Source organism: Botryllus schlosseri, chromosome 7 (genome assembly GCF_051294905.1).
Source record: "Botryllus schlosseri isolate E-star chromosome 7, Bs_hap1, whole genome shotgun sequence".
NCBI lineage: Eukaryota > Metazoa > Chordata > Ascidiacea > Stolidobranchia > Styelidae > Botryllus > Botryllus schlosseri.
Window position 1 is genome coordinate 22673988 of NC_137242.1, and position 144179 is coordinate 22818166.

Consider the following 144179-nt stretch of genomic DNA (forward strand, 5'->3'; position numbering starts at 1 on the left):
TCATACTGAGATAGGTGATGAGATGATGATCTCATGAAACAGTTTACTAAGATTCTTGGTTTGCATTCAAATATTTACTTTATTTTATATTCTCCAATGTCAATTTCACCGTGAAATTGTGGCCTTCAAGCCATTTGCTGACAACCCCATGTCAAGCGCGTTAGCTAGTTCGTTGTCGATGACGGCTAACAGCTGATCAATTTATCAGCCTAGTCCTCAGTATATTTTACGCAATATTCAGTGTTTTTAGGCATGGCTCGACCCTTATCAGCCTGGAAATTGTCCAATGATCTAATCGTACACGGGAGGAAAGTGCACTCCTACCTCTTCCCAACGTATTGCGATAAAAAATGAAAGGCTGACGTATAAGTGAGGACAAGGACGCCTTGTTATACATTTTTACACTGCTGGTGCCAGGGGACAGAGTCTCTAATTCGACCGAAATTGGGTATCGTGATCTGAAGCATGTGGTCTATACTGCAAACGGTGTCTCGATATTACCCGATGGTCGACATTGCTCGGCTCGAGTTAACTTGTTTAATGTTTATATTCCAATGCATATTTTCCGAAGTAGTAATCGCTAGTGAACTTTTAAAATCCCCATAGTTGAAAAATCGCTTTCTATCAACTTTGCTGCAGTAATTAGGCTCAATGCGTTAGATGTGCTCACGATTCTCAACGCTCTCATTCTGGGTATTCCAGATTTCAATGAACTCGTCATTGATAATTTTGCAACTATGAGATCACGCCGCGCGCAATAGGCCTATTGATACAAAGGTTAAAATATGCAGGTATGATCTACTGTACTTCATATTTTCTTTCGAATTATTTGAAATACGTAAGTCTTATTTACCATGCCTAATGTCGATACCCCATACAAACTGTGTGTGACCACCAACGTTCCCTCTAATTTTCGACGAGTCTGCGCACGCTAACCAACTCATTGCGCATACCCTTGGACAACAGTGCGTAAACGTCTGAAAAAAAGGTCATCGCTTAGGATCTTTTGTGCGCAGCTTAGATTTTCTGTGCGCAGAGATCGTGTCAGCACTGCGCATTTGCGCACGTGCGCAGTAGGGCTGGTCAAAAATAACTTTTTTTTCCCGATTCAAGCCGTTCACCTCTTAAATCGTCAGGTTGCAGTAGAAAACCTTACTCACCAAATTTCACTCGATTCCAACCAGTAAAGGCCTCCGCAGATCCAATTAAAATTTTTAATTTATTATGGAAAATTAAAAAAAAAAATTTCCAAATTTTTCTGCCAACCTCATGAAATTGTTGAGCTGTCTTCAAAGACGTTGCAAAACAAATTTGAGTCAATTCCGACCAGTAGAAGCGGAGTTATGTGAGTTTTTCGTTGTTAAATCGCGGATTATCCACCAATCCAGGATAATCCGAGAAATATCATCGAAAAACTCACATAACGCCGCTTCTACTGGTCGGAATTGACTCAAATTTGTTTTGCAACGTCTTTGAAGACAGCTCAACAATTTCATGGGGTTGGCAGAAAAATTTGAAATTTTTTTTTTTTAATTTTCCATAATAAATTAAAAATTTTAATTGGATCTGCGGAAGCCTTTACTGGTTGGAATCGAGTGAAATTTGGTGAGCAAGGTTTTCTACTGCAACCTGACGATTTAAGAGGTGACCGGCTTGAATCGGGAAAAAAAAGTTATTTTTGAACAGCCCTAGTGCGCAGCTTACAGGGAACATTGGTGACCACCACGAAGTCACATTTTCACGTCGGAATACACTATTGTGACGTCATTTAGATTATTAAAATCGCTTGTACCCCTTGCCCCACCACCCGATATTATCACGAGCCGCCACTGCGCATTTGTCTCTGTAAATATGTAGGTAGAGTATCCTGTATATAACGTTTGCCAAATGCGTCTATTCCCTACCAGAAACCATTGAATTCCCCACCGGCTGGGAGCCTGAACCCCTGATATAGAGGCTGATTTTGTGATTATGTCCGCTTGAATCCAAAAGCTGATCACATAATAGCATTAATTACATCGATACATCCGTCCTATGGCTTAGCGTCCTTCGTGTACATAGCAGAGCCCTCTTTCAAGAATTGCTGGAAGTCCCGGTTGTTCGACTCTGTCGGTTTCTTGACGCATTCTTCATAGTAAGGAAGTTTCCTCAATTTAGCCGACCATCTCTTCAAATTAGGATATTTCGTCCAATCATCGAAACCACCCATTTCAATGCACCCTAATGTGTGGACGCAGGCAAAATCTAGAAATAAATACGAGAGATTCAGAAGCTATGGTGATCTCGGTGCTCATGCCCATCGCTGAAACCACAACGTAAGTTCGAACCAGGGGTGCAGAACTTCAACAGACAAAAAAGAACATCAACAAGATGCCCCAATACGGGTAATTGTACGGCTGGATTTGGATTTGAGCTAGAACATAAATTCCTATTCATTCTAAATTTGCATTTGAGTTTTGAACAAAATTCGGTCATTCTTTGATATGGACATGGAGCTGGGCATGAACTGGATTTTGAAACATTAAATCCGAACATCTTTGGTACATGAGACCATTAACAACACCCAGACCTGGTTACGTTTCTGTCCTAATATTTACCAGTGTATGGTATGTATATACTCATTCACCTTTATTACGGGCAATTAGCAACGGGAATTTTTGAATATTATAAGGACAATCAAGTTAACCTACTGTATGCCTCCTCAACGGACGGAGAGCTTGCTGCTACTTAATATTGTTGTGGATTTGATAAATTTACTTTATACTTAACAAATGGAACGCTTGCATTGTACAGCGACAAGCCCGTAATACTTCCGCCTTGGCTTATGTAGGACTATGCATGGATAATATACTATTACGGGGACCTTTTGTTAGGGAATACGATAAAAGTAAGTAGGTTAATGCACAACGCACTGTACACTGGCACAGTACGTGGATACGAATTTCAGTACCTTCTTCAAGTAGTATATTTGGATCAGCGATATCTAGAAGATCTAAAGTTCTAGATATCCATGATTTGAATAAGTAAACGCAATAGAGACACCAGATTCATCAATACTAAATGGAATCTAGAAAGTTGCCACATTCATAACCAAGATGTTGGTAAATGCGGGGGAGAAGACTATTCGCCACCATACCACCATCGAAGGTTTGGGTCAACGGCCTTCTACTTTAAAATCTCTCAGTAACAAAAGGTAAGTAAAGGCACAAAAGAAAAAGTATGAGTAGCGTAACTTTTGATTTGCTTAAGTAAGTACTTCAAGTAGTAGTACTTCAAGTAGTACAATTTTCACTTCCTTACAACATCTTTGGTTGAAATTTATTGCATTTCAACTACGGGCCACTCTGCATGGCGCTGACGGCATAAAAAAATCAACACTAACGAGCATGCACCTTGACTATCTCAAAAATTTTACCTGCTTTGTTACGAAAGTTTGCTCGAAATATCCAGATTTCTGTTTGTTAATATTTAGTGACTCTCTGCTGAGAGCTTGACCCAAAATCTCATAACATCAAGAGCGAAATGTACTATAAATGTAGGTATTCATCGAATGACGATTATTCAACCGATCAATGAAATTGATATCATTGTCTGATATAAAAAAAATCTAGCAGGCGTATATGGGGTCAATCTCGATTTCATATGTTTATTGTATCATAAAAACCAAATCCATGCGATTGGGTTGTTGGCTGCTGCTGTATAATTTGTTACAGTAATATCCATAGCAAGTACAGAAACCCGTTTGACACTCTGCTCAATATCAACGTAGCAATACTCACACTCCGAATACATTGTTAGGTCTGGCCTATACCGTTAAGGCGTAAGCTTGTATTCACTTACAAGTATCCTCGTCGAAATTGTCGCCGAAGCGACGGAAGATATTATTTTAAAGGATTATTATATCATTTGATTGTCCTAGTTGATACATTTCGCGACGTTTAATACGTCAATATGTACTTCAGCATTGTGGCATTATGTGGACGAGTCGTCGCTAGGTATCGTGTATATTAATATTGACTATAACTTCACTGAAATGCAGGGTTAGAATTAGCAATATGGCGTCACGTGACGCCACGAGGTTCACGTTCCCGCTCACACAGAACCTTTCAAAAAGGTTCGCGTTCACACCATCCCTACTACACATTACAGTATCAGTCCCGCTCAAAATATCTCATGAATTCCTAACTTGAAAAGTAACGCCTTGCCATGTTTGGATGTACAGATTATATAAGTGTTTCCCAAACTTTTTTACACAACGCACCCTGACCTCTTCCTACTCCCGACAAAAAGAGTATTGTTTCATTGCGCGGTCATTATACATTGTCACGTAGACTTTTTATGTTGATCTCATTTATTGACAGTCCGATGTATGTTATGTACGCTATGTCTGATTCTCATTTTTCTACGATTTCCGGTACAGGCACAATCAGTGTGAATAATCGCACAAGGCAATATCTTTTTCAAATCATTGTACTTCCTTTTGCTGCGATATGCATTAAAACTTCGTCGTCCTCGTTTTACATGCGTTTGAATTTCCGCTCCTAACTTGCGTTTAATAGGTGTCACCGAATAACTATAGTCTGTTCGTTGCTTGAGTGATTGTTTGGATGATTAGAGAACTCAATGCAGCATAACAATGAACATCTACGACCGCAAGGGACGTGGCCATATATTCATTAATCGTACTTATGTGCAGAGGGTGAGCTAATAACTTTCTCAACGCTTTCTCAATTATTTTCTCATAGTCCATAGCAGACATGGGGTAATCGCGATTAGTAATCGTAATCGATTACAGCATTTTTAAGTAATCGTAATCGCAATCGATTACATTCGAAAAAATCCCGAAGTAATCGTAATCGTAATCGACTACTTCCCATATTTAATCGATTTCTTTGTGAAATAACGATTACTTTTTATTTGTACAAGGACTGTAACATAAACTGAACACTCGTGAACAAGGAAAAGATGTTATATCAGTTATTGAGAGCACAAACGTCTGATTTTCGAATGTCACTGCTCATTATTACGTCAGAGGTAGCCTAATTAGCTTTGCTCGTCTTTGCGTAGGAAGTGTCCACACATAGTAAATAGATATTCGATGTACCATGTACATTAGTATGATTGTAAGAAAACCCACCGTGCTGTATATCGGTTTATCAATACATTTCAGGCGCCACTACCTCGCATCAGGATAATTAATCATAATCACCTCTCTGCCGAAGTTAAAATAGCAACTTTTGTATTCATGTTTGGTTGGGCTTAGTTAAACTATAGAATGTAATAGTTCTAATTCTATAGTTAGATGCAGTTTCACTGTTGCTGCTTGGCGAGCAGTAGGCCTATATGGTACGAACGTACAGCAGACAAAGGTTTAACATTTTGTACTCGTAAAATAAAACATTACGGTTTCCACAACGAAGCATTAAAATCAACAGCTGCTGATATAGATCATAACTGGACCGTTGTTTTGCCGTTTCTCGTAATGGCAGCTTGCATTACATTATCACATTAAGTTGAAGGCAGAATTTTATGTTCACTTTCTGTTATTCTCATATTATTCTACTCAAAACGGGCGGCAATCATTATTTCACAATTCTTTACTGAACATTTGGACCTGCCGCCATAGCCATCGGCTTATATACGATGTTAGCGTGGGTTGTGTAGCTAGAATCAGGATCAAAACAGCAAAAGCGTCCCCCAACCAAACTTTGGTCTTGGGCCCCCATAGGTCAATTTTGAAGTTGAAGATTTAATTTCGTCAATCATATTGGTGATTGCATTATATTGCATTTTTAATCCTATCTCAGCGCCCGATGGTCAGATTTACCTGAACAGTGGGGGGCGTAATTCATAATTATAACATATGGTACCTTGCAATAATTACTTTATTGTATGTTGTTAATTCGTGACCTCCGGTCTGTTATATAGCCAAAAGATATTGATTGTAGCGGCCCAAACAGCAGACTAAAAGAAAAACTTGCGTGAGACCACTGAGACGCACGCACAAATTGTCATGTCTAATGCTCTGTGGGTGCCCGGGTGGCATTTGCATCGTGGGCTCAGATTGGAAGGAATGGACTTGTTAGTCACGCCCACGCAGCGCGGCTATTAACAATGGACACATACCCTAAGTTTTGGCCAATGTCTTTCTGTAATAGCACACTTCGTGGAGTCTCATGTTGGCCGAAACTGCATATGTCTTTCGATGTGTCGAGGAGCGGTATTGACTGGCACCTAAATGCCTATTACTAATAATTATGCATGCTTTATTTCTTGAGGGGGATACGTAACGTATGCATTTCGAAATCAAACTATCTAGAGACATTTAAATCGCAAAGCTCAAAGAGAAATTCCAAGTTAATGAAATCTCTCGAAAATACTCTATAATTTATGTTCGTTTGCAAAATACTTTTGAGTCCCCTCCAACCACGCTCCCCATCCTATTGGGGAATTAGGGGTGCGGCAGTTATGGACCTGGCAAGAATGCAAATCATTGGGTGCGATAAACCGTCCTCTATAAAATGGGCAATGGGTACATTATGACGTAACAAGGAAATGTCCCATCTTTTTTAAATACAGTCATTGGGCCTTTCAAGCGCAATCCATGTAGTGTCTTCCAATATAACTACTACGATACAAAAGAAATGTAATCGTGAGTAATCGTGATTACTTTTCCAATGTAATCGTAATCGACTACTTCCCGATTTTGCTGTAATCGTAATCGTAATCGTATTCGCGTGATTCAGAAGTAATCGTAATCGCAATCGATTACATTCATGAAGTAATCATCCCATGTCTGGTCCATAGTGACCACGTTTAGCCTACTCTCAGCGCCCTTCTTCATTCAGCGCCCCCAGTCTCCCCATTAGTAGCTAGGGTCGCTGGCGCCCACTTTATGGACCACGGGATTATATATTAAAATCGACGGTATACAAAGAAAACGCGTTGAATGTTCATACCAAGAAATGTGAGATGATTCCCAAACATGTAATCCTGACTCTTTACAACCGCCTCGTACTCGGCGAGTACGGCCTCACACTTGGGCAGAAGTTCTGTAACCACTCCTTTCGCTCGTCCGTCGAATATTGCTTCTGGATTCTGGAATAATGCGCCATCAAACATCAAAATAGAGAAGTTGTACTCACTACTGAGTCACAGTCATGGATCAGGATGAACACAGGTTATAGAGGCGCGGTTTACTCACTATCGCAATCTAGCAAAATAGGTAATGAAATGAATCTCTGCAATTGATAATGAAACAAAGTCATAGAGCCGTGAGCTGAATTTTCAGCCATAGTTCTTGCCGTCACAGCCGTCGAAATCCTGATTTCACGGCATTTATGGCATTCAATAGTTTTCCCTGTACAGTCGCCCGGCTGTCGAAGCTATAAAGGAGGACAAATTGCCGAAAAGGGAAGACATTTGGGCGTCCTCGGGGGATATTTTCGATTTCTTGAAAAAGAAGGACAAATCCTCCTAAAGGAGGACGTAATGGTAGCAATAGTGGGTGTGGGCATTACTTATCGTACATTGAATGTAAATATGAATGACGGAACACGTGAATACGCTTATATTTTCTGTGCTCAAAATACGCTTATGAAATATCGTTTGAAATTTGAATTAAAAGGTATGTATCTCATATTGAAACTGCAAGATATAAGATTTTTTATCCGGTAATAAGTTTCAAGCCCTATAAATATCAATTTCAATTAATGGGTCTTATTGATACGGAGGGAGCCAAGCTAATTCTCTCCCGGAGATATGTCGTTGATGGGAAATATTACGACAAAAACAACCATAGAAACCAGGATCCAGCATGTGGTGATTTTAGCGTTCATTGTTTTTTTTGTGCTTTGATACATTCATTCTACCAAGACCATTACGTTTAATACTGACACAACACTGACTTGAATGTGTGAGGCGTTCTGTATTCAAACCTTTTTAGGGTGCATTGCATCGGGACATCACAAATAAATCTAAAGAGACACGGACTTTTTACGCTATAAGAAACGGTACTTGCCAGGTAATTTAACATTTTGTGGTAGTTGTCCACGTCCGCCATCATAAGCTCGTTAAATCTCGCTTGTTCGGTCAAATCCTTTGGGTAGAGATTCTCGTTCTTTTTACCTTTTCCGTATTTAGCAGAAAGGTACACAGCAATCGCGCGACTGCAATATCGAAAAAGCGTGAATGCGAACGTTCGAAGTAAGTATAATCACTACCTCTCGGTCAGAGTTAAATCCCCATCTCTGACTGCAGGCAACTGCATTTTGGGGTTGATCTTCTTGTACGCGTCTTCTCTGTGTTCCATTTTCATCATATCCACCAAAATCGCTTTGTGAGGTATATCCAATTCCTTAATCACCATCCACACCAAACAGCATGGCGGGCTTTGGGGGTGATAATAAAACTCAACCACCATTTTATAGGTAAATGTAATTACCTACGAAAAGCTGATGTATTACCAGTAGGGAATTAAGTTTAATGATATTCTGTCTTTTCGCACAACCGGCGTAAAGCCTGATCAGTGATAATTTCTAATTTTGTAAAACGCTATATCGAGAACCCACATCAAAGCGTCTACGTTTGTGCGAACACTCTTAAGAGCAGCGCCACATTGAACGCTGCCTGATGTCCAACAATGGAATCTCTGTGTTCATTACTCCTAACAAAACAAATGCTGTGTCATGCCTTACCACCTTTATCACGTTTAACAAATAGAGTGAAAAGATTGGTCGATTGGTTGTGTGTGTTTGGTCAATTTTAAATCATCTCAGACAAAAGCACGTCGGATCGTCTAGCGCAGTGAACCTTAACCTTGTCTGTTTTGCGCCTTCTCTAACTAACCAATAACCATACAATACTTCACACCTTCCTAAACCTAAGCGAATATTATAAGTAAATATGCCAGTTGGCTCCGTTTTCCGGAGTAATTCATTTGTGGTTTAACTTCAGCGGTGGAGCCACGGAAAGCTGATTCAACTTACTCTGTGTTTGCGAACTTGCTTCGTATATCGGCAACAGGATAAGAAATGCAAGTTAGCAAAGAAGGAGGGCCAAATAAAGCTGGGTACTGTGTCGGTATGGGTCAACTCTTCTCGCTATCGGCTGGCCGATGACGTCAACACTTCAGCTACCACGCTGTTGGATCATTACTGTTCTCCTACATTTCTTATTTGGACTAGAAGTAGCGATTATAGTTTATTGCTGTAGTATATAACATCTGTACCGTATTTACCTGTGCGCACCGTTTTAATGATACGAAAGGTCAGCACGATACATTGTACAAGTATAGGCTACATCTCAGATGACCACACTTGAAAAGATGGAAACTGAAGACATTGACGTCCAGACGCGACATGGTATCGCCAAGATTGCGAAGAAATTAGGCATGCAATTTTCGAATTAATTATTACAAACGAAGTCGCCCGCTACTCGTCGGTGATCGCGGCGCCGTGGCTTAGTTGGTTAAAGCGCCTGTCTAGTAAACAGGAGATCCTGGGTTCAAATCCCAGCGGTGCCTTTTTTATGCGGAGCGTAGATAATGCGAACCTGTCACACCCAAACGAAAAGTCGTTTATTATTTATATCCCTGTAATCATATATAGGACAGTGTTCCAAATTTATATTATCATCAATTAAATATGTGGTTAAAAAGTCTCGTTGTAATGAATGAATGCTACACATTAAGTCCTGGAGAGTCTAATTATTTCGCAATTGAAACCCGATACCCTGCTAAAGTGTTGGATTGAATATGGACTCTAGCATGTGTGTCTCGCACCGCTTTGTAAATTATTGGTTTACCTCATAGGAGCCATGCCCCCGTCTATCAAGAACAACTCTAGCCATTGTGTATACCTTCGTAGAAATATCGCTATTTATCTTTTAAATCTTTCTAACATTTTTTAGTCTTCTCGATAACCGCGGTATTTGATCATTATTTATTTGGCTGGACTGGAAGTTGTCCTACTAGTTTATTACTGACGCATGACGCATCTGTATTAGATTTTCCAGTGCGTATCACGAAAGCTGTGATAAAAGGACGGTACCTTACAAGTATACATCACCGATGAAGACACTATAGGAAAGCGAGTAGCAGAGAACATCTATGACCCGGCGGTGTGCTATGCAGTCTGTAGCGTATACCGAAGATGGTTAATATATTGTCCGTGAAATTGACTTATATTTTCAAATAAATGATAAGGTGGGAGGGCGCCGTGGCTTATAGTTGGTTAAATCGCCTGTCTAGTAACCAGGAGATCCTGGGTTCGAATCCCAGTGGTGCCTTTTTGAGATGAAGGATAGATAATAGGAACCTATCCGCGCGCAATTATGTCATTACGCTTAACATAGTCGTTTATAATAATATACGTTCAATTATATAGGACAGTGGTTCCGAGTGTTTTAGACTGCGACCCAAATCTCCGTTTTATGAACGTCGCACGACCCCAGCTGCAGTTATCTGAAGGTACATCCTATATATGTGGGGTGAGTCTCAACCTATATTTCAACTAATCATTATGCGAACCGCAGTCATGTATCACAATGTTCGTACAATTATATAGGCCAGTGTCGTAGGTATGATGCCATAATTTAAATCTAAATCTTGTTGGATTATAAATTATGCACCTGAGAGCTTCTTGTACAGACCTGGGCAAAGTGCGGCCCGCGGGCCAAATGAGGCCCGCGAAGTTATTCTGTGCGGCCCGCGACAGGTTGCTTGGAATTCAAAACATAATACTTGCTTTTTGAATGACTAAAACCATAGGCTGTATGAAATAAACAGGAAATTCGTTTACTTTGAAACCTGTACCTGGCATTCGTAATCCAGACTCTCATCCCAAAATACAAGCACTAATCGAGAAAAACAATCACTTTCACATAGCATAGTCATGAAATCGTGTCGGCATGTTTCTGCTCCGGCTGGGCAGGACACTTGGAAACTCGCCCGACCTCGTCTCGGCATCACTGACTGACTCGTCTTCCAGAACCGGACGTGGTTCAACGTCAACCACGTACGAAATACCAGCACAAACTGCCAGTTTCAAGAATCAGGGGTTTAACTGCTAGATTGAGGTTTTTTCTAGACTGGCGGATGGCAGACTCAGTTGCTCACGGGCATACGCAAAAGCATCAGTACTAACGATCTCAAACTAATTTGTATCTTTGGGTTGCCACTCGAGGTGCGTGGAAAAACACTGGATTTGTCTACTAAATTCACTAGTTTTGAAATTTAGGCCAAAGCTATCGACCACATCCTGAACGATAAGGAAAATAAAATGATTACCAACGATAACATCACGAGAATACACAGTAAATGACAAAATCATTACGTTTTGTGCAATCTTTCCACATCTGACAATATTATTGCCAGGAATTTTATTTCTCCGTAACAAAATTTTACTTCAGATCTAAAGCAAAAATGCGGGAGGAATATGAAAGTCGGTGGAACATCATACACTCAAATTATTCGATTTTATACTGTCAAAGGAATCTGCATAAGAACACTGTATTGAATTAAAATCACAGTAGCCTAATCATGTATGGAAGAATGCACCCGTAAAGTTATACTTCCTATCCATGACGACACGTTATTTTTCAAATAATGCGGCTCTAAAAACGTACCTTCTGGCAAGGCATTTGACCAATGATATATAACTGCGTGTACATCGCCGAGCTATAGGCTACATACACCTATGGTAGTCATTCAATATTGGGTCCAGTCAATTGGGTCAAAGTAGCCTAACTTGTTTGCTTCGAGTGAGTTTATTTACTGGGGTTACCATACGTCCTCCTTTAGGAGGATTTGTCCTCCTTTTTCAGGTTTTTTAAAATGTCTTTCGAGGACGACTAAACGTCCTCCTTTTTGGCAATTCGTCCTCCTTTACAGCAACTTTTACAGCTAAGATGATGGGCATATTCGAGTGAAAATGGGCATAAATGACGCTAAATAGGACATGCGTTGTTCGATCGAAAGTGACGACCTTTTTTTAGTCAACACCATTAATTTTAAGTAAAAAGTGTGTAAATCGGGAGACGATCGAAAGTGATGACCTTTTTTGTCAGCTCACCAAATTTTACAGCAAAAATAGCGAAATCGGCTGTTTTCAGTCTTGAACAATAAACTTTTCTGATTTGGTAACAGTGTTCTCCTTTCCCGATTATAAAATATGGTGACCCTTATTACAGTTTCCACTGTCTGAGACTTGAAACCCGGTCTCGGGCTAGGATGACAACTACGGTAAGCTTGACGGGACTAGCCCGGCCTATTTCAGTCTTTGTCATACAGACTTCACCCGTACTAGTATCATGTTTACAAACTGCCAGTCCTGGATTTATTCTTGGGATATTAAACAGTCTGCTACATATGGAAATGTGTGCCAAGCTAGGCATCGTTCTATTGCGTTGGGTCTCGTGTCAAATGGGCAAGTGTAGACGAATATTAATAGCCAACTCTTCAAGCACAAATTATTTGAAGCCCATCAGACTAGATGACCTTCACGGTCTTATCGATCATTCCTATCTAATACTCTCTCTCTCTCTCTCTCTCTCTCTCTATCATTCTCATTTACAAATATTTTTTCGAGAAAATAGATTTGAATGATTTGACTAGATTTGCTGAATTTCGAAAACAAATAGAAGAACACCTGGACAAGACAAAATAGACTAAATCTAATGTAAAACACTAGGAGTGGCAATACTAGGTGCCAATTCCGTGATGTGCGAAAGCATAAATGGGTCGTGCTCGGAACCACGATTGTGACGGCACAGACAGTCTGCGAGGCACGTGTTGCGAGAGCTCGCATGGTCAAAAATAACAATCTGGCTGGCGCGCTCGCGCTTCAGTCGTAAGATAGACAATTGGCTTCATTTCGCTTAATTTATTCTTTCTATTCATTATTGAGCCGCAGTATCATTTGAACCAGTAAATCTACTGCTACTGCTACTGCTACTGCTACTGCTACTGCTACTGCTACTGCTACTGCTACAGCTACTACTACTACTGTTGGACTGTTCTGTGTTATTAAAGAAAGCTCCTTGGATTTGCGTGTGTGCTCAGGAATGCAAGAGAACTATAGCGGTCATTAGTCAGTCGGCTAGTGCGTACAACAGGAACTATAGCATCGACTCCAATCGATCACTATACCAGCGTGTCTTGCAACAAGTCGTTGCATCGACCGCTACATACTTAACAGTTCAATATGAGACCAGACACTGCGCATTATGATGTAGCCTAACTGGAAAGATGATCATACCAGGAAAGTCGTGGTAAAGATCTAATTACTAGCAGGCCAGGGGAAGCGAGTAGCGCAGTGAGCTACGCGACACCATCATGATACCAATGGTTGCTGGTTTGAGTCTCGGCTCTGTCATGTTTCTATGTGTCGGAGGTTTATCTGCGCTCCTCATCGCCGATCACGAAAGCCCAGAAGAAGAGAGAGCCGAACTGAAGAAACATGGCAGCAGAGACCAGAAAAAGTACGCAAGAAAGCAGAAAAACCTCAAAAAGACACGAAGTTATGAAAATACTGTACGGGCGCGAATGACTCAAGTGTTGATAAGTGCCAATTGTGTTAATAAAATAAACAGACAAGCTAGCAGGCCATAACACAGTTACAATAGGCCTAGCTCGCTCGTAGTTAATTAAACCGAGATCAACCATATATAGAGTGACTCAGTTAAACTATAGAAGTTATTTTGCACTGTGGGTATGTCATATTGTTTTCTGTGTATTTCCGCCCCCATATCGCCGCTAGATTTATAGAAAAATGAGTCCAATAGTATTGGCAATTTATAGAGGAAGCTCTATTTCGGCGATGAGCATTTCCACGCTAGGAGACACCAAGACATATAACGTTTCGGGCAACATCAGGCCGTGTTATTTTTGGCATTTCAGGACTCAGATGCCAAAACTGCCAAAAATAAAAATTTGAAAATGCCAAAAATAAGCAATTTTTGGCATATGCCAAAAATAACGCGGCCTGCCAAATAGTGTATTTCGTTCATGGTGTTGTGTTAACAGGACCGCGTTACAAGCGAGAAGAGCGTTTGTGAAAGGCAGGTTTCTTAATCTGGGTCCAGCCCACCCATTAGGGGTGAAAGCATGGTGTCCTAAATGGTGTGGGCACAGCGTGATTAAACGGCTGACTGCATTTGGTTTACGTCATACTTTCCATTTGTCCAAAGGCAATTTTACGGCTATTTTTGACCGGCTTGTCGAGCACTAAATTTGATAAAACGGGTATCAATGAGAAGCTGCCGCAGTACTGATTATTAAAATATAAATTATATTCTGCTCATGGAGCTGGTACCCCCAAAATCAACCACGATTTTTGCATTGTGATCGAGTTGAACATTGTGACGCAACAAACTGTCTGGCTATTTATGAGCTGCATAGTCTCGTTTTGCCAGACAGTCTTGTTGCGTCAATGTTCTTAAACAAGCTAACATTCCCAGGACTCTTCCATGCGAGTTGGTAATATTAAAGCCACCTGAAGTGACACAAGTCCTCCGAAAATATATCGGTAGACTGAAGGAGAAATGATAGTCGGGCTACTAAATAGAATGTGTTGAGAGACAACACAGGAAACTCCTGGAAAAGGATCGGGAAGAGAATTCTTTCCGCGATGAGATCGATGGCACTGGCGAAGTAATCTCTTTTCATGATGCATGGAAGCATGTTCGGCCCTCCAAAGATTTTGAAGCTCTGAAAACCTTTTTGTGGATGACTGGCAACATTCTTTCCCTCAACGGCTACTGTTGAAGCCGATATTTCCCAGATTCGCAGGTCGAGAAATGAATTTAGGAGAAACTTAGCTGACCTGAGTTTGGAAGCACTGTTACAGTGCAAACGATTTAAGTCTATTCAACAGCTGTAACAGTCAGCTGGTAAACGTGTTTGTTAGGCTTTTCTTTCTTTTTTTTTGCTTATTGGCACCGAGTCCGATGGATACTGCACATTTTGTGGTTTCGTTTGATATTATTAACCTATGAAATCGTTAGGTTTTTTCTTCTTCTTATTGTTTGTTGGCACTGATTATACGTGGATGCAGCACATTTTGTGGTGTCTTTTGACTAACTAGCCCAAATAAAGCGTTTTTGTGACTAATTCGAGGCTGAAACTATCTATTTAGAGGACGATGCCAAAATTGCCAAAAATAAAAATCGAAAAATGCCAAAAATAAGTTATTTTTGGCAGTTTTGGCACATGCCAAAAATAACACGGCCTGGGCAACATGCTACTCTGTGAGGTGTGCTGCCAAAATGAATGCCAGCGATATAGCCTTGAAACAAAATAAACGCCGCATGATGGCTGTTCGATATTGATATGTCCATCAGCCGAAATGATCAGTGTCTTATCGTCCTGTGTCCACAGCGTGAGCCTCCTGGCGCATACGAGACCCACAGAATATAATAATGAGCCCAGACCACGACCTGACATATCAATCTCGGCTTCCGACACATGCCACCTTTTAGTCATCTGTCCTTTCATCTTCTTTTACTTTTCATTCAGTGTTTATTAGGGGTGTTCAAAAATGACTTTTATTCTCAAATTGTACTGGCTACTTGATAAAATGGCTAGGTTACCTAATTTAAGCTTGCACACCAAATTTGGTTCAATTCAACCAGTAGCCGCATTGATACAGGAGAAGAAGGTTTTTTATTTATTATACACCAATAAATAAAAACTATTCCCAAATTTCCTGTTCACCCCATGAAATTGGTACGTTGTCTATAGAAACGATGCTCACCAAATTTGGCTCAATTCCAACCAGCGGAAGCGGAGTTATTACCGTCGAAAGTTTTTTTGATTTGAATAAAATAGTATTTACGGTGACCAATTCTATAATTATATTTATTGCAGGTAACACCGTTAATACTATTTTATTCAAATCAAATTTTTTCGGCGGCAATAACTCTGCTTCCGGATGTTGCAATTGAGCCAAATTTGGTGAACATCGTTTCTATAGACAACCAAACAATTTCATTGGGTGAACAGAAATTTTTTAATTTTTTAAAATTTCATTTATTAAATAAGAAACTTTCTTATCCTGTAGCAATGCGGCTACTGGTTGGAATTGAACCAAATTTTACGTGCAGGCTTTAATTAGGTAACCTGGCAATTTAAGCAAGTATTTAGGGCAATTTGAGAAAAAAAAATCATTTTTGAACACCCCTAAACCTCTTTTTCTACATCGCTCGGCCAGATGGGTGTCTGATTTCGAAGACTATTCGAAGTCGTTTCGACACCTTCCTATCCTTCATTGTATCGCAGTCTTGCGGTGTATTGAAATGATGAAATTGTTAGCAATTAATTGAATCGAATTGAGTTGAGTCGTGTTCGTCTCATGAAAGTAGATTTTCTTTAGCTTCGTCTGGTACGTGTCAGCGATTCCAATATATTAGGAGCAAAAACAATTTTTATCGCTTTACCGCGATCTTTAGAGCTCTACAGACAACCTAGTGTCATACCCAGCTCAGTGTGACATCAAACCTACTTGCATAATACACGGGTGGGCACATTTTTCATGATCAGACCATATAGTCGTAACGACTTTGGTGCGCGTGTCGGTTATTGGCTATGGTACTGAACACAGTAGACTTGCAAATGACCATAGCAACCACAGAAGATCGATACCGATACCGATATCGATACCGTAACCGATACCGTTGCCACCTTCTGAAAGTCGCTGGGTGGGAATGATTGCTTGAAACGATATATATGAGGAAACTAAAAATGTTCGGCACGCTAGATGGTATTGTTTTAACATTGGAATATTTTGTCAAGCTGCATACGAAAGGTTGCCGACCTATATTTTTGTTAAAGCTCATATGGTGACATTGGTGCTTTGTAGACCTCGAGACGTTACAAAATATCCACCTAACCCACAGTTATACGCAGTAATCCAAAGAAAATTGGGTTCTCCCGTTCAATGTCGTGGAACGATCACGCAGTAAAATTGGTGGATACCGACGGTCCGCGTTCGTCCCGGCGCCGTGGCTTAGTTGGTTAAAGCGCCTGTCTAGTAAACAGGAGGTCCTGGGTTCGAATCCCAGCGGTGCCTTTTTCAACGCATCACTGGGCGGTTTGAGAATTAATTAAACGAATTGCTTCGATGAATCTCTTGAAGAGTTATAGGCTACCGAAAATAACTGAAGGTTCCCTAATTCCTTCGACTTTACGTATTATAAACTCTAACAAGATATTCACGATATTAAAATGACTGGAGTGTGATTGGGGTCAAGTTTGCCGTCATGGGTCGTATATTAGTTCGGATGATACAGGAACTGGCACGTAAAGCTGCTAATCGCGGCCGCGTTGCTAGGAATGCATATTGAGGAGGAAGAAATTATCTATATAGCGCTGAAATGATGATATTACTCGATGGCGCAGACTAAAGAGAGCTATCATGCTTCCATTTATATTTTAAACAGTGTGCTGTAAAATATTGCAGGAGGACCGATGCTCCGTCAAATACTAATTGAAAATAACTATTCTCTATAAATCATCATCCTCATCAGATAGGGGAGATGTGGTACCGATGGATCAAAAATTGCAAAATGATCTCTGTCCCTCAAATCTTCAGCCGAGAATAGCAGATCTTTTGCTGTCTCAACACTTTGATACAAGCTCTACCTACCGCGGACATTTACATGGATATCCGCCTTCTTAGAAAATATTTATAAACGTTTAAAATTTGTTGCTCGAACGTGTCATCGGTCCCCACCCGGTGGGTCCAACGGCACACGACCACGGGACCTATGAGGCATGCGCTCAAAAACTCAAATTTGTTAACTTGTGTTGTTTTGTACTATAAGCTAAGCTACAGCAAGCCAATGAAGAATGTTTCGTCGCGACCTTTAAAAATAAAATAGATTATATCAACTCCAATGTTGGCATAAAATCATGATTTGATTTACGCCTAAACTTACAAAATTAATGCCACATACATATTACCCGCAAATCGAGATTTTTACTTTCAAATACCTCATAATAGCGACAAAACACCACAGGTAACTATGATTTACAGCCTATATATATGTAGGCGAGTTTCTGTTGTTAAGTGATTAGTTGGTCCATATATTTTGCTTGATTTTTGGTTATGGTACCATAGGTCCCCCACTCCATAAATATTGTAATTGACTTGAAAATAGTCCACTCGAGGATGGCATTGATTCAAAAAATATGTGCCATTATATAACCTGATACAAGCCCTATACTTCACATAAAAAGTTATGGCGGGTTTGTTAGTCTGAAAGGTGATATAGAAAAATGCAAATGTCGATCCAAATTTACTTTACACCCCCTAAAACGTAAATCATTCGTCACAGACCCCATAACTCACGCAGGTCGAATTTTTCTGCATGTGAGGAAAGATTCTGTCAGCATGTAATTGTAGACAAATTCACGGTGTGGAATCATGGAATTATCATGGAGAATTTTACAAGTATTTTCGGTCCCAGTGATCCATCGGTACCACATCTCCCCTACTTCCTCGAGAACTGCCTGCATCAACTCCATTTTGCTGCAGATTGGTCTGCAATTTAAATATGCACAGTGTACATTAGGCGATGTAAAGAGGAGACATTCACACCGAATGAAAAATAAAATAGATAGTATACAAAAGCAAGAGACAAAAATATGGTGGCATGTCACGGGAGGCGAGATCGATAGGTCAGGTCGTGGTCCGGTAATCTTAAGGGCGTCAAAAAAAGTGGAGATTTGATGAATTTTGTCAATAGTAAATTTTAAACAAAACTTCGAGGATACATGAGAACTATTACACCATCTATACTGCTAAACCACTTTTCTTCGGTGCCCCGGCGCCCTCATATCATCCTACTGCGTATTTATGCTCAGTGAAAATCCTAATTGCCCCAAGGGAGCGCTGGCGACAAGGTTAAGAAACACTGATTTACATTTTCGGACCGTATCGTCGCAACATCTTGTCTGTGCCGGGCACTTATTGACTATAGTCAGTAGTCACCAACGCCATCGAATTGAAAATATACCACTGGTAGCCTACACAGTAGCCGTAGTAGAGATCATGCGAAGTGTAAAGAAATATTTTAATGGCATGTAAAATGCAACAATTGCTGCACATTTTATCCAAATGAAACTGAACGTCTGATTTGGCATCTACGATTCTGAAATTGAATATGCGACAGTCTTTTTCAATATCGTGGGTCGATCAAAGAGTAAAATTCACGAACACCGGCACTTACATGTCGTCACGGCGCCGTGGCTTAGTTGGTTAAAGCGCCTGTCTAGTAAACAGGAGATCCTGGGTTCGAATCCCAGCGGTGCCTTTTCTTAATCGCAGCATCAGACCGTCCCAACGTTGCTAATACAAACTGTAGTTATAAACCTTCGGTGTCGTCCTATATTCTACATTAGATTTACGTGGCTCTCGACTTGCAGTACGCGGCTCATTCCTAGGATTTCGTTTAGGACTGGGGTGGCCAACCTCTTTGCTATTCACGGCCGTATTTCTATTAGCCTATTTACGTAGCCTAGAGTCGCATTCCAGGGCATATGCGTAATGAACTAAGTGGACGCCAAATACCCATTTTGAACTGCCCATATCAATTTCCGGTGAACTCCGGACTAATCTACGTTCTCATATCGGCTTACTATACGCACCGAAGTCGCGAGTGGTCATTAGGGCTGTTCAAAAATAACCTTTTTTCCTGAATCTTGCTGATTACTTGATTAAATCGTTAGGTTGCCTTAAAAAACGACGCACACCAAATTTGAATTCATTCCAACCAATTTTTGCGAATTTCGTAGAGTTTGAAAATTTTGAATTTGCCTTAAAATGCAAAAAATAATTTTTTTCAAATTTTTCTGCCAACCCCATGAAATTGTTGCGCTGTCTTCAAAAACGATGCAAAACAAATTTGACTCCATTCGAAGCCGTAGAAGTGGAGTTATATCAGTTTTTCTTTGGTAATTCTGGGATTATCCTTGATGGGGGGATCATCCCAGAATTATCATCAAAAAACTTGAATAACTCCGCTTCTGCAGCTTGGAATTGAGTCAAATTTGTTTTTCATCGTTTTTGAAGACAGCGCAACAATTTCATAAGGTTGGAAGAAAAATTTGAAAAAAACATTTTTTTGCATTTTTGGGCAATTTCAAAATTTTGGAACTCTACGAAATCCGCGAATATTGGTTGGAATGAATTCATATTTGGTGGGCGTCGTTTTTTAAGGCAGCCTAACGATTTAATCAAGTAATCAGCAAGATTCAGGAAAAAAGGTTATTTTTGAACAGCCCTAGTGGTCATATTATGAAAAGTTAATGGATTCGTTATGATCGTACCGAGCGCAAAATTTTGCTCAGATTCACGAATGAATTTCGTCATTAATATTAGTATTTTCACATATTTTTAGTTTTGGGATCAAGTCACTACCTGCGAGTCACAAGTCATCTCGAGTCATTGTACATTTTGACTCGAGTTAAATCAAAACACTTAATTTTTGGAGGTGACTCAAGTCAAGTCGAATCACGTCAAGTCAAGTCAAGTCACGAGTCAAGTTGAATTTTCAAAGTACGAGACATGATTCAAAGTCATTCAAAGGCATTTTGCTAATTGTTTTTAATACAGATGGAGTCTCCGTTTATTCTGAACCGACGAACGAATAAAGAGTTGATTACACACGTAAAATGCGCTGCATCGCTCACGCATACGTAGACCTGCAAAACTACGCAAGAATGGCGGTATAGCCTCAGTCTATAATTATCGGTTAAAATACAGGATAACATACGAAAACTCAAAAAGTTCAAAAAATTATATTGTGCGTCTACCCACCTGCATATCCATGATATACAGGTGGGTAGGACAATCATACACGAGGTTTGGTTAACGTGGGTAAGTTTGCGACAACGGAAGCTATAAGCTCCGAATACTGCGTTTGCGATCAATATATTTGTGATATAACAATGGGGGCTCGGTAAAACGCATACAGCGATTTAGTCGATATCGATTACTTGATGACTTATAGAAATTGACTCTTCAATTTTGCTTCGAGTCACGAATCAATCTGCATTTCTGAAGCGTCGAGTCAAGTCAAGTCATACGAAAAGGTGATTCCAGTCATCCCAACATTCTGCATATTAGTATCACATATTTATCATTTCTCAGCGCATGTGATCACTGATCAGATTCACCGGTAGAGTTGACGGAGGAGGAGAAACATGAGAGTTCCTAGTAGCCTACTAGCCGGTACATATCAGCGTTGGTCTTCGAATTTTGTTTCGCTCATATTTTAGAGTATGGCATGGCGTGAACAATGTTCGCTTCCTTCTCTTCAGGTTGTTATATTCTTCTCGGTCGCCATATCAATCTCAGATCCTAATTTAGCCTACTTGAGCAGGCAGGACCGTACCTGCCGCACCACAAACCCCCAAATTGGGGGGGGGGGAGCACGACGGGGGCCTAAAATCCTTTGTGAATTAAAATAAATAATAGAGTATTCAACGTTGCCAAGTAATTGGGTACCTTCTCCCAAAAAATACGCATTATTTATATAAATGGGCATTACCGCGCCACGACGCACCAAAGCGGGCGTTGGCGTTTTAGCCCGTGTAATATGCGACTCCGAGAAGTGTGGCAGAACGATGATCGGCAGCGACAAAATTTCTGTCGAAAAGGACTGACCGAAAACTTCGATATATGTACATATATGTTTATTTATCCAGATGGGCGCCTACATTAGGGTTTCCATACGCCCGGAGTTTCCTGGACATGTTCTAAATTTCATTGTTAATACTGCGTCCGGGAGGAATTTCTAAAATATGCCTGAATGTCCGGAATTTTGAAGTAAGCTCATAATTGTTTCCTAAATCAACATAAACAATATTATTTTGGGGCAGATTTACGCTACATGAAATTGTTATTCGCGCCACGCGCGATTTAGTATCACATATGTTATGGTTTTAATATGGGGACTACCATTCTCACCAAAACTGCGAACCAAATTGAATAAGAATGACATTCCTTCACAGAAATAAGTCCAATTGTAATCCCAATTACAAGATAACGGTGTTTTCATAAAGTCGGTTCAGGCCGTTTGGATGCTTTATTCAAAGATAGTGGTTCTAAACTTGGGGGTAGTTTGCCTTTATTCTCGGGTTCGCGAAGATATTGAACGTCATCAAACAAGCTTCCAAAATAGGCTGTGGGTAATTCTGGGAAAATGTGCCGACCTTTAATTAGTAATCAGCTCATCAAATTTTGAGCTGGGCCACGGAACATTTTCAAATTAGAAATGGAGTCGCGACCATAAAAGGTTGGACACCACCGGATGTGCGGTGTTTATATAGCTCAGTGGTACAGTGCGCACAGGCATTAGGCTGATAAATAATCTTATCGGTGTGACATGAACGTGACTTAACGATGTACATGTAATTACGTTCCTTGCATGTTCGAAGTCATAATCCTCCACCAGCTCTACCGTTAACTCTGGTCGCGTGGACAGAGAAAGGATCAAAGTATATTGTAATGTATGGAAGAACCAATATTATTGACATAATTCATTCAAATGATTAAACGACCAGATGCATATAGTAAGCCCCTAGAAGTTGCATCGATTACCCTACGGTGGGCTCAAGATCAGGGTATATCTTGGCGGGAGGGGGCTGAAAAACGTGGCTTCGGCCCTGGTTACAACGCTACAACGTTGATTAACGTAAATGAATATATCAAATACAATACAAGATCTGGAACAATATATACAGACCTGCAAATGGATATCGACGCTGAACCCGACGAAATCATGTACAACGTATACGACGGACCACAAGCTCCGACAGTAATGAAAGCTTATAGTGCGCGATAAATTGTATTTATCGACCCACAAAACCCAACCATTTCACCCACAACCTATCCCAAGCACCCTAACCTCCCATCCCATCCCATAATCTTGACCCTTCCCCTACTGCTATCACTCCCCCGCCAATACCCACCCAAATTATCCACCAACCATCATAAACGATAAAATTACGACTACAAAGAATACAATACACGCATACGAACGCCAATTAGCGGCGGCTTCTACTACGACTTCAACTACAAATTCGCCTTCGACAACAACTGCAATGAGATGACCTGATGACGGGGACGAACCAAACCGAAGAAATTGCATTTATGAAATTATTGCTATTTTATGTGTGCATGGTTGAATAAAAATCACAAAAACGGTTACAACTTACAACACACAACCACGTACTCCTGAACCGGATCGTGACCACTTCTAGTCGATAGACAAAGCTTTGCTAGTGTGACGTCCTATTGATCGACAACGTGCCCAACTGCCCATACCTCATTTTGAAATCCGCTAGTGAGAGCTAAAAGCGTCCGGAATTTTATTACAAAAATATGGTAACCCAAGCTTAAATGGCTGGCGGCGAATGTTCCTCTCCTGGCAATGTTTTTTTGGCGAGGTAGGGGGGCTGACGGAGTGCTGTATCGGTCCTATGGACAGGGGTGCTAGGTATATAACCAGTGAATCGGTTTTCGCCAGTATGTCATCGTATTCTTGAATAACCGTCTCACATTTGGACGGAAGGTCCCGGACAAGGTTAGTTGCTTTGCCCTTGAACAACAAGTTTGGATTCTGCAACGCTTTTACAATAGAAATCCTAACATTTGAGTTTCTGCGACTTTCGCATCAGTGAAGGTTATGTATATGTCGATTTCGGCCTTTTATTGGTTTTATGTGCTGGAATCACATGAAGCATATGGATAAGTGGTTCTTAACTATACTGTTCGGGGGAACACTAGGGGTTCGCTGAGCCACTCTATGGATTTCCCTGCAGGTCAAAACATTCCGTATTTGCCTTCATCGGATTTTTGATCATACGCCCGTCCTGCGGCCATCATTGGTTGCAGGTTGTCAGGCCCGATCCGTTGTCGAATTGTGACTGCCGTGGTTGGTACGTCGTGTGGAGTGGCAGGGGAGATTAGGGTTCGAAATCGAAACCCCGTCGTTTTAAAATGTGAATTATATCTCCATCATTTATAAGTTCGTTTGTAATTAAGCATATTGGTATCACGCAGTTTCGTCTCAACCGAACAATACCAAAACGACACTAGCCAAATTGAAGCCTCGCATTTCTGAACTGTTATCTGGAAGGGAACAGCAAAAGTCACACGGACTTGCTATATATATTCGTTGTAATCTTTTCGTTTTGTGTGAAAATTATATTTGAATGTCTTCGTTCTTTCAACACACTTGATACATATAGCTCGTTGTGTACATCAGTAATGCATTAGATATGTGTTTTTATCACATATTTGTAGTTGCGCAAATTATGTCGCAGTTTAAGAATTGGTGATATCAAGTCGACAACTATTTGGCATCGGTGAGTATAATACGAAATGCTTATATGATCAACGAGGAAATCGGAACATATTTTTTCAAACCGACATACAACACGTAGAGACTATTTTACTCGTGCATGAAATGTTTACAAGAGCAGTGTCAAATTTAATCCTGTCCATAACGAGATAATCTCATGTACCACCATCCTGATCGGATCTGAGAAATAAAATGACACGATCGTCAGATTACGTGTTGCTGTTGTAATTTGATTCGAGTCGCCGATGATTATTTAGACAATGTGTGTTGTAATTTGGATTATGCGTATGACTTTTGAAGGCGACGCATGCGAAATTAGTACCTGTGTATCACATTGATGACCCAACTACACAATGTACAAATGCACATATAGTAGGGATACTGTACGTCGTCTTTTAAGAGGATTTGTCCTCTTTTTCGACTTTTTTGAAAGTGTCGGAGGACGAAATCCGACTGAGATACAGTAAATCAGCACCGAAGTAACGCTCTGGCGGCTATTTCGGGAGCTGAGCCGGAAAGTTGACCTTTTTTTAGTCAACCGACCACGAAGTGGGAAGAATTTACCATTTATTCAGAATTTTCATCCGGTATTGCAAGTCTGAAAATTTTGAAAAAGTGTCCCCTTTTCACCTTTCCAAAATATGGTAAACCGAACATATAGTCAATACGCCACATCACTGACCAATAGACTTGGAGAGGTCAACTATACCGGCCGATGATGGAGGCGGTGAAATCAGATTGGTAAAGAAATTTACCAATAAATCCAACCTGTATTTCCATCTATAAGTTTGTTAAACCTTGTGTCTGATCTGGTTACAATCGTAATACTGAATAGACCGTCCGACGTCATAAAATATATAACTAACCTGCAGAGTGCAGGTATACGTAGTAGTTCTGAGATAATTGTATATTCTTTACTCTCGTTCAGTGTGTGTCAACGTCTGGGCTGAAACTATGATTCTGAAATTGACAATGCGATAGTCCTGTTCAACATCATGGGTCAATCAAAGAGTGAAATTCGCGAATACCGACACTGTCCCGTCGTCCTGGCGCCGTGGCTTAGTTGGTTAAAGCGCCTGTCTAGTAAACAGGAGATCCTGGGTTCGAATCCCAGCGGTGCCTTTTCTTAAACGCACAGACTGCTCAAACGTTACTAAACTAATTGCAATTATGATGTATTGGTGACAGCTGTACCGGACATAGTCTCAACAGCATGTTGTAAATCGTTTCAAGGGGACCGATTCATCGTAAAGTATATTAACTGAAAATTATTACTCTCTAAAAACCATCATCCTCATCAGATAATTTCTCGTAGTCTGCCTGCATCAATTCCCCTTTGCTGCTGATTAGAATGCAATTTAAATACGCACAGTACACCCCACCCATGCCAGGAGTTTGTATTGCGAACATGATAATATAGGCATGACTCTTATATTTGCAATTAAATGGATAGCCAATGACGGAAACTCTGAGCACTACTTTCGTGCTAGGAACTCGGTGAACCCCGCTTCTAAGCCCTTTTCCAGTACTAGAGTGTACATATCGGCGTTGGTTTTCGCACTGTCTTCGACGCACTGCCCGAAGTATGGAAGTTTGGACAGTGTTTGCTTCCATCTTTTCAAGTTGGTATATTTGTCCCAACCCCTGTATCCACTCATTTTCAAAGTCGAAATCGTGTGAGCACACGCATAATCTGAAAGAGCCATAAGTTTTGCCATGTTTCAATAGTAATTCAAGCGTAGGCTATATATTTATTGCTGGAACATTTCTTAAAATTGTATTGGTAATTCGTTATAGCGGTCAAATTATGTTTGACATCGGTATATATTTCATTGTGACTTGCTAGAACGACTTTTACATACCAATTGAGCTTGTGCGTGGCATATGAGGTATGATAAACTGGACGAGTGGGCAAAAATTTCAAAAATAAAGTTAAACCTGTGTACCTTTAGTTCATTAAAATTTCCGTTGAAACTCCAACAATACATACAGTCAACTCTGCTAAATTGGGACAACGGGTAACCCGGATAACCGCTTTATTCTGCCGAATGCTCGCGAACGAAACAATAGTAAAAATTGCACTAAGAAAACTCCGGTTAATCCGGACACAGGTTCGCAATTCCTATCGTTAGGAAACAGTACTTCGTTCGTTACAACCAGGGCGATTTTGTCAGAATTGTATAGCGTTAGGTCAAAAAATGTCAAAATTATTTACCAAGTCATTTTTTTTGCAACCTGCATTTCGTTTGTATCGTAGATGTTTTCACTGTGGGTTAACCTATCATTGATATTTTACAGCTTGTAGTCCAATTTACCGGCCTATGGACGGCCCATTGTCTGCTATGTCACCTACCATGTAACGAACACACATCTTCAGTGTTGCCAGCCAACAACTGCTGCTGTTGAACGTTCTTTCTCCATTCTTGGAAAGCTACTTAGAAGGACAGACACGTTCTACCCGAGAATACAGGAAAGTATTTTTCGTTGTACTACAACAAATTTTAATTAGTTCTCCCATAATGCGTAATGTAACTACTCTAATTCTTCATAGGTCCAGATTTAGTTAAAATAAAGTTTCTACATGTAAAAATTTGTCAGTTTTTAAATCAGAAAAGTTAGCTCAGGCCTAACTAATTCATAACGACAGACCAACCAGAAATGAAGAAAGTAGTACAATTCTAAGATTTTGTGGGGAAACACCTAATTTACATACGTGAGGTCAAAATTTGGTCAAAATTAAGTTTTTTATTGTAAAAAAAGTCAAAATTTTGATTTTTTATGTCAAAATATTTCTTTTTTAGATAAAAACAATCGCACTGGAACACGAGATGAGTGACTCTATAGTGAAAAAATGACGATCCATGCAATAACCATCGACAACGAGAGAGAGAGAGAATATAATCTTTTTCGTCTGGAACATCGAGATGCTTCGACGACGGAGATGCGATGCGACCGTAAGGTCACCTAATCGGCAACCTCGTTTTTGTTTCTCTCCTCCATGCTATCCGTGGATGCTGACCGCCTAGCAGGATAAATGCGGATACCAGTTTTCGAGTCTTTGGTCTGATCCGGCAGGGATCAAACCCACGACCTACCAATCAAGATGCCGGACGCATCGCCAGCACCATCTCGCTCGTATGAACTCGTACAAAGCCCTACCAGTTTCCTATAGTCGCTCTTAATCGGGTACAAATGTGTGCGTCTTGTAGGACACCATGGTACAGAAATTTTTATTATAAAAGTTGAAGTTGCTAAGTAAAGTAAACGGAGAAAAATTAAGGCGCTTCCTTGACACTTAGTTCGGCAGTTAATCGCGTTGGTGAAAATATTAAAAAATACTATTTGAATGATTTGATATCGAAAATACTGTAAGATACTAGTAACCCTGAAGGTATAGAAAATGTGCGTTTTATGCGATCTGTGCCACTTACTGCAGTACAGCGTTGCTACAATTAATTTATTATGCAACAATATTTAAATGCGTTGTGTTCCTTCACGCATGACCATGAAGCAACAATTGATTTTTACTTAACTCGAACAAAGCCATTTCTCCGCTTACTTCGGACAAATGTGAGCGGCAAAAATCGTCCGAATTAAACGGTGGCGACGGTGTATATAAAATTGGTTACTCTAGACGGCTAGACTCTGAATACGCATGACCCATGGATACTTGCAGCATGAGTGGTTTATTCGTAATATATATTGGATCGGGTTTGTGCTAATCGTGTACATCGAATGATCAGAGTTCCGGGTATGTTGAGATACTATACCAATTGTTTCCAGATAGGATGGCATCGCAGCATAAAGTTTCTATCAGTACCGTTAAAAATCGATGTAGCGTATAGGCCATACGTAAGCTCCTACTACTAAATTTACTTGCCCAGGAATGTCAGGTGACCACCAAAGATGTACTCGTTTTTCGCCAATATGGCATCATATTCTTGAAGAATCTTCTCACACTTGGGTAGAAATCCGTCGACAAGGCTCGTCGCTTTACCTTCCAGCACCAAATCTATGTTCTGTATACGTAAACAAAGTATAGGGACATTCGTTTGGCGTCCATGAAAAATCCAATTCCTACAACTTTCTCGGAGGTGGAGGTTATTTACTATTCGCATCGTTTGGTCGGATAAAATAGTTGAGGTACCGTTATTGCATCATACGAATGCGTGCTACGTACCTGATGCTTTTGGTTATGCGTAGTGTGGTCATCAAGGTAATGCTTATATCAGTCCAGCTAGAGAAATGCACAGTTGCATACAGATCATATATAGACAGTGCTTCACAATTTACCAACTGGAACCTCAAGACATTTAGCTCAGAGTTTCGTTACACTTACCAAATACTTCAACATGGTTTGATAATTGTCGACATCACGCATCATAAGTTCGTGGAATTTTGTTTGCTCCAGGAAGTCCCGCGGGTATAGCTTATCCTTCTTATCCGCTGGCTCAAATTTGGAGCATAGATAAATGGCCATGGAACGGCTGTCGAACACAAATTAAACCTTCAGATGCACAGATATTTCTTCTTTCCATAAAAATGAGACAGAGTGCTATGGTAATAACTAATAAGATTTTAATTTCTGATTTGGATCTCATCTCTAAATTAATATCTTGATTTCAATGGAACTCTCCGAGTAATGTTATTTCCAGGAGATCTGTATTGAAAAATAGTCAAACCTATACATGCAATTTATAGGGAACAGAATGAAAAGTACACTAAGCATAGAGTATAGTATAGATGTTTCTAGTCATCGGGCATGAAGACATCATGTATTGTTATGGACCATCACGGCTGATGACGCGAAGGAACCGTGAGGGTATCGCAGGGGTTCCCTGGAGGTCAATACACACACTCAAGTTATACATATGACTTGTGGTGATACGCTAGTCTCTATCATTATTGGTTGCAGATATTTAGGCCCGACCTGTGGTCGAATTGTGATTGTTGTGGGATTTGAAATTTAGGCCCAGTCTTACTAAAATGCCAATTTCACATCTAATATTTTTAGGTTCATTTGAAATCAAGCAATTGGTGTCACACTTAGCCTGCGATTCGACCGAGCAATACGATGATACTTTCCGAGGTGAGGCCTCGCATTTCTGAACAAATATTTGAAAGGCAACGGCAGAATTTCAATGCATATTCATTACAATGTTTTCGTGTTGTGCGGCAATCATGCAATGGTTTTGTTTTTTTGACCCTTCTGTTGATACACAGTTCATTTCGCCTGCTACAAATCTACAACATGTGTATGTGGTAGATTTTGTTTTATGACTCATCCCAAATTGGGTGTTCCGCGAAAGCATGCAGGTTAGCGTAAGTGTTCCGCGGGCTAGTAAAGGTTAAGAACCGCTGTCCTTCAACGTTAACTTATCTCGGACCGTGGTGCATAAAGCCTTTAGATGTGATAAGCGCCAGTGTATCCATTGTGTTTATCCATGATAATTACTATAGTAATACAATCTACCACTACGCTATCATAGCTAGTAAGCGCACGATAACCAAGAAAGAACAGCATTTGTGGTTATCAAGATGTGATCTGATGCCATGTAAGTACTACAGAAAGTAATTTAGCAAACGGAAAATCATAAAGTTTGCGGCGATGATACCGATTCGCTGCAGTCGATTAAGATTGCTTCCTTGATATACCGAGCTATGAAAGTAATAGGACCGATATAAAGTCTCGATCAGAGATTCCAAAAGTGAGCCAGCGCCCCGGGATTAGCGACGTTTATTGGGGCGCTACATATAAACTGTGCTATCGGGGGCGCTCAGAATAAAATGGGGTATTATGCACTACAGAAATATCTTCGTAAAATACGTAAATTAATAATAAATTAACAGCTACAATCGTGGGTTAGGAACATATATACGAATATGCGGTCACGTCTTTCCGGTTGTACATGGTAAATTCAATATGTGATCGTCATTAACGGCGTCCGCAGATGTTCATCGTTGTGCACCAATGAGTGAACAAAACAACCAACCACACAATCAATTAATCAATCAATCAACGAAGGAACAAAATTATGAGCCAGCGAGGTTATTGTGCGGAGGTGCTGAACACACATTCCAACTCCTGTACAATCAGTATGCTTGTTGTTCCAAGTGCTTCATGCGCCGTAACGAAGTACGAAGACTTTGAAGGGGAAATCACCTTGCACTATTTTATTCCTTGATTGTGTCGGCCATGAAATTTCTACAGCAGTTATGACTCTGACATCACGTGTGCCGTGCTGCCTATCAATTTGATCAGACTAAAAGGCCGTAAGCGCCAACTCAGTTTGTGTGTGTTATAAAGAAAACAACTTGATGTGCAATAAGTCAAGAATAAGGACTTAGCAACATGGCGTAAATTGAGCAAAATGAGCATATATGTCTACATGCCATATCGAAACTACAATATTGAAATAAGAATATCTTACACGACTACGATTAGAACGAAAATTACACGGAAATCGATTACAAATGTATCGCATGGTAAAATCAAGATTTTATTCATTTCGTTGACTTTTAGCCTATCAGCTATGGATCGGTAGATTGGCACTACCATTATTGGAAAACAAAGCGACCGAACAATGCCATAGTTTGGACAATATGTAAGATGAATTATATATTGCACTCGAAAGCATACGCAGGAGAGATCTGTTCAAACATAGAATCGGTGAAAGAGCAAAAGTATGGAGTCAGTTGATTGGGTAATCTCCATTGGCGTGTATTTGTCCGTATACAACTTCCATAATTTATATAAATTGACCCCTCCCTCCCAAGTTAATGATATACCAGTTTACATTCGGTATAGTGTGGCCTGCACTCCTACTTCATAGTACACTCCCTCCATGCATGTACCAGTACCTGGTCATCTTATATTTCGGAAAAATCTTATATATATAAAGCCCTTCTAAAAGGAATTCAGAACATGCTGTTTGAAACTTGCCCCTCTTCGTAATCGGCAACGCGTTCTGGCCGCATTATAAACACCAACCTCTCTGTCAGAGTCATATCCCCGTCCCTGAGTGCAGGTATCTGCTTTCGACGGTTGACTTCTGCGTATTTATCGCCCTTTTGCTCATCTTGAAACAGGTCGATTATCTTTTCTTCAAACTCGACACCCAGTTCTTTCAGCACCATCCACACGACGCAACTCGGCGGGCTTAGGTAGTGATAATAAAATTGAATCGCCATCAGTATGGATATTATTATAAAAGAGTAGCTTATGTTATACTTAAATCATACAAATAGACATTATTAGGATAGGTAAAATATATCACGATGCTAAGGATATATTAAAAGTCGAATGAGTGAATTTGAATGTTGATAGCATGGCGCAGATATCTAAAATACAAAATGCAACTATTTCAACATCACTTTGACCATATGACATAGGTGGACTGGATATACGTATTCATCGATATTCATATATCGCAAACGCAATATTTCGAATGATCTTCTTATTACTTAGAGTGTTGATAAACATTGACAAACGATGCAACTCGATGCCTGGTTGGTATTGATCGTGCAAACGCAGAGGATAAATTTGGCAAGCGTAACACATGACTTGACAGCAATCCAGAGCTTCGTCACGGGTCATCAGTCATCATACTGAGCTACAACGAATACCACAACAATGACATTTCCGCCACTGTGGGTTATGTGACGAATTTATGCGCAAGATAAAAACGTACATATCGCGTTTTCGCAGATAGGCAAACAGAAATTTACTCCATGCTTCTACATACCAAGCCGTATTTGTATCGCATTCATTCCTTGCCTTGATGACAGACTAATAGCCTATAACGCTGCATGATGTTGATTTGCCAACTCTACATCCTAACATAAAGTTGAGAGAAGCAGTCTAAACCTGGACTGCTGTGTAAATATTGCCTCAAGCCTTTGTTGGCGCAAAGGGAACACAGATACGTTATCTACATTTGCGAAGTCCTTTCAGCGGTCGTACTACTTTTTCTAACCTCATGAAGATAGCAAATGTTTTGATATTATGGATTATCAGTGTCAGCTGCGATATTCGGAAAACGAGTCTCGTACGCAGAACACAAATTCAAATTTAACCCAACTAGTAATCGTAAGACTGACATAGCATGGAGCGCGACTGCATTCTCAGGAACCGTAGAGTTCCCTCAGCGGGTCTTAGTGGCTCTTTAGAGGTCAAGATACACACTAAACACATACATATGATTTTTTGATGATGATGATGATATGTCTTTATTGTCATCATTGGTTGCAGATAAGCAGTCCCGATAAATATTTGAATTTTGACAATTATGGTCCTACGTCGAGTGCATTGGCGTACGCAGGAGAAGTTGGGGGTCGAATTCGAAACCTCGTCCTTCGGAAATGCAAATTATTCCACCACCAATATTTATAAGTGCATTTGAAATGAAGCAATTGGTATCACGCTGTTACGTTTCAAACGAACAATACGACGTCAGTTTCCAAGGCGAACCATCGCATATCTGGACTGGTATATCTGAAAGGGAACACTGACCAGTAATATATATTTATTATAATATTTTCCTTTTGTGTGAAAATCATAGTTTGACGGATTTGTTCTTTTAACACTCCGTTGCTGCACAGCTCATTGTACGCGTCAGTAATCTATGCAATGCATAGTGGTTCTCAATCTTTTTCACCTCGTGGACTAGTAATATCAAAAACCCGATTTGGTGGACCGGTTGATCTTCGAAATTTCAAATTAACCAAAAATGTAGTAAAGTTTGCAACCGTTTTTGTGCAAGTATGATACTAGAGCAGGAATCACCAAATCGGAACGGGTCGCGGACCACTTTTCAAAGTTCGTAGAGGCCGCGTGCCACCTGAATTCAATATTGAGATGAAATAGGTCACACAGTTTAACAACCATGTTGTAAAAACTTTGCGTCAGTACAACCCCGTGCTCTTTAACATGAGCGACAGGCATAATTACCACAAAAGAAATATTTTATTGAAGAAATACAAATACAACAAAATATCATAATTATCACTTCCATTATATTTTGAACTATGAGCTGCGCACGGTTGCTGATAACACTTTACAGCGGCCAGAGAATCGATATTGGGGTTAGCGACACCGTATTTGCTAGAAAACTATCTCCTCGTTATTTTGAACTTGTGGGGCAGCCCCAAGTAGTTTTCTAATCGTCTCGGTCATGACTATGTCTGGACCATTGCACGTCAAGGCAGTATGCCCATGCCCATTCATCTCAGCTAATTCTTCCTCTATGAAATGCTATTACCATCGCCGAAACCCTTTCAGCAAGTGGGAAAGAGTAATGTTGGGAACAGGAGACAGCTTATTTCTAAACTGTAATCAATTTCAGCATTCCAAATGCTACTTCAGAAATCTCAAATCAGGTCACAGGCCGCGTTTTGGTGACCCCTGTTCTAGAGAGTGATAATTTTATGGTTTCGTTCGTAATTAAACGTGTTATTGGTGGTATTCATATAATTTTACGGTAGTGAGTCTGCTGAGTAGATCTAAAATTTCCCTCTCCAGATAACCGTGCTACTCTCGAGAGTCGATTGCAGTCTTTCGCGCCGAAGGCCGTGTATTAACCTGCCACGCCAACTTGACTAATACTCTAATTTTCGACAATATCGCACATTGTCATGCCACCTTGTCATTTCCAGGGATATCCGGATATCCCTGTAGTTCCCCGTAGTTCTAGATATCCCTGCTCATTTCACACTACCACCAGACGTACTACGAATACAATGCGCCGTACCTGTCAACAGCGACACCTGGTCATTAACAAAATTAATGAATCGAAAACGTATGATTGTGCAATCTGCGCGGTTTTGTGAGTCAACTCGTACTTGTCGCTCGCGTGTCGTCACCACAGACGGCTGGAACTTCAAATCAAATCGAATATATTGCAGGGCCTAATGTTGCCTGGAGTTTGGAATCAGATTAAAATATGATGTTTTACTTATTTATCATTGGACAAGCATTCAACGTCTTGTATCTTGAAATTAAGGTATACAATTTCAATATACATGGCGGACCGGCGGAAAAGTCGTCGCGGACCGGCGGTTGAGAAGAACCACTGATCTATAGTAATGTATTAGACGTGTATTAGATGTGTATTGTGGCAAATTTTTGGTTTTAAGACTCAGCGAAAATTGGGAATTCCTGCAGATTTGCGCACAGAAAATGCTCCTCATGCCAAGGGGTTCTCAACCTGGGGGCGCGGGGAGGGAAATCCTTGTCAATTTTGTCAATGTCTGTATAAATTGTGACTAAAAATGTGTTTCACAACCATTCTGAAGATACGATTATTGAAGATTAAACTTAATTCGTATTCTAGAAAGCTTGACAAACTCAAACTCCTGCAGTCGCGCTCAACGGAGTATAGGCTGACTTCAACTTCATTTGAGCAAATTTTTGATATTCTTTGAAGATTTAGAGAAATTCCTACGTGCAAGTCATTCATTACTTTATAGCTTTGGCAGTAGCCTAAATCGCTGTGTGCTAGGTAGCTGTTGTTGATAGCTGGCGAACTGCACTGCCTAAGACAGACTTAGATGCAATATAGGTTGCCTGGTTTCGCCCTCAATTTGGCTATAAATCAACACAATCTAATTCATTTCCAAAACTGATCAAACAAGTTTGGGGAAGTTTGGCAGCAATGTAAAAGACTAAACAACTCTAATGCGGATTCAAAATTGGCGTAAGATATACCTTGTGTGTACTATTATATCAGGGGTGGGCATCCCGTACGGCCGCATGCGGCCGTAGAAGGGAATTTGTGCGGCCGTCGACGCCTAATTCAATTAGTATGTGTTGGCAGCCGTAGACATGCAAATTGCAATTTCGAATTCACTCCCGAATTTTCGGGAGATTTTATTTAATCTTGAAATTTTCTTCGCGCTCCGCGCAATTCAACAAGACTTCATTTTTCGATTTTAATGCAGAGCGCCCTTCTTAATTGGAGCAGGAATGGGAATCCTCAAGAAATAACAATTCATTCGCGGCTCCGCGCGACAATATGCACTCCCAGCAAATATTCATAAAATTGCCACTCGCGATTTCGGTGCGTACAATAGGCCGATGTGAAAAGTAGAATAGTCCGGAGTTCACCGGGAATGGATATGGACAGTTTACCATAGGTATTTTGGGTCCAGATCGTTCATTGCGGCTATGACCTGGAATGCGGCTTTAGGCTACGTAAGTAATCGAAATGCGGCCATGATTAACAGGAAGGTTGCCCACCTCTATATTAGATGATGTGCTCTTTTTGACATGACGATAAATGTAAGGAGGGTCAGGGTGCGCGATTTTTTGACCATTGCCAAGGGGGACGCGTGTCAAAAAAGGTTGAGAACCGCTGCAGTAAAGGGAACCAGTAATTCAGCTGGATAGATGTAACAGTGCCGACATCAATATAGCACTAAAACGTGAGAAAATAATATTAACGATTACTTGGATCGGCAACCGCCGAAGAGCGTAACATGGACGCTATGCGAGGAGAGGCAATGTGATTTAGTGCAAAGAATATACGTAAAAGAATATAGTGAAAACTGTCAATGGTTATCGTATTCGGGTATTGATGTTCTTGAATGACCAACTTGTAACATTATTAGCATATTCATTGCTTACAAGTGGTCGAAAGGAGAGGCGAGGCAAAGATAAGCCACGCCTCGCCAGTGACAGTGGAATTCTTAGTACCCAGGCAACAATTTATAACAACCGGTATCAATCGAAACCTATTGTCGCACTGATTCCGAAAACTAAAATATTAATGATGCAAGGGCACCAAAACCCCCTCAAGATATACAAATAATGCGAATATCAGCTTTGTCACGTACAATGACAGTGGAGTTGTTGTTGTTGATGTATGATTTTACAGCTTGCATGTAGCAAATGAGATATGGCATCGAAATATAGGGTTACCATATTTTGGGAATAAGAAAAAAAGGACACTTTTTCAAAATTTTCCGACTTAAAAATTCTGAGGTGAAATCCTGAGAAAATGGTAAATTTTTCCCGACTTTGTGGTCGGTTGACTAAAAAGATCAGTTTTCTGACTCGAGGTCCAAAAAACCGTCGTACCGTCACTTGGCCGCTGATTTCATATATCTCAGTCCAATTTCCACGTACATTCAACCAAAATTCTCAAAAAAGAGGACATTTGGGCGTGTTCCGAGGACAATTTCAAAAAAGTCAAAAAGCAAGATTACAAATCCTCTTAAAAGAGGACCTATGGTGACTCTATTGTAATATATCTGGCGGACCGGCATGAAATTTGGCGTGGACCGAAGAATCTCTCATCTAGCCGATATCTGTTTCTGCAGAAATATTCGTATTGGGCAACCCTGTCCAATATTTATCGATCTGTCCAATGACGTCACAACTTCATCCACCTCGACCATTAAGTACTCAAATTGATGAAGACCGACGGCAAGCGGTCGTCTCGGCGCCGTGGCTTAGTTGGTTAAAGCGCCTGTCTAGTAAACAGGAGATCCTGGGTTCGAATCCCAGCGGTGCCTTTTGCAACACACCGGTGCACGGTTCGGTTCTAACGTTTGCTACACAATTGGTGAAAGCAGAACGAAAAATCACCGAAAATTCCCTAGTCGATTCGGTCTGTACTAGACGGTATTCTGCACTCTGGCATAATATTCATGAAATAAAGTTTCGAGCTACCTATCAGAATAGGAGCCCGGATTGATCGGCGAGCAGTGTGGTACGTGATATACCACTGCTGCAACTCCAGTAGGTACTGGGAATAAGTTTCGTTTCGTCGCGATGGTAACAGATGGAAGAAACCCATTTTACTTCCTCCGAGCATGTTTGGTAAAACATTCCATATTGACCAGTTTTCCGGGAAATATTACCTGGAAATTATTATATACAGTACATGTATCTGGGGATGGAAATGGGGTCACGTTTATTCACAGACTTAACTTAACTCCAGTTGAAGTCGACGGTACTACCAGGTCTGGTGTGAAATGATCAACAACAACAAAAAAACAGCAACTCTATAGTTACTAACCGTAAATGACATGCCCAGACTCGGACTCTTCGCATAGGAAATATGAAAAAACTTACTGACTTGGTGTCATTTCCAGTCCATTTTCCAGTCATTGACTGTTCGACTTCACAGAGCTTTCTTGACCTTTCAGCTGTATTGAGAAGTGAACACGTCATCTATACCATTATCCTAATTATACGTGGTCCCGATTCAATTTTACATGTTCGATATGGTCAATTCCATCAACAACGACATCGAATACGTAACAACTGCTACATGCTCGTAACTGCCATCAAATTGGCTTTGGCTGAAAATATTATATATAGCTACAGCCACGTATAGATTTGTACGAGATGAATTGTTTGTGAGAACCTAGCTGATTTTTCACAAAGTTCAATATCTCAGTATCCACTGAATCCATGTTGCGGGTTATAAACAAGACAGAGGTGGTCAGTAACGAAGTAGTTCTACTTTTTGAAGTACTTGAAGTAGATTTTGTCTACTCGCACTACTTATTAAGTAGTTATGATATTAGACTACTTCTACTTCTACTTGATCGTTTTCAGTTTTATAGGCAAAAATAGGTGTAGAATGCCTACTTACTTACTTACTTGTGAACCAGCACTACTACTTCTACTTGAGTAGAAATTCCGGCGTTACTTCTACTTCTACTTGAGTAGCGACGGTGACTACTTTGACCACCTCTGAAACATTGGAAATAGGCTGGCTTTACAAGCTTCAGTATAGGACAATCATAAATTTATTTAAAATGCAGTTAACAAGTTTTGCTTTACTCAGAGCAAAAATTTGTCTCTTATGGTCTATGTCGACGAAATTTAGAAATAAATTTATTCTACGTTCCTCCTCCACATATTGGTGTTGGATGGACTCAAGTCAGATGCGAGTCATGTTTTCTGAATGACTTGACTCGAGTCACTGCCTTAAAATGACTTGTCTTGCCTCGAACTCGACGTATGTAGAATATGCAATCAATCAATAGTCAATTTTCAAGTCTAAAATAACTTATTCTCTGATGCGGGGGTTCTCAAACTTTATGTAACTTCGTACCATTTCGAATCATCTGCAGTCTTTAGTTACACATGTAAACACCATTTGACTACGAGGGATAAGCATTAACGCTACGCGAGTAAATATATTCTTGGTCGTGTTTTGGAATAAGACACACGATGTTGTTCAACTTTGCTCATAACCTAGAATTGCAAATGTAAGTGGAAGAGAAGAGCAAATTTATGAAGAAAGCTGGTCACATTGAAATATCACTCACTAATGTGGTAGTGGAGACGCCGGGGATTGAACCCGGGCCATCACACATGCAATACGTGCGCTCTGCCACTGAGCTACGTCCCCACCCTCTTTTTAACAAATTTACAAATTCCCGTGACTTGATTTGAAAGATATTGAAAGTACTTTACTTTGCTTGATCCGAGTAACAATATGCATTCAATCGAAGTTATTTGCAACCTTGCTACTCGACGGTATTGACTTGATCCCAGCGCTCCTATAAATACAACCATCACCAAATGCTCCAAGCAACTGTATCACTGCACTACACTGTACACTCTGCCTACCTCACCCTTTGCCTACCTCGCCCTCTGCTACTGATTTAGCTAATTTGAACACATACAGCACGCATGTTAGGAGTTTCTATTGCCCGCCGGAGATATTCGATACCCGAATGTTTCCAATGTAATATATTTCCGATTTCTACATATATGATGGCATCTCTCATTACTACTTTTGTGCTGTGAACGTGTTGAAGGCTACTTCCCGCCCTTTTTCCAGTAATAGTTTGTACATATCGGCGTTGGTTTTCGAGCTTTCTTCGACGCACTGCTGGAAGTATGGGAGTTTGGACAGTGCTTGTTTCCATCTCTTCACGTTGGGATATTTGTCCCATTCGCTGAATCCACTCATTCTCATAGTTGACACCGTGTGAGCACACGCAAAATCTGATAGAACAGTGAGATTTCCTGTCATTCGAAAGTATCTTACGTGTATGAATTTAATTTAATTATTATGCATCGGCTGTGCGTTGATGAACAAAGCATTGATGATTTGTTACCGCCTTCAAATTCTGATTCGCATATTTTTATTAATTAATAAGACTTACACAGAGAATATCTAAATATATACAAATTGTAGACCTTGTTGGACGTATATAATATATATATAACCGACGAAGTGGCGAAATATTCCTACAATAGCGTATAGTTCTATAGTTCATTGAAATTTGTAAATAGCCTACTACCATGTTTTCAACACCTGAAAAAGAGGACATTTATGCAGGCAAGTAAGCTCTAAGCCAGGGGTCACCAACACGCGGCCCGCGGGCCGCATGCGTCCCACGAGGTCATATTTTGCGGCCCGCGACTTGATTTGCGATTTCGGAAGAAAGCTAAGAAAACATTTTGCAAATGCTGAAATTGACCTGCAATGGCTGAAATACTGCCAAGACCGAGACGCTTAGAAAACGGTTTAGGGCAGTGGTTCTGTAACTGTGGGGCGTGTCGCCTTGTGGGCGCGTGAAAGCATTTGAAGGGGGCGCTGAGCTGCAGTGAACTGAAAAATTTTTCGCGCTTCGCGCGATTTATCTCGTGTTCATAGTTATAGTTATTGCTCTTTGTATAGTCCCGAATTCATATTATAGAATTCTGTCATCAACATTCATAACCATCCATGCCATTAAACTATCCGTTCGGATTGCTAGCTCTATGGATGCATTTTGTGATGTGACAATAAGGGGAGGGGGGACAATTTTCAGTATCATAAAGCGGGACATGTCTAGAAAGGTTTCAGAACCACTGACTTAGGGCTTCTTCACGAGATCAAGCTTTACGTGGAGATGGTCTTTCATCTAGTAGCGTATATCGCTAGCCCCCAAGGTATCGTGCACAGCTCAGAGTTCAAAATAAAATGAAATTGATGACGGTGATATTCTAATACAATATCACTTCTTTTGTAATCACTATGCCCATCGACTATGTTAGGTAGCACAGCGTTGTACTGACATAGAGTTTTAAAACGTGGTTGCCTATACTTTATATCGATATTGAATTCATGCGGCCCGCGGCCGCTACGAAATTTGAAAAGTGGCCCGCGACCCGTTTTGAGTTGGCGACCCCTGCTCTAAGCTATAGCCTTATAACTACTCACGCTTCTGCAAGAAGAAAGAACGAAGCCTACAATACAGTAACACTAATAGTAGGCTATAGGTCTACAAAACTCACACCTTTGCTCTATTAACGGGCCGTCTTACATGTGAGGTTCTGTGTGCAACTTTTCTTTCGCATGTTTGAACTTAACTGAATTCAAGTTCGAACTCAACTCAACATTCGCGCATTTAAAACCACGAATTTGTCGATACGACCAGCGGTACTGATGCTATAGCATCTGTTAAGTTCAAATTTGTGACTGATCATCCTCGCGTGTAAGAAGGCCCAGATGTTACGGTGATGGTCGAACAATGTTTACAAAGGATTGGCAGGGCAATTTGTTGAACCCTCTCTAGATAAGTAATTCACCATGCTTCATGGTAATAGTATTGTATGGGGTTAAAATGCGATTTCTCGCCAAAGAGTTTTGATGAAAGTATAAGCGACTAACTAGAAATACGAAAAAGAGGACATTTGGGAATTTGAGAGAGACATTGAAGGACCAATCACTGTTCATGAGAAAAGAGGACAAATCCTCCAGAAAGAGGAAAGGGACATATGGTAGGCCTGGTAAATACGCCGTGCACTTGACTACCAAAGCTATATAACACATGAAATCTCAACACATCGTTTCTAGACAACCAACAGCGATGAAGGCATAAATGCTTGCATCGCATTACCTGTATCATTCATGGATCATGATGGGAATCTATAGGGCTTAGGGCTCTAGGTATTTTGAGATACTAAAATGCATTGCTTATATATACAATGAAAGTGTGGTAGACAGCTATGTCTCTTATGAATTTCGGTCTGATCAGGACCGCATGACATTAATATAGGCTATTCCTATTACAAAATTCACTTACCCAAGAATGTTAGGTGATCGCCAAAGATGTACTCGCTTTTCGCCAGTATGCCATCATATTCTCGAAGAAACTTTTCGCAGTTGGGTAGAAATTCATCGACCATCTTCGTGGCTCTGCCATCGAACACCAATTCTACATTCTGTATAAATGAAATAGGTATAAGAACAAGTGTGGCCTACGTTGGAAATCCAGGTATTTCAATTCCTGTAATTCCCGAAGAAGTGGGAGATATTCAGCATAATCACTTATAAGGTTGATCTTTATTGCATAATTACGAATGCGTGCTACTTCCCGGTGCATTTGGTTACGTCAATGTGGTGAAGTGAGCAATGTAAATTTAATATCAGTTAGGAAAAATGCACATAGAGCATTAACAGAATGTACTCAGAATGTACGAATTTGGCGCGCCATACATTTTCCTCAAAGTTTATTACACTTACCAAATACTTTGTAACGGTTTGATAATTGTCGATATCACGCAACATAAGTTCGAGAAATTGTGATTGCTCCAGGAAATCCCGAGGGTAGAGTTTGTTCTTTTTGTCTGTCGGCTCGAATTTTGAGCAAAGATAAATGGCCATGGAACGGCTGTAAAACACGAATTAAATAGTCCTACTTATTACAAAAATATTTCTCATGCCTATAGAGAGCAGGCCGAAGTCTGTGACAATGACAACACTATTTGTTATTTCTAATTTGGACCTCCTCTCTATATTTATTTCGGAGTCTCGATGTCACGGTCGATTAATGTCATTTCCAAAATAAGATATGTATTGAGAGAAATTGTCATGCCAACAAACAATTTATCAAGGACCGGCATGAACAGAGACAAATGTTCGTATTCGTAGGGAAGGAAGGCAGTAAATTTTCGCCCGCATCACTATGGCTCTTTGACATTGGAGAGGCGAACGAGCCATGAGGTTCTCTACGCTCAACGCCAGAAGCGACGAACATGCGGTTTATCAGCAAGTATTCGGCCGGACACGACCGGAGTTCGAATGGATGACGCGCCGATCGAGAGGTCGAACGAAAAATTAAAACGTTTGGAAATCAAGTTTGAAATGGTGATACCGAATCGCTTAATCGATTACGAATACTATGATACTGTATAACCGAGCTAAGTAGAGTCATACAAACGTTTAGTATAGGCCTACATATTGTTTGCCAAACTGTTTTCCTCGATGTCCGTCTGGGCAACGAATCAGATACCAAACGCCCACTACCGAAAACCCCGCCCAACTTTGTTTCGTTTACTCGACACATAAACTGTGGTGCGCTAGCGGTATTTTAGTTCAAATGATCCAACTCATAGTCAGTACGATACCCGTGGAAGAGGCACAACACTGCAGACATTTCAGTACAGATACAATCAATGTATTAATAGTGGAAGGCAATTGCCCTTCTAAAGCCATACTTCGTTATGTTGATGTAACCACTTAAAACCTCGTCATCCTCGTGGTAGGGACGACAGCACGATTTCTCATGATACATCGCCGGCTAATGATAATTATTTCCGTTGATTGATTGATTGATTATTTGGTTGCGTAAAAACACATTGCTGCATAACAATAAACATCTACCAACAGTGTTGGTAACGGTGTCACTTTGAATGCATCTTGTACGATGCGACCACATATTCGTATATCTGTACTTAGTGCACGAATGTAGCTATCAGTTTACGGATTTTCAAAACAGATTCCCGCAGTCCTCTTTAGTGTCAGTGATAGTCGACAGGTTTGTAGATATAGACAACTATATATATATATACCTCGGAATAGTGGCTCCTAACCAAAGGTTCGCCGGAGATTAAGACAGGGACCCGACTCGAAAGATTCGTGATGGCAATAAATGCCTGTCCTGGCCACCATTGGCTGCTAGGAGCTACAGGCTCATTAGTCACTATGCCTCGAAAGATAAAGCGGCCGGAGAATAGCATGGTTCGGTCAATGTGGAAGAGAAATATATATCGCACTCGAAAGCACATAGTCAAGGATATCTGTCCAAACAAAGAATCGGTGGATAAAAATCTATAAGCATTGCGACAGTTGCCCGGATAATCTTCATTGATATAGGCCTATATTTGTCCGTTGTCAACTTCCATACTTTCTGTAAGTTTACCACATCCACCAAAGAAGATGTTGACATAGTTTGTATTTAGGAATATGTCCTATACTGCAAGCGCATATCACACTCACACGCAACATGGACCTGAACATCTGATATTTTAGACAACTCTGACATAACGCCAAAGGAAAATGGTGTCAGACTAGGGTTGCATTTAGGGTTGTGTTTGAAACAAAAATCAATTTAAAACAAACATCTATAAAACATGTTTTAAATGTTTGTTTTTTGTTCGTTTTAGCCATGACGTCACGAATTTTTAATTGTGACGCCACAGTGAATTGGCATTGGCAATTGAAAATATTGGGTAAATATGGCTCCTTCGACGAAATGGGCTTCCGACCATTGTCATAAGCAGGCCAAAAAATCTTTATCAAGGACTATACATCGTTATGCGCATTTTTACGATCGGCGGTCATCATCATCAGAACACCCATTCCGTACCAATGTTCTATATCTACATGCTATAACTGTTGAACCGACGACGATTTCGAGGTTTCCAACCACTCCATATCGTATACCTCCGCAGGCTCATACTACATGTTTTTCGTAAGTATTTAAATAAGTATATCATACTCATTCAACGTTTGAAAAAAAACACAATTTGTTTTTTAAGGCATTTGTTTAAAACACTGTTAAAATCGTGTTTTAAACAAAGTGTTTTAAAACACCGTTTGTTTCAAATGCAACCCTATGTCAGACCGTATAGCTTGAAACTTTTCGGAATTAGTAATTAGCAACGGTTACAAACACCAACCTTTCTGTCAGAATGAAATCCCCATCCTTGAGTACAGGTAACTGTTTCATAGGGTTCAACTTAGCGAATTCCTCGGTTCTTTGCTCTTCTATAAATATGTCGACTATCTTTTCTTCCCACTCGATCCCAAGTGCTTTTAACACCATCCACGCGACGCAACTCGGCGGGCTTAGGGGGTGATAATAATATTCAATCGTCATCTCTCCGGATATTATTATAAAAAAACAACTTATGAAACGATGAAATCACACAAAATACATGATTGGGAAAGGTAAAATATAATAATATGCTAAAGATATATTCACAGGCGAATGCTGGTAGCATGTTGCAGATATCTGAAATGCCAAATGCCACTGTTTCAACGTCATGTGACCAATCGCTTCGGGAACATTACAGAGTGGGGTATCAGTAGCCTACAACCAATCTTGAATAGGTGTGCCGCCAGTCCGCAGTGTCCGGTTAGGATAAAAAGAGGATTCCTTCAAAGAGGCGATTTATATAGGCTTCTGGCGCTGTTGTCGATATCGATGGTTGGAACCTCCGCTAGTGGAATCCTCTCTCCTCCGCACTGAACTCCGCCTGTCATTGGTCTCAGCAGAGCTGGCGAATGACCGCGTATAATGTTACAGCTGTTACTGTTGGATTGTCGATACAGCTGTTAGCATGATGATGTACTTATTGTTTAAACTTCCTGACGCACTTATACCAGAATATATGTTTATGGTATTTTAGGAATCTCCGATATAGTATTGACATAGGGCGTTAAATTCTAAGTGACCGCAAAGAGTTCTTGTGTAAGAATCAAGGACACAATTACAACTTGACCTGAGGATGACCGCGAAAGTCACGAGAATATACTGTCAAACGTACCGAAGCAAGTCCAGTGATACCGCAAATATATTACATCCTCGGATTATTCGTACTCTTGAAAACCATGAAAACCATTTTAATAGCCAGGGCACAATTGTAGGGATTCGGTAGATCCTTGAAATCTGATACTAGGTATTGGTATTAATTGTTTGTTTGTGGTATTCATGGTGTTTGTCGACTACTATGGTCATTTGCACCGGGCCAATTATCTACATTTTTATTCCGTAGCTGCCGACTTGTAGCAAGGCTGACTTCTAAGCATTAACATCGCTATTACGGATGAAGTGACGAGGATGAGCCTAGATAAACCCCCAACAACTAGGTAGACCTTCTGGAGTCGGCTTAGGTCGGTATTGGTATTAAGAAGATGTCGGGCTACTCAACTCTTTTCAGCAAAGAACCACTTGCAAAAATGTTCCTAGGTCAGATTTAACTATATTATGAAATAATATGCAGTCATCCATATATAATACAGTATAACTATAGGAAAAATTAACAATTTAGCAATAAGCAAAATGTATTTTGTTCCGTTATAGTCACAGCTAGAGGGAGAAATGACATTTTTTTTTATATCTTGCTAGTTCTTTAAATCCTGGTTCTAACGAGGTAAGAGCTAGACCAGTGGTTCCCAACCTTTTTCGACTCATCGCCCCCTTATCAAGCTCGACACAAATTTTCGCCCCCCCCCCCAATATTTACGGATTCGAAAAGGAGGACGTATATATACGGGAAATTTATTCTATTACCTCTGATCGCTGGTGAATTGACTAAAATAAGGTCATATATTCTAGAAGGTGCCCGGAAAACTGGTTTCCACGTCTACTTTCCGTTGAGTTGATCTTATTTTAGTTAACTTTCGCATCATATGCAGAATAAGCAGTCTTCACGTGCATTTTGGCCGTGTGTATTAAATAGGAGGAGATGTGGTACCGATGAGACACTGGGACCGAAAATACTTGCAAAATTCTCTGTGATAATCTCATGATTACACTCCATGGATTTATCTACAATTGCATGTCGGCAGAATCCTTCCTCATATGCTAAAAAACTTCGACCTGCATGAGTTATGGGGTCTCTGGCGGATGTCTTCTGTTTTGGGGGATGTAAAATAAATTTCGATCGACGCATTCATTTTACTTTGAAATATTCAACACGAGTAAACCTGCAATAATTTTAATGTGAAGTATAGGGCTTGTACCAGACTTTATAACGGCACATATTTTTTATTCAATACCATCCTTGGGTGGACTTTTTTCAATTCAAATACATAATTTATAGAGTTAAGGCCAATGATACCATAGCCAAATCAAGCGAAATAGTTGGATTAACTAGTCATGCATCAACAAAAAACATGCCCACACACATAGACGCTGTATTTAACAATTACCTATGATGTTTTATCGTTATAATGATCTATTTGAAAGTCAAAATCTTGATTTACGGGCAATGTGTATGTAACACCCTCAAATTTGTAAGTTTGTGGTTAAATCGAAACGTGATTTCATGGCAACATTTGAGGAATTATTTATTCTATTTTCTCGGCGGTTGCGACCAAACGTCTTTTTTGGATGGTGCTGTAGCTTAGATTATATTAGCCTACGCATCAAGAATAGTTGGAACAGTTAAGTTTTTGATCATATGTCTCATAGGTCCCCAAGGTCGTGTTCCTTCCGACCCACCGGGTGGGGACCGATGATACGTTCGAGCAACAAATATTGAACGTGCAAAAATATGTTTTCAATTGAAACATATTCATGTATATATATCCGGTAGGTAGAGCTTATATCAAAGTGTTGAGGCGGCAAAAGATCTGTTATTATTGGTTGGAGATTTCGGGGCCAGAGATAATTTTGCAATTCTTGATTCATCGGTACCACATCTCCCCCAATATTTCACAGGACTTCCTAACATTTTGCCTCCCATCGCCCCCCCCAGTCGCCCCTTTGGTGTTTTCGCCCCCTTGTTTCTCAAAAAAGCCTCCTGGGGTGCGATATGGCCCAAGTTTGGAACCACTGCTGAGATAGACGAAGGCAGTGGTAAAGGTTTACACTGGCCATACAGCTGCAAAATCTATTCTGTTTGAAAACCCTGACTCACAGTTATTACTAGTCTATGGAACAGAACAGAAAGAATAAAAACATTGCCCTTTTTGCAAATCAACGATAATGGATTCGGTTTTTCCAAAAAAACTAAGTAAATAATGAGACAGATAAGGGGGAACAGAAACGTGGTCAGCACATAACAAGACGCGGTGCATGATCTACCCAGCAGCGGTAAACGGCGTCTCATACACAGCACAGGAATTTCAAATTATTATCCCGAAGACACACACTGCTGTTAACAAAAAATTTCGACTAATGGCTTCAAGATAGTGCCATGCATGTAGTTGCCATTACGACACATTTATTACTTTCATACATTTGGTCTGAGAAATATGCTACCATCTGGCCTAAACCACGAGATCGCGTTTATCGAAATCGTGACACGTAACCGTCACTGTCGAAAGAGAGTCGACAACCAACGGTCATTGATAACGAATAAACAGTTATAGGTATGGTAAATAGTATTTTGCGCAGTGACGATGACTCGGCGCGATCTAATGTTTGTCTTCAAAATCAGAATCCACAGTTACTTATCTGTAAGAACCAACAAAGGCGCGAGAAATGCTTCGAGAAAATTTGGTAAATTTAGGTTGCGAACAGGAACCGCTGAATCGGACTGCGCTCCAAATGAGCACAAAGCCGGGCGGCCGTATAACTGGCAAATATAGCACTGAATAGTGAGCAAACGTCTGTGGACAAGACCTACACGGGCAATCGCCACACTGCCTAAAATACCATTATAATACATTGATATAGATATTCCAAGCGTATTCAACTGGACAATTGACATTTCTTACACAGATAACTCCGTGACATGACTTCATATTTGCTGATACGATTGTTGATATAGCATATGTGCATTCCAATTAGTTGTGACAATTACCTTTGGTGAGTGTTAGCCGAAAATATTCGGGTTTATTTCAATGTTAATATTGAAGTTCTATACCTCCAAGAATGTCTTTAGGTAAGTAGCTAAAAATAATTTTTCCCTTGCACATATGTCATCCTCTGGGGATCCACATTAGCTAAGCACTTGGATCGAGTTAGGAGTCAACGAAATAAAGCCATCAAACTAATATGCTTTTGCCAATCCCAGAGCTCGCGTTAACCCCTTGTATGATAGTCTAAAAATCTTGAAAATTGATGATACCTACACTCTAGATTTGAAGACGGTATTCTAAAGCATAAGTACTACAATAATACCCTACCTGACATTTTCCCTGACTATTTTACCCATTTCAGTGAACATCATTCTCATTTCACAAGAGGTTCTCTTGTGAACTTGTATCTGCCTAAGGATCACCATAAAACCATTGCCTATCAAGGTCCTCAAATATGGCACTCCATTCCAACCTATATTAGGAGCAGTTCTTTATACGCATTTAAGACACTGTGCCGTGCCGATCTTGTTGAATCATGCGAAAGCTATGAGTAATTCTAGTGTGAACAAGTACCAGTCAACATACCTTGTTTATTTGACATTGATGTATTTCTTAATTCCTTTCCTCCATCTGTACTGACATGTACTCTTACATCTACACCAGGGGTGTCAAACATACGGCCCGCCAGACGATTTCATCAGGCCCGCGAAGCAATTCTGAGTGGATTGAAATATACTTATATCCAGGACATTTGTAACAAATGTAACAATTGTTGATATTTTCTGCAGGAAATACTTTGAATAAATATTCCCTCAAGACTACACAAGTGCACATGCCGAGCATGGTCTTAGACCACATTATAAACACCCGACCGCGGTGTTGAGCTTTCACTCTCTCTGATTCGAGCAGGCAAAAAGTGCACACTGAGTTCAGTGTTTTACGGAAAGATGGATCAAAAAGTAGCTATTCACAGAAGTGAAAACGTGTACCATTAAATATCTTGTGTATTCGCCAGATTACAACTACAGCAAAGGGAGCATAGAATTATGGCAACTTTTATCGTCGTTAGCTCCACTGTTTTGTCGGCTGTTAACTGTATTCAACCGGACAATCATCGTATTTTTGCCAGTACAATTGTTCGCTAATGAAGGTGTTGTGACTTGCTGGAATAGAACCCCTATGATCCGTGTATTACCGTATCTATATGTGCTTCATAATAAAGCATTCAAATGACAAACAGGGACATGAGATAACGTTTGGGAATCAGTTTACTGATCCGGCCCGCGGGCGATTCGAAGGCTTGAATCCGGCCCGCGACGCTATTTGAGTTTGACACCCCTGATCTACACTGTCAGTCTCACCATTCACTGTTTTAGTGTGATGTACGCAATTTATAACCAATTTCCTCCTATCAGCTGCAGTAGAGTCGATGATCAACAGATCACTTCGCTGCAGCTTTATCTCGTAATTAAAAAACATATACATTCTATATGTAGTTATGTTATAGCCCAGGGGTTCTCAACTTCCCTCGTATAACGGGCCGCATTTTCACACTAAGAGACGCTGCGGGCCGCAGAACTTTATCACCATGTATTTGTGAGCTACTATTAAATTTAGGTCTATTTATCAGTCTTATTCGGGCATTTAGTGCATTTTTATGCATTCTAAAGCATTAATGGAGAGCGTTCGTAGGTTCGCAGGTGCTGTTTTTTTTGTGAGAATATCGATCTTCAAGTGGCGCAAGTAAATCCCTTCATGGAGCGTACATTCCATTCGTTGCCATGTCGGTATTATAGTATATGCACCCCTCAAACCCTTCCACCACCAGAGAACCGAACTCTCTGTTTCAATGCGTGAGCGAGCAAGTATAAAATTACGGTGAATTTTTCGTTACTGAGGTCATTATCACTTTGAGCTCTCAGTGATATGAGAAGAATTGAGACGTTAGGGGTCATTTCTGAGCAAATCAATCAACTCTTCGCCTTCCCTTCCATGGCTGGAGCCCTACACCAATAGTTATGGAAGTCAGCTTTGTCAAATTGATGTCATGGTCCCCTTCCCACGTTTGCCACGTCAGCATTTCCTCTGGAAATATGCCCATGACCATTCCTATAAAAAGCACCAGGATAATTAGCTATGCAATGTGTGTGCACTGTGTGCATCGATGGATAGGTCCAATGTTAGGCTAAAGTAGTCTACGTGCCAACCTGTTACAGAGCATGCGATAAAATATCGACTGAGATCGCTATTACTCTTCTGGTGATTGCTGAATCAGACAACTGTACCTTCGAAATTTGTCAGGTGATTTGGGACTTTTTGCTAAGTTCCAGAAACAGCGAATATTCGCACAGTACGTTAAAGTTTTATTGAAGTCATACCTTCTCTAGCAGATTCTTGGGTTTAGCGATATTCCAAGCAATTTTGAACAATGCGTCTGTCACGTCGTCGGCAATTTTAAATATGATTCGAAATATGGATTGCTGGGCTTGAAACCAAGCTAGCAACGTTTGATATGTATAACTCCAGATGAAACTATCGTGCTATCATTTCAAGCTTCTAGGCTTTGTTACAACAACTGTTCTTCGACAAATGTGACACATCGGTCTTCCATAACAAAACGGGGCCAGTAGTGATTATATCGAAAGGAGTCGCGGGCCGCAAAACAATCGTCTGCGGGCCGCATGCGGCCCGCGGGCCGCGGGTTGAGAACCCCTGTTATAGCCTATACCTCTACATTTGTAGGCCTACAGCATGTCTTATTTGTTTTGAACCTCATACTCTGACCAAGTTTTCTGTATGTGTCTGTATGTATTTGACGTTTTTGCTATTTACCTGATATTAGTTAGTTAGTGGACAGCCGGATTCTGATGGCGGGTATTATATTTATGTTGCAATCGATAGAATATAGTGGTAAGATATCGTGGTGGTATACGTTACACAGCTGCAAACACCACTCGGTTGCGAGTTCGAGTCCGACAGAATTCCTAAGAGTTGGAGGTTTATCTAGGCTCTTCATCGCAATGTAAGCGGTGCCTTACAAAGGCCTAGTACGAAAAGTAACCCGTGATACAATTAGGCAGATTTGGAATTATAATATGGAAATACGACCTGGTGTAAATGACCGCAGTAGTCGAAATACCATGAATAAAAAATTGCAAGATATCCGCAGCTTCAACCACTTGAATATGTATATTTGATGGGTTTTGTGAGTCATGAAACCCACCACATAAACCAGATATGGGTTCTTTGGTTTGGTTCGTTTGAATGTACAGATTGATATATTTCAACGGTAAACAGATTACAGTGTGTCAAACTCAAATTGCGTCGCGGGCCGGATTCAAGCATTCAAATCGCTCGCGGGCCGGACCAGTCAACCGATTCCAAAATGTTACCTCGTGCTCTTGCTTTTCACTTGAATACCTTAAACCATATATAGATAATACGCAGATCGTAAGGTTTTTAAAGTAGCAAGTCGCAAAACTTCTGTTCTCGAACAATGAAATTGGCAAAAATACGATGATTGCCAGTTGAATACAGTTAAGAACTGCTGAAACAGTGGCATTGATGAAGATATAAGTAGCCACAATCTATGCTCCCTTCGATTTAGTCGTAGTCTGGCGTTAGCTCTGCATATGGGTTGCGAGGAATACAAGATATTTAATTGGAAACGCGGAAGTTGCAGTGTTGGATGACTCGAGTCATGACTTGACTCGAGTCAGACTCGAGTCACCTTTTTCATATGACTTGACATGACCCGAGTCACTTTGCCAAAATGACTTGACTCGGCGGTTCAGAAATGTGGCTTGACTCGTGACTCGGAGCAAATTTCACGAGTCAATTTCGAGTCATCAAGTAAACGTTGTCGATTAAATCACTGCATCTTGTGTATGTTCGGATTGTTCTCGATACGCCGGTGTCACTTAGTGAAAGCAACCAGTCATTCACTGATAGTACATTTCACTGATCCTCCATTGTTATATCACAAATAAATTGACTGCAAACGTAATTATCACAGCTTACGTTGTCGTAGTAGTAGATTAATCTAATAGTAACGTATCTCTGTTTCTTAGACGGCTCAGTGGCCAGTGCTAACATTGCGCATAGCGCTCACATTTACCAATCCTCTTGTATGATTTAAATCGAACGAATATAGTTTATGCGTTTATATTCTCACGGATGTGTGGATGGTTGGGTATAGTGTAATGTACGTTATCAATTTGTTCTAACTTTACGAGGCTTCGTATTCGATCCTCAATTTTGGATGATAATAACAGACTATAACATGTAGCTATACAGTTATTCACGTATTTTATTAGCAGTTCTACGTGTGCGTGAGTGGTACAACGCCTTTTTGCATGTATTTAACTTCATATTTGTTATTTGATTCAAGATAAATGACCAATTAATGTCCTTAATGCAGCGAGCAAAATGTAATGACTTTGAATCATCACTCATACTTCGAAAATTCACTGTGACTTGAATTGTGACTTGACTCGTGACTTGACTCGAGACACCTCCACAAACCGAGTGACTTGACTTGACTCGAGTCACCTTCGAAAATCGATTGACTTGACTTGACTCGAGTCAAAATGTGCAATGACTCGAGATGACTCGTGACTCGAAGGTAGTGACTTGCTCCCAACACAGTTGTAGTTTGGTTTATTATTAATAAACCGCTAGTCCGGTTTCTCTGATGTGTGGGGATATATTAGGTCGAAACTGACGCAGCAATGCGACCATAAATCTTTCAAATATATATTTGTGCAACTAATATATTTCCCTGTCCATCACGGTTCCGTATTGACGTTTTCGCTTCTATGAATAACTACCTGTTTGGTCCATATTTGTTTAAAACTACGAACTTAGTGTGCACTTTTTGCCTTCTTGAAATTAGATGTTGATTTCACCGACTTGTTACTATAGTGGTAACTAGAATGAAACCACAGTGATGTAGTCGGGTAATTGGCATTATAAACATGGAAGTATTTTCTGCAAAATATCTCAACATTTGTTACAAATGTGCTGGAAAATTTATTTAAAAAAAAATCAATCTACTCAGAATTGCTTCGCGGGCCGGATGAAATCGTCTGGCGGGCCGTATGTTTGACACCCGTGGATTACAGATAATTCAATGGTCAGATGAGGTGAATGACCAATTTTCAAAAATATTAAAAACTGAAATGAGCATTGGATATATTTGAATGATTAAATCACTAAATTTTATTGGCGGACTGCTGCACATAGTCTGATAATTCCTAGCGGTGTCAAATGGTCATATTGAACGGTGTGCACTGTGCAAGTGTGCAGTTCTAGGGATGGTGTGAACCTCCGAAAGGTTCAGGTTCGTGTGAACGCGAACCTTTTTGAAAGGTTCTGTGTGAACGCGAACGTGAACCTCATGACGTCACGTGACGTCATAATGCTAATTCTAACCCTACATTTCAGTGACGTGATAGCCTATAATAATATGTAGACGACACATAGCGACGACTCGGGCCACATAATGCCACAATGCTGAAGTACATATTGACGCCAAATATATTAACTGGGGCAATCAAATGATATAATAATCCCATAAAATCAATATCTTCCGTCGCTTTGCCAACAATTTTGACGAGGACTTGCAAGGTAATATAATCTTACGCCTTAACGGTCTAGGCCAGACCGGACAATGTATTCGGCGTTGATATTGACCAGAGTGTAAAACGGGTTTCTATATACTTGCTACCTATATTACCTCATTGACAAGTTATACAGAAGTAGCCAACATCCCAATTGCACGGATTTGGTTTGTATGATACAATAAACATATAAAATCAAGATTTGACCCCGTAACCCTACTAGATTTTTATCATCGGACAACGATATCAATTTCATTGATTGGGTGAATAAGCATCATTCGCTGACTGCATGTATTATTTCGCTCTAGATTTTGTGTGATTGCGGGTCAAGCTCACAGCATAGAGTCACCAAATATTCGAGCAAGTTTTGTAACAAGCAAGTAAAATTTTCGAGATTGTCAAGGTGCATGCTCGTTTAGTGTTGATTTTTTTTATGCAGCCAGCGCCGTGCATATAGTGGCCCGCAGTTGAAATGCAGTAAATTTCAACCAAAGGTGGTATAATGAGGTGAAAATTGTAATATATGAAAAAGGTTCACAGTGCAGAACCTACCGAGGTTCGTTTGTGAACGTGAACCTCTAAATTTCTGAGGTTCACACACAGAACGCGAACGTGAACCTCACGTTCACACCATCCCTAAGTCTAGGAATCATAATGTCATATCTTTATCGCCCCCTATCGTACCATGCACTCAAAGTAATGCAATTAGATAATGTGATTATGTGTGTTTCCTTCGTCAATCCTAACTCTTTGGCTGACCCCGGTAACCGGTAATGGCGGCATAAAGCCCTATTCCATTTTTAAACTGGGGTCCTTGAACTAGTTTCAGGGGATCCGTGAAGGGGTGTGTTGAACTACAATCAAGAAACTATCCTTCGGCAGTGACGGTGTGAGTGGGACTGTGACTACGTTGTCTATATTTGATAGCTTATTTTAGGCGTGGAATATCCTAAATATAGTTGATGTGAATACTTTCCAGTGATCGGCTTCTGAAATGTCGAGGTACGCGCAACAGCTTACACAACCTGAAGGGGCTCGCGATCAAAAAAGTCAAGGAAACCCTGATCTAGTCCGTCCCGTCTCCAATCCTATTTCTTCAAAATGGAATCCGGCTCCGATCTGGCTCAGTCAGTACTAGGGTTGGATTATCCGGATAACGGTTAACCGGTTAACCGCAGGTATTTTTACTATCTGATATCCGGATATAATTCTGCCGGTTAACCGGATAAAAAAGCATCGTTGCTAATGTGTTTTACACTTTTTAGTAAGCTTCAATAACTCGTATTCAGTGTTGTGCGCGGCCGATTAGCGAGAAGCGTGTTGCCAATTAGCGAGTCCCCAAGGGCTTAGAGAGAAGATCGTTACATTAGATCAGTGGTTCTAAACCTTTTTTCCTCCGGCGCTCCCTTTCAAAAATTATCGCGCTCTAGCGCCCCCCACCCCGTATTGTAAGGACTGTAATGACGACAATGGCTAAGAGGAAGGGCCGTTACAGCCCTTCGCCAGTCCCCCTAGCGCAGTGGTTCCCAACCTGTGGTACGCGTACCACTAGTGGTACGCGAAGGTCTTCCAGGTGGTACGCGAGTAGATTCTGTTTTTTTCGACCGAAGGGAGTTATTATATCAGGTGGGGTTGAACACAAAGATTGTTTTCCGACAAATTTCAGGCTTAGTACGGCCTCCTCGTACTCGACTCTAGCTTCTCACGCTATTCCCCAGCTGCCAATTTTCCCTTCTACGTGGGAGTGCGAGCAAGGATTTTCATCCTTTCATCCCTGATGACTATTAAGTCGAAGAAACGAAGCCGACTTGTTGCGGCCATGCGACTTTCGATGCGCTGTGAGCAAACATATGCCCCGCATCGACCCTCCCCCTCCCCCTTGATGGGCGTGAAAGCATCTGAAGGGGGCGAGAAGCTGCAGCCAACTGAAAATTTGTTTCGCGCTCCACGCCATTTATCTTCGTTTCATTGTTTTTGCTTTGTGTATAGTCCTAATTGCATATTTTAGAATTCTCTTATCAACTGTCATAACCTTCCATGCCATCAAATTATTCGCTGGGATTGCTAGCATTCTGGTTGCATTTTGTGATATGACGATTAGGGGGGCGCGAAACTTTTCACCATCATAACAGGGAGCGTGTTTAAAACAGTTTGAGAACCGCTGAGCTAGTGGAAAATAAACAACTGCAGCCATCGCAATAAATATATTGACGTTTGTTGTTTGCTGGTATTTAAATATGCTGTTCTTCTTGTTACTGGGGGTGTAAAAACGATTACATGCATCCCATCAACCCAGGCTGATAATGCCTAGTTTAATAGCATTTGCTACTACGCCTCGCATAGGCCAAATACGTGATTATGACGTCATAAAGGATGGAAGATTTTTTGACCGCCGTCGGCGCGCGTAACTTATGTAGGTGGTACGCGAGCACTGCATAAAACCTCGAAACTGTACGTGGGTGAAAAAAGGTTGGGAAACACTGCCCTAGCGTGATGAACCAAACTTCTTGGAGCATCGCCCCCAAGAACCCCGTCGCGTGATATCAATAGTCAGCAAAGTTTGTGTGGGCTGGTCGCCCTAGGCGCCAAATTTTTCTATACTGCGTGAATGAATAGGTGGTAATTGCATATATATGTCGCAATAAACGTTTTAACTTCCCGGCTCACGTAATCAGATTTATCAGTAGCGCTGAGGGAGCTGTTGTCTTGGAAAATGAAGGCCAGGTAAATAATACTTGAAATGAACATATTCGGGCGTGCCCGTTGGTACAAATTACTTCATTACTTGTTACTTTGTTACCTCTTGTTCGCTATATTGTCAAAAGATATTGAAGCGCATAAACTTATTAAACTAAAGTACGCACACGGTTTAAAATTGGTATTTCTTCACTGGCAAATAATTTTTCTCTAATGGATGTTATTTGTCCTGTGGGGTGCAGATTGCGACGACATGATAATTCGGGCCTATGGACAATTAGACTTATGTACATTGAAGTTTACGGTGGACATAAGGGCAATCTTCTTCGGCTAAGGTTTTCTCGCTGACGATCTTTTTGGCACACTTCTCGGAGTCCCTTATTGGCCGGAACTTCATGTGTCTTCGTGCATCGTGGCGTGGTAATGGCCGACGCCGAAATGCCTATTTATATTTTCTATAATTATGCGTATTTTTTCGTCGGTAAAACATGATGTATAATTTATGTCCATTCACTGAAATAATTTAAGGCACCGTTCGAGCCCCCCCCCTCGATTGGGGGTTTGGGTTGCAGCAGTGTCGGTCCTGGTAAGAGGTCAAAGTCCAGTCGGTCTTTAGTATTGGAAACATTTCGCGATTTAATCGCGCTCGAGGACCACTCGACTATAACCACATAATAATTGTATGTGGTATATTCAGGGTCAGATCAAGGTCGTTATAACAACAATCGGGTACGGTCTCAAATCCTGTGGTTCGAACCAGATGTACACATCCTTAATTCTCATCTGCGATGGGCAATACGCGGAAATTTTGGATTTTGTTTTCGTGCTTTGTGTGACTAAGTAAGTCAACTGCGAATAGGATGCATATATCTGCTCAGTGCTCACATTGAATTTAGTACTGAACACGGTTATTAATTTTAACATGAATGTATTTCGAACAAAGCAACTCATATTGCATAACGTTCCTGTGAGGTTATGGACCACAACACTAGATAGTATCATCCTTTATGATACGATGAAGAAATATTCGGACGATTTAATTTTGTAGCTCTCAAATACATGTATATTTAGTTATTCCTTTCGCACACAAAGCATATTTTATGTAAAAAGGGCTCTCACTCTCAAAAGTGATATACAGTGCCGCCTCGCCTTCTTCGATTTCCACACGCTGTGCGCTGCAGGATATAATACTTAGTTCGATAAATATTGTTGAAAATAACCCCAGCAAGAGTGACGGTAGTGTTTTAACGGGAAATTGACGATCTAACAGTACGCGCAATTCATTTTACATGAATTATAATAACCAACTACATTAATGAAAACATATGTAGCACACGTCGCCGCGTAGCGCGACCAAAATTTCGAGATTTGACATGTTTTGTTGAATGTTAATTTGCTTTGAACACTGATTAAGGATATGTCCTACTACTACATCATCTACTGTGAAGCCATTTCTTTTCAGCGCCCCCCATATCGCCCCCTTGAGCTCAGCGCCCCCCATATCCCCCCTGAGCGTTTCCGCCCCCTTCAAAATCGTCAGCACCCCTTGAGGGGCGCTGGAGGTAAGGTTAAGAACCACTGCATTAGATCATTGATTGCCGCACGCTCGGCTATCGTCTCTGGCCTGATTTATCGCGTGATCAACAAGCCTATAGTTCAGCTGGATTGATGAATCGCATCTGCAATAGGTCCTGTGCAGTGTGCACACTATTCCATCGCTGGTCTGCACAATCGCATCTGCATTGACTGATGCTCACGATATTATCGCTGACCTACATAATCGCATCTGCAATAGGCCTACGACAGATATCATCGCGTCTCGGACCTAGCATGCGTTAGCTCCTATCTCTAGATGGCTTGGTGACGATATGCTGTTAAGTGTATTCTAATTAGTGATTCTGAGAGTGATACCGCGAAACTGAATGACATCGAATGTTCGCAAACATGTGCGTGCGTGCAAGCGTAATTGATTTCCGCTGATAATTAATTTAAAAAAAATCGAAACCCCCTCATTTTATTTCAAACCTCCCTAAATTTTCGGCGGGCTGCGTGCCTGATCACGTGAATTAGAGCGAGGTATCATGTCGGCATCAATTCCAGTATCAGTTAACAGCTACTCGTCCTTCTAGTACTACAATCCTAAACATAAGAATGGTCAAAAGGAATGTAAAGTCGTTGAAGTTTCCGGGAAACGACATGCCAACCTTATACTCTCTACGAAGCGCTGCTTACTATTCAGCCCACTTCTGTAGAAGCTGAAAGAGAATTCAATGCACGAGGACTCTTTGTTACAAAATTCCGGACCCAGCTACAGGATGCCACAATTGATGCATTGTGCTTCATAAGGAAGGTGTTGGAGAAGCAGTGAACATTAAATTTGCGTGGTTTTTCTCGTATTCGCTCGTACTGCGCGTGTAGGTATAGGTACTCTACAATAACACTGTGTAATGATTTTGCGATTCGTTTTTCATGCAGACCTCATGAAATCGATTATCTCACTTAGCAGTTATTATCCGGTTAACCGGTCAGATAAATTCCAAATATCCGGATATATCCGTTATCCGGATAGTGAAAATTATTGATATCCGAACTAACCCTAGTACCCAATCTGATTCTGACTCAATCCTATACAATCACTGATTACTACGACTGTTTCAGAGAAAGTGCCACTGCATGGGGTTCGTGGGAACATTGGTTAAGAACCGCTGCTTTCTAGACACGGAGTGTTGACAAATATTCACAAACGCTGCTGCTCTGTACCTGCTCGCGCAGACACACAATAGGTTTATTGTATCGATTGTGTAACATAAACAGGGATATCTATCAGTTCTAGATATCCCTGAACATCAATTATAGGATTCATTCTAATCTTTGATTGTATTAAACATCTAAATCAAAAGTGTCACGAGGTATTGGTGAACTTATCATTTGTCCCAAATCAATTAAATACATTAGTTCACCAGCGAAATTATGTAGCTTAAAGCGTACTTTATTTCTGAGTTGAAATGACCAATCATTTCTTTTGCTCTTGGGCGGCGGCCAATGCCATAAGAACTTCAGGTCCCTTCTCCAAAAGAAGAGTGAAAAGCTGTACATTGGCATCCGTCGGCGCCTTGATGCATTCTTCGAAGTACGGAAGTTTCGAAAGGGTATCTTTCCATTTTCTCAAATTCGGGTACTTCTCCCAGTCTTTGAAGCCGGTCATCGCCATGCCGGAGACGGTGTGTGCACAGGTGAAATCTGAGAAACATAAAACACGATTTGTGAGCAATTCAAACCTTTGTCACCGTTCACCATACTGAGCTGGAGTATTAAACTGCTAGACAAATTACACCCCCATCCGACATCTCAAACATGTAGTATAGGCTTACCATACGTCCTCTTTTAAGAGGATTTGTCCTCTTTTTTGACTTTTTTGAAAGTGGCCTCGGAGGACGCCCTTTTGTCCTCTTTTTTGAGATTTTGTCCTCTTTTTTAGGATTTAGAGCAGATTTAGAGCAAATTGCGAGTGATATGCCACATATTAGCACACACACATGAAGCTCCGACGGGTGAAAAACGGTGAATTTAGCTCTGAGCGAAAAGATGCCCTTTTTTTTTTTTTTTTTCTTTAGTCATCCACCTGGCATTGTGAGTTCTGAGCGGAAGAGATGACCTTTTTTTCTTTAGTCATCCACCTGGCGATGTGCAGTAAAAAACGTTATTTTGAGATCTGAGCGGAAGAGATGACCTTTTTTTTTTTTTCAGTTAACCAGTCACAAAGTAGGAAAAATTAACCGGTTTTTGAGAATTCTACTCCGATTTTGAAAGTTGGAAATTTATGAAAAAATGTCCTCTTTTTAGATTTCCAAAATATGGTAAGCCTAATGTAGTAGGCTATGTGTAAGTGACTGACAAATATATGCGTGATATTAAGACGGCTACGATGTGCCGTTGTAAGTTCAGAAACGTATATTATCTCCATGCTTCAACCGACCAAGCCACTTTCGAGACCCCTGACTTATCATAATGACGGATAACAGTCTATATACTAGTGCGGAGCGGATCGAAAAATTCTCCAGTCCTACTCCGATCCTGTTTTTTAATCTCTAGTCCGACTAGAAATGACCGTGATCCGTTCTGAAAAACTCCGATAATAATTATCTACTCACAAGATGGTACTGAATATTGATTGAAGAAATGTAAACTGGAAATTAAAAACTCAAAGATAAAGTCCAGTCCAACCGTTATCTGAAGTAGTTGTGCTGACTTGGACTTAGTGTGTGGTTTCTTTTCACGAAGGTTTCACTTCAACTACTGATTCGAAGGTGGAAGAGGGTAAGGCTGCCCTATATTCTTATTAAAAGTACTGCTCCAGCTCCGACCCGACTCCGGGCGTATCAGAAAAAGTGTACTGATCAGGCTCCGAACCGGCTAAGCCAAATATGAGAAAATCAGGTCTGATATCCAATCCGGCTCCGGTCCATGCCCCACTCTACTATACACCAGTGCACGATGCACCCACACAAGATGGATTTCTAATGTTACGAAGAACGAATATAGTATTGATATCAAGTTAAAGCTGTTGTAGCAGCCCTGCTTGCTACTGCCGCAGGTGACCAATATTATCGTTGTCACGCATGCAGTACCGTACTCGCGCTCTTTCGTGCTGGACTGTCTCCGCGAGCGGACTATCTGCCGCTCGTCCGAAGTGTTGATGTGTAATTGTGTATACGCCCGGTTTGGGTTATGTTGCTGGAATAAACACTTGCATGTACCGTGAACGAAGATCTCTACACTGTTAGTGACCGTAAAGAGTCATTGTGGAGAAATTGCGAATTCAAATATAATTATATATGAAAGATAGCTGCATACCGGTATATAGTATACAGTTATACGTACCTAAGAAAGTCAAATGAGATCCGAAAATGTATTTGTTCTTCGCTAGAATATCTTCGTACTCTTGGAGACGTTCTTCACATCTTGGTAATAGAGGTTCGATCACGCCTTTTGCTCTGCCTGCGAAGATTTCTTCGCCATTCTGCAGGAAGAGACGTGTGATCATTCATCAGAATCCGATCTACGAACTGGTCACCTAAGTGTCCACTGTTCACTGCAGTTATCACAAGAGCTATCGTCCGGAGATGACTAGCAATATTCGAATACCATGACAATTATTTTCATCCACCGAGACAGCAATTTACGCGATTGGTTATCCTTCACATCCGAACTCCGGCATTGACGAACTTTAGGCTGATTCTCATTATTTTGTAAATTGTGCCAGAAGCGAAAAAGCTCAGCATGCTGAATAAGGCATGGATTGCAGGTTCGGCGCTATCATTTCGTTTTTTTTCGCAATACCATTGTAACGGGAAAGCGGAAACGCAATAACAGATGACCAAGCAAGGCAGGCAAATCAAGACCATGACTTCGCATTTTTGTGCTATATGCTGTGAATTTTGTTCGATACATTGCTAGCCGGTTTCCACGGACAGTTGACCTTTATTAGCCAGTTTCAGAAAACCCCGCTTTTCGCGTGTATTTTTTGTCGGGTTGACCATTTCAGTCTAATCGCCTCACTCGAAACGAAAAATGTACCCCATACGAAAAAATAGAACATTTACGCGTCATCTGAGAAAATTTTGTTTTTATTGTACAAAGATGAAAAATACTCGTTAAAGAGGACAAATGGTATTCCTATACTTAGCAACTTAACAAGTGACGAATACGCTGTATTTGACACCGCACTGTATCGAGACTATACCCGTAAGAAACTATATAGTCTTGTTTGGATTAAATATGGTCCGACGCACATTTAGTGAACACAAATCCGCCAAATGAGGGGTTGTGACCGGGTATGAATTGTCTGACAAACGCAGACTAGTAAATATCATAGACTACAAAGATATCGGGCAATGAAAAACTGCATGCGTTGTGCATCACGTTTGACAGGCTATTGGCATAGTTGTACCAATAATTGTAGTGGAAAATAATGTGCACAACAATAATTTTCATTTCTCAAGACAGTCAATGCAATTGTTGCAATATCACAAATTGGTCTGATAAAACTTTTCAAGTTGGACTCTTACCAGGTATGTGCCGAAGAAGTGGTAATTGTCAACATCTCGCATCATGAGCTCGTGGAATTTGGCCTGTTCCAATGGGTCTCTCGGATACAGCTTTTCCTTCTTATCTGCCTTCTCGTACTTGGTGCAGAGGTATATGGCTATTGATCGGCTGTGTAACGAGTAATGTTTATTACAAATTTAGACATCTAGTAGAATTGCTCAGACCCTCCGCCTATATTAAATACGTCTCGTATACTGTGTAGCGCTTAGCGGACCGAAATAGTCAGCACTGAACAATTGCAAGCTGAAGCATATTTCATATAGAACATGCCTTCTGTAACGATTCACAACCGGTATGTCACTAAAGAGCTCTGCGGAAGTGGTGCACGGTCCATGCTGGGTAATTTTGACTGTTAATTCAATCCCGTGGATGTGCTGTGCACTTGTGCAGACTTTGATGCATGCAATCGAATGCTGTATTAGAAATTCAACAATTGTGCGTTGAAATTGCTACCAATGCTCGTTATTGATGCTTATTACACACGAAAACGTCTTGTACGCATCCTGTCTGCACAATGGGAATAGTTATTACACAAGAAGATTTGGCACAGTGATGTTAAATCGTATAAATGCGACGAATTTGCAACGGCAGATATTAACTATAGGTCTACCTATATTCCAAGAGCCGATCATTTCAGCAGCGAAATTGCCGCTGATTACCAGGTTATTGCTAAAGTCGGCATGCCATGCTTGGGATAGACTATCTTGCCTATATACGTTAGTCGATGTTTTCTATTCGTTCGTTACATCTATAGCGACGCGAAATTCATTAACCTATACCTCTCGGTAAGAGTCACGTCGCCATCTTTCAGCACGGGGACCTGTTTTCTGGGGTTGATTTTAGCAAATGCGGCGCCTTTCTGTTCGTCTTTAATCAAATCAACGACGGTTCCCTTGTAATCAATCCCCAATTCCTTCAGGATCATCCAGACAACGCAGCTTGGCGGACTTTGTTGGTGGTAGTAGAATTCAATCGTCATATTGATAAGACTGATATAATATATTATGAGAAAGACACACTGCTGAAGATTCATAAAAATCATAGCCATCAGTTTCATTTGTCTATCTGTACATAACAATACCTTATACAGAGCTATTAAATTTTTACATCGCATGGTGTCTTGTGTATCGCATTATACACTATGTGTGTGTGGAGCGGATGAAAATTTGTCCCCGCGAATATTACGGCTCAAACATATAATCTCTGACGCGCAGTCAGGCCGCTACTATCGTAAACCATCAAGGTCATTTTATAAAGAGGTTGAAACTGTAGTCCATTCTTGGTACTTGACAGTTAGCTATCATTGGTTTAGTAATTCTACGTCTTATCATAAAAGTTGGCACACATGATCGCAAAAACCATGGAGCTTGGTGTTGAGTCAATATTGGCTCAAGCTTTTGTTGCCTTCACTTCACACTAACCGTAAGCCAAGTCCCGTGACTGGCCGACTTCGTATATTCTAACCTCACGAAGCAGTATGAAAATTTCAAATTTATATACCCCACTTTAATCAGAAAGACACACACCGCAATTACACTGATATTTGGGAGCTCCGAGTCTAAACCAGTGCTATTAATATATGTTATTTGTATGCTATTGGTAGACGAAATTGCGGCAATAAAACAACTTACATACATTTATTGATAGTAATATGCTAACCTAATACTTCTATACCGCCAACACGCGTTTATAATACGCTTCACGTGTCACCGTCAAAGGTCTAAATAGGAAATAGAGTCGATGAATGGTATAGTTCACTCAATGCAACTAATACAAGCATAATAATGAGAATCTAACTGCTATTACTTACTCATCTCCAACCTATTAGAGACCCAACTAAACCTGTAGGCTGCAAGAAATTCTTCGATAGAGTTCATCTGGATGTCTGACATGGGTCGTAAAATGGTATGCTCAACATATGCCTTCTTGTCACGTTAACGGCATTACTATCCGGAATGAAGACTTATAGCCGGACTAATGTAACTCTGCCTACGCCGATACAACGCTGAACACGTGAGCAAATATATCCATCCAGTCAAGACCTGTACCAATCGCCGAAGAGCTCCATATACCGCTGAGGCTATCTGGACAACCAGCGTTATCATCTCTGAACGTTCAATTCACCATTCACCATTCAATAGCACGATGACCACTTCTAAGGCAGATGGCTTCATGATTAACTTAGTAATATTTAACATTTTCTTTTCGCTGAATAGCCTACATTGATAGACCCGTAGCCGATCAAATACATTTTAAACGTATAGCAGATTTGACTGATAGAAGTAGTTACACAGGGCCGTAGTCTACCATCCCAAATTAAGGGAACATCTCCAAGGAGCAACAAATCAACAAAAAGTTGTATATTTTTAGCAGATCCGTTGAACTTGAAAGTTTTCTTATCACATCGCGCTATATTTAGTATCAGTGACATGCTACCCCGTTTTTGTCGCTTGCTTTCATATTATCTACTTTTACTTTTCATTCAGTGTGCACTGTGCATGCCTCCTCTTTACCATGTGCCGGTCAATAAGGACACTGCGAAGTCCCTAATTATACATATGACAGCCACAACATACTTGTCTATTTGATTGTTCAGTTCTTATTTCCCTATAATTCAATAGCTTGAGGGGATCCCTATATCTTGATGTAAGTTGTTATCAATAAGTTTAATGTAGCCTGCTCTAGCGCAGGCGCATGCCATTTACGTTTCGATATCGTGCAAATTATCCACTATCCATAGGAAATCTTATGATATTAGGAAACTTCTGGGTGCATCATTATCTCCGTGGAAATGTAATTGAGCATTACAGGCAATCACGAAGTAGGCATCAATACATAGAGAGTATAAGGTAGCACTTAGTATCAATACATTACGATGTTGCGCGGGTTACACTCAGACTTAGAGCCAGGGTAGCCAAGATGCATCTTAGGGCAAAACCTTTCAACAATGACGTGGTGTAATGGATCTTAGTAGTGACAGGACAAACGAGATGACCTTACCATATTCAGAGACAAGGAAGGAAAATACGTCTTCTTGCGTTGGAGATGTGTTGGCACGCATCGTTCGATGCTCAACGGACAAGGTAAAGGTATAGGTAACCGAAACGACATCGCACGGCGGTGTACTGTTCGAGTTGGCCGCATCCACAAGTGCAATACGCGTTGAATAAATACGGCATGTAAACGGCTTCTTCAGAGTAGCATTATCGATAGTTTGATAGTAAGCTATGAATAGCTCAAGCTGTTGATTTTGTATTAGCGCACAATCGCCGACTGGTACTGGAGATTAGTAGTGATTAGTGATTGCTGATTAAGCGTAAATGTTTAATCATATTGTCCTGTTCCACAACAGATAGGGGTACATTTAAAATAAATGGTTGTTTAAAAGTGTTTTAAACAATGGCCTTTGAAAAAATTGTTTATTATTAAGTTGTATAATTATGCCATAATTGTGTAAATACTTTCTAAAAACATGTTGTATGGGCCTACGGGCGACGATTACCACACGATATAGCCGGGGTATACGATATGAGGTGGTTGGAACCCTCAAAATAGTCGGTTCAACAGTACGTAGTACGTAGATATATAGACGTAGATATAGATCATTGGTACGGAATGATTGTTCTGATGATGATGACCGCCGACCGTAAAAATACTGCAAGACGACGTAGTCTTGGTTAAGATATTTTTGGTCCGTATATGACATGGGTTGGAAGAATATTTCATCAAAGGAGCTATATTTACCCTATATTTTCACTTCTGAATATCAATCAGCTATGACGTCACAATTGAATATGCGTGACGTCATGGCTTAGAAATAAGAATAACGAAAAAAATAAAAAAACATGTTTTAAACAAGAGCATTGTTTTAAACACGTTTGTTTTAAATTCATTTTTGTTTTAAACACAACCCTAGTAACGGATAACTCGACATAAGCGTGGTAGATCTTTTATTAATGGTGGAGACTACGGTTCAATCAGCATCTAAAATTGTACACTAGGAACCGTCAAAACTGAATTAACGTAAATTAACGCACCACAGAGATAATTCATTAGTTGTCCGCGTAACACGTGTGTCATTCCAAGACCACAGCATGATTGCGCCATTGTATTTTGTAAGAAGACACGAAAAATGAGCTTGAAATCCAGCATGAACTTATGAGTTTTATCGTCAAAGAAACGTGATAGTATGTACTGGTCCGGTACACCCGTGTTTTCATACCTCGCCCATAATCCGCAGTACTAGCAACACTGTATTCCGCATCTCGAAACCATGCCAATATAGAGGTGTAGCCGTATAGGCTGTCAGTAATGTATCGTATAGTTTGAGATGGGAAAAGAGTAGAGACACGCTTCAAGTGTCTGGATTGGATAGCGCATAGTTGCTTGGCAGTCAAGCGTATCGATTGTTACCGGCGGTTTGTTCCGCATTTCCCACAACTCTGCTTGCTTTGGTTATGTGAGTCGCATGGTTCTCGTATAGTACAACGGATACCAGTATAAAGTATAAAGTGTATAAGTATAAGACGTTTACGATAAGCAAATGCTAGCCCAAAGTACGATTGCAGCTACTCGGGAATGAGATGGCAGTATGGTTAACAGATGAGAAATACTCTGTAACGAATCGCGGAACATTCTAGACTAGCTTCTTACTAGAAAACTACACGTAATGCACTGCCTTCTTTCTATGTAACTGATGCAATGCAGAATGACATCTGCTGAGTCATTCTGTTAAGCCTTTCCCAAACAGATACATTACGCATGCGCAATCGACGACCAATTTTCTCAAGCGAATTTGAGAAAATTCAATATCGCACCATGACGATGCAATTCGTCTATGCGCCCGGCTGTTGTATTTAAGCGGTTCGGTGATGTGTGTTTTTTTTATCGCGGGCTCTGTTGATTACTCGTAGGTTTGCCTAGGTGTGTAGGCGTTGGAGGGTAGCCGTACGCAGTACGCGGAAGTAATCTTGGCTTATACGTGCTTCAGCGCTGTGCTTATTGCCGCATTTCTCGTGATTGCAATATTTACTGATTACTGTTATTGAACTAGCATCAGTGAGAATTGGTGCGCTCTATGGGAATATGGAGCAATACATGTCAGGCGACTAAGCTTTGTCACTATTGTTGATTTTGCAGAAGCAAAGAGAATAAGGCGTGCTTAGGTCTAAATGGCATTTATATGGTGTGTTAGGAGGGCCTGTGAACGAATTACCACAGCACTGTATTACTACACTAGACATTTATGATCAATAAACCTTTGAAAATAGTTAAACGGGATATTATAAGTTTAAACTACCATTGTTTCACATTAACGTTAGATTATAGCACAGTCGCATTTCTAAAATAATATTCATAAAACAACACCATGCCTGTCGAATTCTATTACTTCAACATGAGTCCTCCCGCCCGGGCCGCGTGGGTGGTCTTGGAAGAGCTTGGTATAAAGTATGAGAAGAAAATGATCAATATCTTGGCGGGTGAGCAGAAGCAGGATTGGTACAAGGACATCAACCCCAGGCAAATGGTGCCTGCGCTCAAGGACGGTGACTTCTGTGTTGCTGAAAGGTGTGGGTCGTTTGTTATATTTTCCTTATTGAAATCGGGTCAAATAACGACGTTTTTTTTGTCCGCCGTTTTTGTATCCAACCAACACGTAGTGATATTCCATTTGCGTCCAATTTCAGCCGAGCAGTAGCGGCATACGCCGTCAGCCAGTACGGCGCTCAACAAGGAAAGCAAAGCTTGTACCCAACCGATCCGAAAAAACGAGCCACTGTCGACCAGCATCTTTATATTAGCGAGAACACCGTGGAAAAAGTGGTATCCTACGTGGTGCGTTTTGTGCATACCTGGTGATAGCCGTATAACGATAACCCAAATCATGACGCAAACGTGTTTCGCAGAACATGCCCGGCGTGCTGTTCCGCGGAGAAGATTTGAAAGAAGAGAATTTGTGTAAAGCCAAGGATGCGGTTCAGGCAATCGAGGACACCCTGGCTAAAACTACGTTCACTGCCGGACAAGATTTCACCATTGCTGGTAACGTGTACTTTGCAATGCAGCTTTTCCTTGATATATTACGACAAACGGTGCTGGATAATATTCAATTAAGTGGTAACGTGGTGATATTTTGCTACATGAGTGTGGTAGTCGTGTGACTGATGGCAGTGTGCCGATTTGGTATTGGCCGAACCCGAAAAACCCATCCAGGCTTCGACTTCTGACTACAAATGATCTCATATGTAGGAAATGTTTGTAACCTCATTATATGCGGCCACAGGGAAAGTCACTCTTAAGGCTTAACAGATTGTTAATTTTTACAAACGCTGAACTTGCAATAGCGCCAAGTTGTCCTATGCTGCGTTCCAGCCAACTCCTACAATCTACCAACTCCTGCATACAAGCTTCTAAGTGTCACCCTTTCCTCTGTGTCTTTCCGTTAATGATACAAATCATTGCTCACAGTAATCCAAATACTGAACATCGCTTGTATGGATTCGAACTACCCGACCAGAATTCGATCACACGAATCGTTGTGTCCTGTCCCAACCCAATTGTGAGAGAGAATGACATGCCAAACTAGTTAGTGTAATCCCAATGGTTCACGAATAGATCGGTGACACTCCATTCTGTATTACACGTTTGATTAATGTTCGGTTGGATCAAAAAAATCCTGGTCCTGCAGGAATTTCATTGGAATTGACATGACTTGATTTCATGGCTATGACACAATCTAAAGTATTTACAGATCGAATACATCCTTGTTCATACAGAATTCAGATTTGTGAAGCACATCTACCATTCCTTTTACGGCGCACTAGTCTCGCTACATGACTCTGTTGCTCAGCTGGCAACGTTACCCGATACGTTGCATTTCAGATATATTCTACTACATGGCGATAGCATTCCTTGACTTAGTGGACTTCGACTTCACTGAATTCAAGAAAGTCGCTGAATGGAGGGCGAAAATCGCTGCAAAGCCGTGGCATCAAGAAGTTTGGGCTGACAATCAAGCCAAATTGAAAGAGTTTTACGCTTCAAAAAGGGGATCCGCCGGAGAAAAGAAATAGGAATTCTTTTCTTCACGACTGGATATAGTCGGCCTATGTTCTTTCTCTAGCACTTTTTCGTAAAGACGATATATCATCTAGCTATTCACCCTTGTACCACTCTAATAGAATATGTGGAATTCTAAATGTAGGCTGTGATCAATCATTTACTGTTGATCTCTTTTAATAAAAACTTTCAAGATAACGTTGTCATCGCCTACCAATTGAGGAAAACCATGATGGAATCCTACAAAATCAGTGTGGTGCTTTGACATTGACAGCAAAACTTATTCGTAGTTTGAAAAGATAGCTTTTCGTATGCTGGATTAAATAACACCGTTCCTGTTCAAAGTGTTACCTACGGCATTTGTTGCTGCTAAGAAGATCGCCGTCGGCATGTCACACTCTATAATCAAAAACTACAGGGCGTGTAACCGCGAAACATTAATTATTCATTTATCGTTAAGCATCACACCATACGAGGAAGTGATATATTAATCACTTGACCACAAAGTAGCATGAGCGTATTGGTGTTCAGTCCAGGAACAAGGGGTGTATCAGTATTTGGTAAAGCTGTGTCGAAACCCAGGGAAGCAAATATCAATACTGTTGCTGTCGGAGGTTTGGTGATCATTTATTGTTAGCATAAGAGGGATGACTCGACTTATTGACGGTAATACACTGTATGTCTCGGATATCTTAGAGAGTAATGAGCCGATGTTGTAATAGGCACACAGGCGTACTAAAAAACGAACTTGCAAAACTGCGAAACATGAAACAATGGCGAGAACTTGAACACGTGTTTTCAAAGTCTTGATGAATTACGGCTGTACGATTCGTTAGCCGAAATGGCCATTTTAACGTCGTTCCGGTTCGACTATTAACCAGTTGCTTTACTGTGAACAATCCACCACTATTCACAAACGCGCGTTGTAACGTTTGGCCTATTTAAAAGAAATAAAACACCGTAGTCATCCGCCAGGAAATGTCGCTTCAATCCAGACCGGCGGTACATTTGATGCTAGATCTTTATAGCCCGAAAATCTAGATCGAAATACGTTTCGCCCAAGGCCATCGTGGTGAAGATGATCACATAATTTGAATGGCAACGTATCGTTTATCCCTGACCTCAATCACCATATCCCAAGAATAAAACTCAAATCATTTCGATTTGGTGCTACGCTACGGTAACATTGGTGTGTAAATTGACGTCCAAAGCAGATACATGTAACGTCCACATACGGTACATTCAAGGCCAGTTGTTGTCACTTTCTTGTTGATCGCCAGTATGGTTTAAAAAATGCCGCAGCCGTTGATTTCACGTACTTCCTATGACCTCTGCGAGACACAATGACTAAGCAAATACAGAAATGATTTGTGGACGCTAGAAAATTCGTTCATCTGTAACTAACGATACTAGCGTCTCATTCCTCGTGGCAAAGACGGCCATAATGATGGTAATCATGATTCAGCATATTCGCAGATTTCCTACGAAAGTTCGGTTGACATAAGGTATGACAAGATTATCTTATAGAACTTTTATATTATGAAGCAGTAGGAATAAAAATGACGTAACTTCGACACGACACATATATACACTAGGGTTGTTCAGATTTGGGCAATTTTTTGGAAACTTGTTTTGCGTAGTTTCAAATGATAGTTTAGTACATAAAAACACCTCTATAAGAGATTTTGGTCATTTTCATCGCGATCTTCCTTGCCCGCAAAGCCCCCAAAGATCCATGGGCCAATTCTCCTTACTACCGACGATTCACCACTGCCGGTTCGTAGCTTTTGTGAAGTTTGCGGAAGAAAACGGCTGAGTAGAGGTTGTAAATATCAGGTTGAATTGTCTTTTTGACGATTAAACATACCTACAGTCCTATACATGCCAAATGTGTCCCACCTTCAGGTATTTGGTACAGGGGGCCGGGTTGTACGTATGAACGAATACCGGCATTTCCATCTGGTTTTTACTTCGTAAATGTTAATGAAGGATATATTGTATATAAATGTAATGTCACCTTAATAGCAGCTCCAATTCACCTACTCCACATCAGGTTTTGCAGCATTTGATAGTCTGCAAGAAAGATGCCCCCCCCCCGACCACAAAAACTCAGGGCTGCCCTGTTCAAGACGTTGTCATAGCGAGTACGGCCTAGGCACAAGCTCATGATACTAGGCTTCTTCTCAAAGGATCATGACAGTTAAGCCATGGCGCCAAAAGAGGGGACCTGATCCTCAACTAGCAATGTCATTCTGTCAGAAAACGTCCAGGTGTTCCTACGGAAACAGAAACAATAATCTCAACACTTATTAATCATCGTCGTCACATACTATGGTATGTTCTTACAACTGAGTTCACATAAAAAAACAAATATCTGGCACAGACTATGTTTCTGAAACTTGATGAATTTATAGTAAGAAAATTTGCATTATCAAACTTGAAAAGCAGAAGAAGGCAAAACACAAATCCGTACATAGTAGGCCGACCATTTACATGACTTGAGACAATTGTGAAAGATGAAACGGAAGTTATTATCATTGAAGAACACGTTGAGAATTAGTTAGGCATAAAAACAAAAAATGGATAACGACAGGCTCTAGTCTCAGGCGGGCTGATAAGGATTTCAGTGTGGATTTATTGAAGTTGTGATACTTCTGACGGTGTTGCTCAACAACATGCAACAGACTTTCCTTTTGAAGTTCATCATATGTGATGATCGAAGCAAAGTCGGCGTGAGTTTAACTCCTCGTTCAGCAGTGTCATTGACGACTTTGACATTACTTACAAAATCGCTCATTTCATTGTATGATTCATATTGAGGCCATTGCTTCACAGGCTGATTCAACTATTCTCCAGAACACTCAAATTAGTTGAACAAATGACTGAGGGCCCACTAAATCAGCCAAAGTGGTGTTCCCCTCTATAGTTCTTTCTGATGAGAGAATAGGTGGCCTGTGTCGATAAGAATGCGGTTTTTCAACTTTCAGTAGGCGACTTGCAATGCTTTTCCTGGTATCGTACCTTTATTTTTCTGAGAATAGGGCATAAAGCAGTTTTCTCCACAATGTACCATGGATGCTTCTTCAACTTATTGAGAGCAGATTCAGCAGCATCTTTATTGGTAGTTGTGTAACCGCGTATCTCCTGAATGAACCGCAAGTCGTTTTCCGGCGCGTCACGGCCAATGCTGCAGTCCAGCGAAGCAAGAACATAGAATGAGCTTAGAAACAAGTTCATGCGCTCCGGTTGAGTAACGAAACTTGACGAGTATTGCATCTGATCAGCCCACATGAACATATTCTGAGAATATAGAATAGTCCCCATCCACATGGCATGTGGTGCATTTGCTTCATAGGTATTATTCTTGCCATATTCCATATTTTGACAACCTCCTCAACGGTTTGAAGAAGACAATCCTGTGTTTTGGTAGTTTTAGGACATTCGTCTTTCAGATACAGCAAATACTGTAGAACCTGGCGTAGAGAAGGTAACTTTGAGTGAATAATACACTCAGATGAATATCCGACCAAATAATGAGCAGATTTCGATCTTGTTATTGGTGGGTCCAGCACAACCTTTCAGACGTTTCAAACATTCTTCTTCAACCAAGTTCTAGTCTACCATCAAATTAGATAATTCGGTAACTTACAGTAACACTAAAATTGAGGCAAATGTTACTGACATAACATATTACATACCTTTCAGTAACATTTACTAGCCTAACACCAGCTGAAAATATCTGCGCATCTGTTCTCGACTCACAACACGATTGCGCTTCTTTGGTATACGATTCATAACAAACGCTCAACCAATACATGTTTCCCATGAACATGATAGACTGGTTGTTTTTGGTAGAACGAAGATACCTGGCATATAGAGGACTGCATTTCAGTACAGTTATAGATACAGATATATTTCCCATCCCTACACAGCCCTTTTGAACTGATACCTTCACAAAAGCTGCGAACCAGTGACACGGTCAACACTACAGAAAAAGATATGACGTCAACACTCTGGTGAATCGTCAGTAGTAAGGAGAATCGATCCGTGGGTCTTTGGTAGGGTTACCATATTTCAGCAACCCAAATTCCGGACACCTTTTAGCGCCCACTAGTGGATTTGAAAATGAGTTGTGACGTCACACTAGCGAAGCTTTGCTCATAGACCAGAGGTATGGTCACGATCCGGTTCAGGAGTATGTGGCTGTGTGTTGTGTACGCGAGACCGAAAGCACATGTTTTCAGCTACTTCCCGCCCAAATAAACAATGATTTTGAACCCACACTATAGGGTAATCGATGCAACTTATGGGTGGGGGGTCTTGCTATATGAATCTGGTTTCTATATGCATCTGGTCGTTAAATTATTTGAATGAATTCTGTCAATAATATTAGTCGTTTCATATATTACTACCACTCTCCGCTCACATGATCAGAGTTAGCGGTAGAGCTGGTCATGGAGGATGATGAGTTCGAAAATACAGGGAGCGTAATTGGACATCGTTAAGTCATGTTCATGTCCTACCGGTAAGATTGTTTATCAGCCTTATGCCGGTGCGCACCACGGAGCTTTATAAACACCCCACATCCAGTGGTTTCCAACCTTTTATGGCCGCGACTCCATCTCCAATTTGAAAATGTACCGTGGCCCAGATCAAAATTTGACTAGCTGACTAAAATAAGTCAGCACCTTGGCCCAGACTGACTCACGGGCTATTTTGGAAGCTGATTACGTTCAACATATTCGCAACCCTAGAAGAAAGGCAAGCGATCCCCCGTTTTGAACCACTATCTTTGAATAAAGCATTTAAACGGCCTCAACGATATTTAGAAATATACTGTTCTCCTATAATTGCGATTGCAATTATAGGCTTATTCCAGTAAATGAAGGTTTTTGTATTTATATTTTATGGCAGTTTTTGCGATGGTGGTAGTCTCCATATTAAAATCAATGAATGTGATAATAAATCGCGCGCAGCGCGAAGAAAAATATCATGCATCAGCATAAATATTCCCAAAACATAATGTTTTTATGCTGATTTACTAACAAATTATGAGCCTACGTCAAAATTCCGGACATTTGGCATATTTTAGAAATTCCTCCCGGACGCTAGTTTCAACAGTGAAATTCCGGACATGTCCGGGAAATTCCGGACGTATGGCAACCCTAGTCTTTGGGGGCTTTGCGGACAAGGAAGATCGCGATAAATATGACCAAAATCGCTTGTAAAGGTGTTTTTATATACTAAACTATCATTTGGAACTACGTAAAACAAGTTTCCAAAAAATGTCCAAATCTGAACAACCCTAATATACACCATCACCTGCATCCTTTAATATAATAATCATGAACGAAAACACTGCTGAGTGCCTTTCATATAACAGTTCAGTAATGCGGACTCCGTAACTGTCATCGTATTGTTCGATGAAAAGCCACAGCGTCTTACCAATTGCCTACAGACGAGTCTGAAAATATTGGTGTTGGAATTGGCATTTCGCAAGGGCGCGCGTTTCTCGATCGACCGGAAAGATCGTCGCTCTATCAAATATGCCGGAACTGATATGTGGAACAGTATCCCTCCGGGCATCCGACAGTCGACTAGCATCTCCACATTCAAGTCGAAACACAACCAATTACTACAAAATAATTACTAGTCCATCCTCAAGATTACCGGACCACGACCTGACCTATCGATCTCACCTGTCCATGACATGCCCCCAATTTCTTGTCGCTTACTTTTTTTCTATACTATCATTTTTACTTTTCATTCAGTGTGCATGCCTCCTCTTTACATCGCCTAGGCTGAGGTGGGTGTCTGATTCCATAAAGACCATTCCAAGTCGCTTCGACACCTTCCTATCTTTTCATTGTGTCGCATTTTTGTGGTGTATTGAACTGATAAAAATTGATAATAAACCAATGATGATGATGATGATGACGACCCCAACACCACTGCGTACGACACTGCGCATGACGTACCGCCACAATTAGGGTTGCACTTAGGCTATAACAAAAATCGTGGCGAGATAGCGTAGTGGTACAATCCACACCTGCAACACCAATGGGTTACGGTTTTGGGACCGACCGAGGTCGAGTCGTCCTCGCCATCTCATCCGCGTAAGCGGTGTCTTATAAAAGCCTAGAAGTGGGCCGTGCTACCATTCGGCCGCTACGGAATAAAATTGAAAAAAATTGACCTGGTGTAAATGACCATTGTAGTCGACAACCACCATGAAAAACCAATAACAAACATGTTTAAAACATGGTCATTGTTTAAAAGTTGTAATCGTGGCATTGACAATTAGAATTATAGGGTAAACATGGCTACTTCAACGAAAAGGGCTTCGAAACACTGTCATAAATAGACCAAAAATTTCTTTTATATACAATCTACAGCGGTGGTTTCCCCACCGCGGCTCTCAGAGCCGCATGCGGCTCCCAGGTAGCCTTCTTGCGGCTCTGATTGACCTCTAAATATGCCACAAAAATATAGTAGACGGCAGTTGTTGTCTGTTTCTATGAATAGTTATAGTCAATTTCTATATATGAATGCAAAAATTTGGGATGTTAGTTTTGTGTAAAGCCGTCAAAGGCCACTTCTGAAAACCGGGAAAGAAAATTCTTGCAGACTAGCGTCAAACGCATGTCAAACCCGTCAGACAAGGTGTATATCTTGAGTTTTGCTGGTCGTAGACCTTTGGAGTAAATTTCGGCGCAATTTTACGCCCTGCAAACACAAAACCGTAAAAGGATCGTCCGGGACCATCTCGATTAGGTTCTGGTTTTCTAAGTGTCGAGGGAATGTCTAAAATACGTAGTAGGATGGTCTTGTGGTTATATTCAATCAGAATAAATTCATACTCGGTGTTGTTCCATCTCATGCATCAGGCTTCGTTATATCCGGTAGTTAACCTAATAATGCAAATTTTCTATCTCTCGCTGGTATGACTAAAATACGTAAAAAGGATGACTTTGTCGGTACATTCAATCACGATGAATTCCTATCCGGTTTTGTTCGATCTCATGCGGTAGCTTCGTTCTATCCATTAGAAAACAATGTTGTCCCTTCGTTGTATTGCGTGAGGATGTCACCGGTGTTGTATATTCGTGTTGTTACTCTAAGGTCGAACAGTTTTGTTTTCTTCTTGTATATATGATCTTCATTATATATATATTCGCTCTTTCGGTAATCTCGCATGTTCAACGAGTATGGCTAATAGTTTTATTCAGAGAATAACTAAATAAGTGAGATGTTGTACGTTTAGGAATATGATTATCGATGCGTGACTTCTAGAATATTTCGGCGATTCAAATTTTACGTCATCGCGCCGGACAAAGATTTGACGCGGAACAGGTCGCAGGCTCGCAGCTAGGCATAGTTCGCTCTTTCTGTATGGTAAATGCCGTAAATATATAGGAATTGTGACTGACTGAGGTAGCGGGTTAAAGGTATATACGCAGTAGCATATAGCTTATGGGGTATTTCGAATTGCCTGTAGTATATGACGCCTAGAGCTGTTTGACTTTCTGCAAAACAGGTGTAGACAACTATAGAAAAGTTTCAGCTTTTCCAGGCTAGAATTAGAGCTAAACCGTTTTTTCCGAATTAGATTACAATTATATTGCTGGCATTTCGCTCTAATTTAGTGAAATTAGACCACTATAATTATCTAGTTGTCCAAGTCGCTTCAAACATCTGAATTACCGGTACCTATACCTACGGTATATCATAATATTTATGCTTGAATTTTCTAGGTATATAAGTCATATAGATACATACCTGTAGAACACTGATTCGTGATTTTATAAAAGTTGGTGCAAGAATGGACATTTTCAACTTGATGTTGGTTAATGGAGCAAAATTTGATATTTGAGTGCAATTATACCTCGAATCCAGTGACAAGATTATTAATCGTTGAAACCAAACGCAGCTGGTTTATGTTGGCCCAGAGAATTTGGCTAGCCAGACCATATTGATAGAATATGGTCACAGTAAGATAATATTTTGGGCTAATTTACATGAACTTTCCAACATTTGATTTGATATGTCCGCTAAAACAGTTGTTATTCTGCTTTCGAATAAGACCTAAATTGCTGATTTCAATGGTAACTGTGTTTGTCAAAGGCTGTAAAGGTAATTTCTTTTCCATGTTAGATGTTTGTTTGTTTGTGGTGTTCATGGTGGTGGTTCGACTACACTGGTCATTTTACACCAGGCCGGTTTTTATTATTATCATTCCGTATCTGCCCGATTACCAGTGAACTCGGCACTTAGTGAATTCGGCCGCACAAACTCGGCACTTGGTGAATTCGGCCGTGGTAGATCTCGTAGCGGTACCGGTCACCATGATTGGTTACTGCAATGTTTTCCGGTGAACTTGGCACTTTGAGTGGTTGTCAATGTTGTACGGGGGTCAGGGCATGCATAGATCACACAGTCACGGCGTGATTAGATCACAGATTGCGTAATCGCGGGAAATAACGCGACGCTCTTCACTTGGTGAACTCGGCCCTTGGAGGAATTGGCACTAGAACACCTTCGCATTAGAAATGCATTTAATATGAATGAACAGTATCAAAAAGGAAATTTAAACGTGTCGTGGCTCGCGGTAGATCTCGTAATCTTGGAAACCTTCAACCCTGTTATCGAGACACCCTAACCCCAGAGTGGAATCGTCTCTCCAAAAGCAAAAAATAATTTATTTTGACTTGATCATGCGAAACATTTGTTGACGAGGAACACTGGCTTGTCGTGATCGATAAACGAAGAAGCGCCGCTTGATCTTCCACAGTTTCGATCTCACATACAACGCCAAGATACATCTTCTCAAAACTTACACGACACAGGCCCGTCACTCACGCGATCGATTCCAAGCAGACCGCGCGTGGTCGGTATATGAGCGCTGCGTTATTTCCCGCTGCTAGCCGGCTACGCAATCCGTGATCTAATCACGCCGTGACTGCGTGATCTACGGATGCCCTGACCTCCTTACAAGATTGACGAATCACTTGATAATACTATTATTAGTTTAATAATTCATATTAATAGCTGTTAATACACTTCATTACACAATTTCCCGAGGGCCGAATTCACCAAGTGCCGAGCTTATCGGCAACCATCTGCCCACTTACAGCACGGCCAACTCCTAGGCTTTTTAAGACATGGCTATGCGGATCAGATGGCGAGGAGGAGCCTAGATAAACGGCCAACACTTCGGTAGGAATTATGGAGTCGACGTGTCAGGCTCGAACCCGCAATTCATTGGTGTTTAGCTATAATGGAGGGTACCACTACGTTACCTCGCCATACCTTGTAAAATGGGACCGTAGCATTTGGCATTTCGTGTGGCAATTGACTTTTGTGTGGAAAATTGTGTTCGTTTTAGAAATTATCCGAAACTTTTATTTCGCCATAGATTGTATATAATAAAACGAAGCCACTCACCACAAAGGAGGATTTAAAGAAGTTTGATGACATATTGAATGAAAGCAAAAGCCTTTGCAAGAGATGTGGTATGTTGAATCTGTTTTTTTATTTTCAAATGCTTGCCGATAGCAGACGGTATATATAAACGTAAGATGTGGAAGCTATCAAGGTGTTATGTTTATTATTTTTAGAAATTCAGTCGGTCAAAGTGGACGATCGTATTGCTTGGATTATATTTAGGCTTATTTTGGCATCTTTGAGATGCAACTCTGAACGTGGAAGGTCATGAACAGTCAACTAATTCTGTTCCTATATTGACATATCAGACATTTGCACTCGTACCGTTGGCGGCGACAATATTGGTCAGTCAGCAAAAAGCATCATGAAGAAGGTTGCCAGTCTGGTGAAATTATAGCAGAGTCGGAAAGAATGGGAAATACGCTTTCATCAACCTCCATTTGAACAAGATCACATATAGTAAGAGACATTCATGATATGCTGCAAATGTCACTGTGTTCTTTGTCTAGTCACCCCACTCATGTAACTATTGAGGCTTCATGCCAGGGTTGTAACCAAGTCACAAGGCTCCGAGTCGCAAGTCAATCTCACTTTTATAGTTTTGACTCGAATCATTTTCAATTCACCACCGATTCAAGTCCGAGTCCAAGTCAGCGAGCAGAGGGCCGAGTCCGAGTTATGATGTTATGACTCGAGCCAGAGTCATTGTGTTAGCTGCTCAGTTTCCAATTTAAGTCTTGTTAAACCAACTTTTTATATATTTTTTGTGATATCGAGTGGGTCGCATTTATAATATACGAATTTTCCTTACTTTTAGCAGTTTCTGGCCGCATTTTCAAATACCAGTATCAATAGACGAAATCCCAATAGCGATTTGCTGTACTATTCTTTGAAATAATCATGAAATGTCGGTCTTGGCCGTCTGAGTCTCAAGTCATGCGCAATGAGTCGAGTCATTTCAGTACAGTCATGCAAGATGACCTGAGTCAAGTCGAGTCAACAGAAAATCCTGACTCGAGTCTTACAACCCTGCTTCATGCAATGAGCATTTACTTTGAAGATAAATAGTAATTAAATAACTGGTTGGTGGTACAAAATTTTGATACTGCTTTCAAAAGTACCTTCATGATAAACGTTATTGAAACCCGAAGAACTTTTCGCGTGCCTATTAAAGAGCTACCGGCACGATAAAGGAAGCAAAACAGAGTTGAATTCAAAACCAGATGGATAATTATGACGCCTTAATGTCGAATTTAGAAATAACATCAATGGAGCCAGAGCACAGCAACAATGCAGTGCATAACAACGGTTGCGTAAAACAGTATGACAGCGTGACACAATTCCTTAATTATTTATTATAGTGGTGCCCACCGTAAATACTATTTTATTAAAATCCGAATTTTTCGATGGCAATAACTCCGCTTCCACTTGTTTGAATCGAACCAAATTTGATGAACATCGTTTCTATACATAACCTAACACTTTCATGGGGTGAACAGAAAATTTTCAAAATTTTTTCATTTATTTTTACATATTAAATAGAAACTTTCTTTTCCTGCAGCAATGCGGCTACTGGTTGGAATAGAACCACATTTGGTGTGTAGGCTTGAATTAGGTAACCTAACAATTTTATCAAGTAGCCAGAACGATTTGAGAAAAAAGTCATTTTTTAAGAGCCCTAATGTCCATGTCAGAGAAACGTTTTAGGGCAGGGGTTCTCAACTTCCCTTGTACAACGGGCCGCATTTTTACAAATAAAGACGCTGCGGGCCGCAGAATATTATTATCATGTATTTGTGGGCTACTATTAAATTTAGGCTACTATATAGCCTAATTACTAGTCGTATAATGGCATTTAGTACATTTTCATGCATTCTAAAGCGTCAATGGACAGTATTCGTAAGTTTACATTGGCTGTTTTTTTTGGTGAGAATATGTATCTTCCAACGGCGCAAGTAAATCCCCATATGGAGCCTGCATTGCATTCGTTTCTAAGTAGGTATATGCACCCCAAACCCTTCCAACAGAGAACTGAGCTCCATGTTTCAATGCGTGAGTGAGCATTGAGCAAGTATGAAATAACGGTCACTCCTTCGTTACAGAGGCCATTATCATGAATTTCAGCTCTCAGGGATATGAGAAGAAGTCTGTTGTTCGGGGTCATTCCTGAGCAAACCATTCAACCCTACTCCATTCCTTCCATGGCTAATGGAGCCCTGCACCAATAATGATGATGATGAGTCAGCTTTGTAAATTTGTTGTTTTTCGGATTTCCTCTGCAAATATGTCTACTCTGATAAAATGCACCCAGATAATTAGCTGTGCCATGTCTGTGGAGTCGGTGGATTCGTCCAATGCTAGGCTAAAGTAGTCTACGCGGCAACATGGTTCAGAAAATGCGATAAAAGATCGACTGGTATTGCTGTTACTCTTCTTGTCACGGTTAAATCAGACAACTGTAGCTGCGAAATTTGTCAGGTCATGTAGGCCTCGCTACTAAGTTCTGGAAACACCGAATATTCGCACAGTATGTTGAAGTCTTATTGAAATCACACCCTCTCCTCCAGATTTCTTGGGTTTAGCGATATTCTAAGCAATTTTGAAAGATGCGGCTGTAACGTCGCTGCCAATTTTAACAATGCCCGACATATGGCTTGCCGGGCTTGCCACCAAGCTAGCTTCGTTTTTTCTAAGATCAGGCGATATGTGAAACTCCAGAAGGAACATGCGTAGGCTAGTATCATTTCAAGCTTCGACGCTTCGGTACGACAACTGTTCTTTGACAGATATGACACATCGATTTTCCATTTATATCTGGGAAAACGAATTCATTGCTCGACGCAGAGTTACAAACCCAGCTGTCGACGTTCTCGTTTCTAGTACTTGTTTCTGCTCAAACCATTCACGGTGTGTGAAACACTTTTTAAAAGTGTTCTACGCAGCGGGATTCTCTTGAAGCAGAGTGCAGCCGAATACCGATTCAAAAGAATAACAATCTAAACTTCAGCCTAGGCCTATATCAAGAAACCAGAACACATCAAAGAATGAGTAATCAAACGAAACAGACAGTCCGATAAGAAAGCTAAGTAGCTAAATTAATATGTAACAATTCTGTGCCAGTATAGTAATTGCGTCCGTAATGAAAGATGTCGCGGGCCGCAAACTAAACGTCTGCGGGCCGCATGCGGCCCGCGGGCCGCGGGTTGAGAACCCCTGTTTTAGGGTATAGGCCTACTCACATGTCTCGCAGCGTTCTCTACATAATTGTCAATTGTGATACAAACTGTTCGCTTGTATTGGTTAAGCCATCCAACTTCGAATTGTAAAATGTTGGGAGTCTTGATATCAAATTTTTGAAAGGTGCACTTTGAGAAGATTTCGGAATCTGTCAAATTATACAAAAAAATTTAGCAAATTCTTTGACATATTTCATCCATTTGGGACTCGATCAACGTAAAAGAATTAGTAATTATTTTATACAACATATTGTATTTGTAGTTGAAGTATAGTAATAATTCTTATGGTTACCGCACTTGTAACGATTCACGGCCATAACTGGAATAATTAGAATGACGTAACTTTCAAATTGTCATGCATTTTGCAACAACATTGTTCTCAATTTTCAAGGGGCTGACCATTGGAGGAAGAATCACCCTTAAGCCGGGAATTCACGATCCGGAAACGCGGCCGACTGTTTCTCTCCTCAAGAGGAAGGAAGAGAAAAAGGGAGCAGAAATAGCAAGAGTGTGACAAGTCGCGCCCATTCGCTTTAATGCGTATTTCCATCCGCGAAGCGCGAAGTAGTAGGTGGGAAAACTAATGGGCGTTTGGTTAGCGCTTTATAAGGTTGACTCCAGCGCTGTATTTGCTAAATGTTGCGGTGAAATAGGGGTGATGTCATTTGGTATCAATATTGACTATTAAAAGACCATTTGTTAGTGGTCATGGATTTGTTCGGCCAGTATGCAGTAATTTCTGATGGTCACTTCCCGGGCTTCTGTTCTCTAACCCCTCATGATTGTTATTCTGCTTCTACTAAGACTGTCGATTCTAATGTTTTATCGTATCATTTGTCGGAGGTTTCGCTCGCTTTTTTACAACGTTTTGCTCTCTGCTAGGTCAATTACTGGCTGAGTATCACTACAGCCTAAGAAACTGCACTAATTCTCATTTTAATGTCTTGCTGGTTATCTTGCTGTCAATTCTAATAATTTGTTAATGTCTATACCAGTGCCGCCACTCAAATGTTTTGTTCTCTGTACACAATATTGTTAGGTCTTCAGCTTTCCAGGCAGAGTATCATTTCACTTTCTAGACTTGAGTATATATCTCTCCAACTAGCTGCCAAATAACTGATTCATTTGGATTGTTGAATTGGTCATTTTTGACAGAATGTGAAGAAATTTTAGTCAAGAATTCTTTTTGTGTTAGTGGCTGTTTTCAAAGATTGCTGAAGTAGTCATCGTTGATCTTGATAATAAAGTAGAAGTGGCGATTGAAGTCAGTTCTCTAGTCATATAATAATAAAAAATATAATAATAAAAACTTGAAAACTTGAGTGGAAATAGTCCAGAATCAAATCCATTTTAGTAAGTATGGGTGAAAAAAATGTAGGAGTCATTCGTTACTCGCTAACTCTGCCATTTTCGCAGTACGAATGTCTTGGCTAATAATCGTCATTTTCATTTTATTTCTACAGGGTGTTGAAAAGAAAACGCCAGAGGGATTATCATCATCAGACGATGAAACCTTCTGATTACTGACTGTTCTCATAGTTTCATTCATTGCTACTTGGCCCTACAAGTAATTTCGTTCGTTTAGATAGATAGATAGTCTTTTATTCGTCACATCAATAAATAAAGAAGTATACGAAACAAATATTGCAGTATAGACTGGGAGACGACGAGGGGCCGTTAGGCCTTCAGAGTCAGTCGCCACCCATTCGCATTATTTACTTGCCAATTCGTTTTGAATTAAATTACCGCAAATGTGATTAATATGTAGTAGATAATGTGGTGTGTGTGTGTGTACGCAGCCGTGATCAGGTTATGCCAAGTGGTAGAAACAGGTTATTATATCAGGATGTTCTTTTAATGTAGGATCTACATTCTACTCACCATGTTTTAAGGCTGTAGCATCTGCATAATATTTACATTATTGAAAGACATTGAATTGAGTCGACACAAAATCCCCCTTTCTACGACCTGCCGAGATCTAATATCTACTATATCGGGCTCGGCTTTCTACATCTTTGGTCTGTACTGTGTTTACTTGGCGGCTCTTAGTCAAGTATAAATTGCAATAAGTCCAATATTACTCCCCTGCAAACTTGTGCAAGTGCTGGAATGAATGAAGTGAAGAGCTATCACATAACGACATAATAGTACGTTGTCGCCATCAGAGGCGCCGAGTTACGGGGTGCGCCACCCCATGACACAATTATGGGGTGGCGGCCACCCCATGCAAAATGCGTCTGCGCTGTCAATTAGCGAGTCCGTATATCGCGTAAATGCCAACTATTTACCATTAACCGATACGCGCGTGAATAATTTAATACTCAGCTTCGTCGGCGACGACGAACTAGTGCTAATCACTAAACATACATTAGAATCGCGACCTCGTTGACGGCGTCGATTTCGACACGTTGCGCTGAGAAACGGACCATCTCCTCTCTTGACGAGACGAACGAATTCACGTTCTACTTCTCTCAATTAAATTGTATTTGCGCTCATATTCGTTTACAGAATGATTCTTGAGTTAGCTTCGTGATAGTCTTTTTAATTGGAGCGCGAAATAGGAAAGTGTGTTTGTGTATGCCTGCGAATAGAAAGTCATTCCTGCACAAAGTGTGCATATTCATTAGGGGTCTTCAAAAATGACTTTCTTTCTCAAATTGTACTGGCTACTTGATAAAATTGTTAGGTTAGCTAATTCAAGCCTACACACCAAATTTAGTTCAATTCCAGCCAGTAGCCGCATTGCTACAGGAGAACAAAGTTTTTATTTATTATATAAAAATTAATTACCAACAAATTTCGAAATTTTCTGTTTACCCCGTGAAAGTGTTAGGTTGTCCATGGAAACGATGTTCACGAAATTTGGTTCAATTCCAACCAGTGGAAGCGGAGTTTTGAATTATCAATAAAATAGTATTTACGGTGACCAATTCTTTAATTATTTATTATATCTGTGCTCACCGTAAATACTATTTTATTCAAATCCAAATTTTTGACGGCAATAACTCCGCTTTCGCTGATTGGAATTGAGCCAAATTTGGTGGACATCGTTTCTATAAACAACCTAACACTTTCGTGGGGTGAACAGAAAATTTTATTAATTTATTTTAAATAATAAATAGAAACTTTTTCTCATGTAGCGATGCGGCTACTGGCTGAAATTGAACCAAATTTCGTGTGTAGGCTTGAACTAGGTAACCTAGCAATTTTATCAGGTAGCCAGTACAATTTGAGAAAAAAAAGTCATTTTTGAAGACCCCTAATATTCATTACTCTAACAAGGCTTTGCTCACTTTTATCGGGACATGCAGCAACGCAGCTCAAACGTCGTTATAATGAGCAAACAATTGTCGCGACGTCAGACTCGGAACCTTATTGTGCTGTACGCAAGTTGAGGAATTACTGATAGATGCGCGCTTTCTCGTTTGCTATCATCCGTATAGGCTACTAATTCTTGTCTGCTTTATACATTCGTATTTCCTCGATGTCACTTGTCATTGTCTGATTTGTTATTAATACTGCGCATTGTGCAGTGCATGGCGTTGGATTATGTTGTCAAATATTGATGCAACAAGAGATTCTCTGAGCGCAAATTCTGAATTTATTCGATTAGTTTGTGCGGGAACCTTCTACGTTCCAATAAACTTCATTTCTGGACGGACTCCATCGGGCGCAACCATATCGCGGATCGAATTTCAAACTATCGGGATTTGTATTCTCATTAATAAGGTTGCGACATGCGCCCATATTGCTCTTGCTGCAATAACACCTTGATAATTAAAATCGCACCATTTCACGATCAAATTCGACTGGCTGATCGGGACCTATGTAGGCCGCAGCGCGTTGTCGGTATTAAAACACTACGTGCGTAGCTAGTGAGTTTCTCATTTAAAACTAGAAATCCCGTCCTTTTGAAATGTCAATTCACAATTCGTATTATCGATGCTGCGTACTGCAAATTAGCGAGAATTATTTGTATGGGAAATGGTCCATCGATATCTCATGTGTACTATCGTCGGAGATTTGATTTAGCGCGTCCGCATGCAGGCCTGCTACACGTCCGCAGAAACACTTTCGCCAAACAGTAACAATCTCTGAGTGTAATATTGTTTGCATGTGTTTATGTATCTTTTTGATTAAAACTTATGCCCGCGTCTAAACAAATTGTGCTCGTTGCCATGGCCGAATCTAGGTATTTAGGTATAACTAGCGCACCCTGTAATTGTAATTATTGCGGGTTTGCGGCATGTCTGCAATTTCGGTATCAGCGCGACCTTGCCGGCCGATTGTACAGTCCGATAAAATTGATCACTACTATATAATTCGCACAGCGTACTGATGCTGATTTCAGCAAACTAACGATCGTTATGAGATGTAAAAATTCGACCTCATCGCTAGAAACTTAGATTTCATCGCGCGCTCTGACAAACATCATCTCCTATCGCGATTTGACGACCAAATATACGTTCACCTTCTACAAATTGTAGTGCAATATTTGCGTCGATGAGGGCCGCAAGCCGCGTTTAAAATATTTTGTGAACCATTTTTGTCATAAATATTCTCCGAGCGCAAAGTTGAACAGTGTTTTATCGTGTGTGCCTGGTAGGGATGGTGTGAACGTGAGGATCACGTTCGCGTACTGTGTGTGAACCTCCGAAACTTAGAGGTTCACGTTCACAAACGAACCTTGGTAGGTTCTGCACTGTGAACCTTTTTCATATAATACAATTTTGACTTCATTATAACATCTTTGTTTGAAATTTATTATTACATTTCAACTGCGGGCCACTCTATGTATGGTGCTGGCAGCATAAAATATCAACACTAAACGAGCATCCACCCTGACGATCTCAAAAATTTTACCTGATTTGTTACAAAAGTTTGCTCGAAATATCCAGCTTTCCGTTTGTGAATATTTAGTGACTCTCTGATGTGAGCTTGTCCCGCAATCACACAACAGGAAGAGCGAAATACACTATGTATGTATAGTCAGCGAATGATGCTTGTTCAACCAAACAATGAAATTGATATCGTTGTCTGATGTAAACAATCTAGCAGGCGTACGGCGTCAATCTTGATTTCATATGTTTGTTGTATCAGAAAAACGAAATCCGTGCGATCGGGGTGTCGGCTACTGCTGTGGTAATATTGGTAGCAAGTATAGAAACCCAGTCCGGTCAGGCCTAGACCGTTAAAGCGTACGCTTATATTCCCTTGCAAATCCTCGTCGAAATTGTTGTTAAAGCGACGGAAATATTGATTTTATGGGATTATGATATCATTTGAATGCCCCAGTTGATACAATCGGCGACGTTTAAAACGGCAATATGTACTTCAGCATTGTGGTATTATGTGTCGCTAGGTGTCGTCCCTAGGTATCGTGTGCATTATTATAGGCTATCACTTCACTGAAATGTAGGGTTGGAATTAGCGATATGACGTCACGTGACGTCATGAGGTTCACGTTCGCTTTCACACAGAACCTTTCAAAAAGGTTCGCGTTCACACGAACCTGAACCTTTCACAGGTTCACACCATCCCTACCTGGTAGTTGGAATTTATTCCTGTGCCCATAATATTAATACAATTAAGATTTGCGAACGTAAATCGGGAAATGCAGCAATGCAGTCAAAATCGATGTTTTAATCAGCAACCAATCGTCGCGATGCGAGCTACTCAATATTATGTAAAAACCCATTGTGTTGGCGGTAAGGGATAATTACTGATTGGCCGCGCGTTTGTAGTCATAATTCTTGTCTGTCTTTCGTGTTTCAGAATTGTTGCGCTGTGTTACTGCTCAGTCCAGCGATGAATGCCGAGCGCTCGGCAATCAATAACCTAATTTCGCAATGATCTCAGCAGGAGATGGCGTCGCGTGCACAGACGAATCTCGCTAATTGGTCGCGGCCGCGCGTGTAACACTGACATAAGACTTGTTGAATTGCAACTGAATATTAGCATCAAGAACGGCCATTTCAAAAGGACGGGGTTTTTCGTTTCAAAAGGAGGGGGTTTCGCCACCCCCTGGCTACGCGCATGCCGCCACCCCATGCAAAAATGAAAGTCGGCGCCTATGGTCGCCATGATACGCATTTTCAGTTTATTTCAATGCATATAGCATAGCACTCGCCAATCTGCGTCTACCAATGCTAAAATAACCGATATAGAATCGATAGAAGTCTATGTGCATGCTTTTGAATTAGCTGGATGATGAGATCCAGTGACTGGCTAGCTACCTTTAATTTTTTGTTATAAGTAGCCTACTTGAGTGTTTTCATGCGGCTCCTTAAGTACTCTGAAGTTTGAGATGCGGCTCCGACATCCCAAAAGGTCGGGAACCACTGATCTACAGGGATTACATCGTTATGTTATGCAGCAGTTTTACGGTCGGTGATCATCATCATCAGAACACCCATTTCGTATCAATGATATATATCTAATTGCTATAACTGTTGAACCGACGACGATTTCGAGGATTCCAGCCACTCCATACCGTATACGTCGACTATATTGGCTGCAAATCGTCCTCAGGCCCATACTACATGTTTTTTGAAAGTAAAAAACCAATATGGCATTAATATACAACGTTTGAAAACGAAATTGTGTTTTTTCAAAAAAGGCATTTCTTCAAAACACCGTTTGTCTTGAAAGCAACCCTAATCGCAACAGCCACAATTCGACTACCGTACTTATTGAGTCTAATTGGCTGGAATCAATCATGGTTAAGACGGACGTAAATCATATGCACGAATTGTGTGTCTGTCTTGACCTTCAGGGAACCTCTGAGACTGGCTCGGGGAAACATATAAAGTTACATGGAACACCGGTTAAGAACCACTATGTGTTAGGATTCTGCTCAATCATCGCTGCCGAAAGTGCATACAATACAACAATACAATACTTGCGAAATATAATTAATAACCCCCTTAAACGAGGGTGCCTTAAACTGACACCCGCGGACTAGTCTTAAGAGGTCCACGAAAGGCCAATGACAATCTGGATCAAGGCAAAACAGCCGAGTAATGAAACCCTCGATTTTTTTACCAATCCGTGGATTGATCGATACTGCAATTAAAAGGCATGGAAGATCCCGGCCCCAAAAGCTGGAGTTTCGATAATAAGCAGTCGATTTTACATTCGCCGAATCTGCTTCATTCTGATTTAACCCTTTTTAAGACCAGTGCGGGATAAATAGACCGGATGAATGTGCTGTCGTCGGAGAATAATCACGAAAATGAACTTGCAGATGCGCATATATGATACGTGACTGAAAACTGTGACTTCACTTGGTGAAAGTGAGCCGTGCTACAAGTCGGCAGCAGAGACCACGATGGGAACGCATGGGAGCGAGAGAGAATGAAGAATGACTGCGAGAGAGATTGAAATACGTTCCCAAGAATACAATCGCAAAGACCAGTGAACATTATGAAATTCATGTCGTGGAGCGCAAGGTCAAAAAGGCGATAAGCTGTGTTGTGCCAATTACAACAATAATAATAACGTTCACTAATTTCCTGACACTGACAGCCAGAAAAAGTTTTCCAAACCTCTCCTAGTTACCATGATTGCCCATTTCCCCTCATTTTCATATTTTACTGAAATCCCATCAGAACAGATCTAAACAGCGGTGTGTATGTATCAATATAGGTATATGGGTCGACAAAATGACCGACTGGCAAATAAAATGAGTTTGCACAGTAACAGTAAGTAATTATAGATGAAACTATCATTCTGCTAAACGAGTTCTGAAGTTTTGACAGCCGTGCTGCGTATGATTTACCCTTATATCAATCATGTTGCAAATTCATAGGTATTGCGAACCCCCTGAAAACGCCTCGCGGGCGCGGATGGGCTCCAAGCTTTCTTGTTTCTGAATTATAGCCAGGTCCATTCGTTAGTTTTAGGAAGCATTGGTACACAGCAAAGCCAGCAATGAGTTACCAACCTAGAACAATGCTTCCAAACTTTTTTTCTGTTTTCTGGGCACACCGATAATAAATATTTAAGGAATTATTGGCAATAAATCGACGGCGGTGGGGGACGGTTGGCTATTTTTAAGGGTTACATCAAAAACTTCTACCGTAACCCAGTCAGGCGCAGAGACGAGCGGATGTAAAAATTAGGTATTATGAGACTATCTTGCTCCGGCTTATATTTTAAAACTCTACTGGCGTATGATTTCTCTTGGATCTCTCAATCAATGATTTCCGGCTCAATCGAGTGTGACTGCAAGCCATCTGAGAGAGAGAGAGAGTCTTTATTTTCATCAAACCAAAATACATAACACGTACGGCAGTGGTGGTGGTACAGAAAATATGCATGCACAGTATTCGATATTAGATAGGAATGATCGATAAGACCGTGAAGGTCATCTAGTCTGATCACACCAGCATCAAACAGGTACACTTGACTCTAAACAGTCTGGCTGTAAAAATGTTACGGTAGTTAAAAAAAAAAGATAGAAGAAAAATTAAACGATGGTAGCAAATGATCAATGAAGCAATGTCTGGGCGAGGTAGGGCAACAGTGTTTGTGTCATTGAGTCGATGGTATATCATATTGATATGATTGTAAGCAGACAGTTTTGAATAACTATTTGGGGTTCGATTGAAAACGACTTTATTACAGAGAAGCTGAGATAAGTCCATTGCTGTTGCTACTTGCTAGCCGCCATTTTCAAGCGGTTGTTGACGACGTCCAAAACTACCTGCCACAGCTTAGGACAGTAGATCATCATCATCATTGGTTTATTAGCAATTTTATCAGTTCAATACACCGCAAAAATGCGATACAATGAAAAGACAGGAAGATGTCGAAGCGACAAGGAGTAGTCTATGGAATCTGACACCCACCTTGGCCTAGGCGATGTAAAGAGGAGGCATGCACACTGAATGAAAGTAAAGAAGATAGTATAGAAGAAGAATGCGACAAGAAATAGGGCGGCATGTCATGGGAAGCGAGATCGATAGGTCAGTCGTGGTCCGGTAATCTTGAGGATGGACTGTATTTATTTAGTAGTAATTGCTTGTATTTCGACTTGAATGTGAACATGCTCGTCGACTGTCGGATGGCCGGCGGGATACTGTTCCACACATCAGGTCCGGCATATTTGATGGAGCGATGATCTTTTCGGTCGATCATATGATATTTGGACGACGTGGACGCGCGTGTGTTGTACTTCATCATCATCATCATCATTGGTTTATTAGCAATTTTATCAGTTCAATACACCACAAAAATGCGATACAATGAAAAGACAGGAAGATGTCGAAGCGACAAGGAGTAGTCTATGGAATCTGACACCCACCTTGGCCTAGGCGATGTAAAGAGGAGGCATGCACACTGAATGAAAGTAAAGAAGATAGTATAGAAGAAGAATGCGACAAGAAATAGGGCGGCATGTCATGGGAAGCGAGATCGTTAGGTCAGTCGTGGTCCGGTAATCTTGAGGATGGACTGTATTTATTTAGTAGTAATTGCTTGTGCGCTTTTGATTCAGAGGTAAAGAAGTCATTGAAATATTCGGGGCAACGACCGCAGTGAAACTGATACATAAACTTGGCGATTTCTAGTTTCCGCATATCTTCTATGTTTAGGACGCCGAATCTCTTCAGCAGCGACTTATTGGATGGGCAGCCAGGCCCCTTTGGGGCCCTAGCTATGATTCGGAGCACTTTATGCTGTAGTTTCTGCAGTGGCTTGAGTGCAGTTTTACTGGCAGCCCCCCAACAGAGGATGCCATAATGCAACTTCGATTGAATTAAGGATTTAAAGAGTATCAGAAGAACCCATGCTGGCATGAAGCGCCCAAGGCTGTAGAACAGGCCGCACTTCGGTGATAATTTAGTTTCTAGGGACTGAATATGACTCTTCCAGGACATGTTCGAGTCCAGTAAAACTCCGAGATATTTGGCATTATCTGTGTTGGAAACGGGCTGACCAGCGATATTTACGGTTAGGTTATTTTTTGAATTAACTGTCAGCAATTGCGATTTCGAGGCGTTTATGCAAAAGTTGTTTTGGGCCGTCCACTCATGGACTTTGGGCATTTGGTCACCATTCAGGGCATCCAGCTCTGCCGTCGAAGATGCGGAAGAGAGGAGGTGAGTATCATCAGCGAACACTGTGGTGTTCAATGAGGAGGTTTCAAAAATGTCGTTGACATATAAGGTGAAAAGGACCGGTTCAAGTACTGAGCCCTGGGGCACACCACAGGTCACCGGGTGAGGAGAGGACAAGGTGTCTGAGATCGCAACCATTTTTTGGCGTCCAGTGAGGTAACTTTTCGTGAGCTCAAGTTGTGGGCCCCGAAGTCCGTAACGCGCCAATTTCGAGATGAGAATTTTATGATCTACGCAGTCAAACGCTTTTTTTAGGTCGAGAAGAATGCTACATCCCACATTTCGCTTCTCTGAGATATCATAGTACTGTTCGGCCACTGTTAGGAGGGCATGAGCGGTTTGGTATTTGTTTCGGAAGCCAAATTGTTGAGGGGAAATGACAGACATTTTGGCGAGGAATGAGGACAGGCGGGAGAGGAGCAACTTTTCGAATACAATCCCGATGCATGGGAGAACGGATATCGGACGGTAGTTGGTGACATTAGTTCTATCCCCAGCTTTGTGTACAGGGACTACTCTGGCTTTTTTTAGATAGCTTGGGTAGACTCCATTTTCTATCATGAAGTTGAAAAAATGGGCCATATATTGACCGATATGCAGGCTTATCATTTTTAAAAACCATGATGGGATTTGGTCATAGCCGTCGGCCTTGTGCGATTTCAGTTTGTGGATGGCTACTTCTACTTCGTATTTGGTCGTAGGTTCAAGCACAATTGACTGGGATATCGATCTCACCTCTGACCTGGCCGACACAGGTTTTGTAATAGAAGAAGCAATATTTGGGCCTACGTTACAAAAATATTCATTGAAGTGATTCGCGATGGCCGCCGGGTCTGAAAGTTTGTTTCCGGTATCCGAATTCACAATTTCCGAAACAGACTTATGGCCTTTTTTTCGATGTAGGAGAGAGTTAAGTCCTGACCACGTTTTTCGAGTGTCCTTTATGTGTCTGTTGAAAAATCTCTCATTGTACTTTGCTTTTGCCTTGGAAATGAGATGCACGGTGCGATTCCTGAAACGTCGAAATCTTTCTCGTTCATGTTCTGGGCAGTTCTTGGTGTCTATTCGGTTATGCCACCGGTTACGTTTACGGATAAGTTGAATCAGCTTTGTCGTCATCCACGGATTTCGCTTCAATTTTCTTTGACTTCTCGAAAGGGGCTGTAGAGGTGCAAATTGTTCCAGCAGTGATTTGATAGCAGACATAAACTCTACAAATTTTTCGTCAAAGTTGTTTACCGAGATGTGGGGGATGGCTGATGTTTTAAATTGATTGAATGCGGCATCATCGAGCGCTTCTTCGTCCACTAACTCTCGTCGTCTGCAGAGGTGATATGTTTCGGGGGGTGTCCTTTGTTGTTCTTGTGATTGAAAACCAATATGGTTGTGGTCACTGATTTTTGCCGAAATGACAAATGGAATGATTTCCATGTCGCGCGAGTTGGTATATATGTGGTCAATCAAAGTCCTTGACTTTTCGGTTATGCGTGTAGGCTCGGTGATCATTTGGTAAAGACCGGCGGATTTGGCGGCGTTGGAGTATACGTTGCCTTTGTGTTTTAGAAGGTTTATGTTAATATCTCCCGCAATGAAACACATCTTTTTGTCGCTGCTGACTTTGTCCAGTGAGCGCTCAAACGCTTTTGCGAATTGGTTCATGTTTTTCGTGGGATGACGGTATAAAACGGCCACAAGAAAAGATTTGTGAATTCCAATTGGGTGATTAACTTCCAGCCATAGCTCTTCGCAATCTTTGACATTCAGATCGTAGTCCGTGCAAATTTCGTAAGGAATTTTTTCTTCAATGTAAAGACCAACACCTCCGTAAGATTTCTTTGACTTCGGTGCCGGAGTATACTCGAAGTTGCAGCCCGATATATCAACGTTTTGCGTGGGTTTGGTTGAAAAGTTTATTTCTGAAATTGCTACGAGGGTAGGTGACTTCAGGTCAACGATAAGGTCTTTTAACTCATCATGATGGGAATTAGATTGCAATCCTCTGATATTTGTATGAATCAAACTAATTTGTTGATGGCGAGTGTGCCTGGAGCGAGCCTCGTATACGGTACAAACGAGCGTTAATTTGGATGGGAAAGCAACTCATTGGAGGATCTTTACTGGATTACTTTTGGATTTACGTTTATCCGGACCTGGATTTGTGGATTTTACATGCTACTCCCGAAATAATTTTGCTGGCAAGTGATGGCCATGAATCAGCCGTGATCGATCAAGCGTGATGCGATGATGTCAGTCGGAGTTTAAAATACTCGTTTGAATTAATTACATCAAAGCAGTCATTTTTCTTCTGACCCGTGACTCTTGCACCGATGTGGATCCTGTATCGAGAACTACGATACAGTACTCGATTCCGCTGTACGCCGACAATCGGGGCTCGTATACTGTAGAAATGAGCGTGAATTTGGATGGGAGTACAACGCATTGGATGATTTTTACTGGATTACATTTGGATTTATGCTTATCTGGACATGTATTTTTTAAATTTTACATGCTACTCGCGAAATAATTTCGCTGGCAAGTGATGGCCATGAATCAGCCGTGATCGATCGAGCGTGATATGATGATGTCAGTCGGGGTTTAAATACTCGTATGGATTAATTACATCAATGTAGTCATTTTCTTCTGACTCGTGACTCTTGCATCGATGTGGTTCCTGTATCGAGAACTACTATACTCGATTCCATTGTACGCTGACGTATCGGGAAAGTTCGTCCCGTTTCGTAGGATACTGGTGGACTGACTTAATTTCGCTGAAACACGAGTTTGGGAATATTTGGCGTTATAATTGAGTGGTAAAAGACTTATCGCTGTGCAAGTAGACGTACTTGCTAAATGATTCTAGCCTGCGACCCAAATTCCCATTGTCTCTGTCCACAATCGCTTGTGAAGTGGTGTAATGAATCGGTGATCCGAATGCAATATATATATATATCTCAGTAGTACCGTGTTTTCTGTTTGACGGTCATACAAATCGGGATCCAGTTCAGATTAGCAAGAAATCGAGCAGTTTCATTCTTTTGGTACTGAGCTGAAACGCGATCACCACTGGTTAGTGGTCAGGCGTAATCATCTGCTATCTACAAAGGATATATCATTCTGGTATGGCAGCATGTCAATTGTGCATATGAACTTGTATTTCGGCTGTCGATGGAGAAAATACGCGACCCGCCTGTAAAATATGTATGTTGTCTGTTTTAAGAACACAAGAAGTGAAGTAGGCCTATATCAACAGTTTGATGTTAAAGAAAATATTATCCATGACGCAGCGTGAATAATGACGAGATAGCTTAGTCAGCTTAGTGGTAGACCAATGGGTTGCGGCTTCGAGTCCGACTGAGTTCGACTGCAGAATTCCTACCCAAGTGTTGGAGGTATATCTAGGCTCCTATTTGTCATATAATTCATGTAAGCGGTGTCTTCTAGAAGCTCAGAAGTGGGCCGTGCTACAACTCGGCAGCTACGGAACAAAAATGACGAAAATTGGCCTGGTGTAAATGACCATAGTAGTCTACAAGCACCATGAATATCACAAACAAAGAAACAAACTCTACCCGCCATGATATCAACTCCAGCTGGACATATTTTCAATATATTGAGATATGTAAATTTCATTCTCAATATTCTCAATCTTGACCTCACGCAGCGAGTTTTTACAAGTGAACCATCTTTTAGGGTGGCAATAAGTCAATATTTGTCGTTATCGGCTGACGTTATCAAGGCGGATTTGGGGTATGGAAATGTGAATATTGATTACGACGGTGCGATCTTAGACGATTCGCCGTGGTAAACAACACTGGTCGACATTTTTCAACTTCTCTTTGTTTTTTTAGAACGATTAATTGTGTTAACCTAATTTGACGATGCTGATTCCGAATTTGCCATCAGAATTCACTCATCACGTCACAATTTTTCGAAAAAATCGATTGGAAATTATACTAAAAAACGCCTGTATTAAGGGCGCTTTTGCCCGTTTAGTTCCCTGTATGATGCGAAACACAGTTTACAATGTTCTCAACTTACTTTATTGGATTTGAGGTTTTACTATCTTAAACTAAACCTTCCAAATAAAAAGGATCCCTAGTATTTCAAAGAAATTTAGATGCTACTTCAATGATGGAGAGTCGTGTATTTTTTCCAAATCCGCCTTCCTAATAAGAAATAGGGGGGTTTTGGTGAGTATTCTTATTTGAGATCCAACAAATACACCCTCTTTAACTGTAACGGCACTCAAGTGAGGAAACGTTTCGTGTATGTATTTAGAACGTGCACTCTCTTTGATCCGAGCTTTTAAAAACTTTTTCATGAGATACAGTTTAATACATAATGGTGGAAATACAACATTAGATCTGTGGATAAGAGCAGGCTCTAAAACATTTTAAAGCCTGGTGTAAGACAGACTTGGACAACTAGAAAATTTTCAGCTTTTTCAAATTAGATTACAATTAGAATTAGAGCTACACAGTTTTTTCCAAATTAGATTAGAATTAGAATTAGAGTTACACGGTTTTTTCCAAATTAGATTAGAATTAGAGCTACACAATTTTTCCAAATTAGATTAGAATTAGAATTGAAGCTACACAGCTTTTTCCAAATTAAAATCAGATTAGAATTAGAATGACTGAACTCGCAAAAAACTTGGAAATTGAATGAAATTGTGAAAGAGAAATAAATACGGCAAAAATCAAGTTAAGTCCATATCAAATCACAGTGCGTTCCCACAACCACGGTAATAGTTAATGTCTGTTCACCACGCTTGGCTCGCTTTTGCACTCACCAGGGGCCGCCAAGACACGGGCCACATGCGGCCGGCGATCTGATTTGTGATTTTGGAGGAACGCGAAGTAAAGCATTTTGAAATGCTGAAATTGATTTCAGTTTCAAATTAATATTGTTGTTATTTCAAAATATGCTATTCGGCTGTGCCAATAACACTATTCCGCACTAGCTGAAACGGATTCGGAGTTGTACTGACGCATGGCTATTATTCATCACAATTACTACTATGATTGTAAGTACGGTTTAAGTTAGGCGTGGCCAACCTTTTCAGCCAAAGGGCCACATTTGATTGACGAAATATTGCGCGGGACACTAGTCGCGCGAAGCGCGAAAATATTTCGAAGTTCATAGGTCAATAATATTGTCACTTGCCAATATAGCGGGCCTGTTGTATATCGCTGGGCTCAATTTGCAAGGAATGGACTATTCGGCGCCTGGACATATCGATATCGAAAGCATCGACCAACATGCGTCGATCATTTTGTGCCTAGGTTTCATAGTCGACGGTCTGTCTGCGAGCGCAAACGCAAGGTCGCATATGTTGAACGACACTCGTAATCGTAATCGCGAATATAGTTAGACTCATTCTGATACATTAGGCGTTCTTTCATTTTCACAAAGAGGTAACAATACTAAAAGCAAGAAATCGAGTGACAACATGTTGCGCGAAGCGTGTATTTAGTAGTGTACGAAGATCTACCAAAATGTGACTGGTTCATGGATCTGCCAATGCGTCGGAAATGATATTTTAGTCATCACATCTCAAGTGTTGCGGCCAGACTAATCAATTTTTTGGTTGGCCTTGCAAGTTCACAATCTGTGCAATCCATTTTTGATATTAAACTAATTCCGGAAATTATCTCGCGGGCCACTCAAAACTTTCTCGCGGGCCACGGGTTGGCCGGTCCTGGGCTCTGGTGTAAGTAATGCGATGGTCGCTTGTAACTGGATTTCCCTATGCGCGAGAGGAATATTCTTGTTAACTCGCTGCAAAATGCCGCGGACATCAAGGTATTTTCCGGAAAACAATAAATTAGATTAGAATTAGATTACTTGCATTTCGCTCTAATTTAGTGAAATTAGACAACTAGAATTATTTAGTTGTCCAAGTCTGGTGTAAGATACTTGTTGCCGCAGAATTTCACCCTTTAATGAGTTCGCCACACGCCACTACTTCTTGATTATGAGTGACGCATGAATGGTTTATTGTATTTCACAACTACACGTGCTTGATTTCTTTTGGAACAGCGCGTTGTGCTGAAAGGAGTGATATTTGATGTGTATTAGTTACGGCCGTATTGTTGTAGTTAGGGTTATATTTGGCTTTAATGTGTATTTAACTGTCGTATTTGATGGTATTAGGATTTTGGTATAAGTAATTCGGTCAGTTGTTTTATCGCTGGGAATTTGTATCATCAGAAAACCGTACTTCATCCAAGAAGACTCGTGCTTGACTTACAACCAAAGCGTAGACAGCTGACAGGGCAACGTGGTCGTGTACCCAGAATAGGCTTCAATTTCTGCGGTTACAATACTCCCTCATCGATCACTTACGTTTAATTCAATGATTTCTACTGTCCTATTCACACATAAAACAAGGATGCCTTGTAGTTCTAGAGCAGGGGTTCTCAAAGGGTGGGCCATGGCCCACTGGTGGGCCACAGAGGATTTTGAGGTGGGCCACAAAGCTATTTAGAAAATTTTAGAATTAATATAAGTTTAGTCATATTTGTTATGTTAAACGCAAGAAAAATATTCATAAACTTTTCATCCGACTCTGATGAGACGTAGTAGCACGTGTGGAGTCAGCATGTACAAGTCGAAAACAAGAGGGACAAACGGCGGCTTCTCTCACTGGCTATGACAAACTACGGCTAACAGCAACTGAAGTGATTTCGAGTATATGATAACTGGAAGGTAATGCTGAAATAACCAAGTATTTCGGCAGGGTCATATGTCGTATGACGTTGAAAGGGTGTGCAATAAACTCGGAATGAAGTCTCATTGATCTTTAGATTTACTGTACTTCGGCAGGTCGTAGGCTACTATTGTAAGACAAAAATTGCCATAATTGAAAACTATTAGCAACTTCTGGTGAAGGTATACTGTACCACCGCAATGAATTGTAATGGATTGAGGATTTAGCGGAGCACATTAATCTTTGGAGTCGATTTAAAATGTCCGGCCGGGAAATCATTGAACATAATGTAAGAGTCACATGAATTGATTGTATACTTGGATTGAATATTCTGACATCGCAACTTCAGTTGGTTTGGTAAAAGACATCCAATGTACGTTGTACAGCATGCATATTAAAAAACTCGTTCTCTCTCTGTAGTACTAGCCCCCCATTCATTAATGAATTGTTTGAAGCTGGCCCAGAATGATTATATTATTCCCCACAATAGTTGGAACTAACACCCCAATCACACAGTGGATGCGAGGATTTGATCATTGTGTTTCGCGGCGCGAATCGAGCAGCGGACAATAATCATATACACAGAAGTTTTAGCCTATGATCTACCAGGGTCGAAACTGCCGCACCCAAACCCCCAATTAGGAGAGCTCGAAGGGGCCCAATATTATTTCGTTGGTCGTTTGTTGGAGGATATTTATTAAACTCGAAAATTTTGGGCGCACTTCGTGCGATTTCATGTCCTTATATACGTCTAGATTTAAATATCATCAGTAAATTAACATAAGAGTGCGCATATTTTAGATAAATAGGCATATCGGCGCCGTCGATTTCCACGCATTGAACAGGATTATGACTTTAAGATAAGAGGTGGGCCACAGCACATTTTCAAACTGGAAAATGGGCCATGGCCAAGAAAGGGCTGAGAACCCCTGTTCCAGAGATAGACCGTTGAACCAGTATCACATTTATGAGTTCAAAATCAACGGAAACTTTACACGTTTGAGTAGTGTGAGTACTATATTCCAAATTCGAAATCAAAAGTTTTATATTCTCGTAAGACCCCTTGATGCCAGTTGTACCAGTTACAGGGATATAAGCACATTGATTTGTATTGTGCGACAAAGCAGCTTTTAGGCTTGATGCATGAATGAAGGCGCAATTCACGGCTCCCAATGTCTCTATGAGACCTTGAACATCGACACAATAGACTAAAGAGGGTACGTCGGCAAAGAAGAGTGTGTATTCTATAGAAATTAAACATGGAACGGCAACGACCGATTTTGCAGCTTCGTTCCGCTTCGCTGAGGCTGGAGTGGGGAATTGTTTTGCGTAAGCGACTGTAGGATTTCTGGCAATCCAAAAGCTATCTTCCCGAGCGCATAAATTATTGAATCTGGTCTTGATCGAAAGCTACTGTTGCACAGATTGCGAAAATATAAATTAAAATAATGATCAGGCACTGATCCACCTAGAATCCGTCCTCCAAGTCTGAAATATCGGCATTGTTCGAACAATCGGAGAGTCACAACGGGTCATTGTTATGGCCATTGTATTGCGGTTACCCGATTGTTCTGAACAATGCCGATATTTCAGACTTGGAGGACAGATTCTAGGTGGATCAGTGCCTGATCAATATTTTATTCTATATTTTCGGAATCGGTGCAACAGTAGCTTTCGATCAAGACCAGATTCAGTAATTTCTGCGCTCGGGAAGATAGCTTTTGGATTGCCAGAAATCCTACAGTCGCTTACGCAAAACAATTCTCCATTCCAGCCTCAGCGAAGCGGAACGAAGCTGCAAGATCGGTCGTTGCCGTTCCATGTTTAATTTCTATGGTGTATTCACTATCACGATGCATATACCAAGCAAAAGTGGTATCAGTGGCAAATAGGCTATATGTCTGGCTTTGCTTTTAATCTGGAACCTACAATAAGAGCAGATTCATTTGGCAAATTTAAATTTATGACACAGTTATTTAGTTCAGCTTGATTCAACTTTATATAGCTGCTGATCACACTCATGCTGAGAACATTCTTCAGACAAAGACTCTTCACCGAGAGAATCTTCAACTGCTGGTAAACTTTTGAAGGCAATGGAATTGTAACATCTGGCCCATGAGGAATCGGTCGTATTGCGCAAGTCAAATTCGATATTGAATTTTATGCTGATTTTTGACATTCAATTTTAAAAAAACGGGAAAAAGTAACAATCGTTTCCATGTCCATGTGGCTCTCTCCAAACCCTATTGCCACACCAAATTGTAAATATTTTTGTTTTCAAATGCTTCACAGCCTTAATGTCGCTTTATTTTTCATTCATTGTGCTGTGCATACCTCTTCTTTACATCGCCTAGGCCCAGGTTTGATTTCAGATGTCTGACGTCTGATTTCAAAGACTACTCCAAGTCGTTTCGATGCCTTCCTATCTTTTCATTGTATCGCAGTCTTGTGATGTTTTGAAAGGAAGAAAATATTATTAAATTGATACTGATATCAAAAAATAGGCCTATGTAATGACTTTTTAACATACATATAAAAAGTTACTTTCATTTCTACTTGAGTAGACATTGACGCCGTTACTTCTACTTCTACTTGAGTAGAAATTGACGCCGTTACTTCTAACTCTACTTGAGTACATATGGTGAGTACTTTGACCACCTCTGATGAAGTCACAATGGTGATAGCTATGACCAAACAGCAAGGAATACGTCACAGAACAGGCTGTTTTTAGCAGTGAATTGCAAATTTTTTTTTCTGAGATTATAAAAAATCTTGACGTGAGAGAAAAAAAGCGACTTCATACTCGTAATCAGCGTACGAAAATTGACCTGATAGTCATCATTTTGGCCAGAAAACAAGAATCATGTCGACCAGAGCAATCCTTCGTATCAGGAAACAATCATGAGCAGTCTGCAAATATAGTCGAACATCCGTACCCTTATGCTACTACAATACCAAGCACAAAGCGTTATTTGAAAGGACATTGCGATGAAGCGGCGATCGACGTGTAATGTACAAAGTCATAGCAATGGTCACGCACACACACACACACACCCACACACACACACACACACACACACACACACACCCACACACACACACACACACACACTAGAATACTAGTCAGATTACCGGACCACGACCTAACGTATCGATCTCGTCTTCCGTCCCATGCCACCTCATTTTGTCGCTAGCGTTTCATATTCTCTGCTTTACTTTTCATTCAGTGTGCATGCCTCTTCTCTACTTTACCTATATGCCAAGGTGGGTGTCCGATTTCTAAGAGTACTCCAACTCGTTTCGACACCTTCCTATCTTTCAGTGTATCGCAGTTTTGTGGTGCTTTGAAATGATGAAAATATCATTAAATTGACACTGATACACTAAATTGTCCCAAGAACAGCTGCATTACAGTAACAACCAAACTTCGGCTTCGCGCCCCCTTTCTGATGCTTTCACGTACCCCAGTTCGAGAACCACTGCACTGAAATGTATATGCAATTGTACAAAGCTTATTTACTTGGTCGCTGCCGTCGGAGCAGTGTGTAGCTTAAATAGCCTTGATGTTGAGCGAAACTTGCAGTTTTTCTTAACTTCGCACTCCCTTGACCGAGTGTTTCGTGTATTTGTCATAAGACCGAATTTAATTAAAATCCCTTATTTCGGCGACATGCTCAGCAAAAACTGAAAAGATGGGTTTACCCCTGACTCCAGTATACAAATGTTTAGTGCTCTAAAGCAGTGGTTCCCAACCTTTGTGGATGACGGAGCCGCATTTCAAATTTCAGAGTACGTATGCAACCGCATGAAAACACTCGAGTGCAGGCTACGTATAATGAAAATGTATAGGTAACTAGTCTACCAACATGCAGATGGACTTTTATAGATTCTATATCAGTTATTTTAACATTGATAGACACATATTGGCGAGTGCTATGCATTGAAATAAACTGAAATGCAGATAATTACTACAACATACTATTATGTCGTTATGTGATAGCTCTTCAAGTCTTCGTACATTCCAGCACAGCATGCACAAGTTTGTGGGGTATTATACGCTGAGTAATATTGGACTTATTGCGATTTATACTTGAGTATGAGCCGTTATGTGGATGTTACTAAAATTGTATCGAAATTTACTCTTCACAGAGACGATATATAAAGGTATATCCTTATCTGACGGGTATTCATCCATGCGTTTGACGCTAGTCTGCAAGAATTCTCTTTCCCGGTTTTCAGAAGTTTCCTTGGACGGCTTTAGACATAACTAATATCCCTCATTTTGGGATTCATATACAGTAAATGACTTTGACTATAACTATTCATAGAAACAAACAACAACTGTCGTCCATTATATGTTTGTGGCACATTTAGATGTCAATCAGAGCCGCAAGAAGGCTACCTCCCTGCTCTAAAGTCTAAACCTTCTTCGAATTTCAGTTTTCGGCTTTCTTTTTTGGCATACCCGTTTTTCCTTTATGAGTGATAGATGTGATGAGTCATATAGTAGGCCTAATCGCGAACACTGATCGACTTGTTTTACGAATTAGGGATTTGGAAATGTATCACGTAGAAATTTGAAACACATACCTCCTTATAATGCGTAAAGTAACAATGACAACAAAGAAGGTTATAACTAAACTATATGAAAAGAGTGATTCTTGCGACTTGAATTGCTACTCATACTTTGCCACATTGCCTTTATTTTTTAAAGCCTTTATTACGCATGTGAGGTAAGTAGGCAGCGTAATCGTGGCATATTAACAAAAAGGCTTCAAAGTAAACGAATTTCGTGCAAGATCAATGTTTTGAATTCCAAGCAACCTTTCGCGGGCCGCACAGACTGACTTCGCGGGTCGCATTTGGCCCGCGGGCCGCACTTTGCCCAGGTCTGAACTACAGATTACTCAACGCAAAGTATGAAAAGAAACCAAAAAAATTATTAAAGAACCTAAATTCGGTAATACATTGTCCTTTGCTTGTTCAACCCTTTTTTCTTTTAGCCTGTACTCCATTAAGCTCTGATGCCATCACAGCAGCCCCGTCACATGTTTGAGCTACTAGCTTTTGGACACAGCTGTATTTCTCCAATACTCCCAAGACATACGAAGCTACCGCAGAGGCTCGTCTGTCCTCACTTACGTCATCAAATCTTTAAAAGGCCTCCTTTACTTGACAGTCAAGTCTTTTTGCTACATAGCGGAAAATTACATGGATCTGTGCTTTATTTGTGACACCCGTTATCTCGTCTACCTCTAGCAACAAATTTGGCAGCATTAATCTCACTTTTCATATCATTTCGAATTACATCACCGACTGCCTCAATTAAATCGTTCTGTGTTCGATTTGACAAGCTAGAAAACACACTGGATGTCTCCGAATGTCTTGACAACCTTTGTAATAGTTCTTCATAATTACTGCGATTAGTAGAGCTTGCCTTCTCATTGTCACCTCGAAATGCTAGCTCCTGTTTACCTAAGAACCAGGTTGCAATAATCAGGTCTTTTAAAATATCCCGGTTTTCTGTTACCTTTGCATTGTGGATGCTAATATCGAGTCTCCGCTGTTCGTTAAAAGTCAATTCGATCCTGGAGTTTCCAAAATATTTTGCAGCAATCGTGCTTTGAATGAGTTGTCGACTTCTCATGTTTGCTGAGGCTTCGTGGCAAATTTTTCAAGTCACAATATCCCTTGGTAGTCCAGACATTGTTACAAGTTGAAAACAAAAGGCAGGGTAAGCAGTAAAGACGATTTTTTAAAGCGCAGCCACACAGCCGTTTTTTTAGGTTATACCAGTCCGATTGAAAACTCCAGTTTTGAGAAATCCCAAAGCTTGGATATATAATCCTCTTTCATTTTTGGAGCCTTAACGAGCCAAACACAAACATAAATAGCTCGCAGCAGTGTACTTGACTCACCTGGAGCCTCTGAGACGAAGGAAAGCAGCAACAAGCGCGCTGTTTAATCACTGCGGTTCTGTATTCGATCAGCAAAACTAAATGTGTCATTCTCTAATATCAATCTTAAGTGGTTAGACATCAGTCAACCTGTGAAAAATCAGGCTGAGATTCTTGGTTGGGGATGCAGATGTCATTAGAATAGGATATGCAAATACATAAAACCTAATAGGTTAGCTGATTGAGTTGGCGACATGTTGCTAATCACATAAGCAATCTTCACACGCATGATATCTATGCTATTCCTCTTCATCGGTTCCGTGTAGGCCAGGGGTGGGCAATTATTTTCCTCCGCGGGCAAATGAGAATTAGAAAATACGTTGGCGGGCCGAGTGAAAATTTTTAGCTATTTTCTCCAGCGTATTTTAATTTTATTTCTAAATTACATTGGTAATAAATGCTGCTCAGTGAATGTGTTGATGTTAGGTAATGAGAAAGTGGTGGTTAATTAAAAAAGAGATATCATGACATCACAACATATTTAAAAAAGCAACCAGCATGCTAGCAATCCCGACGGATAGTTTGACGGCATGGAAGGTTATGGTTGTTGACGAGAGAATTCTGTAATATCAAAGTCGGACAATACACAGAGCAATAAAGTATACGCTGGGGTTATATCGCGCGGAGCGCGAAAAAAGTTTCATTTAACTTCAGCTTCGCGCTTTGCTTCAGATGAATTCACGCCCCCCAGTTCGAGAACCACTGCACTGAAAGGTATATGGGATAGTACAAAGCCTGTTTTGGTTGCTAGATTCCGAGCAGTGTGCAGCTCAAATAGCCTTGATGTTGAGCGAAGTTTGCAGTTTTTCTGAAATTCGCCCTCCCTTGACCGATTGTTTCGTGTTTTTGTCATAATTAGAAACTTACTGGCCAAACATATTGGCCGGGAACCGTGCATGTGTGAATTCACCGTATCGTACCGGCAAAAACTAAAAGGATGGGTTTACCCAGTTTACTCCGGTATACAAATATTTAGTGCTCTAAACCTTCTTTGAATTTCAGCTTTCCGCATTCTCTTTTTGACATGCCCGTTTATCTTTTATGGGAGATGGATATGATGAGTCATATAGTAATCGCGAGCACTGATTGATTTGTTTTTCGAATTAGGGATTTGGAAACGCCTCACGTAACAATTTGAAACATGTACCCTAGGGTTGTCCAAAATTTGGAAAATCTTAAAAATACCCCGTGATTGTGTCTCATTCCATAGATTATTGATAAAAAATAACAATGAGCCCAAAAGAAGCTCACGGGAAAGCCGTTAAGATTTCAGCCAAAGCGTTTTAAAGTAGCTGCCCAAGAATGGGCGTGCCACTGACCATAGAACGGCGAGAAGACTAGTAATCAAATAACCACGGCTCCTGATTGGCTAATTGGCTATGCTTCAATGATCACCACAGCAACAACTTGCTGATTATGTGCTCAAGGAGTCTGCTACCGGTGGGGATTCCGAAATCGCGTTGTTGGTAGGTTCGCAGATGATGATTTAAGATTAATTCAGGACATGTTAAGGTACGAAATACATGATGAACAATCAACAGCTGCTTCACAAAAACTTCTACAGCATGACTGCTTTATTGGAAGGAAACGGCTGTAGCCTACATGCCGTGTTTTCACCGAGGGAAAGCAAAGGCGCTTATGCAAGCGGTAAACGAATTCCCCGTTTGGAAAGGATCCATCATCAGTGAACACAAATATAAAGCTTAACAATGACACGATACCGTAATTTGTGTGATCTTATTAGGCTCAAGCTGTATAGGTGACGTTTTGAATGATATTGGAATCGGCTGAATCAGCGGGTTATGCTTGGCACTCATCAGATGCTTACAGTAAATTCACTTGTAGGTGTTGCTAAAGTCCCTAATGATAACGCACACTTGCACAGGCTATGCCCAATGTGGTATGTCAAAGTCCCTCTTGATCCCGCAGATAATCACAGACTATACTGCATAGTATCCAGCATAGTTTGGACATGATATCCAGCATTGTGCTTACTTTACACCTCTTTTCTGCAGCATCATTAAGGACTTTGACAACACTTACATGTGAATTCAATTTGCTGAAGTATAACTGCCAAGCACAACCGGCTGATTCAGTCAATCCCTAGAGCATTCAAAATATCAACTATATACTACAACTTGAGTCCAATAAGCTCACACAAAGTATAGTGTCATGGTGAAGCTTTATATTTGTATTCACTGATGATGGATCCCTTCTGAAACGGGGAATTCGTTCACTACTTGCATAAGCGTCTTTGCTTTCCCTCGATGAAAACACGGCATGTAGGCTACATTGTACCCGTATAATGCATAATGTGACAATGGAAACAAAGAAGGTTTGACGTAAACTATATGGAAATAGTGATTTCTTGTGAATTTAATTGTTACTCATACTTTGCCACATTGCCTTTATTTTGAATCTGGATTACGTATGCGAGGTACGTAGGCAGCGTAATCGTGGCATATTAATGAACAGGTTTCAAAGTAAACGAATTTCCTGTTTAGTTGATACAGCCTATGGTTTTAGTACACGTATCAACATTCAAAGAGCAGGTTTAATGTTATGAATTTCAAGCTACCTTTCCCGGGCCGCACAGAATGGCTTCGCGGGCCGCATTTGGCCCGCGGACCGCACTTTGCCCAGGCCTGGTGTAGGCGGTGTCTTACAAAGGCCTAGAAGTGGGCCGTGCTACAAGTCGGCAAATACAAATATGGAATCATAACGTAGAACAGGGGTGGGCAAACTTTTTAGCTCGCGGGCCGCACAAAATTGGGATGATAAGTCAAAATTCAATATTGGTATTTCATTATATAGTGACCGACGACATGTAAATAATATATATGTATTTGTATATTTAAAGCAAACCAATCATTGATTTGATGATGACGTACACGCGTCAGAAATTTATAAGCTGGTCGTCCTCATTGTCAAAATTAAGGATGAAAGTCGGTTGTGCCGATTCTGGATGTAATTTTGAGTCTGTGATCAGCGATTTGTTCATAGATTTGCTGATTGTTACTTTTGGTTTAACTCCAGGACACGCAATGCTGACAGCATCATCACATCACCATGTTACCCGTAAATACGCTTCTACAATATATCATACTGAAAATAAAAACACTTCTCTACACTACACATACAAAGAACGAATCTATCTAGCACACTCGCGAATCGGTGTTTAAGTACAGGAATAAAAGTAATTAATAGGGATGGTGTGAACGTGAGGTTCACGTTCGCGTTTTGTGGGTGAACCTCAGAAATTTAGAGGTTTGCGTTCACAAACGAACCTTGGTAGGTTCTGCACTGTGAACCCTTTTCATAGATTACAATTTTTCACGTCAGTATATAACATCTTCGGTCGAAATTCTTTGCATTTCAACTTCGCACCACTCTATGCATGGCGCTGGTAGCATACAAAAATCAACACCAACCGGGCATGCACCTGCCAATCTCAAACATTTTGCTTGCTTTGTTACAAAAGTTTACTCGAAATATCCAGCTTTCCGTTTGTGAATATTTAGTGACTCTCTGCTGCGAGTTTGACCCGCAATCACACAACATCAAAAGCGAAATACACTACATGTAAGTAGTCAGCGCATGATGCTTATTCAATCAATCAATGAAATTGATGTTGTTGTCTGTTGTAAAAAAATCTAGCAAGAGCATGGGGTCCAACTCGATTTCATATGTCTATTGTATCATAAAAACCAAATCCGGGCGATTGGAGTGTTGGCTACTGCTGTATAACTTGTTAATAGGGTAAAACCACTGAGCTATATAAATACCCGTTTTACACTCTGCTCAATATCAACGTAGCAATTCTCAGGCACCGAATACATTGTCCGGTCCGTCCTAGACCGTTAAGGCGTAACTTATATTCCCTTGCAAGTCCTCGTCAAAATTGTTGGCAAAACGACGGAAGATCTTGATTTTATGGGATTATTTATGGGATATTTATTATCATTTGATTGCCCCAGTTGATACATTTGGCGACGTTTAAAACGTCAATATGTACTTCGATCAGCATTGTGGCACTATGTGGCCATTCATACAAGCTATCACTTCACTGAAAAGTAGGGTTGGAATTAGCAATATGACGTCACGTGACGTCACGAGGTTCACGTTCGCGTTCACACAGAACCTTTCAAAAAGGTTCGCGTTCACACGAACCTGAACCTTTCAGAGGTTCACACCATCCCTAGTAATTAACTTGCTCGTGTTGCCAATCTAAAATCACACTCATGATCTGAATTAAGTCATTTACGTTTCACTTTCTGTGATGTTTAGCAATTGAAAACTTTCAAAATGCATAGGCCTCGAGGTAGGGATATCGCGCCCTCAATGCAGGGTTGTAATGACTCGAGTCATGACTCGACTCGAGTCAGACTCGAGACACGATTTTTTGTGACTCGACTTGACTCGAGTCATTTTCTTGAAATGGGAAAATGACTCGACTCGACTCGAGTCAATATTTGGATTGACTCGACTTGTACTCGAGTCATTACGCATGACTCGACTCAAGTCATTGACTCGGCTTATTTTATATGACTTGAAGGTGAAGAAATTTGCGAATCACAATGGTTAGATCAACGCATGTGACGAATTCGGTCGACATCGCTATTTGTCACCACTGCTTTTGTTGCACTCGTCTGATATCAGTTATGCCGCAGGAAACAACAAAAGACAATGGTACAATTGGTACATGGTAGCAATATATTGTACAAAATCATCCAGTGATGAAGAGGTAACAGATCCTCCGCAATTAAAGTACTCGAGACTATTCAATTATTCAAGCAAACAATCGAAGCAAAGTTCAATTAGAGCCAATGAAACGACTCAGATGGTCGAGTAGCCTACTTGAAAGAGACTGATACGCTCATGTGTAGATTTGAAGGCCATGATTCGTTGCATTTTTGGAGACTAGAATGGATGAGTATCTAATACTCTTCAGTGTGGTTCAAAAATGATTTTCAATTCCTGCATCTAATGCACCAGTGGAACGTGTATCCAGTGGATGTGGATTTATTCTAAGGCCATGCCGCTTTAACATATATGAGAATCTCCTTTCCACTTAAGTATTTTTAAGTGTAACTCATTGATTTGATCTGCTGTCTGTGAGAACACACAATACCCTCCGTCCATTTGACGTTTTGTTAGGTATGTGCATTGTGCACGTGAGTAATAATGAATGGCTAATGTTGTGTGATGTTTGTATAATAGGGCTGATCAAAAATACCTTATTTTTTATTCTACAGGGTGGCTACTTGATAAAATTGTTATGTTGCATAAAAAGAACACTGAATCTGGCTTAATTTTAAAAAGTAGAATCAATGATATGAGAGGAGAAAATTTAGGATTTGAAAATAAATGGAGTATTTTTAGTGAGAAATGTTTTCATATAATATAATTACATACTAGTAGTAAGTCGACTATTTTTTCATATCCCAAATATTCCACTCTAATAACTTCGCTTCTTCTAGTTGGAATTGAGCCAAATTTGCTATGAATCATATTTTTACACTTTCTACCAATATCATGAGGTAGCCGGTAAAATTCGAAAGTCTCTATTTGTAATTAATCCAAAATATTTTCAATTAGCGTTGCTTTCTACTGGTTGGAATTGAGCTAAATTTAAGTTATTTTACAAAATCTAACAATTTTCAGAAGTAGCCTCCTTTTTGAGATTTTGTTCTCATTTTTTGAGAATTTTTGGTAAATGTAGGGCAAATTCGACGAAGATAACAGTAAATCAGCACTAAAGTAACGCTCCGGTGACTATTTCGGGAGCTAAGCAGGAAAGTTGACCTTTTTCTGGTCTACCACCTGATAATATGAAAGCAAAACTGTACCTCTACATAAACGTTTATCTGTTGATTCTCTACAAGCTTGTATCTAGACGTGAATTCGTTGGTTCTCTATCAGATAGTATGTAGATTAGGGCTCCTCAAAAATGACATTTTTTCTCAAATCGCACTGGCTACTTGATGAAATTGTTAGGTTACCTAATTTAAGCCTACACACCAAATTTGGTTCATTTCCAACCAGTAGCCGCATTGCTACAGGAGAAGAAAGTTTCTATTTATTATATAAAACTAAATAACAAAAAAATTGAAAATTTTCTGTTCACCCCATGCAAGTGTTGGCTTGTCTATAGAAACGATGCTCACCAAATTTGGTTCAATTCCAACCACTGGAAGCGGAGTTATTGCCGTCGGAAAATTTTGATTATGAATAAAATAGTATTTACGCCGTTACGGTGACCAATTCTATAATTATTTATTATAGCGGTGCCCACCGTAAATACTATTTTATCAAATCCAAATTCTTCGACGGCAATAACCCCGTTTCTACTGATTGGAATTGAACCAAATTTGGTGAACATCGTTTCTATAGACAACCTAACACTTTCATGGAGTGAACAGAAAATCTTCAAATTTTTCGTTATTTATTTTTATGTGATAAATAGAAACTTTCTTCTCCTGTAGCAATGCGGCTACTGGTTGGAATTGAACCAAATTTGGTGTGTAGGCTTAAATTAGGTAACCTAACAATTTTATCAAGTAGCCAGTGCGATTTGAGAAAAAAAATTCATTTTTGAAGAGCCCTAATGTAGACATGAATTCGTTAATCCTCTATAAGCTATTTGTGAGCGGTCGTCGATGTGTTCGTAATAAAAACTGAATGCTTGTATGTGTGATGTATCAGACTGACAAGACAGATATTTGATTTAAAGTTCTAAGATTAGTAAAGTTATCGTATTGGCGGCATGTCTCGTCTATCTGTAGCATCGGTAAATGAGGCCAGGAACTGCCCGTTATCTGCCTTAATAACCATGTGCCAAGACTATGATAGGGACAGAATAAGCATGTTTGGCAAGCAAGGAATTCAATATCACTCAAGCAGGATTGAAAACATAAGTTGAACATGACTTCAATACTGTGACTTGGACTCGGACTCGAGTCATAACACTATGACTCGGACTTGACCCTTAAAACGGTGACTTGGACTCGGGCTCGACTCGGTGATGAATTGAAAATGACTCGACTCGACTCGAGTCAAAACCACAAAAGTAAGATTGACTCGTGACTCGAAACCATGTGACTTGGTTACAACCCTGCCTCAATGAAATAAAAAAATACTATGCTAAGAATATAACTTATCATTATCTCGTTCAATCAAGTACCCGAAAATTTTTGATTTTTATTTATCAATATTTTTACAACGTTTCTTGAGGCTTCCGCGGGCCGCACAGAACGGTATTGCGGGCCGTAGTTTGCCCAACCCTGACGTAGAATATCGACCTGGTGTAAATAACTATTGCAGTCGAAAACACTTTAACGACCACAAACAACGACAGCGCAGGCTACGTAAGTATAGCTATCACATAGCACAATTTACACAGCATAAAGGCCACAAACAACGACAATGCAGGCTATATGAAAGTAGCTATCACATACCACAATTTAACGTAGCCATGGATGGAAAATACGTAACAGCAACATCAGTTAGGGAATGTAATTGCTCCGCATTACGTATTGGCCGTCGCTACTGTATACAATTCCTACAAGACTGTAGGATTCCGAAATCAATAGCGTGTTTCACTGTGCTGCGATTGTCCGATTGTTAGCGAATAGTGCACGAGGCAGATTCGTTTGTGCATCGCCTGGCTATTGTTTCTCAGCGATGGCATAGTCTGTAATAAAGCTGATTGTCACCTTGCTTGACGATTATTATTTTTTGTGGTGGGGGTGGGGGGGGGGGGTACGGTGCTCTGGCACTGTTGAAATTTAGATTTTCGGAATCAGTGTCAGGATAGCCGGATTGCTACCAGTTATTATGAATTCCGAGCTATTTATGATGAATTGCATTATCGCAGGCGAGGCACGACCCGCCCGTGCCCCACTTCTCCTTTCGCGCTGTATTTTCGAATATTAATTATGCAAATTGATGATGTTGGGTGAAAAATGCTCAAATTTAGTTATTTATGAACAGCGCTGGAAAATATCAATAATCATCGAGGGTTTCCACAATTTCACTCACCCTGACGACAGGTGAGGCACTGCCTCACTTGCCTCATTGGACCGCACGTCACTGATCACTGATCAGTCAATCAACCCGCCATTACACGCCGAGTCACGCCAGGCGAACTTTTCCGTTTCGTCGGGTTAGGCCAGAACGATTCGATCGTCATACGCGGAAAATTACAGCAAAGATTACAATAACCCTGAGAATATTCGCCTAATAATAAAACTTTACTCAACACAAACGAGTTTTGATTATACGCAGATAGCAGTCGTACGCAATTGAACCGGAAATCATTGATCGATATGATAGGTCAGCCGAGTTTTAAATCGCCAGGCAGGACCATTTCTAGTTTAGGAATCCACTCATCGCCCGATAGTGAGCTACGTAATTTTGCAAGCAGTCTTGAAAATGATACCAAGAATACACATATATCACTCTCATTTGAACCGAAAATCACCAGCCGTAGCGACATCACACCTTCAGCCACAGAAATTATTGATCGAACCGCTGCAGCAACCCATCACGGGGGGAAGCACCCACGGCAATTCTGCAAAATGCGTAAGTCCGTTATCCTTTGTTCCTTTTTTATAATAAATAATTTAGTTTCTTTATGTTAAAAGCATGAAAGCGGGCATTCCGCCCAAATGTATACTACTGACGCTACAATTTCCTCTTTTCTCGACCATATGCTGTATTTAGCTGGTTCCGTGCCGTGATTTTTCTATCAAGGGCTCGTCAGTTTGTCTATAGGAATGATGTCAGTCATGAATTGCGTGTTGGTCGGTATACAGTATAATGAAGTCTTCTTGGTTTATATGCACTTTATCGTTTTTGTTTTCTTTCGCATTTCCGATGCTCAAAATATTTATTTTTATTGAATTAGTATCAGTGTGAATTGGTGCGATTTAAAAGAATATGGAGCAATGCATATCAGACGCCTGTTCACTGGTATCATAAGTTATAACTAATATTGTTTCACAATAACGGCAGATTATAGCACAGTCGCATTTCTAAAATTGGATTTATAAAAAAACATGCCTGTCGAATTCTACTACTTTAACTTGAGTCCTCCGTCCCGGGCGGCGTGGATGGTCTTGGAAGCGCTTGGCTTGAAGTACGAAAAGAAAGTGATCAATATAATGGTGGGTGAGCACAAGCACGATTCTTACAAGGACATCAACCCCAGGCAAATGGTGCCAGCACTCAAGGTCGTTGACTTCTGTGTTGCCGAAAGGTGCGTCGTGACTCGTGAGATATTTCCTTTATTGAATTTGTGGCGTAACCGAGTAGCTGGCATCTACTTACCACTGCTCAATTTGGAACGTGAACCCCAGTAATATAACTATTCTAGCGATGGAGGTGAAGCACCTAATCGATTATGACATCAGGTCAAAAACAATGTTTTATGTCCGCCTATTTTATGTATGCAACCATGCTGCAATGCTGCATTTTCAGCCGAGCAATAGCGACGTACGTTGTCAATCAGTACGGCGCTCAACAAAGAAAGCAAAGCTTGTACCCAAGCGATCCGAAAAAACGAGCCACTGTGGATCAACATCTCTATATTAGCGAGGACATCGAGGAAAAAGTGGGGTCTTACGTGGTACGTTATAGGGCAGGGTCAGGAACCTTTTTCGTCTGAAGAGCCATATTGGCCATATGTTTTCCATTTTAACTCTCAGAGAGCCATACATGCAATCAACTATTACGTCACAATCAAAAATTCGCGACGTCATGATTGCACTTATTCGAGCTCACTACATGGCGTATTTTTTCCGTAAAAACCATCCTGTGATAGCGCAATTCATGGTAAATAGCTCAGAATTTATAAAAACTATGGCGTTTTTTTACAATTCAAAATAAGTCAAAATCTTGTTAAATTGTAGCGTTAGCTCAAAAAATTGTCAAAATTGTTTACAAAGTCAAAATGTTTTTGCAACCTGCATTTCGTTTGTAGATGTTTGCACTGTCGGTGAACTTATCATTTACTATATAGGCCTACCGTTGTAGACGGCCAAAACGGTCAAATGAAACAAATAAGATTGATGGTGTTATGCTCAACGTACCGCAATATCCTAACTGAAGCAAGACTGCGTGGGCATTGGTTCTTATATCAAGAAACGCAAGACGAAACATTGTGATGTAGGTAGATAACATTGGGAGAATGAAGCAACACGGTGTGTCACCAGCAGTGTACCCACAGCTTCGGTGTTGCCAGCCAACAACTGCTGCTGTTGAACGTTCTTTCTCCATTATTGGCAAACTACTTAGTAAGGACAGACACTTTCCACCCGAGGATGTAGGAAAGTATCTTTCGTTGTACTACAACAAATTTCAATTACGTCTACCATAATGGAATTTTTCATAGGTCCAGTTTCGTTAAAATGAGGGTTTTTTGAAGTAAAAATTTATTAGTTTTCAAGTCAAAAAAGTTTTTACAAGCCAAACTATATCGTAAGGCCGGCCGTGGTGCCAAAGGCCGCTCCGAGTAGTATATGTCACCGCTGGTGATATGCCAATATAATAAATGAACAAAGACACCGGAAATTCAAAAAAACTGTATTGTGATGTGCTTCGTGCGCAAAAAGCGGCATGTCGTGTTTCGTGAATATAATAAAGAAACCAAACACCGGAACTTGAGAAAAGCGGGCCGTGGTGCTTCGTGGTACGCAACCTGTGTATTTCGTGGAACTAATGATTATGTGTAGTGTAGGCCGTGGTTTCGGTAAATCTTAACTGGTGTGAGATATCCGTGCATATGGCTGATTCTTCACGTGTGGATTTTGAAACAAGTGTTCAAGCGCGCAGTTACCTAAATATTCTGTGCAACAAATGACTCTGACATCCTGTCGAGTTCAATAAATACCTATGGTAACTGTGATACGGGGAATCAACGTTTCACAAGCTGTATGCAGGATTAACCATGCACGAGTTAAGATGCACAGCGCACGCGTTAAGTAGACATGATAAATATGCAATCGCTCAATACCCAACTGACTCTGTATGACAATATTACGCGTGGATATACAATCACGGTGTTAATTTTCCAATCCGAAATCAAAAAGATTTATCTCAAGCGAATCCATGTGTTATATTGCAAGATATCGTGTGATGCTGTATTGCAGAATGGTATGATGTGATTATCAGCTAATATTTCACAAACCTAATCGTTTACACTAATCAAGGCTTAAGGTGAAACAGCAGTATCAAGGGTTGAAACCATGCAACTCGATCAGTGATCCGGTTTTTTCCTGTGTCAAAATTGAGTTTCTGGAAATAGTATCACCTTTGCGTCCCAACATGTCGACATGTTACAACCCAACGGAGCCAATTACTGAAATATCACTTGCAACTTACTCGACTAACTCAAACAGTGTATGTATGATAAGAAGAAAAGGTTGCGTGAGCATAAATCACTGTAACCAGCAACCTAAATAAATCCTGGTTGTATTTATGTTCCAACGTCCTGTCTTTTTCATTATTCAACTGTAATAGGAGTTTATATTCTGTGGGACAAATTACTCGGGTATCCTGTCGAGTCCAATTATTCACTATGGTAGTTATCTTATATCGTTAATGTAATACGAGGAATCAACGTTTCGCAAGCGGATGTCGGATCAATCGCTTACCGTTAAGTAACCATGATATATAGATTCGCTCAGCTGACTCGCTGTATGACAATTCTATAGAGTCACCAATCGCTCAACACCCAACTGACTGTGTATGACAGCCACAATATACAATCACTATGTTAATTTTCCACCCCGAAATCAAGGTGATTTCATCTCAAGCTCCTAGACATGGCAATATGTTATATTCAGTAATTTTAAGTGTTTCTCGGGTGCAGTATGTCAAAAAATTCACAAAATGATTTGAAACTCATCTCAACCAGTGATCTGTTTTTCCTGTGTCAAAATTGAGTATCGGGAAATGCTATCGCCATTACACCCCGAAATATCGATATCTTACAAAACCCAACACGGTCAATTACTGACACATCGCCATGTGCTATATTCACTTAAACCTTGCCCATCTAACTGAACCGCTGTATGTATATGCAGTGGTGGCTTTTGGGGTAGGCGAGGTAGGCGGTCGCCTAGGGCCCCCCCTGGTTGATTTACGCGCTTTCGAGGGCCCCCCCTCTTCAGTTTACGCGCTTTTTTCGACTATTTCTCCGGTTTACGCGCTTTTTTTCAAGTATTACCATTTTCCGAATAACCGCGGAATCCTTGTATCCATAAAGAATCTTGGTATTGTACCGCAAAGAGGGGTCAAACTTCAATCCAAATTTTTTAGTTATCATTTTGCGAATAACCACAAAAATCCATGCACCAATGTAGAATATGGTACGGTAAGCAATTGTCGATCAATAAATTCCCGCACTTGGTGCAAGAGCTCACTTCGATTTTATAATCTCTATCCATTTTGCCATTAGCTAAAGGGCCCCCCTCCTACATTTACACGAATGTTATCATTTTGCAGATAACTGCGAAAATACATGTACCCATGTAGAATATAATATTGTAAACAGTAGTCAACCCGCTAAAAGAGCTTACTTTGATTTTATAGGGGGCCCCCCTCCTACATTTATGCAAATTTTAGTTATCATTTTGCAAATAGCCGTGAAAATACATGTAGGCCTACTGCCTACATGTGTAAAATATAGTACCGTAAGCAGTCTAGTCGATCATTAAATTTCTGCACTAGTTGCAAGTGCTCACTTTGATTTTATGATCTCTATCCATTTTGACAGTAGCTAAAGGGCCCCCCTCTTACATTTACGCGAATGTTATCATTTTGCCAATAACTGAAAATAGATGTACCCCTGTCGAATATAATACCGTAAACAGTAGTCGATCATTTCATTTCTGCATCCGCTAAATAGCTTGCTTTGATTTTATGAGGCCCCCCTACATTTATGAGAATTTTCGTTATCATTTTGCGAATAACCGTGAAAATATATTTACCGATGTCGAATATGGTACCGTAAACAGTCTATCATTAAATTTCTGCAACCGCTAAAAGAGCTTACTTTGAATTCATGAGGGCCCCCCTCCCACATTTATGCGAATTTTTGGAATCATTTTGCGAATAACCGTGAAAATACATGCAGGCCTACCGATGTAGAATATGGTACTATAAACGGTGTTCGATAATTGAATTTATGTGCTTGTTAAAAGAGCTTACTTCTATTTTATGTCAATGAGGTCATATTATAACATGTAATGAATTATTATTGAATATATACTTCCTAGTGGCAGCAGTGTATATTTCAGTGCATCAAAATTTTCCAGTATATGTTTGTGTGAGATTCTACTTGCTAGCTCTTGATGCCAGCTTTCATATGGTATGTTGATTTCTAATGAATCTAGTCCACACTGAGCCTGAACATCCAAAATATCAAAGGAAAGAGTCATTTGAAAAGCTAATGAAAGCATATAGGCTAGTATAGCCTATATATTGTTTACTGAGCCATTCTCATGACTCAACATATTTGTTGTGAATTAGGCCTTTTCTGAATGGAAATCCATTCTCAGGGTTGTCATGATTTGTTCATTTCTTGTCTGGCATCTTCCTAAATACTCAAAGGTTATGTAGTATGGTGTTTTAAGCTATTTGCAGGAATCTTAAATTGCAACTGTTCTTCATTTTTTCAAGCAATTTTTGCAGCTTTTCGATTTTTCATGCAACTCACTTTTTACTGGAAATATTTGGTAATATATGTAAATAGATCGCTTGATTATTTCACTGTGGTTTGAATTTGAGGTCATTTCAGATTCAGACCGCCGTAAATTATATTACCACTGGGTAAATTTTTTCAGGCCATTGATTTTGTCGAAGGCGCTAACACTGAGTTTTGCGACAGTGCCTTGGATGCGCATCGATTCGAGTATCTCATACCTTAATAATTTCAAGGAACTTATCCATAAATGTACCTTTTTAGTGTAACTTTAGTGAAAAATAAATGCAACTTTCCACGGATTTGACTGCAACCAAGATTTGCCCTAAGATCAGGTGTTGCATAAGACACTTTTGACCATTACATTCTTCAAATGGGCTACCAGTTCAATATAAATATGACCCGGTAAACAGCATATTAAGTAAGGCGCACTCGTCAGTTGACAACCGTACACTTCATTAGCTACGATGAGTTTGGTCACTCATTTAAAAGTTAAGTTGTAATTTGTTGCATCATTATCTCTTAATTACCGTACTCTAGTCAAGTATCTGCTACAATGCCACGAGTACATGCTAAATGTAAGTCAGGACCTCAGAAAAGGAAGTGGTTCAAATTCAGAAAGAAATGACAATGCAAATTTTGAACTGCTACACAAATATTTTAACAATCAATGTCAGCTCAGGTATGTTCTGCACAAATTGAGGATGATGCTGTTTTTCCAACAACTATAATGCCTTGTGACTTGAATGATGTAACAGTGTTTTCAAATACGTATATGGTATTTGATTGTAGTGGTCTATTGTCTATGCTATTTGTGGCTTTTTAGGGTTAATCCTACCAGGCAAGTTCTTACAGACAAAAAGATTTTCTCCATGACTTACAAATTTCTCATTAGTGAGTGTTGTTTCGTGTGTGTAACAGTTTATTTACAAATTGCGCTGCTACTATAGTACCATATGTCCGTATGCTTCAAAGTTTGTTGTTGTTGCCATTGTTACAATGTGAATGTCATGGTTTGTGATTTTAATTGTTGCATCATACTTTGCCTTTTTGGTTTTGCTTTTAAATCTGTTTAAATATAGATAACTAGTTATCTATAGTTTCTATAGTTATCTATAGTTTAAATCCCTTTGGTGTGCCGTTAACTCTTGAAAAGTGGCACCCGAAAATTCTTCGAGTGCAAGAAATATTATATTACAATGGATGTTGTATTGAAAGCTATATTCTTACTAATCGTGGAACTAGCTCTTCACAGGTTATACCAGTGCTGATGTGTTCCTGTGGTATTACTGGTGTTGTAGGCTACCACGTTGCCGCACATTTTGCTCTATGCCTAATCATACAACAAAATCTTCTTGGTAGGAAAAAGATAGGCCCAATCCAGCACCTGGCTGAAACCTTGACGTGGTGTGCTGGCTTATTACTAATGTCAGCCGACAGCTTTCTGGATTTATTTTGATATGGTCTATTTAGCGTGCAGTTGCCTTGGTATACTATTATGTCATGCTACATCCCATAATTCTTCTAAATAGGAGGGTCTCGACACGCACTACAGTTCACTTGAGTCACTTGTTTTCAAATATCAATCAATCATTTATTTGTCACACCAGTGAAAATCCGGTACGGACCAGGATGACGACGAGGGGCCGCTAGGCCTTAGTACACAGTCGCCACCTGTAGGAGCATACACATTTCAATCAATGGCACATAACAAATGACAATAACCATGACAAGTAGTACTTTGACATGGCATTATAATAATTTTATATGGTTACGGTTCTATCATGATGTACAGACAATGTACTACCAGAACAGTCCATACGAGGTGTCCAACAATAAAAGCTACGTTCAGCGTTAGTAAGGGGGGTCTGGGGGGCGTAGCCCCCCAGAAGTTGCGATAATGTAGATAAGGGGGGCCCCCCGGAAGTTTCGCCTAGGGCCCTCCTAATCGTAAGGCCACCACTGCATGGGGGTACTGATTTACTGCAGCGGAATCAGGATAAATCATGCTGGTGAAATGATATTCTGCAGACTTCTTCGCCAGGAGAGGACAAGGCATCCATACCTCTTCTTCGTAAACGGAACCCATCCTCCTGATAACTTTTTGCTTCTAATTGATGCATCTTCTGCGATCAAATGACCGTCATCCTTACACAATGAGGCATATAACACTTGCCATATCAACGACTCTCGGAAAATTTACAGCAATGTACCGGTAAGCTGCAACCTGCCAGGGTGCCAATGTCCAGCACGAGGACAAGACGATAAGAAATAGCCTCATTTTCGTTGGCTAACAGTTATTTGATATCCATATGGATGATTTATATTGATATGGATACTTTCACCATCCTCGTTGTACGCCAAGAGACGAAATTCGGTCCATGTTTAGTCCATTCCCATAGTAAAGCATATAGCAACAAAACTGATTTGGGTCGAGTTACCTTTGTCGCCACCGCGTGTTCAAAATGAAGTGGAACAGCCCCATTACTCGATATAAACGGAGATGATTAATACGCAATAAAGCATAGGCCTACCGTATTCTTAATCTGCATTCCCAAGCATTCCTGTCCTTTTGCGTTGCATTGGTGGCACTGCACTTATAAACACAGCAGTATTTCGGCATTATATTTTAGTATGTGTTCGCAAATATTTTATTTCCTTTCCTAATTCTTACTATATTATTGATGAAGAAATAAACACTTAACTGTTATCTTGTCGTTTTTATTAAGAATCGGTCGATGGAACATCTGGATTGTAGAGTTGCAGCTTTCCGTACCAATTAATTCACCCGAGTGTAAAAAGTGGCTCAACACGTGGGCGAAACATGCTAAGTGCTTGCAAGAGCCACTGCCGCTTCCAGCTGGACAGTCACACTCGCCGTTTTGTAATACTACCGGTACCCAATTTGCAGTCGACGAGAAGCCTTATGCAGTATGAAACCTACAACAAATGACATCCCAGCTATAACGATGACAATATTTGGTAATGACTGAATCTTAATTCTCAACACCTTCTTTTTCATCGTAGCTCCAACTACACCAGTGAAGAAAACTTAGGAGTGAGCTTGAGCACCGATACTATAACTGGCTGCGAGGACTCTTTTGGATCGGAACAAACTATAGCCGTTGTCCAGAACCGATCTGTAGTCGCTACTACCGCCGACAGCCGTAACAAAATACAGCTCGATGCACAAAAACGTAACGATTTTTCTTAGAATTTCAAGACACGATAAAGATATTTCCCTAAAACCAGTTTTTGGCCACTCAATGGAAGAGTGTTTCGTTACTGGCCGCAACATGATGTCCTCCCTGAAATCATTATTCCGGTCATACGCTTCCAATCTGAAAATAAAATTGAAAGTCATCCGAGCAATGTAGAATCTCTCAAGAAAATATATTCAGACCGTTCAATAAGATCGGACTTTCTTCCCCTTGTTGAAGCTACCCTTTCGCTCAATCGTTGCTTAAGTTGATACACACTTAAACTACCATAAACCGACATCCGGGCATTACAAACAATTGCTATTAGAATTATTATTACAAAAAATTGAAAAAGGCCGACATACTACTGCTGGAATATTGTTACAACCATTGGATAGATGAGGTCTCATATACTCTAGTAAAGCAAATATAACCCGGCGTCCCGTTGCCAAGGCCTCATGAGCTCACTAGCGCCAAATGTGGGCAAGCAGTCGACATTCTTTATAGGGGGGGGGGGGGGGGGGGGCTAGCTCGAAGGTGCCCAAAATTATTTCATGAATTAGCATAAATTATAGAGTAATTTTTGAAAATGTATGCAGCTTTTTCAAAATTTTTTCGCGCTCGAGTGATTTCAAGTTGCCAAATATCTTGATTATTGCTTATTCTTTACCCAAGAAAGAATACGCAAGATTTATAGAAATGGGCATATCGGCGTTGGCCATTACCGCGCCACGACGCACCAAGATATGAAGTTTTAGGCCATGTGACATGCGACTCTAGAGAGAGAGAGAGAGAGAGAGAGAGAGTCTTTATTTTCATTCAACCAAAATACATAACACACGGCAGTGGTGGTGGCACAGAAAATATGCTTGCACAGTATTCGATATTAGATAGGAATGATCGATAAGACCGTGAAGGTCATCTAGTCTGATCACACCAGCATCCAAGAAGTGTGCCAGAACGATCGGCAGCGAGAAAAACTTGGCCGAAAAGGACTGTGCTTACCATATATAGGTTTAATTGTCCTGGCGCCGAATGTTCCTGTCTCAGGTTTATCACCCTATGGGGGGGGGGGGGGGGGCAAGACCAACGTTTTTTTGGGGTGCCTGACGAAGTTCTGTTACGGCCCTGGCTCTTCTATGAATTTATTCTTACCTCGATAACATCGTAAAACAATCAGTTTCCAAGGTCCTCGTATATAGAACTCCATTCCGCCCCATATTAAAGATTAACCTCTCCATATCTTTAAACAAATGTTCCACGAACATCTTGTAGGAAAGTATGTAAATTCTTTGTAAATTTGTTAATCAGTATCTCTTTGCCTAGTTTGTGTTCCTGTTACTAGTGTCAAAGTGTTATCTTGACCATTCTTTAGGTTATCTACTGTGAATGTTCCCACTTAGTTTTGATATAGTGCGAACGTGTTATATTTTGTTTTAAGTTTCATATTACAATCAGTCTCCTTTCAGGCTGTAGCTGACTTGATGATCTCTCGATCCCTTCGCTACAGCCTCGTTCTGAATTGAATTATATATACTTTGCGTTGTATTCACGTATCTATGCATTTTCAATGTTCATCGAACCGAATAAATTAATTCTCTCCCTCTCTCTCTCTCTCTCTCTCTCTCTATGGCTCATGTACGATGGTTTTGTGCAAAGCTCTATGTTCGGCCGAAATGAGAAGCTCATCGGGCTACAGGGTGCAAAGTCACTCAATAGTTGAGTGGAAGCACTGAGCTATATATAGAGAGAGAGAGAGAGAGTCTTTATTTTCATAGAACCAAAATACATAACAAACGGCAGTGATGGTGGTACAGAAAATATGCGTGCACAGTATTCGGTATTAGATAGGAATGATCGATAAGACCGTGAAGGTCATCTAGTCTGATCACACCAGCATCAAACAGGTACACTTGACTCAGAACAGTCTGGCTGTAAAAAAATGTTTAGTTAGGAAAGAAAAATAGAAAAAATTAAACATTGGTAGCAAATGATCAATGAAGCAATGTCTATAAGCTGGAAGGAAAGGAACGGAAGCGCTTGCAGTTTGTTCGTGTCCTTCGTGATCTACGCCAAATAAATTCAAAGCTATATATACAATTGGTGGCCAGAATCCAGAAAGACTGATGCTCTATAATAGTGTTTCGGAGTTAACGTTCTTTATTGAGGCCAAATATTGTTACGTGCATGGCACGGTACCGTTGCGATAATCATGTTTCAGAGTTCAATTCCTTAAGGCAAGAAAGCTTGTTTTGACCTAAGGTATGGCATGTTTATAAGTAGTAGCAGTAGTGCAAATAATGGGTACGGTAGCAGTCTACTCGGCAGGTCTGAATCATGGTTTGAAATGCCAGAAAAATTAGAAATGTTGGTGAAAATGAGAATCTCCATGAATTCAGTTGCAATTCCGATCCATATTGTTGACTGCAGTCACTTATTCCAGTTACTCGTTGATCGTTTTATTCCGTGCGGTGTATGAACCCTATTGACTGTTTGAATGTGTACATTTGAAGATTTGCTGCTACCACTCTAGTTTAAGTGTTAAACTACAGTGGTTGACTTGATGTTCCTCGGGTTGAAATCACGGTAGGGTACTGTACGTTTAGTTCAATGTATTTTGTGTGCCAAGACAGTTCCCAGCATCACACCTGTGTGCGGTGATTAGAATCTTCAGTGTAAATACACGATACACCGATTCTATATTGGGACTTTCCTGACTGAGTGACTACCAGTCCGACTGTCAACTGGTTCGCGCAATAAAGTATATAGCAAAATATGATCGTTTGAGCCGCATAATTTGTGTCCTGAATCCTCAGGTTTGTGAATTGTCGATCCCCGTATTTCATTCACTAGCCAACAGATATATTGAGATGCGTACATCGTAGGGTTATTTTGAAAAAGTTTCTATTGAGAAATAAGTCGACCGTTGTATAATCATGCTGTAACAAGAGTATATCTTAAGCTTGTGCATTGTACCAGACTGCCAGTGATATATGGTTGCAATAATATCATTAATATGGAGGATGTACAACACATAGTATTACGTCCTCATGTCAGATACATGAGCACTTGAGCCTATATGTCAAGTTGACCGGGTCAATTGCTTACTGTTGGCTACTACTAAATTCTGTTGTATATTTTGCAATTTAACATTTAAGTGTCATATTTTCCAGATGATAAATGTAAATTATATCTATAGTAGCACATCGATGCCACTTTATTTTGAGGAGTTGTACAATCTATCTGAACACAGGATATGCCTGCCAAGCCATCATCAACCTTGTTTTGTGGGTCTGAGGTTTTGTACTAATGGATTGCATGTCTGCTATTTTGACAGGGATCTATAGTCTATGGTTACAGAAATAGTGTATGCTATCTTTCACGTAGCGTATCCTATTAGGAAAAAACATAAAACTTTGCCGTATTAGTAGGTCAACAATATTTTGTAGTACCGTAGCCTACTTGTTAAATTTAATTCTAATGACACTAACTTAAAGAATCATTGAAAGATTCTTGAACGGTGACGTATCCACACAGACCATGCCTGTGATGATTATGTTTAAGAAATGCAAATACTTACTTGATGAATGGAAACCACAACATCTCAATTCCCGGAATCATTGACTGAGACTGGTTACCTTCAACAAAAATGACTCTATTTTGCTGTGGTGGACTCGTCTGATGTGTAGTATTTGTGTCATTGCTATGCAGCCTACATCATTTCTATTAATGACGGCTGATCATCTTGTTCTAAATCAGAGTATTAGCCTAAACATAGAATGTAATAAGTAGAATCGGATAATTACAACTAACTTGTAACTCGTACTATTGCTGTTATGTTGCAATCAGTAGCATTCAAATGCCATTGTTAATGTTTTGTTGGGGTTGCGGTTTATATACTATACAGACTTATTACGAAAAGGGGTCGCATACTGCTCATCATCCTATTCCCTCATATTAACTGCATCCTCATTTATAGCAAACTGGCAAAATAAGCGGGAACCGGATATATCATTCGAACTACAGATTGTTGCAAGTCTGCCAGAATTTTACCGAGCTCCACGACCGAAGCGCAAAAATGCGATGTCGTAAGTGACAAATTGCGTATGCTATGTCAGGGTTTCGGTATGTTAACATTACTATTCGCATTTTATGCAACTCTGCTCTTTATCTTTTCGTAGACCTATAAATACGTCTTAGCTATCTTACTCCAGGCCTTTATTCAAATTTTAGCAACTCTAGCCTTGCCGAGTAAAGATGTCCGATTCGGACTCCTCTTCCGGCAAATCCAATCACGATGACCGAAGTACTAAAAAAAACGGTGTGGAATCAAGGAGGCACCACAGATCGACCAGCGATTCGAGCCACAGTAGGTCGTCGCACAGACACTCTCATAAGCACAGACATTCTTCGAGATCGTCCGGTCATCGTAGGCATGAATCAAGGCGCAGGCGTTCCAGGTCTCGATCTCGCGACAGGTCGCACAGACGCCCGTCGCGGTCTGAGAGACATTCGTCTTCCAGACGTGGATCTTCGAGACACAGCGCCAGGCGTTCGCGGTCACGTTCTAGGAGTTACTCACCTGCGAATACTTTCGATCGGGCCATGGCAGCGCAAGAAAAACTGGCACGTCGTTTGGAACGTGCCAAAGAAATGCAAAAGCGCAAAGAAGAACAGAGTAAGAGTTCGAACGAAAAACTGGGAACCGCCGTGAAGAAAGCTGCCGACTTGGTCAGCGAGTCGTTGAATTACGAGGGGATGAGCGCGAAAGCGAACGCGCAAGTCGAAGCGTTACGAGCGAAAGCGTTCGCAGAGACTGGAATCGAAGTCCCTAAATATTATAACCCTCTCGCGATCAACCCGATGAATTACGCGCACCAGGCTGCGAAACGGAAAAAGCTATGGGCCAAGAAAGACGAAGTCGTCGAAAAAGAGAAGCCGAAAGAGGGGGCCGTCGGTAACGTGGCGATTTGGAGCGGAGTTAAATTCGGGGACTCGAAATCTGATGAAAAATTCGCGAAACTGATGGGCATAAGGGGTGACGTTGCCAAGGACGGCGAGTCTTCGGCCTCGAGCGAGATTGTGAAGAAACAGGCTGAAGTCTTTCAAAACTTGGACTTGCAATATCAGCAAGCGAGGCTGGCCACGCACACGCAACGCGGTGTTGGGCTCGGGTTTTCGGCGACTTATGTTGATCCGAACATGCCGGGATCGTCGAAATGATACCGAATCCATATGTGGGTTCTGCCTCTACTATAGTGCGCATCCGCTGATTGGCTTGTGTGGCGTAGCCTTTCGGAACGAGACTGGACTTACTTCGGCGAAGCCGACACGTTTAAAGCGAATTGAATAGTGTCTCGTTCGACGCGGAGTTCTGCAGGTATATTAGGCTCCGGTTGGATCTAAATCTCAAGAGATCCTGCCAACGGTCACGCCGGGCTTTCAAGTCTATAGATAATCCTTATCTAATTTGAGAAAAATGCCGTTTTCTAATCTGATCTGTGAAATGTTTCTATGCTTTCATTTTTAATTGTAATCAAATCTCTGGTTTACCTGTAAGTGCTACAGGGGAAGTGTATCGTGCGCGTGGGATTGAACTCTGACTTGATATGAACTTGATTTTTTGTTGTATGCGTTTTTGATTCGGAGTTAATTCATTTTTCCAGTTTTTCAAATTTAGCAATTCTAAACTAATTCGGAAAAACCGCGCACTCATAATTCTAATCTAGTTTGACAAAGCTGAACATTTTCTCGTCCTAGTCTGGGTCACGCAGGCCGTCGATTTCGTGATGCGTGTTCAAGATTTTCCGGGCCGATTTCCCGTGCCATTGATTGACAATGAGAATGGGCGTGTTTGTATCGGTATTGGTCAATGTTCATTGAGATTGTACAACAAGAGCAAGTGCGAAGAAAAATTTCAAGTTGAGAAGTTTGCCTAAAATAATCTTGTTTTGTTGATTTACGAAATAATTTTTGAAAGGAGATTCTCTGTCCCACAACATTGCGTCACGGATCCCAAATGGACCACGTCGACCAGTTTGAGTATCAATGACACATAGCGCATTTGTCACCAGTAGAGGTAAATTCGATATGTCTAAGAAGTCATTTTTAATAAAAGTTTCATGAAAGAACTATAAGATTGCAATATAATGGTAATATAGGTGGGTGTCGTAAATACTTGCAGTAGTTAAATCAGGCACCCACTTTGAAGTGATCGGCTAATCTCCTGGCAGGCAACTACAGTAATTTGTCAATGAAGCTGGACAGTAGATATAGAAATATCGTGGATTCTAGGGTGGTCCGCGGAAATAATCGCCCCGCAGTTGTAACCAGCAGTCATACTTCAAGCGATGAGAAAGATCAATATCGAACACACTATCAAGGCAAGCGGAGGTGAATGTTTAAGATTCGTCCGTGGTCCTTCATTATGCATCCCATTGTACATTGCGTCATGTGCAGCACATATCACTCACGCCGATGACCGATTTTTACCGTTATAGCAGAACATCTAATATCACCTAACTATTACGAGAATGTTGCTCATAAAAATGTGCATACAGAGGTGGTCAGTGTAGTCATCGTCGGTACGCAAGAAGTAGCAAAGTTAAGTATTCTAGGCCTAGTTTTACCTACCGCCAAGTGGAAGTAGTCTAACATATAACCACTTCAGGAAGTAGTGCAAGTGGGAAAAATCTACTTGAAACAGGAAGTATTTCGTTACTGTTGTGCTCACTTGTCTATCCTTATACCAATGGTTGAGAAGTGGACAAATTTATAACTATCTTCACCTGACATAAATAAAGCATCTTCAAATAGTTATAAAAAGACGTCGATGTAAATACTTCAACATTGTACACCACGTCATTCGCAAATGCAATATCATTCTCGGTCACAATCCCGATCCCTATGACTGCTTGGAATATGAAACCATAAGTTTATTTGCTCATTTCATCAACAGTATCACGAGTTGCAAGTGTACAGCAACATCATCACATACTGGCGTAGTCAACGAAAATAAGTAACAGCACCTGCAAGCAGTAGAAAATGTCATACCATCGACCTCGAAGACCTAATTTCCCCGGTGATGATACCCGAACACAGGGTGCGCACTGCACAGTGCAGAGTAAAATTGTGCACTCACGAAATTGGTTTTCAATTATCTCATGCTGTGGTACATTTGAGCTAAACTTGATTGGTCTGTGAAGACTCTTCCCACAAGTGGGACAAAAACATCAAAATATGTATAAGCTGACTTTGCACATGAATATTTATGACAAAATTCGGTCGAAAGCCCGAAAAAAAAAATTTGCGCTTGTTATGTACGTGTAGTCAAAACTGGAATTCAACTGACAAGTCCCGCCATCTTGATGAGACGATGAGCCTAAAACTTGTGGAAAGTATATTTGCATCGTTTCAAGGTGTTAATATACATTCTGCAATCCAAAAACATTGCAACAGGCACACCCCTGCCCTAACACACGAGGAAAAATTCGACTAACAAAACACCCATGAAATGTGCAATTCACAAAAACGACAAAGCATTGAAATTGCAACATGATTGAAATTCATCCTACCTAGAATCAAATGAAATATACTGAGTTGCTTCACATAGTTCTCATGCCATATGTTTAGCCAAGTTGGCCATGATCTCGAAATTTGAAATACCATACTGTGCTTGATACAAGAAGTAAAAGACGAGACTTGCAAAACCAATATTATTAGAAATACGGATTGACAGATGAGATAACGTGTTAAGAATATCTACCAACACTAACGAAGCACAGGCATTAATTTCATTCCGAAACAAACTTCATCTTTTGCCAGTCTCCAGCTCCTGATCGACATCATGCAGAACATAGACCAGTGGTTCTCAAACTGGAAGGGGTGGGGGGGGGGCTTAACAGCCAGAGAGAAAATTCCTAGTTTTACCAGACGTCAATAATTTTAATTATATTATGATATCAATGTCATATTGGGTAGTACCATCCCTTCACCGATGCTAGATTTTTACTCATGCAGGACCTTGTACCGATTAGAAGATGAATTTTAAGAGAACTGGTGGATGATTGTCTTTGTTAGCTGATACTCGTATGGTCTGTCTGTCTAGCATACGTATAGAGTGCGTAAAAAGTCACTAATTTATGGCTAAATGAGATATTTCCTTTCGAGTTCGTGTCATATGACAATATGCCTTATTTTTCTAAGAATCAAGAATTCAAATCGAATTGGCTTACAATAACATCTGAGTATACTCAATAAGGACGTTTTGTAGAATGCCACTTTTAATAGGCGCATTTTATGGCATCCTGAAGAACACAGTTGAATTATTCTCTTGCCGAACATCTGCGACCAGTAGAGAAAGTAAACAAAGGCTCAGGGCTACCATTTTTGACAAAATATTCGATTCAGAATTTTCCACGCTAGGTTCGATTCACCTCCAGCTCCCGATTATTACTTTGTGTATAATCTAAATTTCATACTTGATAAGTCTCACATCAGACAAAACCTTCCATGACATCAAAATATGCTTTGGGATCGCAAACATTCTGGTACGGTAGCTCCTTTCGTTATTTTTCATAAAACGATAATTTTTCACTATCATCAAGGGGAGCATGTCTAAAAAAGTTTGAGAACCACTGGCATAAAAAATTGAAGTTCGAGACACTCTTGAAGGTACAAAACTTCAGTATACAATCGAATAACATTTTAATATTGAAATAAACCCAAATATTATCGGCTGACACTCGTCAGGAGCGATCATCAGCAACTAGTAAAGAAATCAAAAAGAGCTTTTGCATCAATATAATTGGGGATAAGACTATATATATGAAAAGCTCTTTTGAATTCTCTATGATATGCTGAAAAATATACCGGACCAGTGTTAGCCGAATCTATTCGGGTTATTTCAATATGAATTTATCATTGAAATTCAAGAGTGCGTATTCAAATGAGCTATCCAAGTCTCGTATTCAGCAAATCCAGATTTACAGACGTCACACGTAAAGAGCTCGGCGGTAGACAGCTTAATCGCTCCACTCTCGAAATCCTCCAGAGCTTCACGTTTGATCGACCGCATGACTTGCGGCATATTCTCGCACACGCGCTCAGACATCGACTCTACGTCGATCTCCATGTCTGCGACATTCATGTCTTCACCTATTCCGTGCACTGCCTCCAGATGTTGCCGCAACCTGTCCAAGTTATAAAACTCCTCGCTGCACGCCATGCACGAGAACGTCGACAGAGACTGATCGTCGTCGAAAACGGGTGCGATTTCCGGAAAATGCAGATTTCTTTTTACATGCCGAGCTAAGTGGCTGCGATACCTGAAACGCATGCCGCAAACGTCGCATTTATGCGGACGCTCTCCGGTGTGAGTCCTCTGATGTTCCGCGAGCGATTTCTTCTGCGTAAACCGACCCTCGCACAAGTTACATTCGAACGGTTTCTCTCCCGTGTGCGTCCGCAGATGCCTCCTCATGTCGCTACGACTGAAAAACGTTTTTGCGCAGTACATACACTTTCCAGTGTTCATGGAAATACCCAATCTGATCAAAGTGTCCGACCCCAATCCTGGTTCCCTTCCTTTGCATTTCTTAGTGCGTCTGCCGTTGGAACGAGACCGGACACTGTCGATATTGCCTTGGGTATCGCCGCCATCATCATCACTGCATAGAGCGATAATATCCTCATCATGAAAGCCAACTTGATTTTGATTGGTCTTTTCCTGAGCTTTGAGTTCGTCGAGTAATTTAGGATCAAGCTTCATCAGCACTCCGACGCGTCTTTGTGCGATGAGTTTTTCCAAATATTCAGCACTGACTTGTTCGTCAGTTTCATTTTCTTTAGATGCGTCACCTCCGTTTTTTCTCAATTCACTATCACTAGCAACCACATCGACAATTTCGTCAGGATCGTTGTGCGTGATTTCATAGTTAATAACCATATCGTTGGCAAACTCATGATCACCATCTTCTTTGAAATCTTCCTGTGGATGCACCGATTTCATGTGCCTTTTGAGCTGGATCGAATAGCGAAACTTGCTTCCGCAAACGCCGCAAAAGAACGGCCTTTCCCCAGTGTGTATCCTCGTATGCTGTTTGAGTATGCTGGTCCTTGAGAATTTTTTCCCGCATGTCAAACACTTCAATGGGTTACTGAGATGGAAAGCGCGATGTCGCGCGTACGCGCTATAAACCGGGAACGATTTCTTGCACGTTTCGCACTCGTAGTCAGCTTCGTTAGTTTTGGCACCTCTATAACTCTTCATGTGATGGTGAGCGGGCGCTCTGCTGTGATGCGAACGCATGTGAGCGGCCAACGATACCTTTTGCCTGAAACGCAATTTACAGATCTTACACTTGAAAGGCTTCTCGCCGGTGTGAATCAGCATGTGTCGGTTTAAGTGACTCTTGTATCCAAAACACCTGCCGCAGGACGGGCACGAATGCGGCCTGTCTGAAGTGTGCGTTTTTTCGTGCGCTGTCAAAAATTCAACCGTCGAAAACTGGACTTGGCAGTAACGGCATTTGAGACTTTCAGGGTCTGCGATGTCTGCAATCGTCGGGGCGTCGTACTCTACGAGAGGGTTCAGTCCGTTACGAGTTTCCAATCCCCAATCTTCGCTCGTAGCATTTTCTATAATTTGATCGCTCCTGAATTGGAATGCATCATTTTCCAAACCTTCCCTCTTGAGTTGCTCCCAGGCTGATTGATGAATCCTTCGCAAGTGCTTCTTCAGAGTGCTACCCTGCGTGAAAGTTCTCGAGCAAATGTTACACCTGTACGGCCTCTCTCCCGAGTGAATGCGCATGTGTCTTTTTAGTGAGCTGCTACAGCTGAAACTCTGGCTGCAATGCTCGCATTGCTTCTTCTGAGTGACTACTGGCACATAATCTTCATCCAAATCAGAATTAGGGTCTCCTTCCGCGTCGCTGAGTAGCTCTGGTTTATATTCGTCTTCATGAATGGAGAGATGAGTTTCGTAATCTTCACAAGTGTCAAAATCAATTCCGCAAGGCTCGCAATAATTCTGTTTGGACGGCTCAGTGTAAGAAGTTTGTTGCGAGCTTGAGCCAGCCGTGTCTTGTTCATGATTTAACACGGTAATGTTTCCCAAGTACAAACTAGGGTCCATTACAGCGTGTTGCGTGAGGGCGTGTTGCTTCAACAACAGACTTTCAGAGAACTGATTTCCACAAATTTTACAGAAGCACGGCTTCACACCGCTGTGAATTCTGATATGCTTTTTACGAGCGCTCGGACAAAAGGATTCAGACTCAAGATTTTCAAACAATTCAGAATCCTCAAGATTTGATATGTCGCTTTCAGATTTGACATTGGGAAAAAGGCGATTTTGCAATCTTTCTAGCACATCCGAGTTTCTAATCAAGTTCCCCTTTTTTTGCACTCCAAAAAGTGAGCCGGCCGAGTTCTCGTCGACGAAATCATCGTTGAATTCAGCGCTGCCAGATATCTTCGATAGTATTGAGTTAGAGTCGTCCGAGTGAAGCTTCGCGTGTGCTTGGAGGTCCGAGTACACCTCAAATTTTGCAGGGCACTCGACACAGGAGTATAGCGTGTTTGAGTTTTCAACAACAGGGTTGTTTTGCGACCCATCAGTCGCGTCGGCGTCATGTTTTTCGCTGTGTACAAACAATTCTTGAACATCCGAAAATCCGGCGCCACATATACGACATTCATAAACGAAGTTGTTTCGTGGCGTCATACACTTGGTCGGGGTGACTTTGCTGGCACCGGAATTCATATTTATTACGCAGTCGACATCATATCATCGTCTATGCTCTTGACTGATGACAATTTATCTGGTAAATTAGAATAAAAAACACGTTAATAGTTGAGTATAGTATTAATAACTTTCCTTTCAAATAATCACAAGATTGCGACACAATGAATAGATAAGAAGGTGCCGAAACGACATGTAGCAGTCTTCGAAAATACACACTCCTGTATAAACATCAGTTGTCTTCTGTAATAAATTGCGCATCATAGAATGGTTCCTTACATAGAATTATGGCACTTCTTCGATAGTAGGTAGACATCGAACAATGTTCACCATGATCACCAATGAATGGTTCTCATGAACACGTCAAAATTTATAAGCGTCAAAATAAATTGATTTTGCGTTTGGAGAGACGGATATTTGGGTTGCGAGAGGGCTAGGGTCAAAGTTGGGTTTAGGGTATCCCAAGATTAGGGTTGGATGAGGCGGGGTAGTAGGGTTTGGGAGGGGAATATTAGGGTTCGGGAGGGAAGATATTAGGGTTGGGGGCAGGGGATATTAGGGTTGGAGGCGGATTGGGTCAAATTTGGGGTTAGGGATCCAAAGATTAGGGTCGGAGGTGGGTTAGGGTATCCCAAGATTAGGGTTGGAGGTGGGGGATATTAGGGTTGGAGGTGGGGGGATATTAGGGTTGGAGGTTGGTTAGGGTATCCTAAGATTTGGGTTGGAGGTGGGTTAGGGTATCCCAAGATTAGGGAAGGAGATATTACGATTGGATATATGGATATTTGGGTCGGATATCGTGCCCCCCCCCCCCAACCCTAATCTTGGGATACCCTAACCCCCCCTCCAACCCTAATATCTCTCACCTCCAACCCTAATATCACCCATTCCCCAACCCTAATATCCACAAACACTAATATCCCCCCCCCCCCATCCTAATCTCAAAGCGAAAAAAAATTAGTTTGACGTTTAGAAATTTTAACGTGGTCATGAGAAACGTTTATTGGTAATCATGATGGACATTGTTCGATGTTTACCTACTATCGAAGAAGCGCCGAATCATTAGGTAGGATAATATTAAATGAAAAATTGGGCGCCACATTGCCACCAATTTCACTACGGCCTGGGCCTTAGGCGATGAAAAGAAAAGGCAAGCACACTGAAAAGTAACAGAAGAAAACATGAAAGGAATAGGAATAAAAATTAGGGATAAGACGGAAGGCAGTGTCGGTACATCAGATCATGGACCGGTGATCTCAAGCGGCAAATAGTAATTGTACATCATGATCCACGGTATTCTGCTTTTGCATGCTGGGATAACACTGCACGCTACAAAATCGGATGGCAATGACAAAAATTTATTCCAGCATAAATTTAAAAATTGCCGATCGCGGGCTGGTTAAAAGTTCAATGCACGATCCCAGGGTTGCCAACTATGACAGGGATTTGGGTGCCATATTTTTCGTAAAATAGTGTCAAACCGACTGAAATACTGTCAAAATTGAGTTCTGTAAGTGAACTATCCTCATAATATACAGTACAGAGGAATGAATTTCAATAAGGCTATTAGCTCAAATTATGCTGCTGAAGGAAGATCATATGGCGATTGGCGTATAGGCTACATCTTGGTCTTGGTGGAATTCATTTTTCTCTGCATAGGGTCAAGTCAAATCAGAAGAATTACACAATTTTACAACAAAAGCAGAGTGAATACGAACTTGGAAAGCTATATCTTCATTGATCAGCAATGATTATATCTTACGCCTCAACAATCTAGACTCCGTCTGAAATCGTTTCTCTAAGAAAGGAAAAACTTCTCTTGTAGTCTAAATGGTGAACGATACTTGACATTACCAACAAACTTATAACAATGAGTAGGGGAGAGGAGGCCAAGATGAGACACGGGGCAAGATGAGACATGCAATTTTTTCACAGAAAAATTTTCTTATGGACAGATTCCTTCAACTATGTTGTTCCCACAATGCCATTCCATAGTCCTACCATATTAACAAGGCAAACAGATTTGAGGTTGGGAAGAAAAATGCCAAAAACTATATTTTCATAGCCTATGTCAGTTATGTGAATTCATGTTTGTAAGGGCATACCTATCCTAGTACTTAATATTATAAAACAAGAATACTGGTTGAGTGCAATATTAGCAGTGTAATCATGCGCTTACCTCTGAAAAGTAACGGACAGAAATGTTTTTATTTGAATTTATATGTTAATTTAGGTGTGGGGGTAAGATGAGACAAAATCATGGGGGTAAGATGAGACATGGGTATCAGAGGGCTTTTCTATTGAAGGCCTCGGAAGATTAAAAATTTACTGTTGAAGGCACACAAAATGTATTATTTATCTAGTAGTTTACCAGATGTGATATTACAAGACAAAATAATAACGAAACTCTTATTGTTGCTGGATCTGGTTTTCGATGTCACTTATATTTGTATATGATGTACCAATTCTTTTTAAAAATGAATTATTTCATGATTATTATATTTTATTCACGATGTTGCTGGTTGATTCATCATTTGGGGTGAATTGGTGGTGTAATGAGCATGAATTGCTTGGTGTCTCATCTTAAACACAGTGTGTCTCATCTTACCCTCACCTGGGGGTAAGTTGAGACATTTGAGCAAGGATTTTTGAAGGCCAAGAAATCCATCAGTATGTTATTCAATAGAACTCAAGCCATCGTCATAGAAAGTAGAGATCACAGGCTTTCCATTGGTACCAAAATTAATCCTCAGAAGGCATTATTCTTTGAGTGGCCTTGAATTATCAGAAAAGTGTCTCATCTTGGCCTCCTCTCCCCTACCAGACGAAGTCACTAGCGACCTAATAATTCAATTTCAATGTAATGCAAGATAGGACGTAAGAGACCTATATCATATGCTTACTGTGACTGTAGGTCTATTCTAAACAATCTCAAATACTTCCCTAGGTATACGAGGTAAACAGCACTTTGTGCAGATCTAATCAATTAATATTTTAATGTAACGTGACGGCAAGTCGGCAACAAGATTTACTCCTGATAGTTGAAATGAAGAACTTAGCCCTAGCCGTAACTCAACGTAAGTGCCAGTATTGTGCTAACGTGCCAAACACCATGCAAATGTGCAAAAATCTCGAAACTTAGTATCCGAACGCGCCAATTGGCAATACTTCACGCTATAACACTGCACAGTGCAGATCGTTCTTTATAGCAAGCGGCTGCCCAGCACATGCACATTACATACATTGCACAACTCAGGAGAGAACTAGAAGTTGTCGTTTTGTCATCAATGTAAACCAGAGATGAGCGGATTTGAAATTCCTATGTCCTAATCCAATCCAAATCCGAACCTTCAAATCCATATCCAAATCCTAATCCATGACTTTTTCACATTCAAGTCCATGTCCAATCCTAATCCGATTCCAACTGGAAATTCAGAAAAAATACTAATTTATGCAATGGAGGGATTCGAAAATTTTCTTTCACAACCAACGATTCACTTGATTCAAGATAACTTAGTAACCATAAGTACATTATTAACTGATCTGAATAAAGTTTGTAGCCACTCGCCACACGACATTTTAATCTCCCAGAAAATAGGTAAATCCAATCCAAATCCTAATCCGTTCTGAAAAAAATGTCAAATCCAATTCAAATCCGACAAAATTTCACAAATCCTGTTTTTTCAAAACCTAATCCTAATCCATGCTCATCTATGATGTAAACATCGAATGGCAACGACCAATTTCTCAGCTTCGTTCCGCTTCGCTGAAGCTTTCTCAGAGTTATTTTACGGCAGCTGCTTTAGGATTTCCGGCAATCCAAAGTTGTCTTCCAGAGCGCAGATTTTACTGAATCTGGACTTGATCGAAAGCTACTGTCACACTGACTTTGAAAATATAAATGAAAATATGATCAGGCACTGAACCACTTATAATTAGCCCTGTAAGTCTGAATTATCGGCATGGTCCGAACAATCAAAGAGCCGCGATCGCGTTTTTGTTATGTCGTTAGACATCCTCCTATCTGTTCATGATATCGCATTGTACATTGTGTGTGACCTGTTCAGATGAAAATTATAACCCAACGATGTTATGTTATATGGTGTTTGTTTTGCGGTCAACCGATTGTTCTGAACAATGCAGATTTTGGATGTTGAAGGTGATTTTTCATCTTAGTACGGAACCTGACCATATTTTTATTGATATTTTCGGAATCAGTGCGACAATAGCTTTCGATCAAGATCAGATTCACAAAATTCTGAGCTATGGAAGACAACTTTTGGATTGCCAGAAATCCCTGAGTTGCTGCCGTAAAATAAGTCTGAGTGAAGCTTCAGTGAAGCGGAACGAAGCTGTAAAATCGGTCGCTGCCGTTCTATGTTTACATTCGATAGTAAATAACCATATAGTGTCCTAGATGGTGTGGCCAGGGCCGTAACAACACTTCGTCAGCCCCCCCCCCCAAACGTTGGTCTTGGGGCCCCCATATGATGATAAATCAGACCCCACTCACGTTGGGAGCTGTTTACCGCTGTACTCATCCTCTATAAAATCCAGAGGTGGTCAGTAACGAAGTACTTCTACTTTTTCGAAGTACTCAAGTAGTTTTCCTCTACTTCTAGTACTTACTCAAGTAGATCTGATTTTCGCTACTTCTACTTCTACTTCATAATATTTTGTGATCTACTTACTTACTTTTCGCTATTTTCAGTTTGTCAAGTAGAAGTAGTTCAATCTTCCAATCAGGAAGATAGCCTGAGGAATTTCGGGGCTGTTTTCACGGAGTATCAACATTTAACTTTCATAAGAGTAGAGTAAAGCCCAGAATTTTCGTCGCGCTTCGCGCGCAGTGGATATACGGCGTTACCAGTATGATTTCACGAAAGTATCGATAAATATAATTCAGGTAGCGGCTTGGCGTGGTTCCGTTCACACAGGGATATCTAGAACTAGATATCTAGATATCCCTGAGTTCACACCACATTGTCGCCCTTCGCCCATATGAAATAATTCATCGCAGTATATATGGCTCATTATAACGTTTGAAACTGATGTTTCGCAATCTAGCATTTACTTGTCATATCGTAATCTAGCATGCCCATGACGCGTCCTAACCCGGAAAAGTGGACTCTGATATTTTTTTAAGTTTTAGAACTGTTTTAGCATACCACCTTTGAAACTTTCTGGACTAAAGGCACGAAAAACATGTTCCACTTTTATAACTAGTATTTATGCTCCATTCCAATTCCTAGTGTCATATACTTTGAGTTATAATTAATATAAGTTCTTTAGTCTGGATAACATACATGTTGAAGTATAAAATCAAGTGTAGTAATGCCTTTAATTTACGGAAATAAAGCTACACAGTATGGCATTTTTACGGTCCACCATATTTTGTATTAGCGTTTACTAATCGCGCAAAGAGTTTACATCGTATCCTATACAACTTCTCCGCATTGCTCTTCGACTAAACTACGGACGTGGGGGTGGCGCCATACCATGTTATTTTCTAAAACGTGTTGTTCGAGAAAACAGGAAAAGTATCGCATTGCCATATCAATCCTATCATTTTCATCCCATGATGTGGACTAATGCTTATGATATCGAAAATTGGTTACCTGCTGGTATGCATAAATATGAATAAAGCTCGTCACCTTTCGCATAGCTCAATTTGCACCTTTATACAATCCACGTGAACAGATTAGGATCGTTTTCACAACTACTTACTTACTTAAATACTTTTAAGGTCAGTCAATTCTACTTCTACTTCAAGTAGTTTTAGGTTGCTTATGGAAGAAGTACTTCTACTCATACTTGAGTAGATTTTTCGTCGCTACTTCTACTACTTCTACTTGAGTAGCTTTCTTGACTACTTTGACCACCTCTGATAAAATTGCTAATAAACCAATGATGATGATGATGATGATGATACATTGGGCTCCATTTGTTGGTTACGCTTTTTTCGTCTAAACACGCCAAGCGCGCAAAAAATTCTATAATTCATGATTTAATCTGTCAATAATTTACGCACTGTTGTTGACGACTCTGCGCAGTGAGTTGGTGAGTGCGCGCAGAGTCGTCAAAATTAGAGGGAACGTTGGTCATGTGTATCGACGGCATCATGTGTACCCTCCAGGGCTGTAGTTCCCAACCTTTGTTTTAGACAAGTCCCCCTTTATAATAGTGAAAAATTTCGCGCCCCCTTATCGTCATATCACAACATCCAATTGGATCCTAGCAACCACAACAGATTGTTTGATGGCATGGAAGGTTACGACTGTTGATGAGAGAATTCAAATATATGAAATTCGGTCTATATATAGCGAAACACGAGTGAATTGGAGGTAAATCGGGCAGAGCTATAAAAAATTCAGTTGACCGCTTCTTCGCGCCCCTTCAGATGCTTTCACGCCCCCAGGTTGAGACCCACTGCTTCAGGGAATACTGTTCTTCACTACAACATTCGTCGACGTTTGAGGATGTGCTGGAATAAACAAACGAAATTATTTCATGCTAGGAAATGAAGCAATAACCAATAATCATATACCTTCGGACTTCAACATCTGCATCCAGAAAATCAAACATTGGCATCAGCAGCCACGGCCTGTATTTTGACTTTCCCGAACCAGATCTGGTTTGTTTTTGTCAATTATTTTTCTCCCGTCGATGTTTATCACGGAGATATTTCCATTTTGTTTAACATTCATCAACTATGCGAAAGAATAACCAATTGGTGAATAGTTTTAATTACTGCATTCAGTTTTTTTAAAATATAATTAGGCCTACCTGAATATTGTACGTCCCGGCTCACCCGTTCCCAGCAGTTTTGCCTGGCCACCTTGTCGCTATACGATTTGTATGACTTTACATACAGCGTAGATGCCTTACCGATTCTATCAGTAGCTTCGGATACATTGGTGCAGATTGCAAAATCTTGATTTTTTAGGTCACAATCTTCCTTTTATTAGGTTAAAAATCGCCCTACTTATAGTTAATATATTAACAATGTATGTCTGTTGAAGCTGGCTAAGACTCTCAACGCTAACTAGGCTACGATGTACTCCTCCGCTATGCACTCGGCATTCACCACCCGGAGCACATATCCACAAATGTATTGCGCGGACTCACGGGAACGGTCCCCTGCCGCTTGCAGGCCGCTGAACTACGCTTTCACCTAATCAGTCATCTAGTGCGGCATCAAGACGAGCAACAAGCCGCCGCCACCATCCACCAAATGTCCACGGCGGAGCCATGGCGCAGAGGTGGCTGAAATCGAATAACATGGCGCTCGACAATGGAGACTAATTTAGCGCAACTAGGGCTGTCGCTTGAAGATGCCCGCGACCGCCTACGCTGGAGTCGCATAACATGAGCGCAAAACTGAATTTCTTTTGCCCTTTTTATTTGATTAAAAACGTCTATATATATATATATAATCTCTGTTCTATGAACTGCTCACAGTGCCTAGTGCTCTCCTTAACCAACCCTCTTGTATGATTTAAATCGAACGAATATCGTTAATACATTAAAATTGTATATCGTGGATGTGTAGGAGGGTAGGATTTTGCACCATGTCATTTTTCAAATTTCTGAGGCTTTTGTAATGCCCGGCCTTTGGATTGGTAGTGCTTTATTACGGAGCTTCACACGCTAACTACAACGTATCGACACCACCACATAATACAGCATTAAACCGTCGGTCACACGACCGACCAGCACGATGTCCAAACCAGAAAGAGGCGAATATCAGTGCTGTATCACTGTCTGACTCACGATTTGCCCGGCCTCCAGAGCAACTCGAATTGTGGTGTGATGAGAATGAACCGAATTTCTAAGTCGCATTTACAGTTCATTCTCTTGTATTCCTCGCATGCACTGGGCTAACGCCAGATTACGACTAAAATAAAGGTAGCAAAAGAAATATAGCCCTACCAACTTATATCACCGTTGGAGCCAATGTTTTAAACGGTTTATTACTGTATTCAATCAGCCAATCGTCATATTTTGTCAATTTCATTGCGAATGATGAAAGTGTTTCTAGAATAGAACCCCTATATTCCGAAATATAATGTAATATACAATTATGTATATAGAGGCTTAGATAAAGTATTCAAGTGAAAAGCAGGGGCATGGATTTTGAGGTAACATTTTGGAATTATTTGACTGATCCGGCCCACGAGCGACCTGAAGGCTTGAATCCGGCCTGCGACGCAAGTTAAGTTTGACACTCCTCATCTAAACCATACCATATCGCCTGCCCTAATCATAAATTTTACCCACATAATCGAGTATCGCATGCCGAATTGTCGCATGCTCATGCTCATAATATGTCAAATGGTCATTGTCCATTGTCCACGGACCCTACAATCTACGAGATGACACTCAGGCTATACATGCTGGTCTTTATTTTACAACATGCCGCGGACGCCAAGCTAGTATAGGAGGTTGCCAGAAATTCCAGCAACGGAGCAATATTGGGCAATGAACTTCTCGATTTGAATGTAGCTATGGCGGCCCGACCTATAGGGCAACTGGGGCATTGCCCCACCTACAATTCTGTGTTATAACAATATTACCACCCTTTTATTCTCACATAATCAGGGTTGTAATCAAGTCACAAGGCTCTGAGTCACAAGTCAATCTCACTGTTATAGTTTTGACTCGAGTCATTTTCAACTCACCACCGAGTCAAGTCCGAGTCCAAGTCATCGAGCAGAGCGTCGAGTCCGAGTCCAAGTCATTGTGTTGACTGCTCAGTTTTCTGTTAAAGTCGTGGTAAACCCACTATTTATAACTCTGTTTGGTGATATCGAATGGTTCGCATTTATCATATACTTTATCATATAGTAATTTCCCTCACTTTTAGCAGTTTTTGGTCGCATTTTCAAGTACCATAGTACCAATAGACGAAATCCCAATAGTATGGTTAGTTGGTTACTTTACTATTCTTCGAAAGAATAGTGAAATGTTGACCTTGGTCGTCTGAGTCTCGAGTCATATTACTTCGGACTCGAGTCGAGTCAAGACCCGAGTCATTATAACCCTGCAGGGCTGCAATAATAGCAATTATGATCCGTGACGGGACATGAGCATGCGACATAATAGCATGCGCCACTTCAGCATGCGTCACTTCAGCATGCGACAATTGGGCATGCGACGATCGAGCATGTGGGTAAAATGTGGGGTTAAGGGTAGGCCCTATGGTTTAGTTAGACCGAGGATTGGGTTAGGGTTAGGCTTGCTGTTAGAATATATATGTGTTGATTTCCGCGTTAGGGTGATATTTGTGGTTGTGAAACCACAGGCCATAGTGATACGTACGTGGTAAAGTGTCGCATGTCGCATGCTCATATGTCGATAACCATATTGAAGACATGATATAGTGAAAGCTGCTCCCCTAACTCTCGATCAGGTGCAATCATGGAGTTGTATATATCCAGCAGTTTTATTTTAAATTATGATTGGGCCTATACTCTCCCCAAGGACGACCATATCCCTCGTCGAACTATATATTCGAAAGATATTTTCGTGCGATTACAATCACCCTCTTTGGTTTTTGGGACTTTCATATGGCCGAGTATGGCTTTCTAGTCCTGTAATGGAACAGCACTATTTGTAATGGTAAGGCTGCAGCCCGCAGTGTCCACTAAGTCAGAAAATATCAGCGACCACCTTTGAGCTTGAGATTACTGAGGAACACTAACCAACTCGTGCCATAACAAAAATAGCATATGATGACAGTTGGCAGTTGGAATAGAGCTCCACCGTTCCGTCTCGAAGGAATGGCTTATCATTCTCCTACCTAAACTTACAGTATATACTGCAGCTAAAGAAAAAACGCATCGCCATTCTTCAATTGCTGTAATTATGGAAATCACACGTGGCCGAAATAAAATCAGTTATAGCCTATGCTTCCATGTCGGTATGATATTGTCAGTCTCAGCGTCTGCACCTGAAAGATGCAATGACGTTTAAAGAACATCAGGTATATTGATCAACTCTTCCGAGTTACTACATTCAAAAACCGTATAAATAATGCGATTGGAGAAATCCAACCCAGATGAAAATATAATCCGACGATTATTGATTAATTTATTATTGATAACTAGGGCAATTTTTTATGCCTAAAGAGCGAAAGATTTTGACCTAAAAAAAAAAATCAAAATTTTGGTTCTCCTGAATAAGAGCCGCCGTTAGTGGTGCCGTGGTGAAATGTGAACACTTTGTGTAAGTATTAAAGTGTTGCACTATAGACGTAATAATGTTGCACGTAAATGGAAAATAAGTGGGTGAAACAAGTGCTACGATCTATATGGAACTGGTGAAAAAAACGACCTGGGTTGTGCAAACGTAAATATGCCATAGCTAGTGGATATGGCTGCATAGGACGCTTGCGAGCAAGCTCTCAAATCTAAAATACCACATTTTAAGAGGAGTCA

At 40.6% G+C, this 144179-nt stretch overlaps 7 protein-coding genes, 2 long non-coding RNA genes and 6 other non-coding genes across 17 annotated transcripts; 8 read left to right on the plus strand and 7 right to left on the minus strand.

The window, feature by feature from the left end:
* Positions 1-1930: 1930 nt before the first annotated feature.
* LOC145442450 (glutathione S-transferase 1-like) lies at positions 1931-8495 on the minus strand. Its single transcript, XM_080320354.1, has 4 exons — positions 8223-8495; positions 8021-8168; positions 6960-7098; positions 1931-2244 (listed from the first exon to the last, which is right to left on the minus strand). The coding sequence occupies exons 1-4, from the start codon at positions 8420-8422 to the stop codon at positions 2033-2035; spliced, it is 699 nt and encodes a 232-aa protein (XP_080176480.1). The 5' UTR covers positions 8423-8495; the 3' UTR covers positions 1931-2032.
* A 954-nt stretch (positions 8496-9449) lies between these two features.
* Positions 9450-9523, plus strand: Trnat-agu (transfer RNA threonine (anticodon AGU)). The gene has a single exon. It is a non-coding gene; the product is annotated as a tRNA-Thr (tRNA).
* Positions 9524-16992: 7469 nt separating this feature from the next.
* On the plus strand, positions 16993-17066 carry Trnat-agu (transfer RNA threonine (anticodon AGU)). Its single transcript has one exon. It is a non-coding gene; the product is annotated as a tRNA-Thr (tRNA).
* A 2171-nt stretch (positions 17067-19237) lies between these two features.
* Positions 19238-19311, plus strand: Trnat-agu (transfer RNA threonine (anticodon AGU)). Its single transcript has one exon. It is a non-coding gene; the product is annotated as a tRNA-Thr (tRNA).
* A 6103-nt stretch (positions 19312-25414) lies between these two features.
* Positions 25415-25488, plus strand: Trnat-agu (transfer RNA threonine (anticodon AGU)). The gene has a single exon. It is a non-coding gene; the product is annotated as a tRNA-Thr (tRNA).
* A 241-nt stretch (positions 25489-25729) lies between these two features.
* Positions 25730-32170, minus strand: LOC145443027 (glutathione S-transferase D2-like). Its single transcript, XM_080321008.1, has 4 exons — positions 31358-32170; positions 28706-28853; positions 28247-28385; positions 25730-26059 (listed from the first exon to the last, which is right to left on the minus strand). The coding sequence occupies exons 1-4, from the start codon at positions 31555-31557 to the stop codon at positions 25842-25844; spliced, it is 705 nt and encodes a 234-aa protein (XP_080177134.1). The 5' UTR covers positions 31558-32170; the 3' UTR covers positions 25730-25841.
* Positions 32171-36805: 4635 nt separating this feature from the next.
* On the plus strand, positions 36806-36879 carry Trnat-agu (transfer RNA threonine (anticodon AGU)). Its single transcript has one exon. It is a non-coding gene; the product is annotated as a tRNA-Thr (tRNA).
* A 1781-nt stretch (positions 36880-38660) lies between these two features.
* Positions 38661-38732, minus strand: Trnaa-ugc (transfer RNA alanine (anticodon UGC)). The gene has a single exon. It is a non-coding gene; the product is annotated as a tRNA-Ala (tRNA).
* Positions 38733-39015: 283 nt separating this feature from the next.
* Positions 39016-45755, minus strand: LOC145443282 (glutathione S-transferase 1-like). Its single transcript, XM_080321273.1, has 4 exons — positions 44282-45755; positions 41844-41991; positions 41404-41542; positions 39016-39334 (listed from the first exon to the last, which is right to left on the minus strand). The coding sequence occupies exons 1-4, from the start codon at positions 44479-44481 to the stop codon at positions 39117-39119; spliced, it is 705 nt and encodes a 234-aa protein (XP_080177399.1). The 5' UTR covers positions 44482-45755; the 3' UTR covers positions 39016-39116.
* A 13444-nt stretch (positions 45756-59199) lies between these two features.
* LOC145443669 (glutathione S-transferase 1-like) lies at positions 59200-63607 on the minus strand. Its single transcript, XM_080321605.1, has 4 exons — positions 63340-63607; positions 62521-62668; positions 61334-61472; positions 59200-59692 (listed from the first exon to the last, which is right to left on the minus strand). The coding sequence occupies exons 1-4, from the start codon at positions 63600-63602 to the stop codon at positions 59466-59468; spliced, it is 777 nt and encodes a 258-aa protein (XP_080177731.1). The 5' UTR covers positions 63603-63607; the 3' UTR covers positions 59200-59465.
* A 4244-nt stretch (positions 63608-67851) lies between these two features.
* LOC145443670 (glutathione S-transferase 1-like) lies at positions 67852-69817 on the plus strand. The gene is made up of 4 exons (XM_080321606.1): positions 67852-68128; positions 68248-68395; positions 68467-68602; positions 69443-69817. Exons 1-4 carry the CDS (start codon positions 67929-67931, stop codon positions 69631-69633), a joined length of 675 nt encoding a protein of 224 aa, XP_080177732.1. The 5' UTR covers positions 67852-67928; the 3' UTR covers positions 69634-69817.
* Positions 69818-79145: 9328 nt separating this feature from the next.
* Positions 79146-84060, plus strand: LOC145443671 (uncharacterized). The gene is made up of 3 exons (XR_013916507.1): positions 79146-79522; positions 82691-82870; positions 83763-84060. It is a non-coding gene; the product is annotated as an uncharacterized LOC145443671 (long non-coding RNA).
* A 29725-nt stretch (positions 84061-113785) lies between these two features.
* Positions 113786-128131, plus strand: LOC145442865 (arginine/serine-rich coiled-coil protein 2-like). Of its 3 annotated transcripts, XR_013916170.1 has the most exons (5): positions 113786-114348; positions 114570-114717; positions 120826-121009; positions 121524-121991; positions 125974-126176. XR_013916170.1 is itself a non-coding variant. In XM_080320897.1 (3 exons), the coding sequence occupies exon 3, from the start codon at positions 126252-126254 to the stop codon at positions 127215-127217; it is 966 nt and encodes a 321-aa protein (XP_080177023.1). In that variant the 5' UTR covers positions 123417-125281; positions 125974-126082; positions 126228-126251; the 3' UTR covers positions 127218-128131. The 3 variants fall into 3 exon arrangements, 2 of the variants coding, with proteins under 2 accessions (XP_080177023.1, XP_080177022.1); XM_080320897.1 differs by lacking the exons at positions 113786-114348; positions 114570-114717; positions 120826-121009; positions 121524-121991 and adding exons at positions 123417-125281; positions 126228-128131 and having other exon boundaries at positions 125974-126082; XM_080320896.1 differs by lacking the exons at positions 113786-114348; positions 114570-114717; positions 120826-121009; positions 121524-121991 and adding an exon at positions 126228-128131 and having other exon boundaries at positions 123417-126082.
* LOC145442998 (uncharacterized) lies at positions 121500-122400 on the minus strand. The gene is made up of 2 exons (XR_013916253.1): positions 122198-122400; positions 121500-122135 (listed from the first exon to the last, which is right to left on the minus strand). It is a non-coding gene; the product is annotated as an uncharacterized LOC145442998 (long non-coding RNA).
* Positions 128132-128914: 783 nt separating the features above from the next.
* Positions 128915-134592, minus strand: LOC145442793 (uncharacterized). Its single transcript, XM_080320799.1, has one exon. It carries the CDS (start codon positions 133759-133761, stop codon positions 130924-130926), a length of 2838 nt encoding a protein of 945 aa, XP_080176925.1. The 5' UTR covers positions 133762-134592; the 3' UTR covers positions 128915-130923.
* Between the last annotated feature and the right edge of the window lie 9587 nt (positions 134593-144179).

Excerpts from the sequence above, each read along its gene's own strand:
- LOC145442450 (XM_080320354.1), bottom strand. The coding sequence starts at position 8,422 with ATGGTGGTTGAGTTTTATTATCACCCCCAAAGCCCGCCATGCTGTTTG. Across the intron at positions 8,169-8,222 it reads GATTTAACTCTGACCGAGAG|TCGCGCGATTGCTGTGTACC; the intron begins GTAGTGATTATA and ends TCGATATTGCAG. Across the intron at positions 7,099-8,020 it reads ACAAAATGTTAAATTACCTG|AATCCAGAAGCAATATTCGA; the intron begins GCAAGTACCGTT and ends GCATTATTCCAG.
- LOC145443027 (XM_080321008.1), bottom strand. The coding sequence starts at position 31,557 with ATGGCGATTCAATTTTATTATCACTACCTAAGCCCGCCGAGTTGCGTC. Across the intron at positions 28,854-31,357 it reads GATATGACTCTGACAGAGAG|CCGTTCCATGGCCATTTATC; the intron begins GTTGGTGTTTAT and ends TGTGTTCGACAG. Across the intron at positions 28,386-28,705 it reads AAACCATGTTGAAGTATTTG|AACATAGATTTGGTGCTGGA; the intron begins GTAAGTGTAACG and ends TTACGTATACAG.
- LOC145443282 (XM_080321273.1), bottom strand. The coding sequence starts at position 44,481 with ATGACGATTGAATATTATTATCACCCCCTAAGCCCGCCGAGTTGCGTC. Across the intron at positions 41,992-44,281 it reads GATTTCATTCTGACAGAAAG|CCGTTCCATGGCCATTTATC; the intron begins GTTGGTGTTTGT and ends CGTGTTTTACAG. Across the intron at positions 39,335-41,403 it reads CGATCACCTAACATTCTTGG|ATTTTGCGTGTGCTCACACG; the intron begins GTAAGTGAATTT and ends CTGTTCTATCAG.
- LOC145443669 (XM_080321605.1), bottom strand. The coding sequence starts at position 63,602 with ATGATTTTTATGAATCTTCAGCAGTGTGTCTTTCTCATAATATATTAT. Across the intron at positions 62,669-63,339 it reads GACGTGACTCTTACCGAGAG|CCGATCAATAGCCATATACC; the intron begins GTATAGGTTAAT and ends CTCGTTACACAG. Across the intron at positions 59,693-61,333 it reads ATCTCATTTGACTTTCTTAG|ATTTCACCTGTGCACACACC; the intron begins GTACGTATAACT and ends TATGTTTCTCAG.
- LOC145443670 (XM_080321606.1), top strand. The coding sequence starts at position 67,929 with ATGCCTGTCGAATTCTATTACTTCAACATGAGTCCTCCCGCCCGGGCC. Across the intron at positions 68,129-68,247 it reads GACTTCTGTGTTGCTGAAAG|CCGAGCAGTAGCGGCATACG; the intron begins GTGTGGGTCGTT and ends GTCCAATTTCAG. Across the intron at positions 68,396-68,466 it reads AAAAAGTGGTATCCTACGTG|AACATGCCCGGCGTGCTGTT; the intron begins GTGCGTTTTGTG and ends CGTGTTTCGCAG.
- LOC145442865 (XM_080320896.1), top strand. The coding sequence starts at position 126,252 with ATGTCCGATTCGGACTCCTCTTCCGGCAAATCCAATCACGATGACCGA.
- LOC145442793 (XM_080320799.1), bottom strand. The coding sequence starts at position 133,761 with ATGAATTCCGGTGCCAGCAAAGTCACCCCGACCAAGTGTATGACGCCA.